At 43.2% G+C, this 124401-nt stretch overlaps 4 protein-coding genes across 8 annotated transcripts; 3 read left to right on the forward strand and 1 right to left on the reverse strand.

Annotated features, from left to right (window-relative positions):
- The first annotated feature begins 7319 nt into the window (after positions 1 to 7319).
- On the forward strand, positions 7320 to 31789 carry LOC145356648 (synaptogyrin-2-like). The gene is made up of 4 exons (XM_080209495.1): positions 7320 to 7576; positions 17541 to 17778; positions 21897 to 22033; positions 25898 to 31789. The coding sequence occupies exons 1-4, from the start codon at positions 7478 to 7480 to the stop codon at positions 26075 to 26077; spliced, it is 654 nt and encodes a 217-aa protein (XP_080065621.1). The 5' UTR covers positions 7320 to 7477; the 3' UTR covers positions 26078 to 31789.
- Positions 31790 to 36900: 5111 nt separating this feature from the next.
- Positions 36901 to 99220, forward strand: afmid (arylformamidase). Of its 5 annotated transcripts, XM_080209501.1 has the most exons (14): positions 36954 to 37937; positions 55038 to 55094; positions 58684 to 58804; positions 75848 to 75941; positions 77407 to 77497; positions 81085 to 81189; positions 83879 to 83927; positions 85116 to 85201; positions 85758 to 85830; positions 90076 to 90173; positions 91803 to 91881; positions 92819 to 92954; positions 96665 to 96769; positions 98799 to 99220. In XM_080209501.1, the coding sequence occupies exons 4-14, from the start codon at positions 75912 to 75914 to the stop codon at positions 98826 to 98828; spliced, it is 882 nt and encodes a 293-aa protein (XP_080065627.1). In that variant the 5' UTR covers positions 36954 to 37937; positions 55038 to 55094; positions 58684 to 58804; positions 75848 to 75911; the 3' UTR covers positions 98829 to 99220. The 5 variants fall into 5 exon arrangements, with proteins under 5 accessions (XP_080065622.1, XP_080065627.1, XP_080065624.1 ...); XM_080209496.1 differs by lacking the exons at positions 58684 to 58804; positions 98799 to 99220 and adding an exon at positions 97260 to 98792 and having other exon boundaries at positions 36901 to 37937; XM_080209498.1 differs by lacking the exons at positions 36954 to 37937; positions 55038 to 55094; positions 58684 to 58804; positions 98799 to 99220 and adding exons at positions 69586 to 69632; positions 97260 to 98792.
- Positions 42353 to 60684, reverse strand: tk1 (thymidine kinase 1, soluble). Its single transcript, XM_080209502.1, has 7 exons — positions 60464 to 60684; positions 60128 to 60159; positions 53135 to 53248; positions 50424 to 50517; positions 47056 to 47145; positions 45943 to 46062; positions 42353 to 42654 (listed from the first exon to the last, which is right to left on the reverse strand). Exons 1-7 carry the CDS (start codon positions 60527 to 60529, stop codon positions 42454 to 42456), a joined length of 717 nt encoding a protein of 238 aa, XP_080065628.1. The 5' UTR covers positions 60530 to 60684; the 3' UTR covers positions 42353 to 42453.
- A 7558-nt stretch (positions 99221 to 106778) lies between the features above and the next one.
- birc5a (baculoviral IAP repeat containing 5a) lies at positions 106779 to 116095 on the forward strand. The gene is made up of 4 exons (XM_080209187.1): positions 106779 to 106913; positions 111507 to 111616; positions 114221 to 114338; positions 114899 to 116095. Exons 1-4 carry the CDS (start codon positions 106806 to 106808, stop codon positions 114989 to 114991), a joined length of 429 nt encoding a protein of 142 aa, XP_080065313.1. The 5' UTR covers positions 106779 to 106805; the 3' UTR covers positions 114992 to 116095.
- Positions 116096 to 124401: the final 8306 nt, after the last annotated feature.

Raw genomic sequence — 124401 nt, forward strand, 5'->3', positions numbered from 1 at the left:
GATTCAGCAAACCTGTAAAGCCCACCACAATGACACACCCTGATGTTTGCAAATGATATTCCTTCCTGCCCTATCAATGAGGTATCTATGGAAGCTACCTGTAGTATTCAACAGCTGAAAATGAACCATTCAAAGGCTAATTGCTTGGATTAAAGGATCTTGATTTTAATTTAGCTTTCCAGATGAGCTAATCAACTATTATTGGAATAACATATGAAGTGTCTTTCATATCTTCAGACAGATCCATAGTGTTTCATGGTCAATTGGTTAATTATTCAGTGTTAATTATTTATGTCAAAAAAATTACAAGTAATTTGCAAGGTTCCACAAACAGCAACTAAATAAAAGACCAGGTAATCTGATTTTGTGGAGGTACAAATGTTGGCCAGGATCTTTCTGCAATTTTTCAAAGCATGCTGTGAGAGATTCCATGTCCACTTGTACAGTGAGGCACAATCTTTTGTGAACATCTCTTCTACAAGTTGCACTCTCGCAACAAAGTACATCTGCAATCTTGCACAGAAGTATCAGCATAGATTTATATATTCAAATCTTGGAGTTGTATAGAATTCCACGGTGCAGAAGAAGGCCATTTGGCCCACCAAGTCTGCACCGACCACAATCTCATCCAGGCCCTATTCCCATAACACCATGCATTTCCCCAGTTAGTCCCCCTGACACGAAAGGGCAATTTAGCATCGCCAATCCACCTAACCTGCACATCTTTGGACTACGAGAGGAAACTGAAGCACCTGAGGAAACCCACACAGACTCAGGGAGAATGTGCAAACTCTACACAGATAGTGACTCAAACTGGGAATTAAATCCAGGTCCCTGTGAGGCAACAGTGCTAAACGCTGTGCCATCATGCCACCCGTGACCTACTGACTCAGTGCTGCCATTAGGCAAGAACAATTCCCTATTGCTCGGGAACATAGCAGACTATCTGTGAGAATGTTGCAGTGCTTACTGCTACACGTCAGTTAACAAGATAAGTATTGCTGCTCTATAAGTATTCTATGGTTTCATAGGTGGTGTCATTGGGGACATGCACAGACTCAGCTCTCCTCTTTGTTCAAGAAGATTTATACACAAGATGGGTGTGGGAGAAGCGTCATTCTCACCTTTCTCAGTTAATATTGGCCAAAATCTTGCTGGTGCAAATGCTAATGGGATTTTATGGTTCCCCGCTGCAGGTTTTCTGGTGACAAGAGATGTGTTGAATGGGAATCCCCCTCAGCAAGATCTTAAGATCCCATTGCCATCAAGCAGCATGGCACCTCCTGCCACTGCGAAACACACCATGGAGAGGGACAAAAAATCTCGCCCTTCATTTTTAAATGTTTTCACATCACACTTTATTCGTCAATATATAGTAAACAACAGGCCATGTTTCAGAACATCATTTGTTACTTTAAACCACAGACAACTTCTTGGAACATTGTGTGTGTGGAACACAGATGTCAGCCAATATTGAAATAGGCACATTGCAAAGAAATCTCTCTTTCTTAGGATACAGCAGTGGTGAATTTAATAAAACATGGAAACACTACAATATTTATTACATGCACGATGAAAGGCTAGAAATATTTGGATTGATTTCAATCTCCACTATGTAATACAGATTTTTTAGAAGTCACAATTAATTTAACATTGTACAATTATGCACCAGTCATCGGAATAATGGTCATAATAATGCACATTCACATGTCGAAATGACAAGATTTGAATCTACAGCCTCAAGTAAAGTCAAGCAACCAATCCACACTTTGTACACAATCTGCAGTGTCCCAAATATTTAGAGTTGAATTGGGAAATAAGAGCTGGAACGTAAAATGGACTATTCAGCATTAATGGCATCTTTGATAGATTTACTGAGATTTGGTCACTCAGTTAGCCAAAAAGATTTGGAACTCATGTTTACTGATTAAAATATTCCTGAAAGATACAGGGTCAGGTAGATTGGCCATGCTAAGTTGCCACTTAGTGTCAGGGAAACTAGCAGGGTAAATATGTGGCACTACTGGGATAGGGGCTGAGTGGGATTGTGGTCAGTGCAGACTCGATGGGCCGAATGGCCTCCTTTTGCATTGTAGGGATTCTTTGGGATTCTATTCTATGGGATATTTTCTAACATTATCTTCACTGCCTGCCATTCCTTGTTGCAGCTGTTTAAGGCAGAAAGTTAAGGGAAGATTTAATAGAGGTGTTCAAAATTATAAGAGATTTTGCTAGAGTAGATGGGGAGAAATTATTTCTACTTGTGGGTTAATCTGTAACCAGAGGAGATGGGTTTCAGACAATCTGCAAAAAGGGGCACAGGAGACTGTCTCAATGCAATGTACTGTCTTAATCTAGCATGTACTGCCTGTAATTCTGGCAAAAACTATTTCTAATGCAACTTTTGAAAGGGAAATGTGCATATGTATACAATATATTTTGCTGCAATCTTTGTAGAAATGATAATGTTTAAAAAGTAATTTGAATTCCTAGTTATTAACTGAAAAGACCATGCAACAAGATTTAAAGGGAAAAACATTTACTGGCAAAAGAGACAAAACACTATCAATTTAACACCACTTTTAATTTCAGCAGAGAACTTGTTTTTATTACTGTTTCTTGAGTGTCCATTCAAAACTTCTGGAACCAAAGCAATATGTGTCCCAGTTCCCAATGATTATAGTAATTCTTTTCCTTTTATCAATTATGTTCTGAGGTGAAGGGTTTTTGGGTCATTATTCCACTCACATCCAGCTAGGTGAATCCTCCAGCCCTTCTTCAATATCTCGCACATTTGGATTTCTCCAGCCTGGGCATGGGCCTCACTCGCATCCTTGAGTAGTGACTTCAAATCAGTAACACCCTTGGTTCCTTTGCTTCTTGTGCTGGCTGCTGACAAATCCTGACTCTGCCTTTGCCACACTGCCCGCAGGCTGACACCCTCACAGACTCTAAAAACAGTAGGGATATACCAGAACAAAAATCCTTCCTAACCCCACAGTTCTATGACAACATGGCACACACAGCCTACATACGAACTAGGAGCAGGAGTAGGCCATTCAACTTCTCAAGCATCTCTAGCATTCAATAAGATCATAGCTGATTTAATTATAATTAATTAATAGTGGCACAGCGGTTAGCACTTTTGCTTCACAGCATCAGGGGCCCGGGTTCGATTCCTGGCTTGGGTCACTGTCTGCGCGGAGTCTGCATGCGGTTCCTCCAGATGCTCCAGTTTCCTCCCACAGTCCAAAAGACGTGCTGGTTAGTTGCATTGGCCAAGCTAAATTCTCCCTCAATGTACCCAAACAAGTGCTGGAGTATGGCGACTAGGGGAATTTCACAGTAACTTCATTGCAGTATTAAGGTAAGCATATTTGCGACACTAATAAATAAACTTTAAACAATGGACTCAACTCCACATTGTTTGTGTGAGCACAATCTTTGACTCTCTTATTAGACAAGCATTTTTCTACATCTGCTTTAACAATATTCAATGAATCTACTTTCACCTCTCTCTGGGGAAGAGAGTTCCAAAGATCGTGATCCAAATTAAAATCCTCCTCATCTCCATCTTAAATGGGAGATCACTTATTTTTAAACTGTGTCCCCTAGTTCTAGTCTCTCCATAAGGGAAAACATCCTTTCAGCACCTACCCTGTAAAATCCCCTCAGGATCTTGTATGTTTCAATAAGATCACACCTCAATCTTCTAAACTCCAATGGATACAGGCCCAGCCTGTCCAACCCTTCCTTGTAAAATAAACCCCCGCCCATCCCATGTTTCAATCTAGTGAAACTTCTCTGAACTGCTTCTAACACCTTTTATATCTTTCCTCAGCTAAAGAAATCAAAACTGTACACAGTATTCTAGATATAAAGCCAAATGAGAAAATGCTGGAAAATCTCAGCAGGTCTAGCAGCATCTGTAAGGAGAGAAAAGAGCTGCTGTTTCGAGTCCAGATGACCCTTTGTCAAACTCTAGATATGGTCTCACCAATGCCCAGTACAACTGTAACAAAACATTCCTACTTTCATATTCAATTTTTCTTGCAATTAACAATATTTCATGTGTCTTCCTAATTACTTGGTGTATCTACTTACTAACATTTCCTGATTCATATACCAGGGCCCTCCCAACACCCCTGTACCTCAGAGTTATGCAAATTCTGTCCACTTAAAATAATATCTTGTTACTTCCTTAAAGAACTCCAACAAATTAGTCAAAAATGATTTCCTTTTCACAAAATTACATTGACTCTGCTTGATTGCACTGAGATTTTCTAAGTGTTCTGCTAGAACCTTCTTAATAAGATTCCAGGAATTTCCCATATAATCATTAAGCTAATTGGCCTGAAATTTCCTGCATCCTGTCTCTCTTCTTTCTTGAATAGAGGAGTCACATTCATTAGTTTCCAATCTGATGGCACCTTTTCAGAATCTAGGGAATTTTGCACCTACGGTCCAAATGGAAAAGCAATTTAATTATCTTTAACTTTAAACTTGTCAGTTGATCTGAAAAGTATATGGATATTTAAAAATTCTCCTTTGTTTACTAGGTACCTACCAACCTTTCTTTCATCTGGGGAAGTCAACCAGTGAACTTTAAACCACACCAAACTTTCTCCCCAGATGTCTACAGAGAGCCCCCCACCCTTCCCCCCCCTCCCCACCCCCAACCCCCCCCACCCCCCCCACCCACCCCACCCCCCAACCCCCCCCCACCCACCCCCCACCCCCCCCACCCACCCCCCAACCCCCAACCCCCCCCCCACCCACCCCCCACCCCCCCCACCAACCCCCCACCCCACCCCCAACCCACCCAACCCCCAACCCCCCCACCCCACCCCCAACCCCTCCAACCCCCCACCCCACCCCCAACCCCCCAACCCACCCCCCACCCCCCATCCCAACCCCCCCATCCCACCCCCCACCCATCCCCCACCCCACCCCCCCACCCACCCCCCCACCCACCCCCCAACCCACCCCACCCCCAACCCACCCCACCCCCACCCACCCCCCCACCCACCCCCCACCCCCCACCCCACCCCACCCCCCATCCACCCCACCCCACCCCACCCCCACCCCACCCCCCCCCCCCCCCCACCCCCCCCCACCCCCCCCCCCCCACCCCACCCCACCCCACCCCCCATTGCAAGAGATTTTTAGAGCAGCCATTTTTATCCCAGGTGTGAATACAGCACCAACCCAGCAAGTCATAAGACTGCCTGTTTGATCTGCAACTCCACGGCAATATGATAAGCTGTTCAGACTAAATGTTCTTTCATCTATCCTACATTTACAAAAGTACAATTTCTACACTAAAAAACAATCCTGTGATATATACATAGCCTCCTTTGGATAAAAAGACATTTTTCTTTTGCTGTATGATTCCCCCCTGTTCTTAAACCTTTCTTTGATCTTTCTCTACACTCTTGCTATGACTGGAACATTACATTCTGCAATATCTCCTTCCCTTCTCCCTTATGTATTCTATGTAAGGAATGCTTTGTATATACAGCGTGCAACAAACAATACTTTTCACTGTATACCAATACATTGACAATAACAAATCAAATTAAATCAAAAACATGAGAGCAAGTTTTGACACTGTTCCATTTTTTAAAGCAACGCACATTTTGCCTGTTGGGATGTTAGTAGGGTTAAAGACAATATTTCCACAGGGATGGGTGAGTGATTTGATTTATAGAATCTACAGTGTAGAAGGAGGTCATTTGGCCCAACAAGCTTGCACCAACAACAATCCCACTCAGGTCCTGTCCTATCCCTGTAACTCCATAGATTTATACTCCTAATCCCCCTGACATTAAGGAACAATTTATCACGGCCAATCAACCTAACCCGCACATATTATTGTCACATGTATTGCCTGTTATACAGACAAAAGTTTCATAGGGTACAGAAGAGGGAAGGAAAGGAGAGAGTTATAACTTGTTAGTTATAGCTAAGGTGTAGAGAAAGGTCAGTCCAATATATGGTAGGTCCATTCAAAAGTCTGATGGTAGCAGGGAAGAAGCTGGTCTTGTACCAATTGGTACTTGATCTCAGAATTTTATATTTTTTTCCCAACAGAAGAAGGTGGAAGAGAGAATGTCTGGGATGCATAGGGTCCTTAATTATGCTAGCTGCTTTGATGGGATGGGAGGCTGGTTTGAGTGGTGAACTGGGCTATGTTCACAACTCTTTCTGATGGTCTTGGTCAGAGCAGAAGTCATACCAAGCTGTGCTACTGACAATCTAGAACTTCTGCACGCCTCATCAGACTCGGTTCGACAAACATCGATTCAACTCCAGATGTGCATCCACAGCATTTATTGATCAAATATTACAATGTCGGGTCAGTCTTCCTTTCACAACGAAGCAGGCAAACAGAGCCCACAGCACCAAGGAGGGACTGACACTGACTCATGGTTTTAGCACAGTACTTACAGGTTCCGCTAATGCATGCACGTAATCTTATTAGCTACAGCTTAAATATCATCAATCAGAGTAGTATTCGTATAGCAGGAGGTATTGTTTTCCAGGCACTATATCATATCACTACAAGCGGCTGATACCATCAACTTCTGCAAATTCAATCATTGCTATGTGCACACATCCTCACTACAACAGGAAAGGATGCTTTCTACGGTTCATCTGTAAAAATTTGTCGAGAGTCCTGGTGGACATGCTGAATTTCCTTAGTTTCCTGAGAAAGCAGGAAGGAAGATAACCATAGCAGGAGATGGGAAGTCTAATAGGTAGCAGAAAAGAAATTCTTAAAAAATAGTGCACCAACCTTTAAAGAAAAAACACATAAATAAGCACTGAAAATCTCCAGAATGTTACAACAGCCTGTGATGAAACAGTGGGGTGTTTCATAACACAGTGCAAGTCAAAAAAGATTCTGAAACACCAAGTATTTGAGAAGTTCGGGGCGGGGGACAGTTAAAGAGAATGAGGAGGTTTTTGGAGGTGACGCCAGCACTTTCAGATGCTCGTCTCTTTTAAGGTCAAACCAAATGAACAAACTCAAGTTAAATCACAACAAAGTAAAAGGGGCAGCTCCCCAAAAGGGGAACAACGCAAACAAAATCAAAGTACAAAGGAAATTTGAAAATATTAAATTAAAATGTGATTATTAGGGTCAATAATGCACGGGCGAGATGCTGGATGTCGCTGTAAGCACTAGATACAGCTCAGATGCAATGGTAGTGACCCACAGGGTTAATGTTAATTCGCTTCCCATGGTTAAAGCCCAGCCTTTTCTAGCTGTTGATTCTGCTCAGGTGGTATCACATGATAATCCAGCCCCATTTCTCTCTCTCTCAGCGTACTGACGTGTTGCTGCATTGTGCAGTGCGGTCGGGGAACGGGGCTGTAGACACTTCCCCTGTTCTCAACACTAATCCCCATTCCCCGAGAGAAGGCAAGCAGGAAAGCTGACTGTCACTGTCCCCCCCACACAAGCAAGGAGATGGAAGGGAGTGTGTACGGTGCGGCCAAGGCAGGGGGAGCGTTTGATTTGCAGAACTTTCTGCAGCAGCCTCACACGATCACACGGATAGTGTGCTGGGTGAGTGAGATGAGTTGTACTTTGTGTCTGTGGGCTGGGAAGAGGTGGCTGAGCAGGTCTGTCTGAGCGCTTGTTAATTTCCCTATTTGTCAATTTCAGAAAGTCAGAGAGATGAAATCGGCTTTTAAAAAAAAAGCAGCTTTTATCACAAAAAAAAGTTGAAGGCGATGTCACTTTTTTGCAAGGTGAAATTTGGTTGCGTTCGGGCCCAGAATGGGGTAATCATCCTCCTCATTTCTCCATTGGTCTCCAACCACTTCCGCATCGAGTGGCGATTAGAAATCACATGCCCGGGGAGGAGCTCCCCTTTAAAAGCGTTCCCAACATCGAAAGTGGAAATCTTGCTGTGTAATTGTAGGAAGGGAGTGCAGGATGTATCTGCAGATATTCAGTGCCAAGTTCAAACCCAAGCTGTTTACCAAGTTGTTTTTTTTGAGAGTTCTTAGAAAGAGAGTTAAGGGACCAGGGCCGGGACAATTCCTCCCGACAACTTTCTCGCAAACAGATCCTGCTGTTCAGTTTCCAGAAATAAAATCCACTTTTAGTGCCAGGAACATGGCTGCTTAGTGACTTCAGCTGTCCAGGAGCCCTGCCTAGCCTGCTTTCTCCCCATACACCTTCCTGCTTACGTGTGGCTGAAAACGCAATACTTTTTCATTAAAGAAAAGGTCCAAATTACTTTGCTCTTGTTGCTAATTTCGTATCTTGTTCCGTTTTTTAAGGAGGAATTACAGCCCTTCTCCTTGTTTTTGTGGCTATGACTCATCTTTCACTCCCTCACTCTGCAGTATAAATATCTCCCACTTTCTAAAATGCCTTTTAGCTTTGACAAAGGATCGTCTGGTCTCGGAACATCAGCTCTTTTCTCTTCTTACAGATGCTGCCAGAGCTGCTGTGTTTTTCCAGAATTTTCTGTTTTAATTTCGGATTCCAACATCCGCAGTAATTTGGTTTATTGTTTATTTTAAAGAGACTGACCTACACCGGAGAATCCTTTCCAAAATGTGGTTGGATGCATTAGCCCATGTCCCTGCTGTAAAATGGGTGGTTAAACGGGTATCTTCCGTGTATGTTCTTATTTAGCCTTGTGGCAAACTCTTATTACATTTAGGAGACGTGTTTTGACCTCTAAATTTCAGAAGAATGTTCCCAGTTGCCCTGACGTTTTGAGAACTAATCAGTTACTTTTTGTGAGTATACCTGGTTCATGTTTAGTACAATTTGAGATCTTTCTCAGTCCTGGATTACCCCACCTTTCTACAGTTCCTAGTTTTTTTTATTGCTTGGTACTTGTCCACCATGCTGCAGTTTTTCCTCCCTGCTCTGGTGCATGGTAATACTGTAACATAGAATCTATGAAAACTGTGTTTAAAGTCACCAAAATCCCAAATTATGTCATGCAGTGATTCTGGCAGTCATCTCTTCAATTTCTTGTTGTACTTACAGCTCTGTACACACTGGATAGAATTATGCATTGGAAACAAATCTATTACTACTTTGCTTGACAGTGATTAATGTTTTTGCTTTAGGTGGTGTTTACACAGTGTCCAATGTTTGCAGCTGTCAAGGGGACTTTGAAATCTGTCCTTAGATTTGCACCACTCCTTCATACACTCCCTCATGTTAGAGACAAGAATTTTTTTAAAAACCCTGTGCGATAAGAGTGGGATAATAAGGTTAAAACTAGAAATCTGAAATTTAAAAAAAAACCCATAAAGTGCTGGAAATGCCAAGCAGGTACAAGAGTGTAAATCTGTTTTAAAAAAAAGTTATTAATTTGGGTATAACAGCCTGAGCAGCTTTCTAGTGTACATATACCACTTCTACTGTCACTCACCTGCACTTTTTATCTTGTTTTTTTTTAAAGTTTATTTTAGTGCCTCAAGTAAGCAAAGATTAACATTGCAATGAAGTTATTGTGAAAATCCCCTAGACGCCAAACACCGGTGCCTGTTTGGGAGGGAGAATTTAGCATAGCCAAAGCACCTAAAAAGCATGACTTTGGACTTTTGTATTATAGACCCCAACAATCACATTTTGATTTAATGTTTTAACTTTCCTTTCAACTTTAGTTTTTTTTCCGGCTGCTCCCCCTTCCTTTTGGGGAGCTGTCCCTTTTAATTTGTCCCTAAGTTAATTTGAGTTTGTTTATTTGGTTGGTGTGAAACCCACACAGACATGGAGAGAATGTGCAGACTCTGCATAGACAGTGACCCAAGCCAGGAATTGAACCCAGGTCCCTGATGCTGTGAGGCAGCAGTGCTAACCAGTCTGCCAACATGCTGCCCCATGTCTGTGTTCCACTAGGCTATCTCTTTAAGGGATATCACTTTCCATCTTTGTTCACTTTTAATTTAATTTTTCTGCACCTCAGATTTGATATCCGTCTGAAGGTGTCACTCCTATTAGTTTATTTATTAGTGTCATAAGTAGGCTTACATTCATACTTTAATGAAGTTAGTGTGAAAATCCTCTAGTCGCCACACCCTGGCACCTGTTTGGGCACACCTGAGGGAGAATTTAGCATGGCCAGTGCATCTAACCAGCACATCTTTGGACTGTGGGAGGAAACCCATGCAGATAGGAGAATGTGCAGACTCCGAACAGACAGTGACCCAAGGTGGAAATCGAACCTGGGTCCCTGGGGCTGTGAGGCAGCAGTTCTAACAACAACCACCTTCTTACTTTTTAACCTAGCTAGCTTCCGTGCTCTCTTTCCCCTTGTCTCTGCTACCAGGAGATACATTTTATGTCTCTTTCTGGTTTCTGCCTCACTATTCCTAAATCCCAAATCTAATTCCTGGTCCTTGGGTTTAATCCCCTTATTCAACCGAACTTCAGTTCAAACTGAAAAAGTGGTTGTTTTGATGCCCACCATATTTAACAAATAATACCTATTTATTTTGGCTTTGGAGGGAGTGCAGAGGAGGTTCACTAGGCTGATACCAGAGATGAGGGGGTTGGACCATGAAGAGAGACTAAATAGACTGGGTTTGTACTCGTTGGAGTTTAGAATGATGAGGGGGGAATCTTGTAGAGATGTATAAGATAATGAAGGGGATGGATAGGGTAGAGGTGGAGAGATTCTTCCCGCTTAGAAAGGATAACAGGACTAGGGGGCACAGCCTCAAGATAAGGTGGGGGGGGGGGGGGGGGGGCAGTTTAGAATGGAGTTGAGGAGGAACTTCTTCACTCAAAGGGTGGTGAATCTCTGGAATTCTCTGCCCGTTGAAGTGGTGGAGGCTACCTCGCTAAATATATTTAAGATGCGGGTAGATAGGTTATTGGTAGGCAAGGGGATTAAGGGTTATGGGGAGAAAGTGGGAAAGTGGAACTGATCCACTTCAGATCAGCCATGATCTTATTGAATGGCGGGGCAGGCTCGAAGGGCTATATGGCCTACTTCTGCACCTACTTCTTATGTTCTTTATTAATTTACAAAACATCTGAGAGCAATCATTTTATTGAAGTAGCTCTTTCCTCTGTTCATGGCCTTGGATGAATGGTTGGCTGGCTTGGGAATTGGGAGGAATTACTCCAGACAGGCTAGACGTATCAACTGAAACAGAAGTTAGAAAAGGAACATGTGGAAAGAAAGAAACAGCAAGATGTAGGCTACCCCGGCATTTAAAGATGTGCTGGTTAGGTGAATTGGCTATGCTAAATTGCCCCTTGGTGTCCCAAGATCTAAGGCACACTAATCTTGGGATCTAGCTAAGGAAGATTAGTGGGATAAATACGTGGGATAATGGAGGTAGAGTCTGGATAAGATGCTCTTTTGGAGACTTGATGGGCTGTAGGGACTCTATGATTCTTATAGGCTAAGTCTTGAACTCAAGTCCTTCAACCATCACTCTCCCTGTCTTTCTGCATGTCCTTCCCAATCTTCGGAGAGAAATATTGCTGATTGTACAGGATGCAGTTCTTGTATTCAACTCGTCTGTTAAAATTCAGCCTTCATCTCAGTTAATGTCATCATTGAGTTTCATGTTTGTGATGTTGCACTAGCGGACACTGAACTCTGTGTGAACTGAAACTGATAACCTAACAGCCATTCGGGAAGTTTCCAGTTGTGATACCAACGAACAGGATAGTTATGGTTTAATCGTCTTTTGAAACCACTTGAGCCTATTTTTCACATTGCACTGTTTTGCCATGATGATTCCCCAATTTGTTATATAATTACATTATTCAGTTCCATATTTTGTCCTTTATTCGTGTTGTAAGGTGTATTAAAACGGAGCTGATTGATTATATCTTTGCTTCTCTGTTCAGCGTAACATAACTAATGTTACACAAGGACTGGACTAATAACCCAGAGACCCAGTGTAATGCTCTGGAGACCTGGGTTCAAATCCCACCATGTTGAAATTTGAACTCATTAAAAAAAAATCTGGAACTAAAAATCTAATAATGGCTGTGAAACCATTGTTGGAAAAAGCCATCTGGGTCACTAATGTCCTTTAGGGAAGGAAACCAGCCAGCCTTACCTGGTCTGGCCTACATATGACTCCAGAGTCACAGCAATATGTTGAACTGTAAATGCCCTCTGAATTGACCCAGCAAGCCACTCAGTTCATAGCAATTAGGGTTGGGCAATAAATGCTGTCCCAGCCAGTGATGCCCACACCTCATGAACAATTTTTAAAATAAAACGGCATGAGGTCTAGTTCAGTTGGCAACGTAGTGACAGCAACATTTCTGAACTGAACCCTTTTTGTACCCGTTATTTTTCCCTTTTTGCTGCTGAATGCTGAGATTTATATTGGGAGGCTGCATAACAATGATAGCGACGCTCCAATATTTCACACATTTAGCCATTTCCTACACAGAGGGCTGACTGACAACTCGATCTTCAGGATCATTCCCCTCACCCCATAAACCTCTGGGTTCTCTGCATTCCTCTATCCTGTTCTCTTACGTATGCCTGATTTTCATTGGAAGGTGTGCCTTCAGGACCCCAGGCTTTCAGCTTTGCCTTGTACTATTGTGGGATGAAACTGTCTGATGCCAAGAGAGAGAGATGCAGAAGTACTTTTCTTTAGTTACTGGGATGTAGGTGTCAGTTATAATGCTAGGACTTTTGGAAGGAGCCTTTGGCTTGAGATGTTGCAACTCAGCAAAATGCAAGCTTGTATTTAATGGACAGAGACATTACTCTGTACCACAAGAGAATCTTGCAGTATAGTTCTTACCAGCCATAACTTTATATTTCTTCTTTATCAGATGTTTTTACTTCTCATGCTATTTCCTGTCTGACATGCACCCTTCTCAGACAACAATATTATCCTTCAGCTAAGAAATGAAGAAAGAGTGCAGCATACACCAACACCCACCTGCTCCTGCTCACTTCTAGATCTCAGCCAGTTGTTGAGGTTTCCATTCCTTGCTTGATGCCCTCACTTTTTTCTCTCTTCCGTGGGACATAGGCGTTGCTGGCTGACCAGCATTTATTCCCCATCCCCAGTTGCCGTTTGAACTGAGTGACTTACTCGGCCGTTTCAGAGGGTAGTTGGGGGTCAACCACATTTATGTGGCTCTGGAGTCGGGTGTGGACCAGACTGGTAAGGACAGCAGATTTCCTTCCCTAAAGGACATTGGTGAACCAGATGGGTTTTTCTGATCATTGACAGTGGTTTCATGGTGATCAGTAGATTCTTAATTCCAGATTTTTTTTTTATTGAATTCAAATTCCACCATCTGTTATGGCAGGATTCAAACCCAAGTCCCCAGAACATTAGCCGAGTTTCTGGGTTAATAGCCTAGCGATAATACCACTAGGCTATCACCCCTCTGTGTTAAGCATGGGCTGTATTCTCTATCTTGAGGCAAGATCAGAAATCACCATAGCAAACTAATCTGCACTGAAAGTCTCCACTTGTATCTTGCATTCCTTTACTACTAGACTTCTCTGGCTGTTGCTCCCTTCACTCTATCACTGGCTGCTCATTAACCCACTTTATTCTTGCACTCAGAAGCTTTCTGGTTAATTACTTCCTGCTTTCAAAATTCTCATTGCAACCTCTTTCTTTAAAGATATCTTTGGGCCTCCAGGCTGTACTCTCTGAACTTCTCCTGCCCTGGCTTGCTTTATCCTTCCCTCTTTTGATAAGTGATTTGAGATGGCAGGCTCGAGTGGCTGACTGGCCCACTTTTGGTCCTGTTTCATAGTTTGTGTGTCTTGCACCTGAATGCAAGCTGTTAACTTGTTTGGGACAAAGATTCCAGAAATTTGTAATGATTTTCAGACAACACGTTACAATGCAAGTAAAATTCAAATGATCCGAATCCAGATCTCCCTTCCCCTTTTCCTGTGAGAAACAAGGAAGAAAGAACTGACATGTATCACAAACCTTTCAGAACTTCAGGATATCCTAAAGTGCTCCACATCCAATGGAGTATTTCTGAAGTGTGTTTATTGGTGCAGTGCAGGAAACACTGATCAATTTGCACACAGAACACAGTGGAAGAGCCCCCCTGACCATCTTTTGGATGGTGTTGGGGTAGTATGGATCCCCATCTGTGAGAGAAGATGGAGCTTTGGTTTAATACAATCATAGAATCCCTATAGTGCAGAAGAGGCCTTTCAGCCCGTCAAGTCTATACCAACTCTCAGAGAATATCTTACTCTGGCCCTCCCCCCCCGCCCTCTGCCTTATCTCCATACTTCCATACATGTCCCATGGCAAATCCATCTAATCCACACGTCTATGAACCGTGGGAGGAAACCCACACAGACACTGGGAATGTGCAAACTCCACACAGATAGTGACTCAAGGCCGGAACTGAACCCGGGTCCTGGAGCTGTGAGGCAGCAGTGCTAATCACTGTGCCAGCGTGCCACCCACATGCTCAGACATATGACAGTATTGCAGTCCCTCAATACTATGGAAATGTCATTTCTGATGCTTTAAATGTTAATCTTCTGACCTCCCTTTCCTACACCCACTCCTGAAAGCCCAACTCATGATATCTGCTCTTGTTCAAAATGGCAACTCCCACATCCTTGTGAAGAGGACCAAAAGGTAGAAGCAGGAATTTCAATCAGCTCCAGTAGAATTAAGTTGCAGTAATGATGTTAGATGCTAAAGGAATTAGACCCCAGTCTTTACATGACTTGCCAATTAGCAGGCTCACGTTTTGTAACTGATGTCCCAGTTAAGAGTATTAAGCTATTTCAAAGTGTTCTCTTAGTTAGAATATTTCACGTGATTCTAAAGCTTTTGGCTCTATCCACTGTGTAAGTTTAGACGATAAGACATAGGAGCAGAATTAGGCCACTCAGCCCATCGAGTCTGCTTTGTCATTCAATTATGACAATTTTTTCATCCCCATTCTCCTGCCTATTCCCCATAAGCCCTGATTTCCTTATTAATCAAGAATCTGTCTTAAAGACACTCAATGACCTGGCCTCCACAGTCTTCTGTGGGAATGAATTCATCACTCTCTGAAGAAATTTCTCCTCATCTCTGCTTTAAAGGATCGTCCCGTTAGCCTGAGGTTCTGCCCTCTGTTCTAGATTTTCCTACTAGTGGGAACATCCTTTCCATGTCTACTCCATCCAGGCCTCACAGTATCCTGTAAGTTTCAGTAAGATCCCCCTCATCCCAGGGTCCTCAACGCTTCCTTATACGACAAGCTCTTAGTTTAGACAGAATATTTTCCTGAATTAATGTTGTATATTCTCAAATGAGTTCCTTTTAAGTATACAACGATTGTGTTTCTGCATTGCCTTGTTTTTATGCTGTGACTCCAATATTATGGTTATGTAGGCTTGCTTCCATATGGTAAAGTAAGTTTATTTATCAGTCACAAGTAGGCTGACATCCACACTGCAATGTGTTCGGATACACAGAGGGAAAATTTAGCATGGCCAATGTACCTAATCTGCGCATCTTTGGATGTGGGGGGAAACTGAAGCACTGGGAGGAAACCCACGCAGACACAGGGAGAATGTACAAACTCCACATAGACAGTGACCCAAACTGGGAATCGAGCCCAGGTACCAGGCACTATGAGGCAGCGGTGCTAACCACTGTGTCACCGTGCCGCCCCCAAAGGTGACTTACTGAAGTTTGGGTTGAAGGGTCCAGCGTCGGGTACCATCAGAATTATATATAGCACATGTTCCATGTTGTTGGAATGCAAGCATCACGTGTGTTCCTGTATGTCATAGTAAACAGTCAATAAGAAAGTGCTGTGTAAACCGATACTGGAAGAGATCATGTGCAGTGTATGTTGTTCAAATTCAAATCTAGGTTTGTACCTGTAGAGTTGCCAAACCCCTGGCTGGCCTTGGAATCTGCAGAAAGTTCAGATAATCTCCAGGATGCAGCTAAACCTGGAATAAAACTGTTGAGCTATTAAAAATATAATTTTCATTTTCCGTGGGCACTTGTTGGAGAGAGTCTGACTGGGTGGTGCAGTCGCTGGCGAGAGCGGGTGGTGATAGCTGCTGTGATAAATATGATGAGAATTGATAGCTCAGTGTCAGTGTAAAATAAATTAGACACAAACGAAACAAAAAGTACTGCTGCTATCGACTGACTATCTCCTTGAAATATTGAACTTTATTCATTGATCCAGCCAGGGGTCTCCTCACTCCCATCACTGCACAGTGATGAATAAACACTTTACATAACATCATAGATCTGGAGGAAGCTTGCGTAATGATATCATTTGAACTGTCAGGTTAAATAATGAATGTCTCATAATGATCCACATTACTGTCTCAAAATTGAAGTATGCTGATTTCGTGTTGCAGGAGGTCTTTGAGGCATTATCAGGAATTGCAATCAGCTCCAGTAGAATTAAGCTGCAGTAATGATGTTAGATGCTAAAGGAATTAGACCCCAGTCTTTACATGACTTGCCAATTAGCAGGCTCACATTTTGTAACTGATGTCCCAGTTAAGAGTATTAAGCTATTTCAAAGTGTTCTCTTAGTTAGAATATTTCACGTGATTCTAAAGCTTTTGGCTCTATCCACTGTGTAAGTTTAGACGATAAGACATAGGAGCAGAATTAGGCCACTCAGCCCATCGAGTCTGCTTTGTCATTCAATCATGACAATTTTTTCATCCCCATTCACCTGCCTATTCCCCATAAGCCCTGATTTCCTTATTAATCAAGAATCTGTCTATCTCTGTCTTAAAGACACTCAATGACCTGGCCTCCTCAGTCTTCTGTGGGAATGAATTCATCACTCTCTGAAGAAATTTCTCCTCATCTCTGCTTTAAAGGACCGTCCCTTTAGCCTGAGGTTGTGCCCTGTGTTCTAGATTTTCCTACTAGTGGGAACATCCTTTCCATGCCCACTCCATCCAGGCCTCCAGTATCCTGTAAGTTTCAATAAGATCCCCCTCATCCTTCTAAACTCAAAGTACAGACCCAGGGTCCTCAACTCTTCCTTATACGACAAGCTCTTAGTTTAGACAGAATATTTTCCTGAATTAATGTTGTATATTCTCAAATGAGTTCCTTTTAAGTATACAATGATTGTTACTTTATCCCAAGTATTTCCCCTTCCTCCTCCTTTAATTTTTAACAACAATTAGAATCTCATTGGTGGGACAGGCTCCATGGTTACAGCAGCCTGGCAGTGACCATTCCTCATAGATGGAGATAGGTACTAGCTGCAAACGCTCTTTCCAAACATGGAGAGAATCAAGGCAGAGACTACACCTTAATGTTACTCGATTAGATGTGCTCTGTTCAGGTGATGGCGTTATGTAAAGGATACAAGCAAACTTCGAACACAGTTGTGTCATTTTTCAAATAAGGAGCCATGCCGGGTGTGACATTCTGATCTGTAGATGTAAGAATAGGGACTGCACCATCATTCACCAGGATATGTGCTGTGAGTCATGGCAGTGAATTCCTTTGGGATCATAGGTGACACTATAGCAATGTCAGCTTTCCTTGTGTGTAATAATTCTGTTTTGTTGTGTTTTTGTTTTACCCAGATCTTCTCCATAATTGTGTTTGGCTGCATCACCAGTGAGGGTTACATGAATCCGCTTCATTCTTCAGAACTGCACTGCATCTTCAATCAAAATGTGGATGCCTGTCACTATGGTGTAGGGATTGGTGTGATTGCGTTCCTCATCTGCATAGTCTTCTTCGCTCTTGACGTCTATTTTCCTCAGATCAGCAATGCTAACCAGCGCAAGCACATTGTTATGGCTGATCTTGGTATTTCAGGTAGGCAGACCAGTTGAATGTGGGCCACGAGCAATGGGGAAATCTTTCTTTTGATGCTGTTCCCTAGTCAAGGCCAGGCTTCACAACGTTAGTCCTCAGGACTGCCTGACACAGTTATCTGATCATATCTGTGCTGAGGGATCAGTAATAGGATATTATTATTTGCATACCAAAGGTTTATCAAGACTTGGAAGACACAAATGTATACAAGTCCCAAATTAGATAAGTTGCTTATGAACAAAAGCCTGGAACCCAAGTGTTCCAGATGATTAGTTTGTTTGTAACTGAACCATAAAGATAGTATAGGATTCTTCTCTGATTACCGGACTGGTTTTAGCTGCTATACCATTCCTCGGTCTGTCCTTGGAGAAGGACTGAAGAGGACAAGACTGAATTCTGGATTTTAATCTTTATTTCTTTCTCCCTCCCATTACCAGCTCTTGTGGCTGGTTCTACTCATGATGAATGACTACTTGGCTGAGGTAATATTTGGTCCCTGTGGGTGCGTGCTACAGAATCAGATACGGGGCGTCATGTGGCACAGTGGTTAGCACAGCTGCCTCTCAGCACCAGAGACCCGAGTTCAATTCTGGCCTCAGGTCACTGTCTGTGTTGCGTTTGCACATTCTCCCCATGTCTGTGGGGGTTTCCTTTGCGTGCTCTGGTTTCCTCCCACAGTCCAAAGATATGCGGGTTAGGTTGAATGGGCGTGCTAAATTGACCCTAGTGTCAGGTGGATTAGTGGGGTAGATGTGTGGAGTTATGGTATAGAGCCTGGGTGAGATTGTGGTTGGTGCAAACCCAGATGGCCTCCTTCTGTACTGTAGGGATTTGATGATCTCTATTCTACTAATTTCAGAAGAAGAGAGGAAACCTATTGGAGGAAAGTACATGTAATATGCAACTCGATTCCTCTGTGTGGTGTTAATTGAGTCTAACTTCTATATTTTTATTGTTGCCCCAGAATTGTAATATTCCATTTAAGATTCAAAATATTATGTTATCTATTCTAGTTCCCGGTAATTTGCATGATTTATAAAGAAAGGTCTATTCTTCTCCTCCTCCCCAGTGGTTTTTTTGCTGGATGGATGATTGGTGTGACACTGCCCTGGGCAGTTTTCTCCACCATCTTGTACCGATCGACCACTGCTTAAAGCCTCAAAGCTGCACATGTCTGCTCCTGGCATCTGCATCAAATTTCTTTGTAGATAATACCTAGCATTTTTTGCAAAGAAAAGCTATAAGCGCAAAGATTTAGCAACATAAGATGCATCAGGTTGCTGAAATGTGCTTTTTTTTTTCCAATTGCTATTTGCAATTATTTGGTTTTCGTGTCATTTGACGTTAGTTAACGTGGCGCACTTTTGGCCTTGTTGAGCTGTGCTCCCAGAATCCATCACTCTGCCTCCCACATACCGAATCTCTCCAATGGCAGCTGGAATCTCTCTGCTGATGACTTGGAAGGAGTTGGTGACTGAAATAAAACTCAAGCCCCAGGTCTTGGATAGGGTTGGCTTTCTGCAGGGAGGGGGGTTGGTAGTTGAGATGTTTTTAAGTGAACAGTTTATCATGGCCTGCTTGCCAACATCCCTCAAAAAGAAAACTACTCAAACGTTGGTGCTTCCTGAATATAAATTCGTTGCCTTGTGTAGTTTTGTGTCAGATGGACAGGTTTGACCCTTGATCTTTGCTAATTGCCCAGGCAGCATTTAAGGGTTTGAGCATTAGCTGGAGGAAGCAATAAGATTGGTTACTAATTAATTGCATATGTCTTTCATTTTTACTTGTATTTGTTTCCTTTGCAATATATACATCCTGTTCTGGGTGACCGCAGAAGACAGATGGTCCATTTAGCCAAACCTGATTCAGGGTTAAGTTGTGACTTTTTGTTCTGCCTCCCCAGCTGATAATCTGTCTCACCATCCACGTGCAGACAAAAACGTTGCCAGGGTTCCCCACTTTCCACTTGAGTTTCTTGCTTTGAAAAGCTTGCCTATTATTGAATTCAGTGCTCGATCTAGATTCTCCAATCCAGTGAAAACTTGTAAAGACGACTATTCACCTGCCTCATCCATCCTCCTCTGGCCCAAAATATAAATCTGTTAGCCCATCATTCCTTATAACTTGGCCCCATTAATGACAACTGTCAGCCTCCTAATCCTGCACTGGACTCGCTCAAATAAATTTACATCCCTCCCACACCATGGACTCAACTATGGGCCAGATGCTGGCGAGTGGGATTAGGTGGGCAGGTCAGGGCATTTCATCTATCAGTGTAGTCTCTGGGTCGAAGGGCCTCTTCTGCATTGTAGCGTTCTGAGACCAGACACTGAACACCATGCTCCAGTTGCATCCTCATCAAGACCCTCACAAACTTAATTTTGGAAGTCACACCTCCCCAGCTGTGTATCAACAATATAAGAACATAAGAACATAAGAAATAGGAGCAGGAGTAGGCCATCTGGCCCTTCGAGCCTGCCCCGCCATTCAATAAGATCATGGCTGATCTGTCGTGGCTCAGTTCCACTTTCCCGCCCTCTCCCCATAACCCTTAATCCCCTCTCTTATCAAAAACCCATCAACCCGCTTCTTAAAAATATTTAGCGAGGCAGCCTCCACCACTTCAACGGGCAGAGAATTCCAGAGATTCACCACCCTTTGAGTGAAGAAGTTCCTCCTCAACTCCGTTCTGAACCGCCCCCCCCTTTATCTTGAGGCTGTGCCCCCTAGTCCTACTGTCTTTTTTGAGCGGGAAGAGTCTTTCCACCTCTATCCTATCCATCCCATTCATCATCTTATACGTCTCAATGAGATCTCCCCTCATTCTTCTAAACTCTAACGAGTACAAGCCTAGTTTATTCAGCCTCTCCTCATAGCTCAACCCCCTCAACTCCGGTATCAGCCTAGTAAACCTCCTCTGCACTCCCTCCAGGGCCAAAATATCCTTGCGCAGGTGCGGCGCCCAAAACTGCACACAGTACTCCAGCTGCGGCCTCACCAATGCCCTATACAGCTGCAGCAAGACCTCCCTACTTTTATATTCAATCCCCCTCGCTATGAAGGCCAGCATCCCATTCGCCTTCCTGACCACCTGCTGCACTTGCAGGCTGGGTTTTTGCGACTCATGCACAAGGACCCCGAGGTCCCTCTGCACCGTCGCCTGCTGCAGTTTTTCGCCACGTAAGTAATAGTCCTTCCTACCATTCTTCCTACCAAAGTGGACCACCTCACACTTGCCAACATTAAATTCCATGCATTAAATATCATGCGTTCTCATTGCTACCTATGACCTGTGTAGCAAAACTGCTGGATCACCACTGTTATCTTAAGCACATTGCCATTCTGTATGTAATCTGTACTCTTCCAATTTTGAACCTGCAATCACTATTGGTCCAGGACTCCGATGATAATTTGCATCATTAACCACTGCCACTAGTTTGTCATTTGTAAATATCGACACCTTTCTATGGAATCATGAGCCTATCGAACCTGCTCAGACACCAATCCCCATAACCCCACACATTTACCCTGCTAATCTCCCTGACATTAAGGGGCAATTTCCCATGGCCAATTAACCTAAAAAGCATATCTTTTGACTGTGGGAAGAAACCAGAGCACCCAGAGAAAACCCACGCAGATACAGGGAGAATGTGCAGACTCCATACAGACCCAGTGACCCAAGCCAGGAATCGAACCCAGGTCCCTGGCACTGTGAGGCAGCAGTGCTAATGACGGTGAACCCATTGTCACTTGCCATTAAAAATCCAACTGACTCACTGCTGTTTTCTTCGAGAAGGAAATCTGCTGTACCTACTTGGTCTGGCCTACATGTGACTCCAGATCCACAGCAATGGTGACTCTTAACTACCCTGTGAAACATGCTAACAAACCACATCACTTAAGGATGGGCAATAAATGTAGGCAGCCAGCGCCACCCACACAGATAAATAAAAACATACAGTAGCTGCACCTCGGTGCCCAGTGTGGTCAATTGCTCATTCTATCATTGGCTCGGCTAATACATGAGGGTCATTGTCAAAATACTGTTGATGGCTCACACTAGTTATCAGAGTAATTGCAGGTAGCGGTTTAACCAATTTATTCTGTTCTTCTCCTAGGCTTCTGGACGTTCTTGTGGTTTATTGGTTTTTGTTTCCTCACCAATCAGTGGGTGTCCACAACTGCCACTCCAATCATTGGGGCTGACAGTGCCCGCGCAGCCATTGCCTTCTCCTTCTTCTCCATTTTCAGCTGGGTAAGTCAAAGTGTGGGTTTGTACAGCTGTTTATTGAAGTCGGCATGTTAAGGTGATTTGGTTTAAGTGATACGGTAGGTTTGGATTGACGTGAATGTGAAATTGTGGGAGGAAGGAGTTTGGTAAAATATTTATGTACAATTTCTCAGGAGGTGGGATTGGAATTAATGAAACAATTAAAGCAACAGCTGTTTCCCTGCAATCTCGCTTTTGAAGTTAAGGTTTATTTATTAGACGCAAGTAAGGCTTACATTAACACTTCAATGAAGTTACCGTGAAAATCTCCTAGTCACCACAGTCTGGTGCCTGTTCAGGTCAATGCACCTAACCAGCACGTTTTTCAGAATGTGGGAGGAAGCTGGAGCACCCAGAGGAAACCCAGGCAGACATGGGGAGAATGTGCAAACTCCACACAGACAGTGACCCAAGGCCAGGGATCAAGCCTGGGTCCCTGGCGCTGTGAGGCAGCAGTGCTAACCACTGCGCCACCATTCCACCCCTCATTGCCCTCAAAGATTCTGATTAGCTGTGTTCTTCTCATTGTGGGAGATGGATAGAATATTTTTGAGCCATCAACAGGTTAATTTCTGTGAACTGTAGAGATGTGAGTGCCAGCGGAAGTGTGTTTCAAGGAGATCTGGTTCTTACTTGTGACTGCTTGTTCTACAAGCTTCACTAGATGGGGAAGCTAATTTGGCGCAGATCAAAGCAACCGTATAGTTTTGACTATTAACTACCTAGTTCTAAGCGACGTGCACAGACACAGTAAATAGGAAGGTGCTGCTTAAATTTAGTTAACGTTTTACAGAGATAAATGACTCACTTTTTCTTGAGAGATTCTGTATTTGTTGAGGAAATGTATGTTTGTGTCACTTTTTTTTTTACAATTGCGTGCATGCTGCTGATTTTTAGAAGCAATAACAGAAGCAATTTTTTTGGACAGACTTTTCCATTTAGCTGCCTCCCTTTGTACGTCAGACCATGTAACAAATAATTGTGGTCTCCCTTTATAAGCAAGGGGTTTTAAATATCTGTCAGAATAAAAGTGCTGCTTGGAGTCAGGAGACCTGAATTTATCTCCAAGCTACTTCCCAAATCAACCGCCCTGTGTTGGGTAAGAGTACAATCCGGATGCTTGGATCGTTTCCCAGTGGTATTTCCGTTAATTGGGTCAACAGCAAAGTGTTTTTTTTATATATGTGGCCTGTGGACTTTCAAGGCGAAATGTCACAACCAGTTCCCTCAAAAAAAAAACCAGTCTATCGACCACTCTGCTGCCAACTCTCCTGCATCAGTGTGGCTTATTTCAGCCTTAAATAAAGGGTGGCAGTGTTTGACTTGACGGCAAGAAAATCACCATTTGGTGGGTGGCATTGCTGCGAATCCTGACTGACCCCTCACTGCTTCCATAGAAGTGAATGAAATGAAATGAAATAGTGCATCGGGCAGACATGAGAGTAGCATCGTTCGATGGCATGAGTAACTTGTTCGGTTAATTTCCCCTTGTTGTTCAAGGGTCCAGATGCTCATTAAATAACACGGGGCCCAGGGAGATCTTAATAAAATTCACTCAACCGTGCAGCAGCGTGACTTCCACCCCCATTCAGAGGCCACAGTTTTATAAGGGTAAAGTGGTTGGGTTGGCTGTGCCGTTTGATCTCTGGTATTCACAGTTTGCTGTCACATTTTGACTCTAGTTGTCGAATGTGGAAGGCTCTGTTGATGGTAGAATAGAGAGCAAATAGTCCAACTTCTTCCTGTTTTTGCCTGGGACAGAGCACTGGCACGTTTAAACTGGTCTAAAACTGTCCCATTAAATCTCCTTGGAGGTGCAAGAAATGACACAGAATCCTACAGTGCTGAAGGAAGCCATTTGGCCCATTGTGTCTGCACCAACCACAATCCCATGCAGGCCCTATCCCCACAGGTTTACCCTAGCTATACTCTCCTTGACACTGAGGGATAATTTAGCACGGCCTATCCACCCAGCCTGCTCATCTTTGGACCAAGGGAGGAAACTGGAGCACCCGGAGGAAACCCACGCAGATATGGGGAGATTGTGCAAACTGCACATGGACAGTGACCCAAGCTGGGAATCAAACATGGATCCCTGGCGCTGTGAGGCAGCAGTGCTAACCACTGTGCCACCATAACATGAGAATGTAGGGAGGAAACATCAGTAGAGGAAAGAATTCTGCCAAATTCCAATTTCGATCCCTCTTCCCTGTCTCTCACCATCTGACTTGGAAATATATCGCTGTTGCTGTGTCAAAATCCTGGAACTTCCTCCTAACAGCACTGCAGGTGTACCTACACCACAGGAACCACAAGGGTTCAAGAAGGTGGCTCACCAGATTTTCCTGGGGGCATTGAGGGAAGTGCAGTAAATGCTGGCCTCATCAGCAACATGCACATCCCAAGAACACATTATTAAAATAATGTAATATTTTCATAGCTAGATTTCTTTACTTAACTAGAAAGAGTGCAGAAAAAGACTTACTAGGATGCTTCAGGGACTTGTTGGTTTGAGTTATAAGCAGAGGCTGAATAGACTGTGATTTTTATCTCTGGAGTGTAAAAGGTGTGGGGGTGATCTTATAAGAGGTTTATAAAATAGTGAGGGGCATAGATCAGCTAGATAGTCAATATCTTTTCCCAAAGATAGGGGAGCCTAAAACTAGAGGGCATAGGTTTAAGGTGAGAGGGGAGAGATACAAGATTGTTTCACACAGGGTGGTGAATGTCTGGAATAAGCTGCCAGAGGTAATAGTAGAGACGGGTACAATTTTATCTTTTAAAAAGTGTTTAGACAATTACATGGGTAAGATGGATATAGAGGATTATGGGCCAAATATAGGCAATAGGGACTAGCTTCAGGGTTTTAAAAAAAGGGACAGCATGGACAAGTTGGGCCGAAGGGCCTGTTTCCATGCTGTAAACCTCTATGACTCTGACAGTGATAGTGTGGGGTATGGAAACACTTAATAGACGAGTGAACCCATGTATTCAACTTCCTCTTTGTGTGCACTGCGACATGAAATTGTCAGGGAGTTGAAGTGTGCAGCTAGAGCTTTACTGTTCAGCAAAAGCAATCTTCAGGAGTTTTGTGGTGCGGTTGGTAGCGTCCCTGCCTCTGAGCCAGAAGCTCCAGGTTCGAGTCCCACCCCAGGAGTTGACAATTAAGTAAGGCGCATTCATAACGTGCCTTAACAAACAAATTGAATGTCAGCCTGCAAATCCTTCCAAACACACTAGTGGCTGGCGATAAGAGCAGGAGACACTCTTGGTCAGCCATGTTTGAAGTGGACTGTCACCCCCTCATGTTGCAGACCCTTGGCTACAGACAGGTGATCTGTTCTAGGAATTACTATCTACAGAAACAGATGGTCTCAGTGTATCAGAATAAGAATAGAAAAACAATCTTCATTTTATTGGAAATCAAAGCTTGGCACTTGGGCTCAGTGTTACATTGATAGAGATTTGATTTATTATCACATGTATTAGTATACAATGAAAAGTATTGTTTCTTGTACACTCTCCAGACAAAGCATACCATTCATAGAGAAGGAAAGGAGAGAGTGCAGAATGTAGTGTTACAGTCATAGCTATGGTGTGGAGAAAGATCAACTTAGTGCGGGATAGGTCCACTGATGGCAGAAGCTGTTCTTGAGTCAGTTGGTACATGTCCTCAGATTTTTGTATCTTTCTCCCAATGGAAGAGAGAATGTCTGGGCTCTTAAATTATGTTGGCTGCTTTTCCGAGGTGGTGGGAAGTGTAGACAATGGATGGGAGGCTGTTCCATGAGATGTTGTTCCAGATTTGGAATTCCTGATTGTGACTCTTGGTGTTTTCCTTCCGTTTAGGGGTTGCTGGTTTGTTTTGCCTTCAAGCGATATCGTACGGGCGCAGGGGACTTCACCGAGAAGTATATGGACCCGACGAATGATTACCCGCCATATCCCAACGTTACTGAAAACTACCAGCAGCCGCCATTTGGCGGCACTGCCCCGTCAGACTCTGAGTACAAACCACCCACCTACTAAACCAAAGCGAGCAGTTCACTCCCCCAGCTCCTGGAATATGAGGCAAACTGAACCAAGCGATGGCGAGCAGGAATAGATGTTGCTGTTACTATAATCATTTTTCAAATTTTGGTGTGACTTTTTTACCCTCTTTCTCTGTTCCCCTCTGAACCCCATACAGACTTTCCTGCCCTCTGCAAAGAGGATGAGCATGATGCCAGACTTCCTGTAGCAGCACTGGCCACCAGAAGTGTGAGCATGTGTCCCCCTGCCTCAGGGAGGGGGATGTCTCTGCTCAGTGTGTCTCAGCTGTGAGCTGGAAGGGAGGGTCTGCGGTTTGGGATCGACAAAGGCCCTCGCTTTCTTCCGTCCTTTCAAAGCTAGCCTTTAACCTGAGTTCCCGTTTGTCCAGCAGCTATTCCGAGTAAAATTCTTCCTGTATCACCAACCACTTCCCTTTTTAATCCTGATCCACAAATGTGCTGTTTGAAGACCACCTTTAACAGAAAGTGTAATTTGTAAACTCCCATTATCTCACTCTGTGTACATTGCAAAATCTAACCTTTAAATGTTGGGAACAGGATGCTTTCCTCCATAAATTTGGTACATTTCCATTTGTGTTGCTTAAGTTTGGAAACTCACTAGTTCAAAACACTAACTCTAAGTTGGCAAAGGCATTATGGCGGGTCTTTATGTAAAACTTGAATCGCGTGCCATCAGAGACATCTCTTGTTGATGTACTCTCAGCTGCCTCGAACAATTTTAACTCTGTATGCCTTTAATCTAGCATTGCCTAATGGGATCTTCCTCCATTGAGGAAAGTCTTTGGGCGCTGCCAAGTGTAGTTTTGTATTAGTAAAGTGCGCCAGGTTGTTGTGCAGTGCTGCTTTACAGTTCCAGTGCTAGGAAAACCCCAGAGTTGCCCTGTGCTTGTTGAATGTGATCAGCAGCAATACAACGTTTACACAGCATTTAAATGGGACACGAATAAAGGAAATTGTAGTGGGTGCAATCTTGGGATAAAACCTGTTTTGGGGCAGCACTCAGCACCACTCCAAACAGGATAGCATCGGCAACAAAAATATTCTGCTGAGTGTTTACAGTTTGTGATTTTGGGCCACAGTTGGTAGGATGAGCTTTAACTCAAGGTTTATCTATGGCCTGCCATCAGTTAAGGAAATCTCAGCAGGATGTAAAAAGTGGAAGAATGTTTCGTACTCTTGTGCCTTCCCTCACCATAAGCTTCTCCTTTCCTAACAAGTTCAGTTTAACATCTGCTGGAGGAGGGTGGCTGGCAAACACTTTAAAAGATGGGAGGATTACTTGAAAACTTTACACTTCTGTATCTAAGCTTGAGTCCATGGTTGGTTTGTGCCAGGAGTACAAGATGAGCTGGTGGTGTGTCAAATCTGTGCATGATAATTTAATCAAGAGTTATAATATGTGCTGTGCAGAACCTGGGTTGTTATGTTACCGTAAATCAGTGTGCAGAGGCTTGGGTGAAATATTGTCTCCAGCGAAGTGAATTTAAGTCAGCCCTGCTCTTTATCAACCCATAGCTGTTCTAAGTGAAGCATTTCAGTGTGTTAAGCCTTGCTGCATGTGTTCTGACCAGAAACACGGGAGCAGGATTTAAAATTAATGGAGTGTGACATCTTTTGAACCTTTGAGCTCGTGGAGATTCCTGACGTAAGCAGTCAGTGTTGAGTTGGGAAAGATTCCGTCAGGTTTTTTTTCCCGGTTGTCATGGTGCTTTGCCCTTGTCAGTGACCCAGTGTTTTCTCACAAATTAAAGACGACGCTGGAAGAAGATTCTGATCATTGCTGCACTCTCCTTCGAGAGTAGAATTTTCCATCAGCTTTTCCTGATCGACCACTGTAACTTTGGAAACTATAGAAACAGCGTGAAACAATCCTTTTCTGTTTCTTTGTTTCCCACCGGGCTGCAGTGCAGTAAGAGTTTGGGAGAAATTGTCAATTTATTGCATGTATTTGTGTTATTAGTGACATTAGTAATACAGCCCTGCAGCCTCTGTGAATGATCCATTTATTGCTCCCATACTCCACAGATATTAGCTCCTTAAATATCCAACAAAAAGCATTGGATACAATTTGAAACCCCTTTTGAATTCCGAATCTTTGCAGATGTAACAGTTTGAAAAACCCTTGGGGAAATTGTGATCAAAGCCAAAACAATTAGGTCCTGCTATTATAAATTCCCATGAAATGTCCCCAGTAAAAAAGTACAAACAGAATGAAACCACTGAGAAACAGCAAATAAGATACAAATTTATCATAAAACTGATGCAGATTACAGTGCTCTACATTCCTGTGTTCCACGTGCACTACACATCTCTCAGGAACATGTCCACATGTGCTTTTTGTTCCTCAGAAACTGGTCTGCTTGCCCCCTACACCATGTGCTGTACATTTCTTGGGACACCCTAAATTTTGATCAAGAATTGAACTGTTGCAATTGCCTGTTGTGTGTGAGAGTATTTTTATTTTTTGCTGGTAGGTTTGAGTAGCTTGTCATCCACTGGCTATGGTTCAATTTGTCACATGCTTCAGGAACGTTTTTGAGCACTCGAAGTGAGGGCACGCACCAGATGCCATGAGCGCTGGGTGTGAACTCATCGATCCATCATTGATCCGCCAGGGTTTAATTATTTTATAGTCGGAGTGTTTCTTAAAAATTGGGTGTATGAAAAATGTGCTAATTTTGTTTCGTATTGGTAGGATATGTAAGTGAGAGGTGTAACCTGTTGTGCCTAATGTGAAATGACTGCAAGGAATTTGGGTGGGTTCCTTGCAGTTTTGAAAGAGTGGCAACTTGTTTTTTCAGGCATTTGAACTAAGCTGGATTCCAGACGTCAGAAGTACTTTGTTTACAGGTGTGCAGCATAGACCCCAAGCTGAGCAAAAGCAATCTGCACTCGACGCACAGTTTATAGAGTAGAATAACCCAGGGAAATGTCATGGGTGGAGAGGGCAAGGAGAAACTGGTGGAACGGTGTGTAGAGAAGAATAGCAATGTTAATTGCCAATCTGGCTTGTGTAGTTGCACAGGTTACCTTCAATTGCTATGATAGAGTTAAAACGGCTGGTCAATATTTATTTATTCCACAACCAATATCACTAAGGCAGCACGGTGGTTAGCAATGCTGCCTCACAGGGTTCAGTACTCCTGTCTCACAGTGTCAGAGGCCTGTGTTTGATTCGTGGTTTGGGTCACTGTGTGGAGTCTGCACATTCTCCCCGTGTCTGTGTGGGTTTCCTCCCACGGTCCAAAAGACATGCTGGTTAGGTGCACTGGTCATGCTAAATTCTCCCTCGGTGTACCCAAACAGGTGCTGGAGTGTGGCACCATTACTTCATTGCAGTGTTAGTATAAGCCTACTAGTGACACTAAATAAACTTAAAACAGATCATCTTGCTACAATTACACTGCTGTTTGTGGGAGCTTTCTGTGAACAGATTAAGTGCGTCGAGATGCCCTAAGGTCATGGAAAGGCACCATATTTTTAAAATTTTCATCTGATGCCCAAGATCAGTTTGGGAGTTTTAGATGCTATAGACGGAAACTCTTTGTCAGAGAGGGAAAGATCTCAGTTGTGACGATGGGGAAATAGCCCTCAGCAGTAGTTGTACGTGCAGTCGCAATTTTGAGGTTTTCGTTTGCATCAGGAATAGCAGCTGGTTTTGTATTTTCACTGGGCCGGAAGGTTTGTTTCTTACCCCTGCCCAATATAGTGCACTAGGAAGATGTGGTGCCTGGATCCAGTAATGAGTCTGAAAATCGAAAGGAGTTTTTCTATTCCCTGTGTTCACTTGACTGACTGGACAATATATTCAATGAAATTATACTCTTCCATAAAAGCAGCAAATGCACAGCATGTCTGCCAGGATCTAAAGTGTACGGGCTAATGTTTTACTAAACGTGGAGGTATGTTGTTTAATAATTAAATATGGGCTAATGTTTTGGGTGGGTTCTCTCCTGAGTTGGAATGGCTAATGTTCTTCTTTCCTGCTGTATATTTCCTATTTTGCATGTGGACGTTCCTCCCTTCTTTCGAGGGTTGGGGGAGGGATTTTGTTTTGTGCAGAGATGCCTCTGAAAAACACTAGACCAATAGTCAAGGCTTGAGGAGGGGAAAAGGGCCTGACTGGAACCTGCACATATCCCTGCCAGGATTCTTGCTGCAAACAAACTGTGGTCAGGGCAGTACTTGGGAGAGGCTATTTAGTTTTATCTGTCTAATTGAAACATCTGCACAACGTCTAGAATCCAGAAATATGTTGTTATTTCATTACGTTGGATGTTTTTCTTTTGTACTACTTTATTATATTCTGTAATTTGTTTAATAACCAAAATCACTTTTTTGTAAAAGGATTTTTTTGTATTCTTTGTACTGTATGAACTACTGAAATTGGGCTTTTAAATGATAGGGAAATGTTATTTAGCTTTTGGTTCTCTGTGGCATATACTGAATATAAATTTGTAATTAAATTGGCAACTGTTGCACTGGGAAGGTGTTGTATAATTAGCTGGCAACTTGCTGCAAAGTGCCTTTGAGATGATATCGGGGTCTTGCAGGCTATTGACATTATTTCAAGCATTCAGGTTGAGAAGAGTCTCCGGATTTGATATCAAGTCTGCTCAACAGCTACCAGCTGGAACCCCACTGCCTTTCGACTGCTGCTGTTCAGGACTGTGACTGGCTAAGCACTTGGAATAGACAGACAGTCACAGCAGCACAGCATGTGTGCCCGCTGCACTGTGTAGAGTGTGCACAGCACCAGTATATATTAATTTTCACTGAGGATTACACTGAGAGGATTTTCAACAGCATCAGGCTCAAATCAACACTTCCTGCCTTAATAATTATCCACTGCTCAGCTGAACTGTTGAACAGCTAATGCAATTAGCACGCACTCTAGCTGTTTATTTTAAACAAATGAGAATCTCCTAGGTTATTATACTTATCCTCAATGCTACATCCAGAGCTAACCTCCCACTTGTACAGTTTAAGATAATGGTGAGTAACTGCCTTGTGCTCAGCCTGGAGTCACTGCTCTGTACTGCTGTCTTTGTTACTGACTTATTTATAACTATTGAAGAGTGCCAAGTGGTGGAAGTCTACTTCACTTAGTTTCTGGAGAAGTGTTGTGGCTTATAACCCTTGTTTTATTTTGTGATTGGAGGCTTGTGTATTTATTCTTGGGTGTATGAGACAGGGCCCAAGTTCCCACTTTTTTGAGAACTCAGGCTTAACTGTGATGTTCTCAGAATTAAATATCCAAACCTGTGGAATGATACTCAGCAGGAGCCTGTGCCTGCAGGAGAAATGGCAGAAAAGTAATTTTTCTTTAAATTCTCAGTGATGGAAAAACATTGTATTTTAATATTATTATTGAAGTAATGGGGATAGTGAAAGGTGTTTAGTGAAGAATGACTTATTTCAAAATCATACGGACTGGACATTTAACAGTGTAATTGAACCAAATATTTTATTTACTTTGCTGGAGAAATTGTTTGCGAATCTCTAATGTACATGCCTTGCCTCCTGCTGTGCCTTCCAAAGTCTTTTTGTCATTAATATTGATTGTATTAGAGCTTACACGGCCAGCTATAGCTGTGGTCTTTGGACTTGAAACTTTCAAATAAAGCGTAAAAAAAGTTATTGATCATTGTGCTCAATCCACTGTACAAATAAATTTTTTTTGAAAGTAGTGGCATGTGCTAACTGACTCTATTTTGTGTTTGGATGTGTGTGATGATAATTTGGTTCAATGCCTTTTGAGGCAATTTACATAGAAGACACCTTTAATGCTTTACTGTTTGAATGTGGAGTGTTTCCTGTGACCCCATAGAGTCCCTACAATGCAGCCATTCAGCCCATCGTGCTGACACCACCAACAATTGCACCCAGGCCCCTATCACTGTAACCACATATTTACCCTGTGAATCCCCCTGACTGCAAGGAGTAATTTAGCAAATGTAATGCACTTAACCTGCACATCTTTAGACTGTGGGAGGAAACCCATTGCAGACACAGGGAGGATGTGCAAACTCCACAGAGACAGTTATGCAAGGCTGGAATCAAACCCAGGTCCCTGATGCTATGGGGCAGCAGTGCTAGCCACTGTGCTGCCTGCTATTATGTATTGATAACTTAAGTTCTATCCTGTAGCATAGATGAGGATCACAAAATATGAATTGCAATTGTAACGAACTCTTAGTCATAGATTTTGCTGACTTGAACAATCATGCTGAAATCTGAATCAAATTAGAATTGTAGAATCCCTACAGTACAGAATGAAGTGGTTCAGCCCACTGCGTCTGCACCAACCACAATCCCATCCAGCCCCTATTCCTGTAATCCCACATAATTACCCTGCTAATTCCCCCTGACATTAAGGTTAATTTAGCATAGCCAATCAACCTAACCCACACATCTTTGGACTGTGGGAGGAAACTGGAGCACCTGGAGGAAACCCACATAGACACAAGGAGAATGTGCAAACTGCACACAAACAGTGACCTGAGGTTGGAATTGAACCTAGGTCCCTGGTGCTGTGAGGCAGCAGTGGTAGCTATGGCGGCCTCCTTATATAAATCATAAGGAGATAAATGCAATAGAGTTTGCTGACTTCACTACCAATATTCCATGGGTTCTTTCTGTTAGCGTGAGTGGACGAAATCACCATTACGCACTCGGGGTGAAGTTCAATAATGGCACAGCTTTATTTTCTTTACATTGACAGAGAAGCACAGTCAGGACACACAATCAGACTGTCCCGAAAGTGCTCTAAAGACTCCCCCATAACGGGCTACAGTTATACCTGAACTTCGGTGTAGTACGTGATTCAAATGCTAATCCTTTATTTACAGTATTTGATTTACAGCCATCCTGTCTCGATGTTTTCGAGTGTTGGAGCAATTGTTTTAAGTGTGTGTTAATTGTTTTTGTCTGGTTATTAATGGTCTAGAATCTCTGGGGTTTGAACCACAGGTGTGTCATTGATTGCAAAAGAGGTTTGAGGGGCAAGGAATGTTTCTTTAACTATGCTAATTTTAGGTGTCTCCATGGGTTGTTTGACTGTTTTAGAAGTGCTGATTTTGATGGGGTGGGGATGTGTTTTTTAATTTAGTTCCTGTAGGTGCCATCCTGTCCAGCTTCCGTTATGTGCTAGCCCTCATTTGCATTCTAAAAGCATGCTCTTGTTTACTGATCGGTGTCTGTTACTTTGTGATTTTTAGTGGAGGGCTCTAAGGGTAGCTTTAGTTTGCTTCCATTTTGTGTGCCCAATTTCATAAAATTTGTTGCCCGACAACATCTCCAAATAATAATAGGACAGATCTTGCCTGACTTATTTAAACCACATGAGTGTAATGCTAGTCTTCCACTGAATATGTGCCTTGTGCTTATATTTCAATTGTGTGATGGACAGGTGATAGTGTGAAGAAATGATTCTGTTTTTATTGAGTTGTTAATACAGTGATGTACATGAGGGCTCAACAGAATGGTGGGAGGCATACTTGATGGACTTTATTCTTCTCCCACAGAGCAATGTATCTCCACCTTTGTTCCAAATTTGGGCATGCCACTGTTATTGCAAAACTGTCAGTGCACAGCACCTTACCCATATGGTATGCAGACAGTGGGTGGTACAATGATTAGCACTGCTGCCTCACAGCACTAGGGACCCAGGTTCGATTCCCAGCTTGGGTCATTGTGTGGAGTTTGTACGTTCTCCCTGAGTCTGCATGTGTTTCCTCCGGGTGTTCTGGTTTCCTCCCACAGTCCAAAGATATGCTGGTTAGGTACATTGACCCAAACAGGTGCCAGAGTGTGGTGACTAGGGGAATTTCACACAACTTCATTGTAGTGTTAGTAAAACCCTAAATTGTCACTAATAAATAAACTTTATGTGCTTTGCAAGGAACCTGTACACTAACTTCAGAGCTTCACCTGGTCTCTCCAACTGTCCATGGATTAAATCGTGCGATCAGGCAATTAGTACAACTGTCACAGCGTGCATTTCCTAGATTAGTTTACAAGCCACTGTTTGATCAGCACTTAGCAGGTCATGTGAGAACAGCCAAATGAGCCAGAATATTTGGCAGTTGTATTACATTATTCAGAATTCAGGCCTTTGCACAAACTCAAAACTAAGGTTGGGGTCCTTGCTGTGAGTTAGGAGGGACTTGCAACTGACTATAAACAAAATTGATATAAAGGTAAAATGACTGACATCTCACAGAAGTGGATAACTATGTTTGAACTGGGAGGGGTGATATCGCTTCTAAAGCTTGTCTAAAGTTGGAGAGGCTGAAATATATTACCTCCGGATAAATTATAAATCCAAATACCAAGTCTGTTATCAGTAATTTGAGATGTGGAAACTTGAACAAACTGATAAACATTGTGAAACTTGACACATGTATTACATATCTCTGTGATAGGGACACCAGGCTTTGAACAGAACAACAATAAATCAAAAGATGTCCTGTGTGTCTTGTGTTCGCTACGTGTAAGAACACAATGAAGCCTTTCTAACTCTCAAGCCTCATCACTGATATCAGCAAGCTTACCACGTGAGAAACTTCCACCCAGTTTTGTGTACCATTTACTTCCCATTCATAACTGCCCTGGAGAAGGTGGTGGTGCAGTTACACCCACAGTGCTGCTGGGAAGTTCCTAGGATTTTGACTGGCTGCTGACAGTGATACATTTCCTAGTCAATATGTTTAGCGTGCAGATAGTGATGTTTCCTTCTGTCTGTTGCCTTTGTTTTTGTCAGTGCTATAGGTCACAGATTTGCAGAGTTGCTGCCTCCATAGACAGCTCTAAGCTCTGAAATTGTTCAAGAAAGGTTGTGGTTGGATAATGGCAGCAGATTGACTTATGAGGATATTACAAAAAATATTTGCAATTTAAAGCAAATGAATTTTTAATTACACAATTAGATAAGCAAAACAATAAATGCTATTTTGAGTATTGCTGAAAAAAAGACGTGCTGTCAAAACTTTTTGTTTTGTGCTCAGCAGATTTGTAAGACTACTAACTCTCAAAGGGAGAATTATGGCTGCACAGTGGTTAGCACAGTTGCCTCACAGGACCAGGGACCTGGGTTCAATTCCTGACTTGGGTCACTATCCGTGTGGAGTCTGCACATCCTCCCTGTGTCTGCATGTTTCCTCCCACAGTCCGATTGACTGGCTTAGCTAAATTACCCCTGAACAGGCGCTGGAGTGTGATGACTAGGGGATGTTCACAGTAACTTCATTGCAGTGTTAATGTAAGCTAACTGATGATACTAGTAAATAAACTTTAAACTGTATAAGCACTGGGTACTGATTGGTAGAGGTGTTGTCATGGAAAGTACATCAGGGAACAGTTAACTGGCAAGCTTTTGTTTAAATATAAATGGAGCCGGTCAGATTGGTCAAGACATTGCGAGTGAATCAGGGCATGGCGGCAATGTCAGTCATCCAAATGTTTGTTCAATTAAAAAGGCCCAATGAATGGATTTGTTCTGCTTGTAAAGGACAGACCCTGAGTGTGAATCTATGAAATGTCTAGCATGATCCTGCTTTCTTAGCCAACCACCTATACATAAAAACCCAGAATCAACACATTAAATATTAATTCACAGGAAAATTGCAGTCAATTCTAATTTATTACACATTAAATGGCAGATACAATGAAGACAAATTCACTCAGCAAACTACTCAGCATGTGGGTCAATCTCACCAATTTTGGTGAACAATCTTCACCAAAAATACCAGATGTCTGCGGAACTGCAATACTGTCACTTGAAGACCATATTGGTGGATCAATGCCACACACAGAGCAGAACAACTATGCATTTGTTTACTCTCAGCTTCTGAACCCAGCCCATCTCCTTCAGCTTGTTTCTACTGCACCACTGGGCTCATCAACTTCTACTGAGCTTGGACTAATCTTGTGTATGCCTTCACCTAGGTTCAATACAGGCAGCATGGTGGCACAGTGGTTAGCAATGCTGCCTCACAATGCCAGGGATCTATGTTCAATTTCCGGCTTGGGTCACTGTGTGTGGAGTTTGCACGTTCTTCCTGTGTCTGCATGGGTTTCCTTTGGGTGCTCCAGTTTCTTCCCACAGTCTGAAAGAGTGCATTGACCCAAATAGATGCCGGAGTGTGGCGACTAGGGGAGTTTCACAGTAACTTCATTGCAGTGTTAATGTAAGCCTACTTGTGACTATACTTTACCTAGGTTTGGTTTCCCTAGAAGCTTTGGTTTCTAAATGCAGTTTCAGTTTTTCTTTCCCTGGAAACCCGAGTGGTCAGTTTCTTTTCTTCATGGTCAGGGTCTGTCCTAAAAAAAAGTACAAGCTTTGAAACCATGGGTTTCATTACAATATAAAATAAGAGATGTGCATTAGGCAGGACTAGTGAACACTCAACAGACAAATTCAATCCACTTTACAAATGTAGGAACAATGAAACAAAAAATTGCATATTAAGCTCTCAGGTTTAAATTATGCTCATCGAAGTGGCAGTGCTAAACTAGATTAATGTTTTCTGATCACTGTTATTGAGTTTTCAGATCTTCAGCAAAATATTACCTTCAATACAAAAACAGAAAATGCTGGAAAAACTTAGCTGGTCTGACAGCATCTGTGGGGAGACATGCTGAGATCTTCCTAGCATATTTCTCTTTCACATTCCAGTATTTTGCCTTCATTATCATCAATACATTAGCTCTAAATGCAGATACATGGCAGTGAAGTTATATTTTAAAATATATGGCTTTTGGAGCCATGGTCCTCAAATATTATGTCCATAATACCAAATGTTTTCATTTCAAACAGTTAATGATTTCTCAGTCAAATAAATATAATGGCTAATAAAAAACAAGGTTTATTTTTCTTTCAGTATTCTATGCAGCAGTTAATGGCAGTCCCGCACTCCAGCATTAGATAGCTACCAAGTTAATTATTTTCAGTATCACACAATGAATCTTGTCACACTAACCTGCATTGCAACACCAACTAAAGAACACACCGGGGGCTGGAAGATTGTTGTCCTAACTTCAGAGTTAGTAATTATTAGTGATTGCGATCACTGAACTGTGCTGTACGTTTCCTGTGTGGCCATTTTAATAAACCAGACTGAGCAACTAATTAGACAAAGCTATTAAAAAAATGAAGTATAGATATCTATAATTAAAAACTAAACATTAGCTGTACTGCTCTAGCATAGCTTTGGGAGGTGATGGGGTGGGGGGTAGTCTCATGAATTCTGTTCATCATTTAGTGATCGCAGGAAGGTACATCCAAGGTGAAAGGATAATTTAGTTTGGTAGCTGGAAATCATAGCCCAGACTCACATGGAGAACAAGCAGGGTGTAAGAGAACAGAGCCAGTACCTCCGCTCTAGTTAAATGCAAAAGAGCTTTGTGTGGATTTTGAAATAGTGCAGTTAGTGTAAATAAGCTCGCTGTAATTTGTAAGCTAGAGGAAGAAGATGCAATGCTGCTTTTATCAATCCATGTAACATCCTGTTCGATCCTCAGGCCCCACCCAGTCCCCAACTGAAAGTGCAAATGTAGAAAGGAGGAGGACAGAATTAGCCTCGATTGTGATGTCTCAACACGTCAGTGACTTGCCCAGAATTGCATGAGGATCATTGCTTGGGGAAAAGTGCTGAAGAGTTGTCTATGGCAGAGGGGCCACACCCAACATAGGCCAACATCTTAAATGAGGAGGAGATAAAGTTTGTGGGTAGTTGAGGGGGTGGAGAGAGGGGATGCTGGGAAAGGGGGAGGAGGATTATTGTTCCTTGGGAGCACATCAGAGAGGGAGAGACTGGTGAGAGGAGAGCTTGTGAGTAAGGTACTGTGTATTTTTTTAAACTAACGTCTCTAGCTTTTTTAATTTTAAACCGGATCAAGAAGTGGTCATAGGGAGGCCTGGGAAGTAGTTTTTTTTCCCCCTCTGGACCCCCATAAATTGGAAAGGTGAAGAAACCCGATACTCTACATATGTAGAGTATCCCATCCTACCCCCTCCTCTAACCTAAAAAAAAGAGAGTGACGCTCATTGTTCCTTGGGAGCACTGAAGAGAGACAGCAATTTGCGAGAAGAGAGCTTGTGGATGAATAGAGCGATTTCTAAAACTAACTTTACTAGTTTTTTTTAAAGTTTTGTACCGGAAACCGGAAGGTGTTGCAAAGACACTTGCGTAGAGTTGTTTTTTAACCTTACTATAAATTGGAGCGGTGAGGAATCCCGATACTCTACACAGGTAGAGTATCCCACCCCTCCCTCCTCCTCTAACCTAAAAAAGAGAGAGAGAGAGAGAAGGGCTCTGACTGAGAGCAGGCAAGTTTGTTTTTGCGTGAACTGTAAGGGCTTTGGCTCACAGGGCCAAAGAGATAAGGGTGAGGCAAGGTAAGTTATAAGTTTTTATTACTTTTTTTTCCCTCTGGGTTTCTATAAAGGGCAAGTATGAGTGTGAGGCCAGTATGTTGTTGCCGATGCAATATGTGAGAGGTCTTGGAGGCTCCTGGTCTCCCAGACATCCATAACTGTGCTCGGTGTGTGGAGCTGCAGTCCCTACGGGACCTGGTAAAGGAACTGGAAAGGCAGCTCGAGGACATTTGTCTCATTAGAGAGAATGAGGAGATAATTGACAGGAGCTATCGGCAAGTTGTCACACCAGGGCAACGGGAAGAAGGCACGTGGGTAACTATTAGGAAGGGGAAACCTCAGGTGATGGAGAGCACGCCGGTGGATGTCCCCCTTCAAAATAAGTACTCCTGCCTGAGAACCACTGGGGGGGACAGCTCATCTGGAGGAGGAAGCGGCGGCCAGCTCTCTGGAGCTGAGCCAGTACTTCAAAAAACTAAGAAAGAGAGCAGCAAGGCAGTACTAATAGGGGACTCCATAGTGAGGGGATCAGACAGGCGTTTTTGCGGACGCAGACGGGAGTCGCAGATGGTGGTTTGTCTCCCTGGAGCTGGGATCCGGGATGTCTCTGGGCATATCCCAGACATCCTGAAAGGGGAGGGTGAGGAACCGCAGGTTGTGGTTCATATAGGTACTGCTGACATAGGCAGGCAGAGGGAAGCAGTCATGAAAAGGGATTATAGGGAACTGGGTAGGCAGCTGAGAAAGAGGAATGCGAAGGTAGTAATCTCAGGATTGCTGCCTGCACCGTGGGAGAATGAGAGCAGGAATGGAATGAGCTGGAGGGTGAATGCATGGCAGAGGGACTGGAGCAGGGGGCAGGGATTCCAGTTCCTGGATCATTGGGACCTCTTTAGGGGCAGGTGTGACCTGTACAGTAAAGACGGGTGGCACTTGAATCCCAGGGGGACCAATATCTTGGCGGGAAGACTGGCTAGGGCTACTGGGGGGACTTTAAACTAGAAAGGATGGGGGGAGGGAACAGAGATGAGGAGACTGAGACCGAGGAGGTTAGCTCCCGGGTAGGGAAGGACTGCAGGCAGTATGAGAGGGAGGTTAGACGGGTGGTGGAGAAGAGAAATGTCCAGACCGAGGGGCTGAGCTGTGTCCATTTTAACACCAGGAGTGTAGTAAATAAGGTAGATGAGCTTAGGGTGTGGATTGCTGCTTGGGAATGTGATGTGGTGGCCATTACAGAGACTTGGATATCTCAGGGACAGGACTGGGTACTTCAGGTGCCAGGATTCAGATGCTTCAGGAAGGACAGGGTTGGGGGCAAAAGAGGTGGTGGAGTGGCACTGTTGATCAGGGACAGTGTCATGGCTGCAGAGAAGGAGGATGCCGTGGAGGGACTGCCAACAGAGTCTCTGTGGGTGGAAGTTAGGAACAGTGAAGGGTCGATAACTTTGCTGGGTGTATTCTATAGGCCGCCCAATAGTGACAGGGAAGTTGAGGTGCAGATAGGAAAACATCCTAGAGAGATGTAGTAATAACAGAGTTGTCGTGATGGGAGACTTTAATTTCCTAAACATCGACTGGAATATCCCAAGGGTAAGGGGTTTGGAAGGGGAGGAGTTTGTTAGGTGTGTTCAGGAGGGTTTCCTGACACAGTACGTGGATAAGCCTATGAGAGGAGAGGCTGTACTTGACCTGGTGCTGGTTAATGAACCAGGACAGGTGTCGGATCTCTTGGTTGGAGAGCATCTTGGGGATGGAGATCATAATTCTATCTCCTTCACGATAGCATTTGAAAGAGATAGGATCAGGCAGGCTAGGAAGGTGTTTGTCTGGAGTAAGGGGAAATATGAAGACATCAGGCAGATAATTGGACGAATAAACTGGAAGGAGGCATTCTTGGGGAAAAGTACAGAAGGAAGGTGGCGGATATTCAAGGAATGTTTGACTGGAGCTCTGCACAATTACGTTCCGATGAGACAAGGAGGTTTTGGTAGGGCGTGGGAACCGTGGTGCACCAAGGCTGTGGTGAACCTAGTCAGGAAGAAAAGAAAGGTGTATAAAAGGTTCAGGGAGCTAGGAGATGTTAAGGATCTAGAGGAGTATAAGGCTTGTAGAAAGGAGTTTAAAAAGGAAGTTAGGAGAGCCAGAAGGGGTCATGAGAAGGCCTTGGCGGGTAAGATTAAGGAGAATCCGAAGGCCTTCTACAAATATGTGAAAAGGATGAGAAAAGGAGGGATAGGACCTATAAAAGGTGAAGGGGGAAAAGTCTGTGTGGAACCGTAGGAAATGGCAGAGGTGCTTAATGAATACTTTGCCTCGGTATTCACGGTGGAAAGTGATCTGGGAGGTTGTACTACAGGTTTGCGGCAGTTGAAAAGATTGAGTATGTGGATGTTAAGGAAGAGGATGTGTTAGAACTTTTAAACTCTATCAGGATAGACAAGTCGCTGGGACTGGATGGGATGTACCCCAGGTTACTGTGGGAGGTGAGGGAAGTGATTGCAGAGCCCCTGGCGATGATCTTTGCGTCGTCGATGGAGATGGGAGAGGCTCCGGAGGATTGCGGATGTGGTTCCTACATTCAAGAAAGGGAACAGGGATAGCCCGGGAAATTTCTGACCGGTGAGTCTGACCTCAGTGGTTGGTAAGCTGTTGGAGAGGCTTCTGAGGGACAAGATTTATGAGCATTTGGAGAAGTTTAGAATGATCAGAAATAGTCAACATGGTTTTGTCAAGGGCAGGTCGTGCCTTACGAGCCTAGTTGAGTTCTTTGAGAATGTGACTGAGCACATTGACGAAGGAAGAGCGGTAGACGTGGTTTACATGGACTCCAGCAACGCGTTTGATAAGGTCCCCCATGCAAGACTTCTTGAGAAGGTGAGAGGGCATGGGATCCAAGGGGCTTTGGCCTTGTGGATCCAGAACTGACTTGCCTGCAGAAGGCAGAGAGTGGTTGTGGATGGGTCTTTTTCTGCATGGAGGTCAGTCACCAGTGGAGTGCCCCAGGGATCTGTTCTAGGACCCTTGCTGTTTGTCATTTTCATAAATGACCTGGATGACGAAGTGGAGGGATGGGTTAGTAAGTTCGCTGACGATACGAAGGTTGGTGGTGCTGTGGATGGTCTGAAGGGATGTCAGAAGTTGCAGCGGGACATAGATAGGATGCAAGACTGGGCGGAGAAGTGGCAGATGGACTTCAACACAGATTAATGTTTAGTGGTCCATTTTGACAGGACCAATGGGATGAAGGAATACAATATCAAGGGTAGGAGTCTTAGCTGTGTTGAAGAGCAGAAGGATCTTGCGGTCCGGGTCCATAGGACTCTTAAATCGGCCTCGCAGGTGGAGGATGTGGTCAAGAAGGCTTATGGTGTACTGGCCTTCTTTAATCGAGGGATTGAGTTTAGGAGTCGGGAGGTAATGCTGCAACTTTATAAGACCCCACTTGGAGTACTGTGCGCAGTTCTGTTCGCCTCACTATAGGAAGGATGTGGAAGCTATTGAAAGGGTGCAGAGGAGATTTACAAGGATGTTGCCTGGATTGGGAGGCATGCCTTATGAAGATAGGTTGAGGGAGCTGGGACTCTTCTCCCTGGAGAGATGAAGGAAGACCTGATAGAGGTTTATAAGATGTTGAGAGGAATAGATAGGGTGGATTCTCAGAGGCTATTTCCCCGGTCTGAAATGGTCACTACGAGAGGACACAGATTTAAGGTGCAGGGAAGCAAGTACAGAGGAGATGTTAGGGGTAAGTTCTTCACTCAGAGGGTGGTGAGTGAATGGAATCAGCTGCCATCGGTGGTGGTGGAGGCGAACTCGCTGGGGTCTTTTAAAAGACTTCTGGATGAGTATATGGGATCTAATGGGATTGGGGGTTATAGATAGGTCTATGGCTTAGTAGGTATACAAGTGATCGGCGCAACTTGTGGGCTGAAGGGCCTGTTTGTGCTGTAATGTTCTATGTTTAACTTCAGGAGTTAGACCTGCAGATTTTCAGAGAGTTTTCTTTGTGATTTGCCTTGTTGGGGCCAGACCAGTTGTTTTGAAGCTATAGGTTGATGACTTCCTTTTTGTCCTCTGTTCTCCTTATCACTCTCCGTATCCATCCAGCTATCGTTTGCAAAGTAACAGGGCCTGCAGAGCGCTCGGTACATGTCTGTTCCGCCAATCACTTCAACCTGTTGGGACAAAACAGGGTCACTGGACTAAATCAAACAAGGGAGAGAACTTTGGAAATTTTGCTTATTTTCCTTTAAGTTGGCACAGGTGTCACTGGCTAGATCAGCAATTTTTGCCCATCTCCAATTGCCCTCGAGGTGATGATGAGCTGCCTTCGCCATCCACTGCAGTCCATGTGGTGTAGGTACATCCCACAGTGCTGTTGGGAAGGGAGTTCCAAGCTTTTGGAACAGCGATATATTTCCTAACCAGAATGGTGAGTGGCTTGGAGGACAACTTCCAGATACTGGTATTCCCATGTGTCTGCTGCCCTTATCCTTCTAGATGGTAGCAGTAACAGGTTTGGAAGGTGCTGCCTGAGGAGCCTTGCTGAGTTTCTGCAGTGCATCTTGTAGAGGGTGCACTGCAACCAGTGTGTTAGTGGTGCAAGAGTGAATGTAAATTTCAATGAGATCATCAATATATTTTCCAAATCCATCACAGCCAACTTGGCCCTCATACTATCATTTCCTATGTTCAGATTCACTTTCAAGTTTAATGTCAAACTATGATATTATGGTCACTATTTCCTAATGGATCCTAATTAGCACTCTCATTAAATACTAAATCTAAAATAGCCCGATCCCCAATTGGTTCCTCAAAGTACTTCTCCGGAAAACCATCTTGTACACAGTCTAGGAATTCATCCTCCACAGCTTTAATGTTTACCCAGTCTATATGTAAACTGAAGCACTCCATTATTACTGTATTACTCTCCTTACATGAAGCTGTAACTTCCTGATTTATACCATGCCCACCATCACCACTGCAACTTGGTAGCCTATAAATAACTCCCATCAATGTTTGTTGCCCCTTGCTATCTCTTCAAGGGAAGAAAGGATTCTGATGAAATAAAAGAATCTTGGAGCAGAAATTATTGAACCATTGAATCCCAACAGCGTAGGAGGCTATTTGGCAAGTCAAGTCTGCACGCACTCTCTGAAAAAGCATCTTACCCGGGTCCACCAATGACCCACTGATTTAACATCACACAGGAAGAACTCCAGTAGCTCCTAGCAGACCAAGCAGCCAGCCACCACCTCTCACCTCCTGGATTTTAAAAGTCTCTGGTTATCGCAGGCTGAGCAATCTTAGCGCAAACTCCACTGTGCTGCAATGTCAGTCATATCAAGCACTCGTGTTGTTCTCTCCAGCCAGAAACTCATCTGGACTAAACTCTGCCACAAGGGAATGCCCTCTGGATTCTAACTTCTCAGACTCTGGGAATCACAAACTAATATTTATTTATTTGTGTTGCCCATAGTTGCAAATCTTGCTCTTTTCTATTGTCCTTTTACTGAACATATATGTTTGTGTGCATGTGCGTGGTTGCAAACACTGCTTCTCACTGGGTTTGAATGTGAGTAAACTAACCAGTTGATCATAATACAAATTATTATTAAATTAGATCACACAGACCGAGAGTTAGGGGAAAGCATGCCACAGCCCACTTTAAATATAGTCCCAAACCACCCCTGTTTACGGGCAGACGGGGACAGGATAAAGAAGTTGAGTTTCTCGCTGTCTAATAGCTCTCTTAGGTGCATGGAAAAGATCCCAGGTGCTATTTCAAAGAAAAGCAGGAGGTTCTCTCTGATTTCGTGGCCGATATTTATCCCTCAACCAACATCAGTAAAAAAGACATGGCACAGTGGTTAGCACTGCTGCCTGGCAGCGCCAGGGACCCAGGTTCAATTCCTGGCTGGGGTCACTGTCTGTGTGGAGTTTGCACATTCTTCCCGTGTCTGTGTGGGGTTCTCCTAGGCGCTCGTTTCCTCCCACACTCCAAAGATAAGTGGGTTAGGCGGATTGACCATGCTAAATTGCCCCTTGGTGTTGGGGGATTAGCTAGAGTAAATACATGGGGTGATGGGGATAGGGACTAGATGAGATTGTGGTTGGTGCAAACTTGATGAGCTGAATGGCCTGCTTCTGCACTGTGGGATTCTATGGTCATTATCCCATTGCTGTTTGTGAGAGCTGCCTCATTTCCTAAATTACCACAGTGGCCTCATTGCAAAAGTACTTCTTTGACTATAAAATGCTCCTAGTCAGCTAGAGGTTGTGAAAGGTGCTGCACAAATGCAATTCATCCTTTTCATCTTCATCCTCGTTCCCATTGAGAGCACAGTTTGACCACAGAACACTGACAGCGAATATTCCCTTTCTTCTTTGCCTGTTGCTGAAAAGATCCACACCAGATTCTGTCAAGGTCTTCTTCTCCCAGGACCCAGAAACAATGCTTCATGCTCAGTCCTTAAGAAGCTAACAGGACCAACGATTTCTCTGATAGGATTAAATCCCGTTGTTGGCCTCCCTTCCTCCTATTTTTGAAAACTTTTTCCAACAGTCCAATTACACCTGTCCACTCACCAACTCAGTCCCTTTAATTCTGACTGCAGTCTTAACTTCTACGTCCAGTTATTTTTCCTCTGTGAAAACACCCCAAAATATTTTTGTTATTTAAGATACTATACAAGTTGTTGGCACAATGATTAAAAGAAGGCAACTCTTCACCTGAAATTACCATTCAATCCCAATAGCTTTCACTTGCATAGCCAGACCTGCCTGCATTTAGACTAATGCAGGACAAGGTATTTATGGCTTGACTAGTCACTCTCTCACTCTGTCCATTATTTGCAATGGGTCAGACACATTTACAATTCATTGAACTCTCACATGACTGAATGAATTGTGAAGTAAATCTCTTATTGTCCTGTAATCTCACAACACCAGGTTAAAGTCCAATAGGTTTATTTGGTAGCACAAGCCTTCAAAGCGTTGCCCCTTCATCAGGTGAGTCACCAGAAGGGGCAGCACTCCGAAAGTTTGTGCTACCAAATAAACCTGTTGGACTTTAACCTGGTGTTGTGAGACTACTTACTGTGCCAACCCCAGTCCAACGCTGGCATCTCCACATCATATCCTGTATTGGCTCAGTGTCTATCTGAAGTTAAGCCATAAAAGGTCAGGTAGGTCGTATGCCTGTTCCAAGGTCTCTGCTGAGATACCAGTTTAGGGATCACAATTGGTCTGAGCCCCAAGCTGAGATAAAGGAAACTCCACTGACGTGCATGTGACTTTTGTTAGTGCCTCGATCATACTTAATGGTGGCACCTTCTCCCTCCACCTAGAGTCACATACATTGAGTGGACAATTGGCAAGATTCTGGATGATGCCCAGAATCTGGGGAATGGTTTCTTCAGGAGGGGAAGAAAACAAAGAAAGAAAGACAAAAAGAAACAAACCTTTTTCTCAGCTCCCAGTCTTTTGGTATATGCAGCCTCCCCGTAGCACTCTGTGCACACAGCGCTCAGTTTCACCACATTCTCAGCCAAGGGAACCAGATTCAGAATGTTGCCAAAAGCCTAGAGAGACAAACAGAGTTGCTCAGAATCAGATTCCAATAGCAATGAATACATTTTGACTCTATGACGAATTGCTGCTGCACCACATCAGACTGGCCAGGCTGAAGACAAACTTTCCTGTCACACAGCAAGCATTCTGCCTCCTTCCTCTCACTGCAGTCAGGAATGACAGAATCCAGGAATCAATTTTCCGGTGCGCCTGGACAAGCAGTGGGACACATTTACCAGAATCATACCACGGATGAGCAAAATCGATTGTGTGGAGAACTGTGTCCAGGTGAAGTTGTTCTCCTTGGCAAAAAGAGTTTTAACTGGGAACTATTTGGATAGAGTAGGTGGAGTGGCAGGAGAGTAGGTAATCAGCAGAGGAAGCAGATTTAAGGTATTGGCAAAATACCTGAGATTGCTTTTATGATGCAAGTTGTGACGACTGCTTGCGAAGATGGTGAAATGTGAACTTTCGAAAGTTAATTGAATCTATATTCAAAAAAGAACAAAGCTGCACGGATACGGGAAAAGAGCAGGGGAATGAAAGGTCATTGCATGAGCTGGCACAGGTACAATGGGCCAAACGGTCTCCTTCAGGGCAGGACCATTTCACCACCAATTTGTTTGAAATAAGATGCTTGTTAGTGACCTTCCCTCCCACTTCAACACTGCCGCTCCTGGGTTTCAGGAGATTGATCAGTTTACAGTCCCTCGAGTGACAAAACCACTAAATCTCTCCTCCACATCTTTGAAACGCTTCCTGTGGGAAAGGGCTTGACCTGTGCTTAAAAGTATGAGCAAAGTCAGGAATTCAGTGGAAATTCTTAAATAGTTTTGGAATATATTTTATGAAGAGCATTGCTTCCCTCTCCCAAGACGAAATTAAGTGAACGAAATTGAGTTGTAAAAGATATGTTTGTGATATTAGACAGGCAGCATGTAAATTGAACAAGATATACTCATTTGGCTCTACTACTGCACAATTTCCTCATGAGTTCTACTTACTTTCCTTTGGAAAGTTCCATCCAGGGCCGCCACGATCACAGTTTTCCCTCGGTTAGCCATTTCTTCAGCAAATTCAACGCAATCTGGAAACTAGAGATACACGAAGAACTTCAACATCATTACTTGTAACAAGCACCTTTCCTCAGATTCAGAAAGAGTTAGGCAAGCCAATCAACAACATCCTGCCTTGATATCAGCACTGTTAACATAGCAAACCATCTCTAGGTACTTTGCAGAGGAGTGATCAAACCCATTTCCGGCCTCAAAGTTCATGGGAATCTTGGTGTTGAATGGGTACCACTAATAGCCCAGTGGTTCAGCGCGCTGCCTGCTGTGGTACTGAACCAGTACGAATAAGCAGGTTCGAATTTGATCCTTCTTCTATAATGGGTTTCTTGATCTGAGTTATGGAACACATGGATTTCGGAAAGGCATTTGATAAAGGGCCACGCGAGATTTGTCAGCAAGGTTAGAGCTTGTGGAATAAAAAGGAAAATAGCAACGTAGATACAAAATCAGCTGAGTGACAGGACACAGAGAAGTAATGAATGTTTTTTTTTTAAGCCTGGAGGAAGGTTTTAAGTGGAGTTCCCTGGGGTCAGTGTTGAAACTCCTGTTCCACCTGATTATATACTAATGACCAAGACTTGTGCACAGGGAAAATTGCAGATGAGACAAAACATGCAAGTTTTGTGAATTGAGATGAGGATAGTGTGGAACTTCAAAAGTTGATGTACAAGCGGGGGAAGCAGGAAAACAAGTGGCAGGTGATATTGAAAGCAGCAAAGTGTGAAGTGATTCATTTTGTTAGGAAAAACGTGGAGAGACAATAAAAGGTCCAATTCTAATGAGGATGCAGGAGCAGAGTTATCTGTAAGTTATGTACACAAATCACTGAAGCTGGCAGGACAGGTTAATAAGGCATATAGGATCCTGGGCTTTAGAATCATAGAATCCTTACAGTGCAGAAGGAGGCCATTCAGCCCATCAAGTCTGAAGACCTCAAAAGGTAGTGATCTCAGAATTACTGCCTGTGCCAAGTGCTAGTCAGAGTAGTAACAGCAGGATACATAGGATGAACGTGTGTCTGAAAAGATGGTATGAGGGGGAGGGCTTCAGATTCCTAGGACATTGGGACCGGTTCTGGGAGAGATGGGACCTGTACCAACTGGATGGGTTACACCTAGGTAGAATCGGAACTGATGTTCTTGGAGAAGGGGGAGGTGCATGCTAGAATGGTTGGGGAGAGTTTAAACTAATATTGCAGGGGGGGGGTTTGTGGTTATTTTCCAAAATTCTATGGACTCTGGAATCTTTCCTACAGATTGGAGGGTAGCTAATGTAAGCCCACTATTCAAAAAGCGAGATAGAGAAAAAAGAGGGAACTATAGGCCAATAAGCCTAACGTTGATACTGGGGAAGTTGCTAGAGTCCATTATCAAAGATTTCATAACTCAGCATTTGGAAGGCAGTGGTATAATCAGACAAAATCAGCATGGATTTACAGGAGGGAAATCATGCTTGACGAATCTATTGGAAATCTGTGAGGATGTGACTAGTAGAATTGATTGAGGAGAACCAGTGCATGTGGTTTAGTTAGTCTTTCAGAAGGCTTTTGACAAGTTCTCACATAACAGACTGCTATGTAAAGTTAAAGCACATGGGATTGCAAGCAATGTCTTGAGATTGGTAGAAAGCTGGTTAGCAAATAGGAAGCAAAGAGTTGGCATCAATGGGTCTTTTTCTGATTGGCAGTCAGTGACTAGTCAAGTTTTGCAGGGATCTGTGCTAGGACCCTAATCTTTCACATTATATATTAATGACTTGGAAGAGGGAACTGAATGTAATATCTCCAAATTTACAGATGATACAAAATAGGGTGGGAGGGTGAGCTGTGAGGAGGATGCAGAGATGCTTCAGCTTGATTTGGACAGGCTGAGTGTGTAGTATAATGTGGATAAATGTGAGGTTATCCACTTTGGTAGCAATAATAGGAAAACAAATTATTATTTGAATGGGTGCAAAATTGAGAGAAGTGGATGCTCAGTGAAAACTTGGAGTCCTCGTGCATCAGTCACTGAAAATAAGCACACAGGTACAGCAGGCTATAAGGTTGACTTTCATAGCAAGAGAATTTGAGTATAGAAATAGGGATGTTTTGCTGCAATTGTATTCATTTATGGGACATGGGCGTTGTTGGCTAGCTAGCATTTATTGCTCATCCCTAGCTGCCCTTGGCCATTTGGCAGTGAGCATCAACCACATTGTTGTGACTCCGGAGTCACATGTAAGCCAGACCAGTAAGGATGGCAGATTTCCTTAGTGAACCAGACAGGTTTTACTGACATTAGTGAACCAGATGGCTTTATGGACAATTGACAATGATTCTTAATTCCAGTTTTTTTTTAAAGTTGAATTTAAATTCCACTATCTGCTGTGGCGGGACCTGAACCCAGTTCCTGGATTAATAGTCTAGCAATAATACCATTAGGACATTGTCTTCCCATTGATCTATCTCAAGAGTGTGGAGGAGCAGATTCAATCATGGCTCTCAAAAGGGAATCGGATCATTGACTTGAAGTAAAAGGAGATAAGGCACAGGAGTGGCACGAAGTGAACTACTCTTTCAGAGGGCTAGAATGGACATGATGGGTCAATGGTCTCCTTCTATGTTGTAACCATTCCAATTCTATGAAAATGCAACAATTAGCCTCAACGTTCCCAAATTAGAAATTTGGAGTAAGAGCTAGTGGCAGGGGTGGGGGAAGAAATCAGGAAAGAACACAGATGGATAGTGTGATAATAGATCAGGGAAGGATCAGATTCTAGTTGTTTAGAGTTTATTTACTAGTCACAAGTAAGGTTTACATTAACACTGGAATGAAGTTACTGTGAAATTCCCCTAGTCACCAGTCCAGTGGCTGTTCGGGTCAATGCACCCAACCAGCATATCTTGCAGAATGTGGGAGAAACCAGAGCACCCGGAGGAAACCCACGCAGACGAGGGAGAACATGCAAACGGTGGCCCAAGCCAGGAATGGAACCCAGGTCCTTGGCACTGTGAAGCAGCAGTGTTAACTACTGTGCTACTGGGTGTCTCAGATTTGAGCAGCCTAGCATTCACCACCAAGTTTACACTCAGGGGGCACACCTGGAGGAGCATTGAACCATGTACTAGAATGAGACAGCACTGTTAGAAGACATACAATTTCCTTAAAGGTTGACCTATTTTAAGGTAAGCTTTTCACTCCAAACTTCTTAATTGACTGAAAAAGGACTTTATCCGGGGATTAGACTCTGGGTAGCTTGGATTTTTTGGATACAGTGCACTCTGAAATTTCAAACAAAGCAATACAGGCCACACTTACAAACTGCCCTTCATCAATTCCAATAACTGCAGATTTCAGTGCTTCTTGAAAAACCTCACTCAGTTTTGTCGCAGGAACTGCCTGCATTGTAAACCTGAGAGATAAAGAAACAAAACAGCAGCAGGTTTTATAAATGGAAGTTTTGGATCAATATCAACAATCTCAATTTAGAACTGTGGGATGCACCCCGGCTAACTCAATAAGTCAACTAGAGGATTAAAGGAAATTACAAAGGTGCATAATCAGCACAGCATCATTTCAGAATCAGCTTCGATTTATAGTGGTGTAAAATAAAACAGCCAGAATATCAAATGTGTGATGGGGAAGTTTTGACAATTGTCTTGAATTATTCATGGTTGTCACCCAAGATCAAGACAACTGGAACCTGAGACATGCAAAGCCTGCATGATACATCTCAGATACTTTGTCTTCCCAAGATGGCCACGCACAATAAAGATTAGGCACCTGGCCAATGTAGGGAATACTCTTTAAGAATGCAGCTAAGAATGGTCCCAAATGGGTAGGTTTCTAGTCCAACAAGGGAAGTATGTTGCTTGACTTCCTTCTGAGGTAAATGCCTGATGTGATAGTGGAAGATTTGGGGAAATAGTGACCATAACATTGTTGTGGTACATATGAAAAAGAACAGGATAATGGAGTTAATAATAAGGGTTGTGGACTAGAAAGTTCAGAAATAAGAGATATGACACAAATTATTTGAGCAAAAGTAAGTGCCAAACGAGACAGCAAGAGCTACACTTGGAAATCTTCACGAACGTAACGAAGAGTGCAAACTAAATATATTCCTCAAGGCAAAAAGAATGTGCAACAAAAGGTTTTTAAGTCAAGAAATGAGAATTTTTTGTCTCTAAGAGGATCAATGGAATCCCCCTCCACAGAGTCTAGTGAAGGATGCTTCCATTAATTTATAGAAGGCTTGAGTTAGAGAGATTTTTGATAGACAAGGGAGTCAAGTGTTCTGGGGATCAGGAAGGTGGCATTGAGACCACAAACAGATCAGCCATGATCTTACTGAATGGGAGAGCAGGCTTGAAGGGCTGAATGGCCTGTGTCCTAATAAGAATGCTGAGGCCATTTGTGAGAATGGCAGCGTTGTCCAGCTCCCAGCCCTGTTCCTGGCTTTCCAGCCACCCACTCCTTTTTAATTTCTGGCTTCTTCTCAACAGCCTCCTATCAATGAGATTGGTAATAATGCAGCCAAGTCTCCTGCTTGGTGGCAGTGGCACTGGCCAGAATAATTGCTCCAGCTCCCCCAATCACAGCCTGTCTCCCTCCTGCCTTGTTGCTCCTCCAATCATAGATGCTATCTCTGGAGGGGCAGAGAGGCAGGGGAGAGGAAAGATGTGATTGGAGGGGTGAAGCAGTGAGCTTGAGAAAGAGAGAATCAGTCAGTGGAGGAGCAGCTCCTCAAAGATTCTGTCTCTCCCACACTCACTGCTCTTCAAATCCATAATGTAAGCAATATGTACGCAGATGACCTTCTTGAATTTTTTTGCACTCCCCTCACCCCCATCTTTGATTTTTCGCAATCTACTGGTGAGGTATCCAGGACGGGTTTACGTGGGGGCAAGGGCCTTTTGAACATTGAAGAACAGGAGTTGACTGTGTTAAAAGTTACAGAAAAACCATGGAGGGAAAAATGGATATTTTAGAAATTAGTCAAATAGATGGAAGAACAGATTGTTAGAAATGAAAATGAAATCTGCCAAATGAATTGTGAGAAATGTACACTCTAATACTAACAGTATGGTTAAGAAATAAGAGCAGGAGTAGGCCATTCAGTCCACTGAGCCTATTCCCCCATTCAATAAGATCATGGCTGATCTGATTGTGGCCTTATGCCCCAGTCAGAGCAGGCAGTAGGCAGGGCCTTTTGAGGGGAGATCGATGGGGGGGCCTGCTGCCACTCTATATTTGGAATTGGTGAGGGAGGGAAGGGCCGATTGGGGCTGACCATCATGGTGGGGGTCAGCCAGGAGGCCGGCAGTGCACAGCTACTGCGCATGCGCTGGTCTGGGTTCTAACAGATCAGCGCTATATTGCTGGCCTCTCTATTGGGAGTAGACCCTGCCCTCTGATTTTCATTATGAAACTTGTTATGGCACTTTGTAACACACAACGCCTGCAAGATTCCTTTTGAAAATCCTGCTAAAAAAACTAGTGGGGTTTATTCCAGTTTTTACACAAATTCAGCACTTCGAATTCTTTTGGGAGCATCCCGGTTATGTTTCATATTTATTATGACTAATCCTTGGGAGAGAGAAGAGGGCAGCTACAGGCAGCACTAATTTGCTGGGTGGTAGCTGGCTAAGTGAAGTGGCTAGCTAATCTCCACTAATGGAGGTTAGAAGTCAAGCCTAGGGATTGCAGTCAGAAACAAAAAGACACAGACCATACTGTCAAGAGTTTGAGAGAGTTATCTGGCAAGAGAGCAAATACAGAACAGTTTTCCACTTAAGGAAGTGCCAATCAGGTTCAGAGGAATCACTGGTCAAAAATGTCATAGCAAGGTTAGCAGCAAGTATTTTGCCATTTACAAGGGACATTTCAGAAAAAGCTAAAATTTACTGTAAGCTTTTATCTTGTTCACAATTAGATAATAAAAATATGTGCATAGGCACTGGTCAAATAGATTGCCGTAGTCACTTAACCAGTATACCTGCGACTCCTAAGCTGCACTCAATACTCACTGGTCATGTGTAGCCAGGTCTTCCTTACTGTACCGAATGTCCTTTGCATATTTTACCAGAAGACAGTGATATTGAGCAATCTGAAACCTTCTCACCCGACGCATCAGCTCTGTGCTGCAAAATAGAGAGGAAAATGAGAGTTTAGTCAGATGCACAGGTTGCGAAGTGGAGACTCATAAAGAGGTCCTAGCAGAAACCACAAAATTTTGATTTTGATCCTCAAACTGAGTTATCACCAACTCTTCCTACAGAGGCATCTGTTCATCCAGGTGAGATTGAGAACCACCTGAGCGAATGAAAGGAAACAGCAGGTGCAAGGCTGAACTAGCATCGTAACCAGACTGACAGAATTCAGTTTGCAAAATGGTGTCAGCTATGGCTCAGTGATAGCACTCTTGCCAGAGACTGAAGTCAAATCTAAGTTTCATTTCACAGACCTAAAGTAATTCTTGATCTTTATACAAGAGCTATAACATCCTCAGTGCTTATAATCCACTCTCCTGTTTTAAGAGAGGAGAATAATTGTAAAGCAACAGAGGCAGGCAATTAGTTGGTAACTTTCTAAATTAAGATAGAGGACTTTTGAATGAGTCTGTTTGGGTCCCTACTGCTGAGCTATGCAAACTTTTTAAAATCAACCAGAGAATGGTTCTGATTTTTGAGCTGTTTTACACACTCTGAGAAGTCAGTTTGAAAGAAATGTTAAATAAAACGTGGCGATTGCAATTAAGTGACAGTTTTGGCTTACTTGTAATATTTTCACCTAAGTCAAATGTTTGTGGTTCAAAGCCCATTTAAGACTTAAGCAAACAATCCAATTGGACACTCCAGTGCAGTATTGCGTGCTGTATTGTTGGCGCTCCTGTCTTTTAGATAAAGATGTTAACCTGATGTCCATCAGATTCCATGAGTTCTCATGGCAACATTTACCCTTCAATTATCACCAAAAGCAAACATATTGTTATTTACTTTGTTGCTGTTTTTTTTTGCTGGCCAATGTAATGATCCTAATTAACAATCCTTCTTAAACCTTCTCCCTCATCTTCAACAACATAGTACGAGCAACTCATGATTTGTCACCAAGATTGAGACTATTTGATCAGCTCTTTCCCTTATCCTAGCCCACTGGGATAAATGCCCAGAGGCCTCCACACACATCCCCCCTACCCTACTTGTTTACGTTTCTAGTTTTTCTCCCATCTCCCCTCACGCCTTCTCCAAGCCTATCTCCTACTGACCAACTTCCCTTCCCCATCTTAGCTTTTCTCTCCTCAGATTATTTCTTGCTCCTTTAACTGAGGATGGGGGAGGGGGGCAGTGATGGAAATGTGGGTTGGGGTGGGGGGAGGGGTTGCTCTGCACCTGACCATAGTCAATAGAGAGGATCTAATACAGACACATTTCACATAACCAAATTGGGAATACAGATGCATCCTCAGAAGCAAATGGTTGTCAGGCCACTGATATACAATTGCCCTCAGGATCGCGGGCTCCTCACCTCTTCCAGGAGATGCCCATTCCTGACAGGAGAGGGAAAATCTATTGGTGAGTTCCAGGCTCTCTGGCATCACAATAGCTGAAATCTTCACCATCATAAATCTGCATTTGGTCACACTGATTAATTGATTCAGACATGCCAGAAAGTGTACTTTCAATGCAATCAAATACAGGGCAGATAATCTGGCTCCAGTGTTAATAACATACCTATCTAGTATTGGATGTGTCTCGGCACATGCTGGTATGATTGATGAACCAACAGAAATGCTGCAAATCAAGACTGTTCAGCATAAAGTAACATTTGTGCCAAATGCCTGGCAGGCAATGACCATGAGAATCTAACTATCTTTCCTTCATATTCAATAGTGTTACATTCACTGAATCCTCTATTATCAATATCCTCCAGGTTACCATTGAACGAGCGTTATGAACAGAGGCTACAAGAGCAGGCCTAGGAATTGAGGTGAGTAACTCACCTCCTGGCTTCCCAAAGTCTGTCCGCCATCTACCAGGCTTAAGTCAGGAGTGTGATGAAATACCCTCTGCATGCCTGGATGAGTGCAGCTCCAACAACACTCAAGGACCACAACATCATTCATGGCAAAGCAACCTGTGTGGCACCCCACCCACACCCTAAACATCCACTCCCTGCAGCAGCGATGCACAGTGGTAGCAAAGTGCACCATGTACAAACACTCTGCCGCAAGGCTGGGTGTGGTGTGACATTGACAAAAATGAATGGCTCCTGTGTGGTCTCACTTCATACATTTCCAATGGTCAGACCTCAATCTAAAGTTTCCTATCACAGGCTCTTACTGGGCCAGCACCTCAAGGGTTAGAAACCAGCTGGTCAATATGTTTAACATTCACGCACCTGACAGCTTCTGACTTATTCTCTCAGGCACTTTGCGAACCTTTGATAACTTCCACCTTCTTACAGTGACTGATTTCCAGCATATAGGATTCGAATAGTGAAATGGCCACCTACTAAGTCACATACTACCTCTGCCCAAAGCGTGTTTCTGGGGCTGGCTGCCCAGAGAATTGCCAGCACACCTCCACCAGAAGGGAGCCTGCAAAGCCGGGACTTTCTCCAATTTCCACCTAAAAGATAGAAATCTAGGCCATTGTCTTCATACCCCACCATAAACTACACTCTTGTCATTGACCCATTGCCCTATGAACTAGACTCTTAGAATCCCTACTGTTGGAGAAGGCCATTTGGCCCATGAAGTATGTATCAACTCTCTGACAGAGTATCTTACCCAAGTCCTCTACCCTGTCGTATCCCTGAAACCCTGCGCATTTACCATGACCATTCCACCTAAACTGCATATCTTCTTGGCTTGTGGATGAAAACCAGAGCAAACCCACACAGGCATAGGGAGGATGCGCAAAACCCAGTCAGTCACCCAAGGTGGAATTGAACCCAGGTCCCTGGAGCTTTGAAGCATCAGTGCTAACCACTGTGCCACCCACTATTTGTACTCGGTTTCATATTTGACTCCACGATGCGCTTTCAACCAGATGTTACTAAGACTGCCCTTTTCACCTCTGTAACATCACCCATTTCTGCCCCGACTCAGCTGTTCTACTGCTGAAGCCCTCATCTATGCTTTAGTTATCTGTAGATTTGACCATTCTAACGCACTCACAACACAGCCTTCCACATTCTACCCTCCAAAACTATTCAAAACCTTGAATCTTGTGTCTTATCTTGTAGCAATTCCATTCCCCTATGCTCACTGATCTATATTAGCTCAGTCAAGCAACTGTTTCTCATTTTCAAATCTCTCCATGGCCTTGCCCCCATCTGTAATCTTCTCCAGCCTCACAATCCTCTGAGATATCTGCAGTTCTTTAAATTCCAGGCTCTTGAACATCCTGATTTTAGTACCCCTTACTTACCTGCCCACTAACCTCTGAAATTCGTGTCCCTAAATGTCTCTTCCTTTAATGTGGTGCTTAAAATATCTCTCTTTAAGACCGCAAGATATTAGAGGAGAATTAGGCCATTCAGTCATGGCTGATAAGTTTCTCAACCCCTTTCTCCTGCTTTTCCCCCATAACCCTTGATCTCTTTACCAATCAAGAGCCCATCTATATCTTAAATGCCTGGACTCCACAACTTTCTGTGGTGATGAATTCCACAGATTCACCACCTTCCAGCAAAAGAAATTCTTCCTCATCTCAGTTCAAAAGTTTCGTCCTTTTACTCTGCGACTGTGCCCTCAGGTACTCGTCTCTCCTATTAACAGAAACATCTTAAAATCATTGAATCTCGAATGTAGAAGGAGGCTGTTCAGCCCATCGAGTCTGCACCAACCACAATCCCACCCAGGCCCTACTCCCATATCCCTAACTATTTACTTGCTAATGCCTCTGACTTACACACCGCAGGACTCTAAAGGGCAATTTTTAGCATGGCCAATCAACCTAACCTGCACATCTTTGGACTGTGGGAGGAAACTAGAAACATTTCCTTCATTTCTGAAGGAAATGGCAGAGGTGATAGTAGATGCCTTAGTGATTATTTACCAAACTTCGCTGGATTCCGGGGAAGTGCTGGAAGATTGGAAAATGGCTAATGTCACGCCGCTGTTTAAAAAAGGTAGCAGGCAAAAGGCAGGGAATTATAGGCCAGTTAGTTTAACGTCTGTTGTTGGAAAAATGCTGGAATCCGTCATCAAAGAAGAAATAGCGAGGCATCTCGAGAAGAATTGTTTGATAGAGCAGACGCATCACAGATTCGTTAAGGGGAAGTCGTGTTTGACAAATTTATTGGAATTCTATGAGGATGTGACTAGTGCGGTAGACAGAGGGGAACCGGTGGATGTGGTGTTTCTCAATTTTCAAAAGGCGTTTGATAAAGTGCCGCACAAAAGGTTGCTTCAGAAGGTTAGGGGGCATGGAGTTGGGGGTAAGGTGTTAGCGTGGATAGAGGATTGGTTGTCTAATAGGAGGCAGAGAGTTGGTATCAATGGGTACTATTCTGATTGGCGGTTGGTAACTAGTGGAGTGCCGCAGGGATCGGTGCTGGGGCCTCAGCTATTTACCATTTATATAGATGATCTGGAGGAGGGGGCTGAGTGTAGAGTGTTGAAATTTGCTGATGACACAAAGATGAGTGGAAAAGCAAATTGTGCGGAGGGTGTAGAAAGTCTGCAGAGGGATCTAGATAGGCTGAGCAAGTAGGCGAGGACCTGGCAGATGGAGTATAATGTTAGCAAGTGTGAGGTTATCCACTTTGGCAGGAATAATAATAGGAGGGATTACTATTTAAAGGGTGAAAAGCTGCAGCATGCTGCAGTGCAGAGGGACCTGGGGGTCCTTGTGCATGAGTCGCAAAAACCCAGTCTTGCAGGTGCAGCAGGTGATCAAGAAGGCGAATGGGATGCTGGCCTTCATAGCGAGGGGGATAGAATATAAAAGCAGGGAGGTCTTGCTGCAACTGTACAGTGCGCTGGTGAGGCCGCAGCTGGAGTACTGTGTGCAGTTTTGGTCGCCGCACTTGCGCAAGGATATTTTGGCCTTGGAGGGAGTGCAGAGGAGGTTCACTAGGCTGATACCGGAGATGAGGGGGTTGGACTATGAAGAGAGACTAAATAGACTGGGTCTGTACTCGTTGGAGTTTAGGAGGATGGGGGGGGATCTTATAGAGACGTATAAGATAATGAAGGGGATGGATAGGGTAGAGGTAGAGAGATTCTTCCCGCTCAGAAAGGACAGCAGGACTAGAGGGCACAGCCTCAAGATAAAGTGGGGGGGGGGGGGGGGGGCGCAGTTTAGAACAGAGTTGAGGAGGAACTTCTTCACTCAAAGGGTGGTGAATCTCTGGAATTCTCTGCCCGTTGAAGTGGTAGAGGCTACCTCGCTAAATATATTTAAGACACGGGTAGATAGGTTTTTGGTAGGCAAGGGAATTAAGGGTTATGGGAAGAAAGCTGGAAAGTAGAACTGAGTCACTTCAATGATCTTATTGAATGGCGGGGCAGGCTCGAAGGGCTGGATGGCCTACTCCTGCTCCTACTTCTTATGTTCTTATGTTCTAGAGCACCCAGAGGAAACCCACGCAGACATGAGGAGAACATACAAACTCCACACAGACAGTGACTCAAGCCCGGAATCGAACACAGGTCCCTGGAGCTGTGCCTCTTCTTCTCCCTCAAAACCGTGTGAGGTTTATGCACTAACAACGGCAGGCACCATGAACTCAGAGATATACAGCACAGAAACAGGCTCTTCGCTTCTCAGCCTGTTGGCTAAGATCAAGCTCAAAGTAGGGTACAATGCCTCATCTTGTCAGCTGGATCTTGTTTACCCCTTTCATTGGGTCCTTGAATTGGATTCAACTGGATTTTGAACTGATTTTTTGGAGCAAGCAAGGAGTGGATTTGGGTCTGCCTGGTCCATTTTGAGTTATATTCTGGTCTGGCAGATATATCCTTTAGGATTTGGTCAGTAGTGGTGTATCGAATCACTCTTAACAGACATCGAGATCCCCCAGAATACATTCTTTGTAGCCTTTGGTCCTGTCATCTTCCAAGTGGTGTTCAACATGGTGAAGTACTAATTCATCAGATAAGGGGGTATTAGGCAGTAACCAATTCTGAGCACTGGCTTTGTAACTTTAAGGATGGAGTAAAAAAATTAAATTAAAAAAGCAAGCCCTTCAGCCCAACTCGCTATATATTGTCTAGAAATCCCAAAACCGTATAGCCTAAAGGGAACAATCGAGTCCATTCACTGGAATCCACTGTCCCAGCTCACAGGGTATGGACCTGGAGGAGGAGGAGCCGCTGTGTCCACATCCCCGATCCCAGAGGAATTGCCCCGCCGTTATGATATTCCTGGAACGGACAAGCCGTGTTAGTGAAGGGTCTTACTCCATACTGGGCACCACTTGCACTGCCGACTCCCCCATCGCACGCCACACCTAGTTAAAGACGCTACATAAATGCAAGCTTTAGTGCCTAACATACATCCTATCTATACCTTTGAGTCATTGTTAAAGACTCGAAAGTATAGATCGAATATCTATTAGGCACTACAACCAGAATGTATATTGGGCACTTTGAGTCATTGTTAAGTCATAGATAGAGTGCATATTAGACACAGTGCAGAACTTCCCAAAATGCAGCTAACATATTGAAGACAAATAAAGCATTTAAAGAAACTGACAACAACATTGAATTAATAGGCTAATGTGAAATATTTATTCCAATTATTTACAAACACAGATTTAAAACACACCAGTTAGATGTGGTGAGAATGGAGAACCGGGTTTCTAACAGAGAGAGAGGAAAGTATAAATCAGAATGCAGTTGAGTAGATGTCTGTGAAGACAGAAGCAGTTTGCAGATGAGAGAGAGGGGGGCAGCGCTGGGCGGAAGGAGAGTTGGCGCCAAACAGCTGCTTTACCGGCAAATTCCCTTCAAACATGTCGTTGTCAAGAAAAATAAAAAAGGGGAGAAAAGGGAGAATATTAAATGTTACCTTTTCCCCGAGAACATTGGTCCGAAGATAATCTGGAAAAATGACAAAATAAAATCTTCAAATAGTGGAACATTTGGGTGGCGCCTTTTGAGGAGGCAACTCGGAAGTGGGATCAAAGTCAAATTTACTGCCGAAATATTGTAAAAGGTGAAACATCAAATTTAACAAGTCTTTGTGCGTCCTTGTCTAAACTTTAATAAAAAAAATGTTTTCAAATACTCAACACACAGCTTGGATATCAACATTGGGAGATTCGTCTTATTTTTTAAATGTTTGATTTATATATTTTAAACTAAAACAAAAGAATTAAATTAGTATATATGCTTATTTTCTTACCTGAATCTGGCCCTTCACTTTGCAGTGAGTTGAGAGTGAGCTCTGTGGTGTGTATGAACAGTCCATCGTGTCGGCAAATCAAATATAAATAGCTAAATGCAGAAAAATAAACTTGTAGAAGTAGAGTTAAAGATTGATGGGGGGAATAAATAAATTCCTAACTGGAGAGAAATGAATACCAGTGAAACGTAGGAGACAGAAGAGAAACTAGCTTAAGTCAGAGCAGCTCTGCAGAATTACATTCAAATATCCCACCCCGCCAAAACTGCGTCAGCTAGTGGGTGTAACAATAACTGTATCCAATCAAAAACCCCCACTTCACCCAGCCTTATCCCTCAATCTGAAATACTGAGTGTTAGCAACAGATGTGTGCAACCAAATGTTTAAAATCTATGTAAGTTTATCTGTTAGTGTCATAGGTAAGTTTACATTAACACTAAGTGGTCGCACAACACCAAGTTAAAATCCAATAGGTTTATTTGGAATCACCAGCTTTCGGGGGGCTGCCCCTTCATCAGGTGAACTCACCTGATGAAGGGGCAGCCCTCGGAAAGCTGATGGTTCCAAAGAAACCTACTGGACTTTAACCTGGTGTTGTGAGACTTCTTACTGTGTGTCCACCCTAGTCCAACGCTGGCATCTCCACGTCATACATTAACATTGTAATGAAATTGCCATGAAAATCCCCTGCATATACAAGAAATAGGACTTCCCAACATGTCAAGACAATTGAAGCACAAGACACAAAGAAAAGCCCTCCAATTATTTTCACTATGTGCACCAGTCTCTGCAGTGCTCACTGCTGGAAGGAAGTCAATTTAATTGATCAAACAGATAAGGAGGCAATAATGGCTTTAATTAAAAATATCCTGTTTATCAAGGATTAGAACTAATGGAACACAAATTGTGGAAAAGAAACTGAACACATTAAATAATATCAAAAACAGGAAATGCTGGAAAATCTCAGCAGGTCTGACAGCATCCGTGAGAGAAAATAGAGCTAACGTTTTGGGCAGGATTTTCCAGCTGCATGCACCCCAAGACTGGAAATTCCCACCCGAGCTCAACAGATTTTTATATGGCCTCACCGAATTTTCTTTTAAAAGTTTCTTAAATTAATTAGTGTCACAAACATGCTCACATTAATACAGCAATGAAGTTACTGTGAAAATCCCCTAGTCGCCACACTCTGGTGTCTGTTCGGGTACATTGAGGGAGAATTTAACACAGCCAATGCCGCTAACCAGCATGTCTTCTGGATTGTGCGAGGAAACCGGAGCGCCCAGACGAAACCCACACAGACAGTGCTAATCACTACATCACCGTGCCGCCCTTTCCGTCTCACCCACTACAGTTCCTGCGGTGGAAGGGGCAGGAAATTTTTGGCCTTCTGGATGACCGCAGGCCATCCCAAGGGTCAACCCAAAGGTCATCCAGACTCAGAGTGTTGGCTGTATTTCCCCTCCACAGATGCTGTCAGACCTGCTGAGATTTTCCAGCATTTTCTGTTTTTGTTTCACATTCCAGCATCTGCAGTATTTTGCCTTTCTATTAAATAATAATGTTGCTTCGTTTGAGGAAAACTTAGATTTATTGGGTTCCACTAACATAATAAAACTCCCAAAGGCATGTCACAGAATGATACAAAGCAAAATTAGAAACATGGCCACATTGAGAGATTTTAGGGCAAATGAGCATACATTTGGTCAGAGAGGTAGGGTAAAGATGATCTAAAAGAAGGATACAAAGACAGAGAAGTATAGAGAGGAAATTCTTGAGGCCTGGCTGCTAATGGTGGAATGATTAAAATCAAAAATACTCAAAGAGACCAGGATTTGAGGAGAGAAGATATGTGGAAGGTTTTGGGGCTGGAGGGGATCATAGAGATCAGGAAGGAGAATTTTAAAATTGTGGTGGTCCTCGATGTGGTGATTGCCACTTTAAGATCATCCTTACAAAGTCGGGATTGTGTGGTCAGAACAACCAATCCACATCTAGCATGGGGAATCTCTTTAAGGGGAATTTCCAATGAAGCAATAAACAAAATAAATAAAATTTAAATAAAATTTGTTTGTTCAATTTAAGCCTCCGGGAGAATGTCTTCATGCTCAACTTGACATTGAGGCAACTCACTACCCCTTTATCGTTTACCAATTAATAGAGTAAATGTCAATGGACTTCCTGCTGGTTGTAGTAGCACCGCAGAAACTGGTGTACATAGTGAAAATGATTGGAAGGCTTTCAGCAATTAGACAGAAAGATTAACTTGCAGAAAAATACTTTGGAGTGGTGTCTGCTGCTGGCTGACTTTTGCCAGAAGAAATAGCGAGGCACCTAGAAAGGAATGGTTTGATAGAGCAGATGCAGCACGGATTCGTTAAGGGGAAGTCGTGTTTGACGTATTTATTCGATTTCTATGAGGATGTGACTAGTGCGGTAGACAGAGGGGAACCGGTGGATGTGGTGTTTTTAGATTTTCAAAAGGCGTTTGATAAGGTGCCTCATAAAAGGTTGCTACAGAAGGTTAGGGTGCATGGAGTCGGGGGTAAGGTGTTAGCATGGATAGAGGATTGGCTGTCTAACAGGAAGCAGAGAGTTGGTATCAATGGGTGCTATTCTGATTGGCGGTTGGTGACTAGTGGAGTGCCGCAGGGATTGGTGCTGGGGCCTCAGCTATTTACCATTTATATAGATGACCTGGAGGAGCGGGCTGAGTAGACGGTGATGAAATTTGCTGATGACACGAAGATGAGTGGAAAAGCAAATTGCGTGGAGGGTGTGGAAAGTCTGCAGAGGGATCTAGCTAGGCTGAGCGAGTGGGCGAGGACCTGGCAGATAGAGTATAATGTTAGCAAGTGTGAGGTTATCCACTTTGGCAGAAATAATAGTAGGAGGGATTACTATTTAAAGGGCGAAAAGCTGCAGCATGCTACGGTGCAGAGGGACCTGGGGGTCCTTGTGCATGAGTCGCAAAAACCCAGTCTGCAGGTGCAGCAGGTGATCAAGAAGGCGAATGGAATGCTAGACTTTATAGCGAGGGGGATAGAATATAAAAGCAGGGAGGTCTTGCTGCAACTGTACAGGGCACTGGTGAGGCCGCAGCTGGAGTACTGTGTGCAGTTTTGGTCGCCGCACTTGCGCAAGGATATTTTGGCCTTGGAGGGCGTGCAGAGGAGGTTCACTAGGCTGATACTGGAGATGAGGAGGTTGGACTATGAAGAGAGACAAAATAAACTGGGTATGTACTCGTTGGAGTTTAGAAGGATGAGGGGGGATCTTCTAGAGACGTATAAGATAATGAAAGGGATGGATAGGGTAGAGGTAGAGAGATTTTTCCCGCTTAGAAAGGACAGCAGGACTAGAGGGCACAGCCTCAAGATAAGTGGGGGGGGGATGCAGTTTAGATCGGAGTTGAGGAGGAACTTCTTCACTCAAAGGGTGATGAATCTCTGGAATTCTCTGCCCTTTGAAGTGGTGGAGGCTACCTCGCTAAATATATTTAAGTCACAGGTAGATAGGTTTTTGACAGACAAGGGAATTAAGGGTTATGGGGAGAAAGCAGGAAAGTGGAACTGATCCACTTCAGATCAGCCATGATCTTATTGAATGGTGGAGCAGGCTCGAAGGGCTAGATGGCCTACTCCTCCTCCTATTTCTTATGTTCTTATGTTCTTATGCTTCTGTGCAAGAGCATTAGATCACATCTGATCCAACTTTGCAGTTTTGTATATTCCCTGAAAGCAAGTTCTACAAACCTGTCCAGGACATGACTCACAGTAGCCTTCTTGCTGAGGTGATAGTCAGTTCCTATTATTTACCACAGGGAATGCCAGTTAGTTTCAGTGTGTCCTTTGTGTTTTTGATGTGTCCTTGTCTGGAAACAGGGTGTAATTCTTTAGTTGGGCAAAACCCAGGAAGTGTGGGCTGCAACAGGAGAAGAATGTATAGAAAGGGTTATGATGTGGAGATGCCGGCGTTGGACTGGGGTAAACACAGTAAGAAATCTGACAACACCAGGTTTAAGTCCAACCGATTTATTTGATAGTAAACTCACAAGCTTTCGAAGTTTCCCTGTTCGTCAGGTGAACTCTTCATTCATCTGACGAAGAGGGAAACCTTGAAAGCTTGTGAGTTTACTATCAAATAAATCGGTTGGACTTAAACCTGGTGTTGTCAGATTTCTTACTGTAGAAAGGGTTAAACAGACATTGTTCGTGGAGCGAGCGGAGAGGAGGATCAAGGGAGAGAAGGTGAGCGACTGACTTTTTAAAGCTTTTCGCGGGCTTTCTGACTGTTAAAACTTGCTTTAAACTTTAAATGGAAGTGGGCCGCGGGGTGTGCTGGGAAAAGTTTTTTTTTAGCGCGCCAAGTGTAAAAGGAAGGCCGCAGTATACAGCGGGCAGCGTCGGGAGCAGGGAGCAGAGTGTGAGCTGTAAGGGCTTTGGGTCACCGGGCTTCGGTGAAGGCAAGGTGAGTTTAACTCTTTATTGGGTCTAGCATAAACTAGGTGATTGAGATGGAGGGACATGTGATGTGCAGTTTCTGCATGATGTGGGAGCTGGTGGACCCCAAGGTCATGCCCAATGAGCATGTCTGCAGTAAGTGCTGGTTGCTTGAAGAGCTCCAGCTCATAGTAGACAAGCTGAACTCTGAGCTACAGACACTGCGACACATCAGGGACGGAGAGTGTTTCCTGGATAATGTGTTTCAAGAGAAAATCACACCCCCTAAACTGACTAACTCAGATGGGGGTCAGGAACAAGAGGGGGTAGCTGCGGGTGAGGTGGGGAGTCGGGGGAGGAAGGTGGGGAGGAAGGTGGGAACGGAAGGAGGAAGTGGAGTCCCAAGAGCCTCAGCCCCTGAATCTGCACAACAGCTTTGAGATTCTTGTTCCCAGTGTGGATAAGAACGGGGACTGCAAGGTGGACGAGCAAACTGCCCACAGTACACATGGTGCAGGGAGCGGTCAAAGCAGAAGTAAAGAGAAATGCAGTGGTAATTGGGGATAGTGCAGTGAGGGGCATAGACACTGTTCTTTGTGACAAGGATAAAGAATCCCGAAAGTTGTGTTACCTGCCTGGTGCTCGGGTCCAGGATGTCTCAGCTGGGCTGCAGAGGAACCTGGAGTGGGAGGGTAAGAATCCAGTTGTCATGGTTCATGTAGGTGCCAATGACGTAGGCAAAATATGAACTAAGGATCTGCAGAGGGAGTATGAAAAGCTGGGAACCAAATTAAAAAGCAGAACCAACAAGGTGGTAATTTCTGATTACTACCTGAACCATGTGCAAATTGGTATAGGGTAAATAGGATTAAGGAGGTGAATGCGTGGCTCAAGGATTGGTGTGAGAGGAATGGGTTTGAATTCATGGGGCATTGGCACCAGTATTGGGGCAGAGGGGCATATTCAGATGGAATGGTCTTCGTCTGAATCGTGCTGGGACCAGAGTCCTGGCAAATTGTATAACTAGGGCTGTAGATAGGGCTTTAAACTAATTAGTGGGGGGAGGGTGCATGGGTCAGGGGAATTACAAAATCAAAAGTAAAGGAGAGGGTACGAGTGCAGGTTAATGTTGAAGACATTCCACTAATTAAAGGAGTAGGGGGCACAAGAGAGGTTAGTAGCGTTTCTACAAATCGGGTCCAGATAAAGGCTGGTATAAAGACACTTTACCTGAATGCACGAAGTATTCGAAACAAAGTGAATGAGTTGATGGCACAAATCAGCACAAATGGGTATGAGCTAGTGGCCATTACGGAAACGTGGTTGCAGGGTGACCTGGACTGGGAACTGAATATCCAGGGGTATCAGACACTTAGGAAGGATAGACAGGAAGAAAAAGGAGGTGGGGTAGCTCTGTTAATAAAGGATAACATCAGGGCGGTAGTAAGAGAAGATATAGGGTCCAAAGAGCAAAACGTGGAATCATTGTGGGTGGAGATAAGGAATAGTAATGGGAGAAAGTCACTGGTGGGCATTTTCTTTAGGCCCCCAGGGCGGGCTACAAACAAGCAAATAATTGATGCGTGCAAAAACGGAACAGCGATAATTATGGAGGATTTTAACCTGCATATTTCTTGGTTGACTGAAGTCGGACATGGTGGGCTTGAGAAAGAGTTCTTGGAACGCTGTCAGGATACTTTCCTTGAACAGTATGTAACGGAACCTACGAGGGAGCAAGTTATCTTAGATCTGGTACTGTGTAACGAGGCAGGTAGAATTAGGGATCTTCTTGTGAGGGATCCTCTTGGGACAAGTGATCACAATATGGTTGAATTTCTGATGCAGATGGAGGGTGAGAAAGTAGGGTCCCAAACCAGTGTTCTCTGTTTGAACAGAGGGGAGTATGATAAGATGATGGAGGAATTGGCTAATGTAGATTGGGGGCGCAGACTGGTTGGTAGGACAGCTGAGGAACAGTGGAGGATTTTTAAAGAGATCTTTTTCAGTATTCAGCAGAAATATATTCCAGTGATAAAGAAGGACTGTAAGAAAAGTGATAACCAGCCATGGATATGGAAGGAAATAAGGGAGAGTATTAAATTAAAAACCGATGCGTACAGAGTGGCTAAAAATAGTGGGGAATTAGAAGATTGGGAAAGATTTTAAAAACAACAAAGAATGACTAATAAAGCAATAAAGAAAGGAAAGAGTATGAAACTGAACTAGCTCTAAATGTAAAAAAATGATAGTAAAAGTTTTTACAAATATATAAAGAAGAAGAGACTGGCTAGAGTGAATGTTGGACCCTTGGAGGACGAGAGAGGGATTTAATGGTGGGAAACGAGGAAATGGCTGAAACTTTAAATAAGTTTTTTGTGTTGGTCTTCATGGAGGAGGACACAAATAGCTTGCCGATTATTAAAGGTAGAGGGTTGATAGGAGATGAGGTCTTTAATACAATTACTGATACTAGAGAGGTTGTGCTTGATAGACTAACGGGACTGAAAGTAGACAAGTCCCTGGAACTGGATGGAACGCATCCCAGGGTTTTGAAAGAAATGACAGAAGTAATAGCAGATGCGTCAGTAATTATTTATCAAAATTCGCTGGACTCTGGGCAAGTGCTGGCGGATTGAAAAACAGCTACTGTTATGTCGTTGTTTAAAAAAGGCAGCAGACAAAAGGCAGGTAACTACAGGCTGGTTAGCTTAACATCCGTAGTTGGAAAAATGCTAGAATCCGTCATTAAAGAAGAAATAGCAGGACATCTAGAAAAGAACGGTTCAATCAAACAGACGCAGCACGGATTCGTGAAGGGGAAGTCGTGTTTAACGAATTTACTGGATTTTTATGAAGATGTGATTAGTGCGGTAGACAGAGGGGAACTGGTGGATGTGGTGTTTTTAGATTTCCAGAAGGTGTTCGATAAGATGCCTCACAAAAGGTTGCTGCAGAAGGTTAGGGTATATGGAGTTGGGGGTAAAGTGTTAGTGTGGATTGAGGATTGGCTATCTAACAGGAAGCTGAGAGTTGGAATCAATGGGTGCTTTTCTGGTTGGCAGTTGGTGACTAGTGGCGTGCCGCAGGGATCGGTGCTGGGGCCTCAACTGTTTACCATATACATAGATGATCTGGAGGAGGGTGCTGAGTGTAGGGTAACAAAATTTACTGATGACATGAAGATGAGTGGGAAAGCAAATTGTGTGCAGGAGCGGAAAGTCTGTAGAGAGAGCTGGATAGGCTGAGTGAGTGGGCAAGGACCTGGCAGATGGAGTATAATGTTAGCAAATGTGAGGTTATCCACTTTGGAAGAAATAATAGTAGGATGGAATATTATTTAAATGGTGAAAAGTTGCAGCATGCTACGGTGCAGAGGGACCTGGGGGTCCTTGTACACGAATTGCAAAAACCCAGTCTGCAGGTGCAGCAGGTGATCAAGAAGGCGAGTGGAATGTTGGCCTTTATAATGAGGGGGATAGAATATAAAAGCAGGGAGGTCTTGCTGCAACTGTACAAGGCACTGGTGAGGCCGCAACTGGAGTACTGTGTGCAGTTTTGGTCCCCTTATTTGCAAAAGGCCTTGGAGGGAGTACAGAGAAGGTTCACCAGGCTGATACCAGAGATGAGGGGTTAGCTTATGAGGAGAGATTAAATGGACTGGGTCTGTACTCATTGGAGTTTAGAAGGCTGAGGGGGTATGTTATAGAGATTTACAAGATAATGAAGGAGCTAGATAGGGTAGAGATTCTTTCTGCTTAGAAAGGAAACCAGAACTAGAGGGCATGGCCTCAAAATAAGGGGGTGGTGAGACAGTAGGACTAGGGGGCACAGCCTCAAGATAAAGGGGAGGTGGTTTAGAACGGAGTTGAGGAGGAACTTCTTCACTCAAAGGGTGGTGAATCTCTGGAATTCTCTGCACATTGAAGTGGTGGAGGCTACCTCGTTGAATATGTTTAAGTCACAGGTAGATAGATTTCTGATAGACAAGGGAATTAAGGGTTATGGGAAGCAGGTGGGAAAGTGGAACTGATCCACTTCAGATCAGCCATGATCTTATTGAATGGCGGGGCAGGCTCGAAGGGCTAGATGGCCTACTTCTGCTCCTATTTCTTATGCTCTTATGACAGTACTGTAGCTTCCACAGTCCCTAGTGGCAGACAGAACAAAATACAAATAATTATATCTCAGACAGTACTAAAACAGTCACATCCCAGATGGTATTGCTTGAAGGTTACAACAATATCAATTCCCAAGGCTCCAAAAGATCCAGAGGAACCATTATGCCTCTGAAAACTTAATCAAATAACCAGGAGATGGGACAATTAACACCCCATCGAAATTCGTTTGACAAACACAACACTTTGATATTGTAAACAGGTAGAAGGAGATGTCCAGTAAATGATTAAAACTGAGCACCTAAGACAATGGATCTGCATAATGTAATCAAAAACAGAACTGTGACCAATCCGAAGTAACAATCTGATGACCTGATCGAAATGTAGCACTTTGTAACACGAAAAAGCATAAGAGTATGTAAGAACCGATGATTAGCAGAATAGCTCTGAAGCAAGCTGTAGTTACAGCCATGAGTTCTGCTCTTCCTCTTGCATGTTGAATAAAGCTGTTTTTGTTGAAGTCCTCCATGGTCTCAGAAAACTCAATTTGTTCATTCCCTCCTACAGGTTCCATTACTTCTCTCTTAGTATCATTCATCAGCTATCCAGCCAGTGAGTGAATTTACATCCTTCACCCTCTTTGATTTGCATGCCCATTTTTAAAGCCATAGCTCTTATTTAAAGTCCAATATTTCTGAGTATAAATGGTGTTTTTTTATTTCATTATCACAACACAGTTCTGGCTAAGGGACAAGGGGAGAGGTCAGAAACAGATCCTGTTCAATAAAGGAACCAAATAAAGAGACTCAAGTAAAGAAAGAGTTTTATGGAGTAGACTTGAAGCGAAATGGGTTTGAGAGGAGCTCAGATGATCCAAGAGAGCAGTCTTGAGGTTGGTGACTTTGTGCTATTGCTATAAAGGCAAAAGTACCCTTTTGAAGCAGTGGTATTTTGGGAAAAGCAGAGGCCATTGGATTAGAGTAATGTTCTGGGGGAACTGAGGTTCAAATCCTACTATGGCAGATGGTGAAATTTGAATTTAATAAAACTTTGTAATTAAAAGTCCAATGTTGACCATGAATCCATTGTGGATTTTCAATGCATTGATTCATGAATGTCCTTTAGGGAAGGAATTCTGCTGTCTTTACCTGCTCTGGCCTATAAGAGACTCCAGATCAACAGCAATGTGGTTGACTCTTAACTGCCCTCTTAATTGGCCTAGCAAGCTTCTCAGTTCAAGGGCAATGAGGAACGGGCAACAAATGCTTGCCTAGCCAGCAACACCCATGTCTCATGAATGAATAAAAATATATATCTTTTGTAGCTTTGGCTATGCCTCCAGTGATCCATTTATGGTCCTAGTTTAGGCCACTTTAGAACGGAAGGAAATAGTTGCAGTTTGTAGGCCATATGTTTATTCCACCTAGATTTTCAAGCAGGTTATGATATAGGCAATGACCTGACTCTGAATATTTTAATTGATGCATCACTGATTTCCAGAGACTACAAAGGGCTTCCTGAAAATTATTGAAGGACAACATGGTAATTTAGTGCAGATTTTATGCAGGATCTCATGGCCAGAATTTGGCACCCATTACACATCAAAAATATGGGTGAGATTCATCCTAATTTTGATTGCATTGTGTCCAAATAGTTTTTGCTGAATGAAGCCCAGAACAAATACCTGGATTTCAGATCTGAGCAAATGGGCTTTTGAAATATGGCTTTATTCTCATTCAGGTGATTCCAATATTGATCAGGAGTGGCCTTAACCCTAGAGACCGAAGTGCAATCGTTGGTAGCCACAACAAGTATTTTGGTTCGGTAATGCCTTGTGCAGCCCAAGAGATTTCTCACAAATTAGGGAGGATTCGGAGCAAAAGAGCTGCACTGGGAAATGTTCAGGCTGATGAGACAGAAGCCAGGCTGACCAGCTTCCGCAAGGTGCCCCATGTTTTGCTTCAGCGATTCAGTGCTTTGGTGTCAGTGCAGTGAAAGTTTTTGGAGTATGACCTCTCTCTAAGTTATCTGCACAGGGTAGCAGCAGCTGTTTAGTTTAAACTTAACAGATTGTTAACACAGCACCTGACTTTGAGCAGCCAATTGGGACTTAGATGAGTCCTGCCAAACAGTCTGCTCCTGGGCAGAGTTGCAAAGTTCAAGGAGCCCAGCACAGTGCACTGGTAAGAGCAATGTTAAAACTTGTAGCTATATTCTCTTCTCCAATATTCAAGAGAGAGTTTCAGTTTCAATGACTGCTAGATGTCGGTGAATACCAAGAGCTGAGACTGATTTGACATTGTGATTGTTTTGCTTTGCCTTCATTAGACAGACACCTAGGGGAAGGATTTGAGTACAATGCAGAGGGGTGAGAGGGGACTTGTAGCAACCTGGAACCTTGGAAAGGCGGGTGATGTGAATCTCTTCCCCAATTTAATGACAGGACCTCAGGGTGATAATGTTTTTCTGCAGTTCCTGGCCTCCCTTGGACAGCATGGGGAACAGAACTGAGGTAGGGAGAGATTGTTGAAGGATGGGGGAAGATCGCAACTCTGGAACAGGTTGCAGGTTGGAGGGGGAGAAGAGTAAATGGGAGTGGGGGTTAGGGTTCAGGGGTATCAGGGATTTTTTTTATTCATTCATGGGACACAGGTGTTGCAGGCTGGCTAGCATTTATTACCCATCCCTAGTTGCCCTTGAGAAGGTGGTGGTGAGCTGCCTTCTTTTGAATCACTGGAGTTCATGTGTTGTGGGTTGGCCCACAAAGCTGTTAGGGAGGGAATTCCAGGATTTTGACCCAGCGACTGCGAAGGAACGGCGATATATTTCCAAGTCAGGATGGTGAGTGACTTGGAGGGGAACTTGCAAGTGGTGGTCTTCCCATGTGTCTGCTGCCCTTGTCCTTCTAGATGAAAATGGTCGTGCATTTGAGAGACGCTGTCTAAGGATCCTTGGTAAAGTGTTGCTCTGCATCTTGCAGATAGTACACACTGCTGCTACTGAGCATTGGTGGTGTAGAGAGTGGATATTTGTGGATGTGGTGCCAATCAAGCGGGCTGCTTTGTCCTGGATGGCGTCAAACCTCTTAAATGTTGTTGGAGCTGCACTCATCCAGGCAAGTGGGAAGTATTCCATCACACTCCTGACTTGTGCCTTGTAGATAGTGGACAGGCTCTGGGGAGTCAGGAGGTGAGTTACTGCAGTATTCCTAACCTCTGACCTACTTTTGTAGTCACTGTGTTTATATGGTGCGTCCAGTCAAGTTTCTGGTCAATGGTAACCCCAAGGATGTTGACAGTGGGAGATTCAGTGATGGCTACACCATTGAATGTCGAGGAGCAGTGGTTAGAGTGCCACTTATCGACAATGATCATTGCCTGGCATTTGTGTGGCGCAAATGCTACTTGCCACTTGCCAGCCTAAGCTTGGATATTGTCCAGATCTTGTTGCATTTGAATATGGACTGCTTCAGTATCTGAGGGGTCATGAATAATGCTGAGCATTGTGTAATCATCAGCGAATATCCCCACTCCGTGGTTTCTCACTCTGGAACACAGATATCTTTGCCAACAACCACTGAACAAATCAGGTGCTGGCATAACCATTGTCTTGGACAAAGAACCATGGCTGGCAATCCAGTGGCTGAAGCCACACACAACACCCCTGTACGCAGCAGGAGGCTTGAGACTTCCAGTCAAGGACACCCTGCAGGCGATGCACAGGTAGAAGAACAGAACAAACCAGGTGATCCTGTCTATCATCCATAACCAGTGCTGCTCTCTGTGAAAGCGCAAAGCTTGTGTCGACTTGAACTTCCTGCAAAAATTGAAGAGGTCAAGAGACTGGCTCCAAATACAAAAGCAAGTTCCTAACGCTCTTTATGGGGCTGGTCCGTATAAAAAAAACATGTCCCGGATTACACTGAGAGAGGATGCTAGACCCAGTGTGCCTTTTCACCCCACCCACCTCATAGAGAGAGTATAGCAGCTGCCTCGCAAAGAGGGTGAACATGGGGGTCATGTCTCCAATCACAAGAATGGTTCTCTGTGATGGTCCGAGACCCAAAACTGAATGGGCTCCTCCACATTTGTGCTGATCTAACACATTTTAATAAGGCCATAGCCAGAGAGGCTCAAGTCAGCACCAGAGCTATTCCTATGCATGATGCCAGACATTTTGCAGGGTCTTTAGGGGATCATTTTCCACATGAATGATATCTTGGCTCTGGACATGACAGTGGAAGAGCAATTAAAAGGCTCACGGCAGTCTTGGAGTGACTGCAGGAAGCAGGGCTGAGCTGAGTGACAAATACAAATCTTACAAAATGTCCAATGTTTCCTGAGCCACATCATCAGCCACAAAGGCATCACAGTGAACCCACAGAAAACCAAGAAGATCAGTGAGTTCTCCACTCCTGCCTCAGTCCTCAACCTCCAGCATCCTCTATGGATAGTGATCCGACAAGCATCATCCTTACCTAATTTGGCACAACTCACAGACTCTTGGGACACATTTCCAAGAAAGAGATTGTGGGGTGCTGCAATGTGTAGCAAGAGCAGACAATTAGTCACATAGAGGCAATGCTGCTTTCTGCTGACACTCTGGATCACTATGAGCCAACCCTGCTTATTATCATAGTGGCAGATGCTTCATCCACTGGCTGCAGGGTAGACCATTCCAGATCCAAGCTGACAAGAAAAGGGTATTACACCTGACCTCACGTTTGGTCTTATCCAAAAGGTTAAGAAGCAATGTCAGAAGTCACGTGGCCCAGGGGTAAGTGTGATGTTGAGCAGAGACATAAAGACCTAAGGCGAGATCCTAGGCAGCACGCTTTACTGTACACGTATAAATAGTTCCATTTATTAATAAACACTTGCGGTTAACCTATTGAAGGCAACAAAAGACTTGTTTAAAAGACTTATTCTGTAACGAATATCCTCCCAACACTGCCTACTTACATTTCAAATCCCTAAAACCCAGAAATTGATTTTAAGGCCCTAGGATTCTCCAAACTTGTTCCCCTGTTTGAAGAGGGGTATGTAGAATCCTCTTAGGATCACTTTTGAGAAGATATCTGATCAACTACATTGGCGAACAAGAATTGTGGAAACTCATGATACAGGGTTAGTTGACAGGAGAGATACAGGAAATCTATTTCATGTGTGTCTGTATGCATGAATGTGTGTGTGTGTGTGTGTGTGTGTGTGTGTCCTTGCATGTGTTCATGTGCATGTTTAAGTTTTAATGTTATTTATTATTGTCGCAAGTAGGCTTACATTAACGCTGCAATGAAGTTACTGTGAAAATCCCCTAGTCACCACACTCTGGCACCTGTTTGGGTACACTGAGGGAGAGTTTAGCATGGTCAGTTCATCTAACCTGCACATCTTTCAAACTGTGGGAGGAAACCAGAGCACCTGGAAAAAATCTATGCAAATACAGTGAGAATGTACAGACTCTGCACAATGTGTGTCTGCGTGTGTGCATGTGGGCGTGTGTGTATGTATGTGTGTGTTAGTAACATTATCTTTTGTTAAGTAATTTCCAAGGTAATAGATTGAAATATACTGGCCTTTTTAAGCAAAGAGGCTCTGCCTCCTTAAAAAAAGTACGCCCTCATACACACAAATATATTATTCATGGGCTTCTTTAGGGAACATCTTTTGAACATCGTGACACAAGTTAATTTGAATTTTCCTTTATTAAGGTTTACCTCATCTTTATTTTTACTGTAATGGGATTCTAGGCTATGGGTCTTGGCTACCACATTGAGGAATATCTGTCTATGATACCAAACTCCTTACAACATTAAGATGCCTCATTGAAGTGACAAATTTGAACCCAAATTTTAACCCCAGATAATTTCACCTTAAAGTTCCATAAGCAAAAATTTGAGTTCTGGAGTTTCCCTTTTCCTTGCAACAAGGGTGGCGCAGTGACACAGCGCTACCTCACAGCGCCTGGGACCTGGGTTTGATTCCCGGCTTGGGTAACTGTGTGGAGTTTGCATATTCTCCCTGTGTCTGCGTGGGTTTCCTCCGGGTGTTATGGTTTCCTCTCACATTCCGAAGATGTGGGGTTAGGTAGATTGACCATGCTAAATTGCCCCTTAGTATTGGGAACTAGCTAAGGTAAATGCATAGGATTGCGGGGATAGGGCCTGGGTGGGATTGTGGTTGGTGCAGACTCGATGAGCCAAATGGCCTCCTTCTACACTGTAGAATTCTATGACTCTAAATTTGCACAATTTTCCAACATGCTTCAGGGCAATTGGAACACTCCCACCTGACCTTTGCTGCAATATTATTAATAAGTGTGATATTAAGTATTAAAACATGCTCTGAGCAGTGTAATGACAGGACATACAAGCAAATGAATCAAAGACTTACACTGTATAAAACACATGTGTAAACAATTGTTATGGGCAGCATGGTGGCACAGTGGTTAGCACTGCTGTCTCACAACGCCAGGGACCCAGGTTCAATTCCAGCCTTGAATGACTATGCAAATTCCACACACTCTCCTCATGACTGCGTGGGTTTCCTCCGGGTGCTCCAGTTTCCTCCCGCAGTCCAAAGGTGTGCAGGTCGAGTTGGGTGGCGATGGTAAATTGCCCCTTTGTCCCAAAATGTATTGATTAGAGGGATTAGCCATGTTAAATGTGCAGGAATAGAGGAGGGGAGAGGGCCTGGGTAAGGTACTCTGTCAGAGTCTCAGTACAGACTTGATGGGCCAAATAGCCTCCTTCTGTACTGTATGGATTCTAGGATTCATCAAAGTTCCGTTAATCACTACTCAATTCATAATTCTTCTTTTATCGATAGGACACCAATGTTGACTCCAAGCTAAGGTCCAAGTTTATGAAGAGTAGCATAATTCACTAGCAGCATGAGTAATTGGAAGAAAATGAATAAAGAAGTAAGTGAATGTGTTTAATTACCCTTTTAATTACCTCTTCATGCCTGATCAGTAGATAGTACATACCATGTTCTCTGAACGAGCAGTTCAGAGAATCCTCTCAATATGTTTGGCAGGCAGGAGAGAAGCATTGTGGTGAAACACACATTACAAACAAGATCTCAACATTGTTTTTCTATGAAGGGTGCTGTACATTTTATTCTGAATTTGAATTTCATTGAGGTATCTTGGGGTTCTTCACAACTCTATTTTATCATGTGATGCCATGTGTTAATTAAGTCTGAATTTTATGGAATGTGGGTACAGACCTGAGTTCCAGTTCCCATGGCAGTGTGTCTGGAACTCCTAGTTCTTTACCCCAAATAAGAAATGGTCACACTTAGTCAACATAAGTTAAATTTAAAATAGGAAATCTGAGATGCAGCTTGCTGTATGTAGAGTTAAGCAGTATTTACGTGATTAAAATAGCATGGCGTATCAGTAAACCAAGCACACCTTGGCATTTTACCAATATTTACAATGTGAAAGTGTTTTGGACTTCTGGAGGTAGTCTTGTGTCTGGATCACCAGATATTTCACTGCTCCCTCAAGTGGCCAGAACCAGTAACATGCCCAGTGCTCCAACAGTGATTGTGGGCAATGACCATTTTGTTCTGCCATTAGACAGTTGACCGATCAAAGAGATTATTCACCATGTGAGAGAATAAACATGATGACCTCTTCAAGATGGCCACTGACTGTGGCCTTGTAGTGACAAATAGGCGGGCTAGCCATCTTCCTAGAATTACACCATCCCCAATATCATTGGTGCTTTTCCCAGCAAGGAGAATGATGAAGAATGAAGCTAAAAGGGGTTTCTTAAGATCCCAGAATACATATCCCAACCCCAGACATAATTGGCCAGAAGTTGTGGCCTGGCAGCATTCATCACGTTTCATAAGACATAAAGTCCGGGATTCTCTGGCCCCCCTGTGCTGTCTTTTTCAGTAGTGGGATCTTCTGGTCCTGCCACTATCAAGGGATTTCACATTGATTCCACCTGATGCTGCTGGGAAGCTTGCGGCAGAGTTACGCTGTCGGCGGAATATCCTGCTGGCATGAAGAGCCAGAAGATCACGCCAAGTGCTCATGAAGTTTCATGTTGGGAATTCTAAGTCATGGAATCGACCCTCATACTCTATGTTCCTGTGTCTAATTGTTAATATTTGTTGTTTTATTTTCCACTCTGCAAGTGACTTCTATAACCAAGTTGTAACTGCAGTGGTGATGTGCTTCATAAAGGTGAAATGAACTCTCAAACGTCAGTCAGTCTTTTGCAGGTTATGAGAAACCAAATTTTCATTTAGCACTAGTGGCTGATAACCCAAATCAGGTGAAAATAGTTTAGTTTCACGTGTTTTTGTTGAACTGAGGTTGTTTGATGTGTGGTTAAATATGACTTTGTTCACATTTTTATTTACTGTAGGAGCTTGAAAAGCAGTATTCTCCAAGTCACTGGTCACATCGCATGGACAAGGATGCAGTAATAGAAGCTCATATCAAAGAAATCGCTAAAGGTGCAATTCTTCTGATCGTTGCTATCTTCTGGTCCTGGTGTTTTCTCAAGTGAGATCTGTAAATTTTATTAAATTCTTTTTCAGATTATGTGGGCAAGTCTGCATTAATTGTCCAAACTTCAGTCATTCGAGAGTCAACTATGTGGTTTTGGTCACATGTAGCTATGATGGGTTTCCTTCTTTCTACCAAGTTTGGGGCCATGTGTCATTTGCTTTCTGAGGAAGACCTGGGACTTGAATGATGTTCATGTATTGTACAGAAGCTTCCCTGAAGAGGCAGCTTCCCCAGACAGCGCCATCCATAACTAGATGAATACTCTCACAGAATTGAATTGATTTATTGTCATATGTATTGGAATACGGTGAAAAGTATTGTTTCTTGCACGCTATACAGACAAATCATACTGTTCATAGAGTGCACAGGGGAGAAGAAAAGTATAGGGTGCAGAATATAGTGTTGCAGTTACTGATAGGGTGCGGAGGAAGATCAGCTTAATATGTGATAGGACCATTCAAAGGTCTGGTGAAGGAAAGCAGGGAAGGAACTGTTCTTGAGTCAGTTGGTAAATGTTTTCAGACTTTTGTATCTTTTTCCCGAAGGAAGAAGGTGGAAGAGAGTATTTCCGCGATGTCTGAGATCCTTGATTATGTGGGCTGTTTCCCGAGGAAGCAAGAAGTGTAAATGGAGTTAATGGAGACAATTAAGGATAGGTAATAAATGCTGGCCTTGCCAATAATGCCCATATCCCATGAACTAAGCAAAAAAAAAATTAGTTGTACAAATCTTTTAGAAGACATCCTTCACATTGAAGTTGATGCATTTGTTTGCTCCCTGCTGCTGGCTAGAAGTTATAGAATTCCTGCAGTGCAGAAGGAGGCTATTTAACTCATCAAGGGCAGCACGGTGGCACAGAGGTTAGCACTGCTGCTGCACAGCTCCAGGGACCTGAGTTCAATTCCTGGCTCAGGTCACAGTCTGTATGGAGTTTGCACATTCTCCTCGTGTCTGCGTGGGTTTCCTCCAGGTGCTCCGGTTTCCTCCCACCGTCCAAAGATGTGTGGGTTAGGTTGATTGGCCATGTTAAAATTGCTCCTTTGTGTCCTGAGATATGTAAGTTAGCGGGATTAGTGGGTAAATATGTAGGGATATAGGGGTACAGCCTGGGTGGGATTGTGGTCGTTGTAGGCTCGATGGGCCCAATGGCCTCTTTCTGCACTGTAGGATTTCTATGATTTTATGATTCTAAGTCTACACTGGCTCTTTGACAAGAGCGTCTTCTCCTCTGCCCTCTTCCCAAAACCCCGCACATTCGCCATAGCTAATCCATCTAATCTACACATCTTCGGATACTCGAAGGAAACCCACACAGACATGGGGAGAATGTACAAACTCCACAAAGCACCCAAGGCTGAAATTGAATTCAGGTCCCTGGCGCTGTATGACAGCAGTGTTGTGCACTGTGCCCTGTTGAAGTGAGGCTTTTTAAGAATCAATAGGGCCACCCCTCACCATCAGCAGGGGAGATAGCATTGGCAATCTATCTTTTTATGTTAAAGTTCCCTTCAAGTGGATTAGTGCACATGCATTCTTTATTTATGTAATGCCAAGCAAACAGAAGTTGAACTGTGTGACTTTCATTTTACCTGGTGTGCTGAATGTTTTACGTGCTGCAGAGGGAAAAGAACAGTTTGCCAACTCAACTGAATGACAACTCTCAGTGTGAAATCTGTTCTGACTACAAAGAAATTAAAGAAGCTGGCAGGTGGATGGAAAAAATTCCAGTCCAGATTACAAGGGAGTTGAATTGTTTCTCACTCAATTCCAATCCTCACATTAGACATTGCAGGGCTGTGGGACATTAGCCATTGCAGGGCTGTGGGACATTAGACATTGCAGGGCTGTGGGACATTAGCCATTGCAGGGCTGTGGATTCAGACTTAAAAAAAAGTAACAGATGGCTACGGGCAGCAACTCACACACTAGTAGTTACCTGCAGATGACTCAAATTTATATTGGAGAGATTTGAACTCATGGGGCAGAATTTTATGCTGCGCTGCCAGCGGGTTCGTAGATGGTGGTAGTGACTATTCACCTTCACTAAGAATTCTAGCATATTATGGTTACAGAAATCAACACCTTTTGTATATGTGAAAACAAATATAGAAAATAGTTAAGTGGTAATATAGGTAGAGTTAATTATTTTATGCAACCAGGGAAACAAAAAAAAGTAATAAATACATAAAGAATGAGGAAAAACAAAGACGTGTTTCCAGATGAAAATACAATTTTTATTAGGGGCAAGGAGTAGAGACCAATATCTCTATAGTGGCAGCACCGTGGCACAGTGGTTAGCACTGCTGTCTCACAGTGCCAGGGACCCGGGTTCGACTCCCGGCTTGGATCACTGTCTGTGTGGAGTTTACATGTTCTCCCTGTGTCTGCGTGGGTTTCCTCCAGGTGCTCTGGTTTCCTCCCACAGTCCAAAACATGCAGGTTAGGTGCACTGGCTGTACTGAATTCTCCCTCTGTGTACCCAAACAGGCGCAGGAGTGTAGCGATTGGGGAATTTTCATAGTAACTTCATTGCAGTGTAAATGTAAGCTTACTTGTGATTAATAAATTAACTTTAACAATGTATGATCCCACTGGTGACCTCTCTGAGGAATCTGCCAGTGCTGCTCTGAAACTGATCATCAACAGATCTACAAGTTACCGTCAACAACTGGACCATCAAATTGCCTTTACTTCTTGCGGAGAAGCTTTAGTGTTATTTTGTACTATTCCTCGCAACACTATCAAGATTGGAAGCTGAGTACATGTAGAATGGACAATTGCATCCCACCATTCTGCATAGCTACATTGTAACTTAAAGGTTAGCTTCTTGCTTTTTTTTTGTAAAGCCCTACAGCAAAGTGACACAGTTCCACTTTGCCCTCAGTAGCATTGTGTTCTGGAAATCAGAAACTGTGCAGAAAAGAGGAATAGAATTCACAATCCCTCTTGATTTGCTTAGATTAGTATTAGGATCATGAGTTCCTCCACAGCAGTTCAATGGCATGAAGGAATTGAGAGGGGATGCCTGCTAGATTAGGATAAATATGTCTTTGGCCCATTTCAGCTCATCATTTATAAATGTTGTAGAATACTGACCCCACCATATTCTCATTACATCTTTCCTATCCACTTTAATAAGCAGATCAGACCTCAGTTAAATGTTCATCAGAATGATATATCTCTGACTTCCTCACTACTGCGCAAGGTGTCAGCCCAGAATATATGCTTGTCTCACAAATTTCTGACTCTGAGGTGACAGTGCTGCGAATAGCCAAGCTTGCAGGTCTCCATGGTGCCATGAGTTCTGACGAAGAGTCAGCCAGACCCGAACCGTTAGTTCGATTCTCTCTCCACAGATGCTGTCAGATCTGCTGAGATTTCCCAGCGTTTTGTTTTTGGTTCAGATTCCAGCATCCGCAGTATTTTGCTTTTAGCTTTCCAATGTTACCTTTCCAATGGCTACATCAAGGTTACGGCTTCTAAAATGGATGCTGTATATTTAATCTCAAATCAAGCATTTTTTTGCTTTCAGGAACTGAAAAAGGCCAAAATGTTGCACAGACCTGGTTGGACATTGCCTATGGACATGGTGATGGTGAAAAATTAGACATTTATCTACCTCCAAATCCATCTCCAGGTTTGTGGAAGAATATAATCCAACATTAATAAATTTTCATAGAATCATTGGAGGCTATTCAGCCTATCAGCACTGACAACAATCCCACTCAGGTCCTATCCCTGTAACCCCACGTATTTACCCTACTAATCTCCCTGACACCAAGGGGCAATTGAGCATGGCCAATCAACCCAACCCACACATCTTTAGACAGTGGGAGGAAACCGGAGCACCTGGAGGAAACTCATGGGGAGAACGTGCAAACTCTACACAGTCTCTCAAGGCCGGAATCAAACCCAGGTCTCTGGTGCTATGAAACAGCAGTGCTAACCACTGTGCCACCATGCCACCCTTATAGTTGAATGCGAAGTCAGTTTGGATACTTGCTCTTTGTTTTTTTAATATATATAATTTTGGTGCTTCGTTAACATTATATTTTTTGATGTGCTATAATGTGAACTGCATTTGGCCTGTAATTTTATCTTTGATTGTTTCCTCCACTCAATTCTCCAGACATCACTTACTTCTTGGTTGAATCCATTTCCCTAGGAATGAACCTTAACCTGGGTATCCATTCTTCATGTAGAAACTTTAACATTTTACCTAACTATTGGATTACATGGGACATTGCACTGGAGTCCAATTCCATTTAACTCACCTGTGTGACAGCATCAACCAGAAGGGAGGACTGACCATTTTTTAAAAGGTCTTGCCCCGTTACATCTGGCAAAATACCACCCTTACCACTCCATGGCTGAGAGAGAATCTCACAATTCTTGTGGGATCAGATTTTGGGCATTCCTGGTCTGTGTGACTCATTATCTCCCTGGGTATGCACTGGCTGGTCACGGGAGTATCGGTATTCCTTCTGCTGTTGCGATTAAAGCAACCAAGCAGTTAATAAAATGCAACCAAGCAGTTAATAAAATAAAAGCTGGCAGGAGGATATCTATTAGCTCTATCCTACGGACAAAGTAGTCTGATTTGTGTGACACCAACAATGTTGAAGCATATCTTGACCAACTACATTTTGGCTAATAAAATGCACAACTAATTATTGACTTATTCTTGTGCTATTAAGAAGTTTTGCTGTTAAATATTCTCAGTGCTAGAATTTTTCACTCTTATATGTTTCAGAAATCAGAAAGCCTGATTAATTGCCCTGGCAACCCAATTTGATTGGTTTGTGAATTTCCAATCCTATCACCACAAGTTAGAGGCAAATTTTTATCTAAAATCCTATTGATTTAGTCTTCCACTCATTGATTTTGGGGATTCAGTTCCAAATAAACTCTGCTTGTTGACTACTTATTATTGTGAACCAACTCTTTACACCTTCTTGCCCAGAAATACTGATGAGTTGTCAAGGAGGTCATGAGGAAACCCAAGTGCAAGAATTGGCAAAGAGTTAATGAGAAAATGGCACAATTTCCGTGATGCTAAGAAAGACATTGTCTAAAATCTGGATCCAGTGTCTTTAATTATAAAACGCTTTAAACAACATTGGAATTATCTTATTTTGCGAAATAAAAAGAATCAGTCTATTAAAAGCAAGCAACACTCGAAAAGAGGAATTATTTTCCATTTAAATTGCTTCCCCAATAAAGCTTTCAGAAGATTCTTTCTTCTGGTGAGGTAATGTTGGTTCGAAATTCGTTGGCTAGTTTGGTTACAAGGTTGGTTAGAAAGCAGAAATCACATCTCTTGGACACCAAATAGTTAAAGTACCTCTTAGGCTTCTCAAGCAGTCAGGTCACTTTTAACGCTGGATGCAGATTCCAGGGATAAAAAATATTATATGATTAGTAGAAGGAAAATTCAAATAGGACTGGTTTCCTTTGCCTGGTTGAAGATATCTGGGTTAGACAACCTCTACACTTTCTAATATTTGCATGCTAGTGGGAAATTGAGCAATAGAGAAAGAAGTAACAAGGCTCTAACCAAAATTAATGAAACAATAACTGGAAATTTCCTGTCCATCACGGTAATTGTAGCGGGTGGGACAAAAGATATAGCAGATAATAGTATCAGCATCATAGAATCCCCACTGTGCAGAAGGAGGCCATTCGGCCCATTGAGTCTGCACCTACTCTCTGACAGAGCATTCTACCCAAGACAGAACCCCATTCAGTCCCTGTCACCCCACACATTTAGCCCACTAATTTATGCATCTTGGGATACTAAGGGACAATTTAGCATGGCCAATCCACCTAATCTGCACATCTGTGGACTGTGGGAGGAAACGCACACAGACATGGGGAGAACATGCAAACTCCACTCAGACAGTGACCCAAGGTTGGAATTGAACCCGGGTCCCTAGCACTGTGAGGCAGCAGTGCTAACCACTGTGCCACTGTGCCATGTGACCATTAAAGGCCCACAGACCTTGGGCAGGAATTTCAGTCATCAGGCATATGTGGCAGGAAACTCCCGCCAAAAATATTAATTTTTTGTAAGTTAATGTATTTTGTATTATGTCAGCAAAATAAAATTGAACCTTCTGCTAACTTCTACCTTCTGGCCAATTTCTGCTCCTAATTTATTTATCATTGGGTTGAATGTTTGTGTGTACTTTGGCTTTGTATATGTAACGTGTTGACATTGCATGTTGGTTTCATTAAATGCTTTGTAATATTAACCCAGATAGATAGAGGTAATGGAATTGGAGTGAAGGTTGTCTAACACTAACTTACCTTTGGTAAAACCACAGCTCCTGCTCTACTCATCTATTTTCATGGAGGTTACTGGCAGCTGCTGAGGTGAGCAATGTTGAAAGTTTGTTCCATTCTACAATATATGGAAGTCACCTATGGAGTTTAATCAAAGATAAAATGACCTGGGTAATGATAGAGACCAGACAGAGGAGAGTAAGAAAGAAATGAAGATGGGGGTGGGTGATTCTCCCAGCCCCCTATGCTGCTTTAGTAGCGCAATAAGCTGTCAGACATCTGGGAGGCCATTTAGCGGGCTTCTTGCTGGGCGTCACAGTCTCCAAGATTCTCCAAGATTTTTGGAATAATCAGCTCCACGCGCTAACTTAAATATTTCAATTAACATATGCATATCATTAGTGGGCCCAGGATTGAAGACTCTGGACCCCCTGGCCTCTCCTCCCCTGCCAGGAGTGGTTCCCCCCAGAGGGGTTTAACATCAGGAGAGCATGTGACCTGACTCTGTTGGAGGGAAGGGAGGCCATTGTGTCTCCCTCAGGAGGTTTGGGGTGCCTCATGGGTAGTTCCAGCCTGGCCCCCGTCACTGCTGAAAGGGGCAAACTGACAATGCCATCCAGGTGGGGGTGGTCAGGCCTGTTGGGTTTTGGGGTGCTGAGGGTGGGTGGGGGCGGGCAAGGAGTCTGGGGGGGGCTAGCCTTGATGGGGAGTGAGAGGAGGGAGCAGGGAGACCGGGGGCTGGCCTGGGGAGGGCAGGGGGACATCGGGGCTTGCCCAGAGAGGTCAGGGAGGCTAGCAATCGGGGGAGGTGGGGAGATTGGAGTGGCAGTGATGCGGGGTTGTGGGACTGGCCAGCGGTCAGCGGGCCAGCAATGCAAGGCTAGTGCGCATGTACTGATCTCCACTCTGACAGATTGGCACACGCACAGTGGCCCGCTCAGCTCTATGCTGCCAGCCTCTCCAACAGGAGTAGGCTTGCCCACTGATTTTCAGAGTGAGTCATGCTGGGGTACTCTGCAGTGCTCAGACTGTGGGAGATTCATTCTGAAAATCAAGCTAAAAAAATTGGCAGGAGTTATTCCAGTTTTCATGTGAAGTTTTTGGGGAGAATCTCCCCCATGGCATCTAAAAATAGTTTCTGAGACATTATGGGAAACAAAGATAACAAGAGTTCAAGACTATATATGACATACTTTGGACATTGTATGCTACAGTTTGTTACTGCTAGACATAGATAAATACTTTAATGGATTTATTCCTTTACATTATTGTTTGCAGCAAAGACTTGTCTGGTTTCATGGTACCTCCACTGGTTAAAGCTGGAGCAATTGTTGTTGCTGTTGAATATTCCCTGGCACCAAAAGGTAGGCACAGGTCTAGCAAAACCAGGCAACATGGGGTTTTAAACTTTTACCTCTCACACATTTGCCCTGAAATAAATCCTAATGTAACTATTAAGTTACTCAATTGACAGCAGTATGTTTATTACCAAAATTGCAAACTGATACCGTAAAAGTTAAAATTAAGCCTTACTTAAACATAGAAACGTAGAAGATAGGAGCAGGAGGAGGTCATTTGGCCCTTTGAGCCTGCTGCGCCATTCATTACGATCATGGCTGATCAGCTGCCTAATCCTGCTTTCTGCCCATAAACTATACTTCTTTTCCATCTGCATTTGTTGCTGTTCTCTTTCTTTTGGTTTTATCATACTTTATTTCCAGCACTGTTCAAATTCTCCTTTTTAGAAATATTAACTGCCTTATTTAGATGAAGCAGATGTTTCTGGGTTCTTGTACAGTATTTTACCTGACAAAGCGACTTCAATGTTACACTTTTGCTTTAAATAATAAAATGCTCCTACACCATCTTGAAGTCTGCATGAAACTAAATCCAAATTACATTCCTATTTTGGATTTTCAGGTAATATGGACTTAATTGTGTCTCAGGTCCGACGTAGTGTAGCCTTCATCGTGCAGCAATATTCAGCTTTGAGGTAAGATTTGACAAAATCTTATTTTAGAACGTCTGGGATTATTGAGGGGCTGCCCTATTGGAATGGCAGTGGCTCCATTTTGTAGCCATGGAGGACAGGATTGTTGGACTGCAAGTCCCCTTGGACACTGTAATCCACAGACATAGCGGCAGTGGACTGAGCTCGCATGGCAACAAGCTGACTAATGTGGCACTGCAGCATTTTGAGTGACTGTTATTTGTGCTGCGATTAAAGTTCTGACATTCGCCAATAGATGTTACATTGTGCTTGATTTCACATGGGGGTAGACAGAATTGACCGTCATTTACAGCCACAGTGATAAATATTCCAAGCTGGTCTCCTCCGCGCTCCTGGGCATTGACAGTGTTCCCAATTCAGCATGCATTTTCTTTTGCATACTCATAGAATCCCTATAGTGCAGAAGGAGGCCATTCAGCCCATTGATCCTGCACCTTCAACAATTTCACCTGGGCCCTATCGCTGTAACCCCACATATCCCCCTGACTAAGGGGCAATTTAGCATGTGTACTTCATTAGTGTTCTTCTGTAGGCTGGCTGAACATTCAAGTCCTCATGTGCACCCTCTGACACGTTGGCATTAGCCCTTGCCCCTGTCCTGGCCACAAGTCACTCCTGTCTACTGTCTCATGATGTGGAGATTCCACCTCTAATCAGTGTGCATTGTGTCAGTGTCTGAGCTGGTGGCTATAAAGTGTCTTTGTCATCACTCTCCTCTCACTGTTGATGCCTGGTTAGGTTGCACCTCTTGCGTATCTGAAAGGCGAATGGTGCAGGGTTAGCGGTGAGAGGAGTGTTGGAAAACAAGAGGGGAGAATGCTTGACCATGTGAAACTAGTACATTAAAAAGAGTTATGGGATGAGGAGGAAATGGGTCGTGAGGTTAGTTCTGAGGGTACTCCCATCTTCATTGGTTTCAGCTGTGCTGTTGTCCACAGCCTCAGCAATGGCTATTCCAGTAATGGTTAGCACTGTCTCCTGCATGGGGGTAAGGACCAGCAACTATGCCTGTCCTCTTAGTTAGCTTCTGCTGCCTCCAGTTGCGTGTCACCAGATCCTCCTAGAGTGAGTCGAGTGTGTTGTGCAATCTGTTTGGATGATGTAGGTGTCACTACTAATGAGGTGCAACATATGGATGTCAGATCTGAATTCTTATTGACAGATGAATGGCGGGGCAGGCTTGAAGGGCTAGATGGCCTACTCCTGCTCCTATTTCTTATGTTCTTATGTTCTTATGTTGGACTATGATAAATTGAGCAGTGTCTGCAGTTGGTTGGACTTGATGTTTGAAGATGCTGACTTTTACCTTGAGATCATTGAATTTCTTATGGCCCTGCATCCAGGTCCTCAAGACTTGACCCCTGACACTAACCTTCATCCCTATTTACTCCCACTGCTTTTTAACTGTGTTTCTCCTGCCCCAACTCCACCCCTGTAGATGCACAATATCTCTCCTCCCTTCTTTCCACCAGCTCGCCAAGATCTCCAAAGCCGCATCCAAAACATGTATTCTCCCGTGTTGTATCATTCCTTTTTTCCAGAACAGATTTACTCCCTGCTTGACTTCCAGCAGTTGCTCCAGCTACAAGGTACCCTGCCTTTGAGAGATACAGACTAGGTTTAAGCAATGCAGGCCAGTTTTAAGCAGTAGTCTTAACCAAAGCAGACTGGCTACATGCAGAGATCATAAGGAGGCAACACAAAGTTTGGCGTGCTGGTGAAGTTATCCTATTTTCAGAGGATATTGAATTCAGCCGCTATTTTTCCACTTTCTGGAAAGACTGGAGCTTTGGGCCCTAAGTAGAAGATAGTTGCTAGTAGGCCCAATAAGGAATTCGGGAGAAATGCCTTTACTCAGAGACTGGTTATAGAATGTCTGATCTGGGTTCTTATTGTTGGTACTGCATAATGGGGCTATGGTAGATTGTGCAGTGTCTGCAGTTGGTAGGACATGGTGTTTGAAGATGCAGATGAATATGAATTCACTGTCAGAGGGAGTAGATGAAACTAATAGCATAGATGCGTTCAAGAGGTAGCTAGGTTCACATATGAGGGAGAAAGGACTAGATGGAAATGTTGATGGAGTTGGATGTAGAGGGGTAGGGAGGAGGTTTTGTTGAGCATAATGTTGTCATGTATCTGTTAGGTGGAATAGTCTGTTTCTGGGCTGTAAATACTTTGTAATAGTTTCATGCTGAGTATGCGACAGATAAGTTGTAAAATAAATGTTCATCCTCAAATGCAAAGCAGAAGAGTGCAGTTGATTTAAAGAATGTATTAGAATATCAACATTTTCAAAATGAACATGTAAATAATTAAGGCAATTCAACTTAAATCATTTTAAATACAAAAACATTGAATCTGGTGAATGAATTCATGGTATCTCCTGCCACTGAGCAGGAAGAGGATGCTGGTGTTGCTGAAGTCATCATTGTGCGCATGGAACTGGGAGCTGGTGCTCATTCCACCCATAAAGGTGTGCCCTGTGCCACTGATGTCATTTTGTGCCCTCATTGAACACTCACTGTTTCACCACCTTGCTCACCATCCCACTTGCTACTCAGTGGCGGCACGGTAGCACAGTATTAGCACTGCTGCCTCACAGAGCCAGGGATCTCAGTTCGATTCCCAGCTTGGGTCACTATCTTTTTGGAGTTTGCACATTCTCCCCATGTCTGCGTGGGTTTCATCTGGGTGCTCTGGTTTCCTCCCACAGTCCAAAGATGTGCAGGTTATGTGAATTGGCCTTGCTGAATTGCCCCTTAGTATTAGGGGGGGATTAGCTGGGGTAAAACGTATGGAGCTATGGGGATAGGGCCTGGGTGGGATTGTGGCTGGTGCAACCTCAATGGGCCAAATGGCCTCCTTCTGCACTGTAAGATTCTATGATTCTATGCATTACTTGTTCCTCTACTTGCCACCTTGCTCATCACCCTCTTGCTCACCAATGTACCAACTGCTTTATTATGTGCCTCACTTGATTCTTCATGTGTTGCCTTCCTTGGCACTTTGTTCGCCATCTGTAGATAGTGAGGGAGCAGGGTGTGAGGGAGAAGGAGGCAGTGAGGGAGCAGGGTATGAGTGAGAATGAGACAGTGAGGGAACAGGGTATGAGTGAGGAGACAGTGAGGGAGCAGGGTGTGAGTGAGAATGAGACAGTGAGGGAACAGGGTATGAGTGAGGAGACAGTGAGGGAGCAGGGTGTGAGTGAGAACGAGGCATTGAGGGAGCAGGGTGTAAGAGAAAAGGAGACAGTGAGGGAGCAGGATGTGAGTGAGGAGATAGTGAGGGAGCAATGTGTGAGTGAGAAGGAAATAGAGAGGGAGCAATGTGTGAGTCAGAAGGAGATAGAGAGAGAGCAGAGTGAGAGTGAGGAGGAGACAGTGAGGGAGCAGGGTATGAGTGAGAAGGAGACAGTGAGGGAACAGTGTGCAAGTGAGAAGAGATTGTGAGAGAGCAGGGTGCGAGTGAGAAGGAGACAGTGAGAGGTGGAGAATGGGGTGAGCAAACCCCATTTGCAATCCCTAGATTTGTAACTGATGTTTTGGGATTCAATATTCTGTGAAAACAGCAATTCTTAACCCTGGTGGAAAAACACATTTTATTGATGCTGTACTTGTTGCCTTCACATTGCTCTGTGATATGGATGGTCCTATTTTTAGCTGCAGAAAGCCATCTATGGCATCTCTGGCAGTGAAGTCACAGACACTGGGACTGCATGTCTGAATATGCAGTTGCAGCAAACACAGTCTTTCTTAACCATTCACCCTTTGTTGACCGGTGAATTCAAAATAATGTCAACTCCTTTTTTAGAGATTTTTCTGCTATGAACCATGTGATGGATCCCCGGAGGCAGACACAGCTGTGGGTAAAGCTGATGTCAAATCGGTCGATTCCAAGAAAGTATTTTTTATTAAGTTTATTAGGCAAGAGGGGCCAAATCTCACGCTCCACTCCCTGTGAAAGTAAGTTCAGAATGGCCACCATTTACATACATCTCACAAAAAAGACGACACTTGAGTAGAATTCAATTTTGATGCCAGAATCCACCACTTAGAGCTGTCTCCACACAGCTTTATTTTGAATTGTTAGCAGCAAGGCCAACGTTATTCCAGCAGAAAAATTGTAGTTTTATGGTACTTTTCCAAATAAAATTTTCTTTATCAGAAGGTGTGGAAAGAAGGGGAAGTGTTTTCTGTTTATACTCACTTTTTGCATGTTTTTCAGTGGTGTTTACCTCTGTGGACATTCTGCTGGTGCCCATTTAGGAGCCATGGTACTCTGTACGGATTGGGCAGAGTTTGGTATCTCTCCTGATATTAAAGGTAAGAGCCAGAAGGCATTGCGTTCCTTCAATTTCCACACTTAGCTTTGTTTCAATCATTTTCAATACAATAACAAAAAGGTTCCTAGGGAACTGAACTCATATCTTGTCACCCTGTCTGGGAACATAGTGAATTTCTTTCTTCGATCCCTGAATATTTGATTTTATTTATTATTGTCACCTGTATTAGTATACAGTGAAAAGTATTGTTTCTTCTGCGCTATAAAGACAAAACATATTGCTCATAGAGAAGGAAATGAGACAGTGCAGAACGTAATGTTACAGTCAAAACTAGGCTGTAGAGAAAAATCGACTTCGTGTGAGGCAGGTCCATTCAAAAGTCCGGTGGCGGCAGGGAAGAAGCTGTTCTTGAATCGGTTGGTAGTGATTTCAGACTTTTGTATCTTTTTCCTGACGGAAGAAGATGGAAGACAGTATGTCCGGAGTGCATGGGGTCCTTAATAATGCTGGCTGCTTTTCTGAGGCAGTGGGAAACGTAGATAGAGTCGATGGATAGGAGGTTGGTTTGCGTGATGGACCAGGCTTCATTCATGATCCTTTATAGTTTCTTACGGTCTTGGGCAAAGCAGGATCCATACCAGGCTGTGGCACAACCAGAAAGAATGCTTTATATGGTGCATCTGTGAAAGTTAGTGAGAGTTGTAGCGGACATGCCAAATTTCCTTAGTCTTCTGAAAAAGTGGAGCTGTTGGTGGGCTTTCTTAATTATAGCATCTGCACAGGAGGACCAGGAGGTTGTTGGGGATCTGGACACCTAACAACTTGAAGCTCTTTACCTTTTCTACTTCATCCCCATTGATGTGGACAGGGGCATATTCTCCATTAAGCTTCCTGAAGTTGATATGATCTCCTTTGTTTTGTTGATACTGAGGGAGAGATTATTGCCGTCCCGCCGGTTCACCAGATTTCTATCTCATTCCTGTACTCCATTTTGTCATTGTTTGAGATCCGTCCCACAACGGTGGTCTCATCAGCAAACTTGAAAATCGAGCTGGAATAAAAATCACTTGGACCTTTTAATGAACTGAGTGCAGTAAGATGAAGCATGTTTGTTTTGGGGATGAAAGACATTCATATTTTGGGCATTAAGCACTCTCAAGTCAAGTAAATAGCCAGATGCAAAGTAACCCTACCTTTATTTTCATCCCACTAATGAGTGCTACCTTTAAATAAGTGAAATATAGTATAATGCATTTCAGATTGACCCAGTGAATGTTACCTGACACAGTATCGATATTTTAGTGTGAAATTCTAAATTTTCGTTTATTGTTGAACACAAAGTGAATGTGCAGATACTTGGTGAAAACTTCGACTGGGCCCAACAAGAAAAGTTGATGTTTGAGCAAATCTTAATGGTTAATGTAACATATAGTGGTTTCTTGAGTAATAAGAAAATGTGCAATGTTCTTTTGTTCACACACTAACACACAATATGCTCGAGTCTTTATTGTTTGGTTGAATGACCAAGACTTTTGGACGCTTGAAAGATATTGATGTTTCAAAAAGAATATTGCCTGGATTTTTCTACGCATTATTTGCAGTGTCATTCTCATTTTCCTTGGTCATCGACTGATGGCACAATACAGAACCATGTTTTATTTTTCCACAGGTGCTTTACTTGTCAGTGGGATTTATGATCTTTGTCCAATTGTCCACACCTCGGTCAATGACCCTCTTCAGATGACTGAGTACGTTCATTGAACATTCACTGCTAAGTGACCATGATTAATTTACAAATGACTATTTTTTGCAACAAATTTACAGGTACACACTATTTAAAGCCGATGGTGCCAAGTTCAATGACCCCATTGTTTGCGCCAGCTCTTCATTATTTTGAGTGGTTAAGCATATCCACACTCACCAGTCTGAAAAGCTGATGTAACTTCATACCAATTCAGCAACGTGCTGCTCATTTTATTTTCAGCTTCAAGTTTTTTTTTCAGTTTCTGATAAATTGCACGTTGAAGTGAATGCACTGGATCCTGGCTTACTGATAAAAGATGTCAGTATATTATTTCTATCGAGTATGCTATTGCAAGTGACAATACTTCCACTTAAATTTAGATCTGAAAAGGGGACTTGAGATGTCTGGTATTAGCAACTTACTGGAGTAGAAAATATATGTACTTTATTAATTTATTACTATGAATTATTAATAATTTATCTGGGGTGGCACAGTAGCACAGTGGTTAGCACTGCTGCCTCAGTGCCAGGGACCTGGGATCGATTCCTGGCTTGGGTCACTGTCTGTGCGGAGTCTGCATGTTCTCCCCGTGTCTGCGTGGAATTCCTCCGGGTGCTCCGGTTTCCTCCCACAGTCCAAAAGATGTGCTGCTTAGGAGCATTGGCCATGCTAAATTCTCCCTCAATGTACCCAAACAGGTTCCGGAGTGTGGTGACTAGGGGAGTTTCACAGTAACCTCATTGCAATGTCAGTGTAAGTCTACTTGTGACTAATAAAAAAATGACTTTATAAAATTGGGCCAATATGTTTGAATGAAATTCCTATGTTTGTCATTTTAACAAAATTGTTCATCCTTTATTGGCAAATATAAGTTTTGATGATGGTCAGAATAATTTTCTCTCATCATATAACTCTGAAATTAATACCTTATAATTTAATAGGAGTGATGCTCTTCGAAATAGTCCACTGCAGTTTGTGAACATCATGAAGCAACAGGCTGGGAACTGTGAGATTGTAGTCTCTGTGGCACAGCACGATTCAGATGAATTTAAAAAACAGTCTCAAGGGTATTACCAGGTACACACTCGTTTTATATATAATGTTTTTCATCTGTCTCACTTCCTTTGGCCCTATTTTCCTACCTGTTGTTCACAGCTATCCAAAGTAGAGGCTTGTAGATGTGCTGGACTAATCAAAATGATAGATATATAACATTTTAATTTATTTTTTCAACTTGCTGTCCTAGTAGAACTGAAACTGAGCCGTATGTTTTAATATTGCCTGGCTTGTGGAAGACTGTATTTAACATTTCATGGCAACATGAACAGATTCTTGGGTCTCTCTCTCTCTCCGGGTCTGAATGTAAATTTACCATGGCTCTTTGAGAATATTATTACAATCCCCTAGAGACCGATAACTTTTAAAAAGAGATATGGGAGCGTATTTTCCTGTTGCAACAGTCACAGGAGTCGTAGCGGGTAAGGGGCGGACCATGGAAAGATCCGTTGACTTGGGCAGGATTTTCCAGTTACGCGGGGGTGGCTGGAAGGTCCAGCCCAATAATTTACCAATGATCTATGTATAGATTACACAGGATTTCGCATTTTAAGATTTCTACTGTAACAAATGAACATTGACTAAATATTACTTCATAGGCAACTAATACATTAAACTACAGAAAATGTATTCCACAGTAACTTGTTAACACAATCATAAACCTTATGCCATGTTCATCCATTACAACAATATAGTCTTGAGTTTAAAGTCAAAGTTGCTCCCAGCTCTATCAGGATCCCACCCTCCTGCTTCATAAAGCGAATTGTCCCCGTGCCCTTTTAAACAAAGTCCCCTTTACTCAACCTCTTGTCCTTAATTGAATTGAGTTCTTTTTGCAAGATTGCCTCTAGTGGTTCTGTGGTCTCTAACTCTTTACAATCAATCCTTGTTTTCTCTAACATGGCTCCATTCTCACCAGCGCTGCATTTGGTGATTAACCCAAAAGCTGTTGTTTTCTTCTGTCTAACATTAGGGTTAAAGTTGGTGCCTGTTGAGGGGTTTTTCTGACTGCCTTGTGAGTTTGTAAGGAACAGCTGCCTTTTCTTCCGTGTCAAGTGTTAAAGTTCACATTCAAAGGGCTTGACCTGAACTTTCCAGCCCTTCATGCCGGTGGGATCTTCCAGTCGTGCTGAAGATGCATCCCCACTATAGATTTCACAGCGCAAGGGATGTATTCAATGGGACCCTCCACCCCCAACACCCACTCCCCACAACACCTCCTCCCCCCAACACCCAACACCCCCTCCAACACCCAACACTCCCCTCCCCCTCCAAACACCCAACACCTCCCTCCCCCTCCAAACACCCAACACCTCCCTCCCCCCCCAAACACCCAACAATCCTCTCCCCCCCAAGACCCAAACCCCCCTCTCCCCCTCAAACACCCAGCACCCCTTCCCCCCAAACACCCAACACCCCCTCCCCCCATCACCCAACACCCCCCCCCAAACACCCAATACCACCCCCCCACCTGCATGGCAACCAGATTAAATGGTTGACAGGCAGAGTTCAGTACAAATTCACACCCGCCCACACTTCAGGGTTTTCTGTTTTATCTTAAGTTAAAAGGGACACTTTAAACATAACCAATCTGATTTGTCAAACAGTTAAAATAATCTTGGTTCATTTTAGTTAAAATTACAAGTTTAATTGATATAATTACGGCAATCCATCTTTTAATTTGTTTTATTACTGGTAGAACTGTGCTGTATGCCACATTGAAAAAAAAGAAAAAAATCAGCAGATCATGAAATACACATTAAACTCTTTACATATGAAAACAACACCTATTTGAAGATATCGCTGCAAGATTGGTTGGCTCTGAAATATGTCCGTCATGTACTGTTTCCTATATCATGTTAAGACTAGTTAATGAGTCTGCCTCTCATTTTGAAGATTGTACAGTATTTTATGCTTCCATTGTCTACAATTTAGTCTAAGAACAATTCAAATCTACTGAACTGTAACCCTGAAAATACTTTGCTAGAGACCCAAGCCCAATCTCACTCATTATGAGTCCTGCAATGATGTTAAAAATTGGTTACATTATTTTTCCCTGTAAAATCTAACATTTTTTATAGAGCATTTTTCTCTTAAAGTGTACAGAATTACATCATTAAAAGCAGTGCAGATATACAGCACAGCTCTCTAGATTTTAAAATTACACTGGCACTGTCATTCTGGTAATTTAGTGAAGGAACATTGAAAACACTTTGATTTTTATTGTTTTTTCATTTAAAAAACAGTAATCACTTTAAATCAGAAACTGACTTCTTGAATGGGGAGATGGTGTGTCTTGTAATAAAATGGCAGTAAAAGGGGGCTAATAGACTTAAAAAGCCTATACAAAACATTTTAATAAATGTATCGATTAAATCAGCCTTACCAGTACAGTTGGAATTTCACAGGCCTACAGTTACAGTAATCCAACACTTTTACGCTTGCTTGAAAAAAATCTTTTGTTTCTTCTGTGCAATTTTTCCAGTTCCCAACTCGATATCCAGCCTAGGAGTCAAGTAGCTGACTTCTAGCCAGGGTTCTGTTTACAAATAGATCATAGTGAGAATGGCCTGACCTTGCACTTTCGCTGATCTGACTTCCATTCTGTTGTTCCTGGACACCATGGCTATGGTTAAAAACTTCAGCCTGCATTTTTGCAGGGACAGAGAAGGGCTTCACGCCTTGGCCAAAATAGCGTCAGAGCCCAGAATCTGAAGATCCTGCCTCTGAACCCAACTCCCACCATTCCTGTAGGGGAGAGGCTGGGAGGTGTTTCACACCTCCACCGTTTATGGAGGCAGTAGTACATTTAAATAAATGGCTGCCTTCAATCAGAAGCAATTTTGTTACCAGGATTTCCAATAACTTGGACCCTAGGCGTTTGAGGAAAAGATCTACACCTACAAAAGTTCTTTGGAGAAGTCAGGTACCCTTTTGGAGAGGTCAGTTGTTCCTTTGAAGTGGCCTGGCTGTATATTTGGGGAGGTCGGTTACTCTTTGAGAGAGGTCCATATGGCCCTTTGGGATTGTTAATTGTAGACATGAATTTGCATGAAAAGTGAAGAAGTTAATGCTCTAATTGGTAGGAGCTCAACATTTACCACAATTGCTTTGAGTTATGAACGTTTCTTGTATTAGTATTTTTGCATCCTAATCGACTAGGCAATGTTTCAGAACATGGGGGTGAAATTAGCCTGCAGCCTGTACTGAAACAGGCTTGAAGCAAACTGACGGCCACTTTTTCACTGCACCTGAGCTTCGTTCCTCTGAAATTCACAGAACAATAGTTAACATTTTTTGTTTCCTGGTCTTGCTGTCACTGTTCATTGGTTTGAAATTAAAATATTAGCAATATTTTCTAAGTCGGTGTAAACGTGGCATGTTGAAAGTTCAGATTCGTTACAAACCCATTTCATGCTTCTGGGGTAGACCAATTTTACCCCTTTGAACTTTCAACTAGTGATGTTCTTAAGTTCCTTTCTTTTTGCTCTGTTTTGAGTCAGTCTCCTTCCCTTTCCATCTTACTCATTTAGATCCACTCCAAAATAGACACTGTTCATTTAGCAGCGAGGCGAGAAATAATTCCCCTCATACTATTACTTTGGGGTGTCTTTCACTTATTTGAACATGAGGATTTCATTGGTAGAAGTATCGTTAATGAATTTTATCATTTAGAATGAAATATGGGTGCATTGCTGCTTGTGTTATTTTGAAATTGCTTTTTATTGCAGGCTGTTAAGGCTGCTGGGTTGAACGTCTGTTTTCATGATGTACCTAATACAGATCATTTTGATATCATAGAAAAACTAACGGAGGAGGATTATGAACTTACACAGGTAAAGATTTACTTTTCAGATTTTGCATCTTTCTTTAGCCCTCACTGCACTAACTTCCATTTGATGAATTTCTAATCTCCCCTGAGCCATTTTGGCAGGTGCAACGAGCAGAATTGAAATATTACTACCAACCCGCAGGAGTTTTTGAATGTTGGAAGGCAATAAGATAGACCATGGGGATACGAAAAAACATTATGGCCTAACTTCTGCGGAGGCATGATATTTTAAAAATCTGATATTGAGCTACCCATTAAAAATTCTCACCCAATTTTCCTTTCCAGGGCAAATGTTCCAACTGAAATGTTCTTACAAATTTTCCTCAATATGTTGGTTGATAAAGAATGGAAGCTACTTGCAGAGTGGCACTACAGTGGCTTTTAACTGTCAATGGCTCTATGGATTTCTGTCCACATGGGACAAGTGCCACCTCCCCAGAGACAGTGAGCTGTTTTAATGTTGCTGACTCAGTCTTGTCCTGGTTTTCTCCCAGTGGCATTCAGTGATGGTCTGTAATCCCCTACAAAAATGTTCGTGAAACGTGAGTAGATAACACAGCATCACTCTACCATGTGACTTGACTCTCTGATCCCAGTTCCACAAGTGCCTAATAGTTTTCTAGATATGATTCCTTTGTGGTTGAGCTGCCACAAACTGATCCTTACTGATAATGTGCCAAATTCAGATGAGCTGCAAAATAAATAATGCCATGTGAGTTTTTAAGGTAATCGCCTTGAGAGATGCAACTAATTTAGTTGCTGTGGGGTCATGCCCGATTATGTAAAGGTATCTACACAAACCTTGGTATTTCTTTCAATGTCACTAAAATTCATCTGTGGGTTCCAATCCAGCAAAGCTAGAAGACTATTGGTTGACCCAAACAACTCCTTGCGGGAAGGTTAAGCCTCTGATTTCTTTTCCACTCTTAAGGACCTCCTCTCTGCCACATCTCCTGCAACTGTGCCCCCAAGACATCAATACTAGGCACAGGAGCCTTGTTTCTGGGCATCATTAACAAATATCTGGTCCACCTCCATTATTATCTATTAGCCACTTTGTGGGCTGGTAAAACATTTTAAAAGCAATTGACTGGTTGGTCCAGATCTCCAACCAGAAACAACAACATCATAAATTTATGTACCACCTTAACGTAAAACATTCCCAGGAGCTTCATAGGAGCATTATAAAACAAAATAAGAAACATAAGGACATATTAAGTCAGATGATGAAAAGCTTGGTCAAAGATGTAGGTTTAAGGAGTGCCTTAAAGGAGGAAAGTGAGATCATGGAACCCCTACAGTGCAGAAGGAAGCCATTTGGCCCATCAAGTCTGCACTGTCTCTCCAAAAGAACATTGTACCCATGTTCTATCTCCGTAACCCCATATATTTACCCCACAAATCCCCTTAACCTACATACATTGGGATTCTAAGGGGCATTTTAACATGACCAGTCAACCTAACCTGCTCATGTTTGGACTGTGAGAGGAAACTGAAGCAGCCGGAGGTAACCCATGCAGACATGGGGAGAATGTGCAAACTCCACACAGACAGTCACCCAAGGCCAGAGATAGAGAGATGAGGAAGTATAGGGAAGGAATTCCAGAGCTTAGGACCTAGGCAACTGAAGGCATGTCCACAAATGGTGCGGTGATTAGAATCAGATTAAACGAACCTTACTTGTGCAGTCTTCGTTATTCTGAGGTCGGAAAATAGGGGCTCTTATTCCATTTTGTCAGCTGAAAAATATATAGCTATTTCTAAAGAACTGCAATGAGCACTAACTTATTCATTTCTCAGGTATTGATTGATTTAATATTCTGTAAACAGTCATACAGACTCAAAACACTAACTCTGTCTCTCTCTCCACAGATGCTGCCAGACCTGCTGAGTTTTTCCAGCATTCTGCACTCTTAATTCAGATTTCCAGCATCTGCAATATTTTGCTTTTATTTGATTTTTTTTTATAATTGAGACGCCTTGTATATGGTTTAAATATTAATCTACTGCCACTGTATATTTATTTATTTTAGGTATTGCTGAAAATGGTGACTAGAAAATGAACAGCTTTCTGCAGAACTACAAAAGCAAACAATAATTGTTCCCATCTTTCTCAAGAAATTTATACAAATTTTCTTAGATCCAGTAAATGATCTGCTTATGTGGTAAAATGCATGCATATTTTTAACCAAATATTGGTAATTATACATTATACAATATTCGGGATTGCAATAATACTGTTTAAATATTTTTGAACCTAATCTCTAAAGAACCTCTGGGACATGTACAGTTCCTCCATAGAATATGTGCTCATTTTACAGTATCCCAGGTGGCAGATGCCCAATATCTATAAACTTCAGTTTCATTCGTGGTCAGGTATTTTGATGGAATCAATTTCTTGGACTCTATATGGAGTATATGATGCAACTGAAAATAAATCAATGTCACTGCTTGCTGTTGCATTCAATTTTGAGTTTTCACACAGCTCCTCCGATAGTTTAGCGAGTGACTGCAGTGTGGTACTAAGTAATACTAAATTAAGAAGTCCCTGGTTTCATTCCCAGTGCATTAACTCTTTGGGGTGATCTTACCAAAAAAATTTTAAGTGGGTGTGAAAATAGGGGAGAATTGCACCCATTTTTTGGGCGAGCTCCCAGACATAATCATATAGTACTTAGAAAAATAAGTGAGGCAAAATGTGATTCTTGCCAATAGAGGAGGTAGGTGGAGCCTATTCACTCTGGGAAGCCAGCTGCTGAGCTGTAGCGACACCATTGCGCAGGTGCCCTGATTTCCCCTTCCACCCCCACCTATTGCTGCTCCTGATTATCCTCCAGTCCGCTCCTGATGCAGAGTATCATCCCCCCCCTTGATCCTCAATGCAGAGTACACATAACCACCCCCACTATTGAGTTCCCCCCCATCTCCCCATCATGGCCCCACATCCTTCAGGCCCCGTCCATGATGGGCATAGCCAGGGTGCTAGATTGGCAGCTCCAGGCTGGCACACCCAAAGGGGCACTGCCCATCCTTGCCCTGACCACCAGGAGGGCTACCACAGCCTCCGGTACCCAAAGACAAAGCCATCGTATCAGATCCCTGTTGTTGGGGACCATAAGTGATATTGCCAGTGAGGACCTCAACCCCAGCAAGGGATTAAGTCCAAATGAACCCAGGCGATTGTGTCCTTGACTTACTTATCACATTTAAATTGACAAATTAATATTTAAATTGAGGGCTCAAGGCTGATTTCGCCAGCAGAGTGGGGCTGGTAACATCATGAGAGGCGAGAAACTGGGCATGAGTCAGAGTCTTCAACTCTCGCCTTATCTTAGTTGTCACGCTGATCAACAGACGTGATGAACTGGTAAGGTTGCCCACTATGTGCTTCAGCCCTTATCTAACTGCTTCACTATATTATAAACATTCTGTGAGCAATGCTACTGTAAACTCTGGTGGTTAGCTGTAATAATATGGCCAGGGCTTATGACTTCTGAGAATTCTGTCTTTTTTGGAGAGGAGTGGAACAGTCAGAGAGAGTGGTGTGGCAGGCTACAGTACGAAACAGAGTTTGAGTGGCTTGCTAAGCCCAAATTGAAGTAGGAATAGGATTGACTTCTTGTTGTAAGGCTACTGTTGGCAGCAAGGCCCTGGGGTGGGTGGTGGCATTTCAGAGGCTGAAGACTGGAGTGGACAGAGGATGGGGGAGGGAGAGGAGGTAATTCTCCCGACCTCCTGTGCTACTTTTTAGCAGCCAATTTGCACGAGGCGTCTGGGCCCCCGTGCATCTCTCAGTGCCGGATATCCTAAAATATTATAATAAAATTACCTGCTGCCTAATAAATGCAGTAGGTAATTTTAATATAATTTAAATCCTATTAGCGGACCATGGACTGAAATCTCCAGGCCCGCTAGCCTCCCCCTGCAACCCACCCTCCCTCCCCCACCAGGAGTGGTTCAATCCAGCAGTGTTTACAGTAGCCCCCACTTGTGGGAAGCTGGGGGCCTGACCCCACTAGAGTGACGGGGGGCAATCGAAGCTCTCTAGAGGGTCAGGCACTGGGGAGGGGGCGTGTCCCCAGGGCATTGCCATCTTGGTAGTGCTAGCCTGGCCCCCTAGCACTGCCCAAAGTGCCAATGTCCAGGGAGCATCTTGGCATTGCCCATTGGGTAGGGAGCTGGACCTCTGGGGGGAGGGGGGGGCGGCGTGATTGTTGGGGGTGGGGGGTTCCAGCTGCCGATCTGCAGTTGGGATTGGTGGGAGAGGGAGGTAGGGAGGCCAGAGCTGTCTATCAGGATGTGGGGGCAGCCTACTGGTGGAGTTGGTGCTGCATGATGGGGTTGGCACGGTGGGCTAGGGTGAGGCAGGTGGGTAGTGGTAGGGGCTGGGCCCGAACATGTTCAGGGGGGCCAGCGATTGGGCCTTGGAGGGGTTGGCAGAGCAGCAATGTGGGATTGCAGGGCTGGCCAGCAATCAGGAGGCCGGCAGACAGGGGCCACTGCGTATGCGCCCATTTTGATGCATGCACAGTGGCTCGCTCAGTGCTACGCTGCCGGTTTCCAGCAGAGATAGGCCCCACCCACTGGCTTCTGAATCACGCTCTTTCACTCTGCAGTAACAGAGGGTGGGAGATTCATTTTGAAACTCCCGCTGAAAAATCCAGCGTGATTTAGTCCAATTTTTACACAAATTCAACACTTAGAATTTTTTTGGGAGAACCCACCCGAGGTGTAGTGACAGTCCAGAGATTAAGACTGGCATGGAGCTCATAAGACCTGCAGGCTCAATTCAGTACAAACACAGAAGGGTGATCTTACCAGTTCGATACACATACAGTCGCTGTCAAAGGGCCAGATCTGGAAGGTGTCCAGTTTACCAGGATGCTGCCTGGTATGGAAGGGCTGTCTTACGAGGAAAGATTGAATGAACTTGGGCTGTTTTCCCTTGAGAGACGTCGGCTGAAGGGGGATCTAATAGAGGTTTATAAGATTATGAAGGGGATAGATAGAGTAAATGGTGGTAAGCTTTTTCCGCTATTAGAAATGGATAGAACGAGGGGTCACGGGCTTAGGGTGAGGGGGGCTAGGTATAAGACAAATATTAGAGGGCAGTTTTTCACGCAAAGGGTAGTGGGGGTGTGGAATGCACTGCCGAGTAAGGTGGTGGAAGCAGGCACGCTAGAGTTGTTTAAGAGTCACTTAGACAGCCACATGAGCGGGCTACATATAGGGGGATATAGTAGGCCTTACTAAACATTGTAGGCTTGGGAATACGTTTTGCCTCAGGATGTTACAGTCTTTGCCTGTTTAATAATGAATTTTTTTGTCTCCACATGCATTTAAGTCCAGCAAGGGGCATGCATGCGACAGGTTGTAGTGGGCTGCTCTTGGACGTTGCTTCGGGAGTTGCCTATTGCTTCATGTCGTTAGTGTGCTTAAACTGGACCATCTCGAGGGCAACATGACAGCTCAGAGACTATCTCTGTTGCTGTGCGGACACATGGATTTGGGCCTGTGTCTGTGGGAGTTTGCACGTTCTCCCTGTGGTTGCGTGGGTTTCCTCTGGGTGCTCCAGTTTCCTCCCACATCCCCAAAGATGTGCTTTTAGGCTGATTGATTGGGTACTAAATTGTCCCTAAATTGGACCTCCCTGATCCTCGCACATTAGGCGTAGACTAAAATCACGAATAGGACACTGAGACAGTGGGACGGCGGCGCGGGCTCGTTGGGCCGAAGGGCCTGTTTCCCGTGCTGTGTTGTTCTTTGTTCTTTGCTCCTGGTAATAATAGTATTTGCAGTGCTGCTGCAGGAAAATGTCCATCCTGACAGGGCTCTCAGTTTGGCGGAGCTGGGGGCAGTGTCAGTACTGGCTCCTGGGGTGGGGTCTTGGCGATCGGTGGGGCAAGCCAGTGAGATTGTGCGAGTGGCGAACAACTGGGTTTGCACCCAGTTTTTTGCCTCTCACCATATTAATGGCCCTGTTCTTATAGAATTCCTACAGTGCAGAGGGAGGCCATTTGGCCCATTGAACCTGCATCGACAATAATCTCCCCCGGCCCTATTCCTGTAACCCCACATATTTACCCTGCTAATTCGCCTGACATCCCCCTAACTCTAAGGAGCAATTTAGCACGGCCAATCAATCTGCACATTTTTGGGCATCTTTTGGCCTCATGTCCAGGAAGGATAACAATTCTGTGAATAATGGAAGATCTTAGCGGGTCTGACAACGTCTGTGGAGAGAGAATCGAGCCAACGTTTTGGAAAACTACTTGAAGGGAGGGATTCAGATACCTGGATAATTGGGGTGCATTCTGGGATAGGTGTGACCTCTACAAACAGGATAGTCTACACCTGAACCAGAGGGGTACCAATATCCTGGGGGGGAAATTTGCTAATACTCTTCGGGAGGGTTTAAACTAATTCAGCAGGGAGATGGGAACCTGAATTGTAGCTCCGGTGTACAGGAGATTGAGAGTGGTGAAGTCATGAATAAGGTTTCAAGGTCACAGGAGTGTACTGGTAGGCAGGAAGGTGGTTTGAGGTTTGTCTACCTCAACGCCAGGAGCATCCAGAATAAGGTGGGTGAACTTGCGGCATGGGTTGGTACCTGGGATTTTGATGTTGTGGCCATTTTGGAGACATGTATAGAGCAGGGACAGGAATGGTTGTTGCAGGTTCCAGGGTTTATATATTTCAGTAAGATCAGGGAAGGTGGTAAAAGAGGGGGATGTGTGGCATTGTTAGTTGGGGACAGTATTAAGTTGGCAGAAAGGACTTGTTTACTGGGTAGTATGGGCTGAGGTTAGAAACAGAAAAGGAGAGGTCACCCTGTAGGGAGTTTCCTATAGGCCTCTGAAAAGTTCCAGAGATGTGGAGGAAAGGATTGCAAAGATGATTTTGGATAGGAGTGAAAGTAATGGGGTAGTTGTTATGGGGGACTTTAACTTTACAAATATTGACTGGAAAAGCTACAGTTTGAGTACTTTGGATGGGTCAGTTTTTGTCCAATGTGTGCAGGAGGGTTTCCTGACACAGTATGTAGATAGGCCAACAAGAGGCGAGGCCTATTGGATTTGATACTGGGTAATGAACCAGGCCAGGTGTTAGATTTGGAGGTAGGTGAACACTTGGTGATAGTGACCACAATTTGGTTATGTTTACATTAGCGATGGAAAGGGATAGGTATATACCGCAGGGCAAGAGTTTAGCTGGGTAAAGGAAATTATGATGCGATTAGGCGAGATTTAGGATGCATGGGATGTGGAAGGAAACTGCAAGGGATGGGCATAATTGAAATGTTGAGCTTGCTCAAGGAACAGGTACTGTGTGTCCTTGATAAGTATATACCTGTCAGGGAGGAAGTGGTCGAGCGAGACAACCGTGGTTTACTAAAGAAGTTGAATCGCTTGTGAAGAGGAAGAAGGAGACTTATGTCAAGATGAGACATGAAGGCTCAGTTAGGGTGCTTGAGAGTTACAAGTTAACCAGGAAGGACCTAAAGAGAGAGCTAAGAAGAGCCAGGAGGGGACATGAGAAGTCTTTGGCAGGTAGGATCAAGGAAAACCCTAAAGCTTTCTATAGGTATGTCAGGAATAAAAGAATGACTAAGGTAAGATTAGGGCCAGTGGGAAGTTGTGCATGGAGTCCTAAGAGATTGGAGAGGTGCGAAGTGAATATTTTTCGTCAGTATTCACACAGGAAAAAGTCGAGGAGAATACTGGCATACAGGCTATTAGACTAGATGGGATTGAGGTTCATAAGGAGGAGGTGTCTGCAATTCTGGAAAGTATGAAAATAGGTAAGTCCCTTGGGCTGGATGGGATTTATCCTAGGATTCTCTGGGAGGCTAGGGAGGAGATTGCAGAGCCTTTCACTTTGATGTTTAGATCGTCATTGTCTACAAGAATAGAGGCAGAACATTGGAGGATACCAAATGTTTCTTTGTTCAAGGAGGGGAGTAGAGACAATCCTAGTAATTATAGACCAGTGAGCCTTACTTCTGTTGTGGGCAAAGTTTTGGAAAGGATTATAAGAGATAGGATTTATAATCATCTAGAAAGGAATATTTGATTAGGGATAGCCAGCACGGACAGATAGGTCATGTCTCACAAACCTTAATGTTTGAGAAGGTGACGAGGTGGATGAGGGTAAAGCAGTTGATGTGGTGTACATGGATTTCAGTAAAGCGTTTGATAAGATTTCCCACGGCAAACTATTACAGAAGATATGGAGGCATGGGGTTGAGGGTGATTTAGCGGTTTGGATCAGAAATTGGCTAGCTGCAAGAAGACAGAGGGTGATGGTTAATGGGAAATTTTCATCTTGAAATTCAGTTTCTAGCAGTGTACCGCAAGGATCTGTTTTGGGGCCACTGCTGTTTGTCATTTTTATAAATGACCTAGATGAGGGTGTAGAAGGATGGGTTAGCAAATTTGCAGATGGTACTAAAGTCGGTGGAGTTGTGGATAGTGCGGAAGGATGTTGCAGGTTACAGAGGGACATAGTTAAGCTTCAGAACTGGACTGAGAGGTGGCAAATGGAGTTTAACGCGGAGAAGTATGAAGTGATTCACTTTGGAAGAAGTAACAGGAATACAGAATACTGGGCTAATGCTAAGTTACTTGGTAGTGCAGTTGAGCAGAGAGATCTCGGTGTCCATGTGCATAGATCCCTGAAAGTTGGCACCCAGGTTGATAGGGTTGTTAAGAAGGCATATGGTGTGTTAGCTATTATTAGGAGCCATGAGGTCATGTTGCAGCTGTACAAAATTCTGGTGCGGCCGCACTTGGAGTATTACGTACAATTCTGGTCGCTGCATTATAGGAAGGATGTGGAAGCATTGGAAAGGGTACGGAGGAAATTTACCAAGATGTTGCCTGATAAGGTGGGAAGGTCTTATGAGGAAAGGCTTAGGGAGTTGAGGCTGTTTTCATTAGAGAAAGTTAAGAGGTGACTTAATAGAGGGATATATGATAAGAGGATTAGATAAGGTGGACAGTGTGAACCTTTTTCCTCCAATGGAGATGGCTAGCACAAGGGGACAGAGCTTGATGTTGAGGGGTGATAGATATAGGACAGATGTCAGAGTAGGTTCTTTACTCAGAGAGTAATAATAGCGTGGAATGCCCTGCCTGCAATAGCAGTGGATTCGTCAACATTAAATGGTCATTGGATAAACATATGGATGATACTGGAACGGTGTAGGTTAAAAGGGCTTTAGATTGGTTTCACAGGTCCGTGCAACATCGAGGGCCGAAGGGCCTGTACTGCGCTGTGATGTGCGACGTTCCATGTTGCTGAGATTTTCCAGCACTTTCTGTTGCTGTTTCCGATTCCAGCGTCCACAGTATTTTGCTTTTAACCATTCTGTGATTTTGGCTGTCAGGGTTTACCTGTAAAACACCAGCGATTAAACACACATACACACAACCCTGCCTCTCTGAGGGAGTTTGGGATGTGACAGGCGGTATTTAAACACAAGTTAATGCCATGGGAGCGCGGGCAGCTTCTTCACCACTTGACCAACTCTGTGACGCAACCAGTCTCTGCGCCAATGAGCGCGGGGAAAGCCGAGCACGCGGACAACGGTCTCGGGTTTGAATTTGCGGTCGGTTCACAGAGCGAGCGAGAGAGCAACCGCCACAGTTACCGTGCCCTTCACCCCCTTCCCCCGGGCAACCGCCGCTACTACCCTCCCATCCCCCCCAGGCAACCGTCACAGTTACCCCCTCCCCTACCGGGAACAGCCACAGTTACCCCCCTCCCACACGCCTAATCCTCAGCAGAGAACCAGCACCACCAGTTACCCCCCCATCCCGGGAACTGTCGCCAGAGACCCGGCACCGAGACCCCAGTCCCGGGAATCGGCATCACCTGAGAGCCCCTCCCCCCACCGGGAACCGCCGCCAGAGATCCGGCACCTAGGCCCGCCCCCCCCTGCCCCATTCTCATCCCCGTCCCGGAAACCGAGAATCCCCCACCCCAGGAGCCGGCACCGACACTGTCCCCAGATCCGCCAGACTAAGAGCCCTATCAGGATGGACGTTTACCTGCAGCAGCATCGCAAATACTATTATTACCAGGAGCGGCTGGACACCTTCCAGAACTGGCCCTTTGACAGCGACTGTATGTGTACCCCGGAGAATGTGAGTGGGGGTTTGCTGCCTCGGGGGGCGGGGGTGTAATTTCAATTGTATAAACGTTTTCTGCAGTCAGTACTTCGTTTTAAAACTGAATTTAATTTTGTTGGAATATCGAGTTTGTGTACCTGCTGAAATAATTGTCTATGTAAAGACATATAGTCCAACAATCTACTTCTGGCAAGGATAGGGTTATTTCTAACTTGCAAAAAGAGGTTGGCACTGAGGTCTCGTCATGTTGCTTTTTGGTAGCTCAGTGGTAACACTTCTTGTCTGAACATAAGTCCCCCTTAGGGAGAGAGGCTCCACAAATACCTTCATCCTCAATGATAGAGGAGCTCAGTATATCAGTGCAAAAAACATGGTTGAAACAGGTACTATCTTCAGTCAGAAGTGTCGAATGGATGAATCATCTCATCCTTCAGAGGCTTGCTGCATCACAGATGTTATCAGCCAGTTTGATTCATGCCATATGATATTGAGAAATGGCTGAAGACACTGCAAAGGCTGTGGGCCCTGACAACATTCAACGATAATACTGAAGACCTACTCCAGAATTAGCCAAGTTCCAGTACAGTGGCACCACTAGCATCTATCCAGCAATGTGGAAAATTGCAACTTGCCTGGGTCTGCAAAACCTCACTTACTGTACTGTCTGGAGACAATACACATCTCTGTAACCTGTGATCAGTGCTCCTTCCACTCACATTGTCAGCCACTTCAGGTCTTGAACAGCAGGTTAGGTGTAAGGATTCGCATTTTAATCAGTAATCTCTAAACTGTCTGTGCTTTATATGCTCTGTCTGAGGCCAGAACACTCCATTCACCTGACGAAGAGGCAGTCCCCTCGAAAGCTTGTGAGTATTATCAAATAAATCGGTTGGACCAAAACCTGGTGTTGTCAGACTTTTTACTGTGTTTACGCCAGTCCAACGCCGGCATTCCCACATCATGAAAATTGCTTAGGCATGTCTGTGTAAAAACAAAAGCAGGACCAATCCAACTTGTAAAGTTAACATCCCATTTGTCCACTCTTGACGATCAGTAATGTGATGGAAGGGATCATTGACTGTTATCAAGTGGCACGCTGAGGGCAGTGGCCATGGTATTGATACTAGGATATAATCTAGATCTTTGGCACTCTAGTTCAAATCTCATCACAGCAGATTGGGAAATTTCATGGAATTTTTTTAATAAAAACAGCTGGACTTGTTGATTATCGTTTTAAAAAAACAATAGTCACGTAACTAGCTCCTCACCTCAATACAGCCTTGGTCTAAATATGGACAAATGAGCTGAATGGACACAAATGATCTTATTGAATGGCGGGGCAGGCTCGAAGGGCTAGATGGCCTACTCCTGCTCCTATTTCTTATGTAAATAGTGAAGTGAGTGTGGCTGCATTTGACCGTGTGTATGTATCAAGAAACCTCTAGCAAAACTACAATCAATAGGAACTGGATGCGCTCCACCTATTGGTCATACCTAGTATAAATGAAGATGGTCAATTTTCTCAGACTAGAAACATAGAAGATAGGAGCAGGAGGGGGCCATTTGGCCCTTTGAATCTGCTCCACCATTCACTATGATTGTGGCTGATTGTCCAACTAATCCTGCTTTCTCCCCATAACCTTTGATCCCATATGCCCCAAGTGCTATACTAAACCACCTCTTGAATACATTCAATGTTTTGGCATCAGCTATTTCCTGTGGTAACGAATTCCATTAGCTCGCCACTCCTTGGGTGAAGAAATGTCTCCTCAGCTCTGTCCTAAATGGTCTACGTTGAATCCTCAGACTGTGATCCTGGGTTCTGGACTCCCCCACCATTGGGAATGTCCTCCCTGTACCTACCCTGTCTAGTCCTGTTAGAAATTTGTAAGTCTCTTGAGATTCTGCGCGCGCGCACACACACACACACACACACACACACACACACACACACACACACACACCCCCCCAATTCGTCCGAACTCTAACGAAAACAATTGTAACTTAGTCAACCTGGTAAATCTTCAGTGCACTCGAGAGCAAGACATCTTCCCTCAGAGAAGGAGACCAAAACTGCACACAGTACTCTGAGTGTGGCCTCACCAAGGTCCTGTATAATTGCAACAATATATTCTGGCTTCTGTACTCGCAACCTCTCGCAATGAAGGCCAGCATACCATTTGCTGTGCACCTGTATGCTTTCCTTCAATGAATGGTGCACCAGGACACCCAGATCCTGCTGCACGCTCCCCTTTTCCAATTTACAGTCCTGAGGTATCACTGCAGGAAGTTCTCAGTGTAGTGTCCTAGGCCCAAGCAACTTCAGCTGTTTTGTCAATTATCTTCTTTCCATTGTGAGGTCAGAAATGGAGATGTTTGTTGATGATTGTGCACAAAGATACTGAAGCAATCCAAGCCCAATCCACGCAGGAAAATCTGAACAACATTCAGGCTTTGGCTGATAAGTGGCAAGTAACTTTTGAGCCGCACAAGTGCCAGGAAATGACTATCTGAAACATCTCTAGCCATCTCCCATGACATTCAATTGCTAAACCCCCATAATCAATGTGCCGGGGGTGGTGGTTAGCATCAACCAGAAACTGAACTGGACCAACCGTATAAATACTACAGCTACAAGAGCAGGTCAGACAGATGCTGGGAATTCTGTGGTGTGTGTTGACACCCGAAAGACTGCCCACCATCTATCGACAAGGCACAAGTCAGGAGCATGATATACACTTAACTTGCCTGAATGAATGCAGCCCCAACAATGCCCAAAAGTTTGACACCATCAAGGACAAAGCAGCCTACTTGATAGGCACTCCATCTACCATCTTAAACATTCACTCCTTCCACCACTGACACACAGCGGCCAACATGTTTACCATCTATAAAAAATATTGAAACAACTCACCAAGGGTCATTTGATAGCATCCCCTGAACCTCTATCACTTCGAAGAATGAATGTAACAGATGTGTGGGAATCCATCCACCACCTGCAAGCCTTCCTTCAAGCCACTTGCCATCCCTCTGTCACTGGGTCAAGATCTTAGAACGCCCTCCCTAACAGCACTGGGTGTACCTTCATCATAAGGACTGCAGCAGTTCAAGATTCCTTATGCCACCACCACCTCAAAGGCAGTTGGGGATGGGCAATAAATGCCCAAAAGGATTCTAAAAATAAGAGCTGTGGTAAATTATGAAAGAAAACTAATGCAAAATATCAAGGATAGCAAAAGCTATCCGCAGGTGTATAAAAGGGAAGAGAGTTGCTAAGGTGAATGTTGGTCCCTTAGAAAATGAAACCAGAGTTAATAAAATACTGAATTGGCAGAGATGCTAAATCAGTACTTTGTCTCAGTTTTCACAGTGGAGGACACTTGTACCATTCCTATAGGAATGGCCAAGGCAGAGAGGTAACAGGGTAGAAGAACTTGGAACAATCAACATCAGTAGGGAAAAGGGACTCAGCAGAAAAAGGTACTCTGGAGTTTGACAGATTTTTAATTGGTTATGGGGAGAAGGCAGGAAAATGGGGATGAGGAGCATATGGAAATCATAGAAACCCTACAATTTGGAAAGAGGCCATTTGGTCCATCAAGTCTGCACCGACCACAATCCCACCCAGGCCCTATCCCCATATCCCTACATATTTTGCCCACTAATCCCTCTAACCTAAGCATAACAGGACACTAAGGAGCAATTTTAGCATGGCCAATCAACCTAACCCGCACATCTTTGGACTGTGGGAGGAAACCGGAGCACCCGGAGAAAACCCATGCAGACATGAGAATGTGCAAACTCCACACAGACAGTGACCCAAGCCAGGAATCGAACCCAGGTTCCTGGAGCTGTGAAGTAACACTGCTGACTACTGTGCTGCCCGTGATTGAATAGCGAAGCAGATTTGATGGGCCAAATGGCTTAATTCTGCTCCTATATCTTATGCACTCCCCTAACCAGGGATGGCCATGCCTTATAAAAGAATCCAGAAACCTAACCATAAAATTAAGACTGATCTGGTGTTCCTCCATATTGGAGATGCTGTCTTTTGAACACTGCTCAGCTGGGAGGTGTAAAATATTTGTATAATTCTGAATGTCTCAAAGTCACTCCCTAGCAAATAAATTATTTTGAAATATTGCTTCCGTATTATGCAGAAGAGCTTATGAGATAACTAGTCATAATGGTATAGGAGAATCACATACATATTTATTGACTCATGGGCAATAAATGCTGGCCAGCCAGTGATGCCCATGTTGCAAGAATGAATGTGGTGAAAATACTGACAAATTCCATATTGTTCATGTTCAAAATGATGTGATTTTTCCACCTGCACTGCAAGAGGGCCTCTGCTTAATGTCTTCTGTGAAGAACAGCAGTCCCTCAATATTACACTGAAGTGTCAATTTACATTGTATGCAAGTCTAGAATGGGGCCTTAACTCTGAACTAACTTAACGTTTTAAAATCTCTTTTGCACATTTGGAAAATATTAATAATAACCAGTCTGACCACTTCATTTAGCCTCTGATCTTTTCTTTGATTTTAAATTAATTTAAGAGGAGAAAATGGTGTTTAACTCAATAGTTTGTCTTATTCCTTTCAGATGGCTGCAGCAGGCTTTATTCACACCCCAAGTGAGAATGGCCCTGATGTTGCCCAATGCTTCTTTTGTTACAAAGAGCTGGAAGGATGGGAGCCTCAAGATGAACCTTTGTAAGTAATGAATCCTAGCATGGAATTTCTCTCTGCTGCGCTGCTAAACAAATTCTCATGATACTGATCTTCAAGAAATCTGGAAGTTTATGCAAGAACTAGGCAGGTTTGGAGAGAGGGGGAGGAAAACTTGAGCTGATCTGCAGTTTGCCTTTGTAGGGAAAATAGAATCCTGCAATTTGGAGTAGCAATACTAAAGGACTGGTGAGGTTAGCATCGCTGTCTCTCACCATCAGGGACCTGGATTCCATTCCAGCCTTGGTAACTGTGTGAAGTTTTTACATTCTCCCTGTGTCTGCGTGGGGTTCCTCCGGCTGCTCCAGTTCCCCCCACAGCCCAAAGATGTGCACGTGAGGTGGACTGGTCATGCTAAATTGCCTCTTAGTGTCCCAAGATGTGTAGGTTAGGGGGAATTAGTGGGGCAAATATGTAGGGTTGCAGGAATAGGGTCTGGAAAAGATACTTTGTAGGAAGGTCAGTGCAGACTCGATGGACTGAGTGGTTCTTTTGCACTGTGGGGATTCTATGATTCCAACTTTAATGCTTCCCAAACTATTTTCCAATATGATCCTAATTTAACACTTGAAAATTAACACAACCCCAGGTGCCAGCAAAAATAAAAGAAATATAACAGCATAATAGAATTATCTAATTATTGAAGTTTCTGAATCTTAAATCAACTTATATAATATGGAATCTCTGGTCTTCACTGAGCGGGAAACCTTCAGTCCTTAAATCCGTGTCTATTGCCATCAGTGTTTCTCTGAGAAGCCACACTAGGAAACCTCTGACGTGTTTACGTCGATGCATTGTTACTTCACAGCATGCTTGATCCAAGCCATTGCAGCCAATCAAAGTGATCAGTGCCAGTGTTTGTCTTTGGTTACTTCCCATTGCTGGGGCAACATGAGGGGACAGGAGATTAATGTGGTTTTATTTTTTGCAATTCCATTTGTTGTTTCTGTGACCCTAATTAAGATTGACCCACAGTTTAGGGACCATTATATACCATGTTTACAAGATTTGATGAATGAACAATTTTTCAATAAATTCTGAGGCCCATGGGAAAACTGGAGAAGTACTTTGTAGCACTGATACTCAGTTGACTTGTATTTCAATGCACACCTGTACTACTCTGACCTGGTTTGTATTGTACTCATAAAGTAGCTGCAACAGAATGGCTATAAACCCCATTTGTGACTTTTTTGTGCTGCTTTGAATTGTATAATGCAAGATTTGTTTAGTGTTCCCCATGGTAGTATTACACTAATTGTTGCAGTCGAAGTAAGTGCCATGCTGAGTGGTGTAGGCAACCAGAGTCTTCCAAGCTTTCCCATTTATGACAATAGCGAGTGGCTTCTTTAGGCTTCTGGTTAATGTAGGACTTGGGAGCAGGAATCAACCATTTGGCCCTTTAAACTTGGTTGAAATAGGTTTTAATGTTGCTTGGCTGCTTCCTTTGCTGTTTGCCTTTTGCTTCCATTAATCCTCCTAGTGGTTAATAGGCACTCCAAATGTCTTGAGCACACAACTCCTTCTGTTGTTTGATGTTATTTGAGTTCTCTTGTTCTGCCAGCCTCATAGTATTACTTTATTTGCTCTTTTCTCCACTCAGCTTGCCTATAAGGATCCTTCTTTAGCATTAGATTTTGAAGCTGTTGATTTTCTTTCCTTCCCCACTCCCAATATTTCAAACTCCACACCCATAATTCATTATGGACCAATAACAGTTTGGTCCATGGATTCAAGACTGGACTTGTTTAATTTTGTTAAAACACTTTTGTCAAGCCCTTTTTCAGATTTCAGTACTGCTTTTGACATTAGATGTTACTATGCTCCCTAGATAATTGAATTAATTTACGTGTTCTAACTTCTGTTTACTCTGGGATTGCATTACATCAATATGGGCTTAAAAATGCTTTGGTTTCACTAAAATGGTATTACACATGGAACCTATTTACAGCAAATTGATCCATTCCAAGCATGTATACTGATACCAAACCTTACTACTTCTTCTTGGGCAAGACAAACATACTCATATCTTTCGTAGTGGTGGAACAAATGTCATTAATCTCTAGGCACAGTGGTTGGCACTGGTGCCTCAGTGCACCAGGGACCCAGGTTCAATTCCCCGTTTGGATCACTGTCTGCGAGGAGTCTACACGATCTCCCTGTGTCTGCGTGGGTTTCCTCCGGATGCTCCAGTTTCCTCCCACAGTCCAAAAGACATGCTAGTTAGGTGCATTGGCCGTGGTAAATTGTTCCTTGGTGTACCCGAAAAGGTGCCGGAGTGTGACGATTAGGGGATTTTTACAGTAACTTAAATTGCAGAGTTAATGTAAACCTGCTTGTGACTCAAATTTTAAAACAGAAAGTGTTGGAAATACTCTGCTGATACTAGGAGAGAAAAATGGAGTTAACCTTTCATTAAAGCCACTTGGGCAACCAGTTTAACAAGTTCAAATGTTGAAGACTGAGGCCCTATACTAAAATTTTGTGCGAGCATCACCGTTTCTATTTTCACCAGTAGAACGTTTCTGACCATGAACTTAGTGGGCAAGTACATTCTTAGTTTAAAAATGTAACTTTCATATTCTCCCTTAGAGTTGAACATCAGAGCCATTCCTCACAGTGTGCTTTCATCCTGCTGAAGAAAAAGTTTGAAGATCTAACAACAGAAGAGTTCCTCAAATTGGACAAAGAAAGAGTAAAGAATATCATGGTTTGTTCAGTTGTGCATCTATATTGTTCTTTATAAGTGACATAGTAGATGTCACAGAAAAAGGGGCAGTATTTGCAAAAGGCAGCTTTGTCTTATTTGAGGCATTCCCCCAGGATTTTTCTTAGCTGTAGATCTACCGCTGGTATCTCCATGAGTTTTGATTTGTGAATCAGCTGCTGGGAAGTATATTGGAACAGTTCCATTTTACATCCGAATTAATCCTTCTACTTAATTTCCATTTATTAATTGGGAGAGCTCTTTTGAACAAAATCACCTGATTGGGAGGGTGGGGGGTGTGATCTTATCATTGTGCCCTGCTGGCTGATGAACAGAGTGAGCCGGTAAGGTTGCAAGAGATCCAAGAAATGTTCATGCCCCATTTCTTGCCTCTCGTGATCTTACTGACACCAGATGTCTGGCAATGTCAGCCTTGCTTTTGTGTATTGTAAGTCAACTGTATTGTGAATATAAAGTTGTCTGTGGAGGGATTTGGGGTGTTAGCTTGAGGAAGAAGAATTTGAAATGGAAAAAAATTATCAAAATTCCATTTTTTTTTCCAGAAGAAACAAGTCACTGAAAAAATTCGGTCATTCGAACAAGAGGCAAAAGCTGCAAGAAGCATAATAGAAGATTTTGTTACTAAAGACTGCTAGTGATGCAGAATATTTTCCTTTCATTATGTGCTTAAATAAAATTATTTATCGGTAGCTCATGAATTGATCAGAATCCTCAAGTTGAGGATTATAGCTATGTATTATACAGCATTCTTCTAAAATTGTCTGTAAATTTGTTGGTTGTACTTTGTCTCACTCGTTCCATGTAAAATGATCTGACAGTGATTTCTTACTTATTTTGTCAATGATTTGAGTACTAGTTCATAGCTTTGTTTTCTTATCCTGGTAAAGTGTTATGTCATCTATGAAAGCTGGTCATTGCCATCAGTAGAACCTCTAGAGGGCTTATAATAATGTTCCAGAGGGTTAAGGATTTGTTTTTAGATAATGCTTACCATAATTTATCAATCTATTGCAAGTTTACATTTACTTTTTGCCATCACTCTTGTACAAAACACAAGTATCTATGAGATATTGATCAGAGTTTTGAGCATCTGTCCTCTTGTTGGATATAGTGGATTTGCACCTTTGAAGTGGGTGGCTTGACTGGTTTGGGCAAAATATATGAGGTGCATTTAAAGTTTGAGTGGATCTATTACTGAATTAATTGAACCAATGATTTTCAGCATCCTTTGTAGGCAGCTTGGGGACATGAGGAAAGAAACACAAATATTGCCAGCTCGTATGTACTGTGGTTGGCAAAAAGTGGTTTTGGGGAAAAGGCAATCATTGAAGCATTTGCAGATGTGATTGATGGTGACTCAGTATTGTTGTCTGACTGGCAATCCTTCTTGCCTCTACTCCCAGCCTGGACAGCCTTGGCTGTATGTCTGAATCAGGGATTAATTGACTTGCAAGTAGCAGCCATTTTCATTTTTCTGTTGTAAATATTTGAAGAATCAACACCTTTAGAAACTTGGTGATGTTGGTTAGCTTTGTACTCTGTCTTTATTTCCAAAAGTGATTTGGTAACTTGTCGTATCATACTAAATTGTGGCATGATTATTCTCATTGCAATTACTCCTATCTACCTATTTTTATGTGTAGGGATTTGATTTTAAAAAAAAAATCAAAGTGCTGAGATCCTAAAGAAGGCACTCGTACCTATATTTTTGAAATTTAAATAAAACAATTGAAGACTCACTTCACGACTGAGAGTCAATGACAATGGAGCAAAGTGGCTAAATCAGTGGGCAAGCTAGGCTAGTGAGTGGACCACATGAGTGGCCCTCCTTTATCTCAGTGGGCCATTAGATTGAAATTGGCCTTATTCACTAACAATGACCCCATGAATAATATTAAATACATTTAATATACACAATATTTTATATAGAAAATACTTAATCATATATTAATAGAACTATTGACTTCAAATGGTAAAAACGAAATCAATATTTGCACTTTGGACATAGAAGGTATGCAGGACTCTGTCAATGCTGTGCACAATCAGTATGCCCTCACTTCAGTAATATCAATGGGAAAAAGCAACGCAGATGGAAATCAGTGAAATGTGACCCAGTGCTTGGGCAATGGTCAATGAAATGTCTCATGGTCATGAGTTTCATGTGGCTGCAGGTACCCACCATTAGGCTAAATGGAGTAAGGGGGAGGGATGGGGACAGTGTACTGATCAGCAATGTTCTAATTGAAAGATGGAATAGGCCTGAGGAATTGAATTGCCTACTGCGACTTGCTACTATAAAAACTGTCAGGTACTCTTTAAATGTTATATCACCTCCATTACCAGTAACATTCTGGTAATTACACTGACAAGTGAAATGATTTGATCATAATTCATGTGATTTTATCAAGCAATAAGATTATGGAAGGTTTTAACCTGTTGCTTTGATAAAGATATGACTGATGAATTAAATTGATTGTAAGGTAGTTGCCTGCAATCTGGTATACTCTGAAGTAGACTTGGAGGACAGTCATTCATCTTCCCCTCTAATAAAAACCTATAACTGTTAAGCAGTTCAGTAAAGGTAACACCAGCGTTAGAATTGCTGTGGGAAAGATCCAGGAAAATTGCATAATTGGCCATTTATTCCAGAGAATTTCTTCCATTGTTATGGCAAATCAGGTGAACCTGCTGTGGAAATGCTCGACAGACTGGAGGGACTGATTGTGGACAAGTCCCCAGGACCGGATGGAATGCATCCGAGGGTTCTGAAAGAAATGGCGGAGGTGATAGTGGATGCCTTGGTGGTTATTTTCCAAACGTCACTGGTTTCCGGGGAAGTACCGGAAGATTGGAAAACGGCTAATGTTAAGCCGTTGTTTAAGAAGGGTGCCAGGCAAAAGGCAGTGAATTATAGGCCAGTTAGTTTAATGTCTGTTGTAGGTAAAATGTTAGAATCCGTCATCAAGGAGGAAATAGCGAGGCATCTTGAGGGGAATTGCTTGATAAAGCAGACGCAGCACGGTTTCGCTAAGGGGAAGTCGTGTCTGACAAATTTATTGGAGTTCTATGAGGATGTGTCTAGGGCGGTGGATAGAGGAGAGCCGGTGAATGTGGTCTTTCTTGATTTTCAGAAGGCGTTTGACAAGGTACCTCACGAGGTTATTGCAGAAGGTAAGGGGGCATGGAGTTGGGGGTAGGGTGTTAGCGTGGATAGAGGATTGGTTGTCAAATAGGAGGCAGAGAGTGGGGGTTAATGGGTGCTATTCGGATTGGCGGTTGGTGACTAGTGGAGTGCCCCAGGGGTCGGTGCTGGGGCCTCAGCTATTTACCATTTATATAGATGATCTGGAGGAGGGAACCGAGTGTAGGGTGTCGAAATTTGCTGATGACACCAAGATTGGTGGAACGGCAAATTGTGCGGAGGGTGTGGAGAGTCTGCAGAAGGATCTAGATAGGCTGGGCGAATGGGCCAGGAACTGGCAAATGGAATTTAATGTTGGCAAGTGCGAGGTGGTCCACTTTGGTAGGAATAATGGTAGGAAGGACTATTACTTACGTGGCGAAAAACTGCAGCATGTGATGGTGCAGAGGGACCTCGGGGTCCTTGTGCATGAGTCGCAAAAACCCAGCCTGCAGGTGCAGCAGGTGGTCAGGAAGACTAGTGGGATGCTGGCCTTCATAGTGAGGGGGATTGAATATAAAAGTAGGGAGGTCTTGCTGCAGCTGTATAGGGCATTGGTGAGGCCGCAGCTGGAGTACTGTGTGCAGTTTTGGTCGCCGTACTTACGCAAGGATATTTTGGCCTTGGAGGGAGTGCAGAGGAGGTTTACTAGGCTGATACCGGAGTTGAGGGGGTTGAGCTATGAGGAGAGGCTGAATAAACTAGGCTTGTACTCGTTAGAGTTTAGAAGAATGAGGGGAGATCTCGTTGAGACATATAAGATAATGAATGGGATGGATAGGATAGAGGTGGAGAGACTCTTCCTGCTCAGAAAGGACAGTAGGACTAGGGGGCACAGCCTCAAGATAAAAGGGGGGCGGTTAAGAACGGAGTTGAGGAGGAACTTCTTCACTCAAAGGGTGGTGAATCTCTGGAATTCTCTGCCCGTTGAAGTGGTGGAGGCTGCCTCGCTAAATATTTTTAAGACGCGGGTTGATGGGTTTTTGATAAGCGAGGGGATTAAGGGTTATGGGGAGAGGGCGGGAATGTGGAACTGAGCCACAACAGATCAGCCATGATCTTATTGAATGGCAGGGCAGGCTAGATGGCCTACTCCTGCTCCTATTTCTTATGTTCTTATGAAATGACAGTCACAGTATCTCACTTTAAAGAAATAATTTTTATTAAAAAGAACAAGTGAGTGAAAAGTTCACATTTTCTGTTCATTCTTTTGAACATATATCCAATTCCTTTATAATGACATAGTCCCCATCTCATACTTCACATGAACTATCCAGATGCTTTCCACTTCTGGAAATATCTGCACAACAGAGTGCTGACCTTGATAACTGCTGAACCCAAAAGCCACAAATCTTAAAGAAAAACAGACTAGCTCTAATAGCATTTTACAGAGAACTGGGTAAATTTCAGCTATGCAAAAACCATTAGAGCATCACATAATATATGTACTCATGAAAATGATTGACTAATGCAGTCAAAACTGAATTTTAAGGTCTGTCTGAATCAAGGTATTATTGAAATACAATCTGAAATTAATATTACCTAGAGCAATTGTCTCTCTCCAACTCCTCCCCTCCCTCCCTCCCGCTCAAAAAAGACAGTAGGACTAGGGGGCACAGCCTCAAGATAAAGGGGAGGCGGTTTAGAACGGAGTTGAGGAGGAACTTCTTCACTCAAAGGGTGGTGAATCTCTGGAATTCTCTGCCCGTTGAAGTGGTGGAGGCTGCCTCGCTAAATATTTTTAAGAAGCGGGTTGATGGGTTTTTGATAAGAGAAGGGATTAAGGGTTATGGGGAGAGGGCGGGAAAGTGGAACTGAGCCACGACAGATCAGCCATGATCTTATTGAATGGCGGGGCAGGCTCGAAGGGCTAGATGGCCTACTCCTGCTCCTATTTCTTATGTTCTTATGTTCTTATGTTCTCCCAAAATAAACATCAGTGGCCAATTAAGTTGAAGGAGAGGTATAAACTCACAGCCAGTTCATAGTGGCTAACAATTTCTGGAAGGCACCTGGGTACAGAATATAGGACTGGGCTGGATTGCACTGCCTGCTCTTGTCTTTTACAAGAAATTAAATTAATGGGCTGAACCTGGTTGGTTTGCTTTCATTGGGACAGGTTTGCACAAGACCCAGGTAGAGAGGTAGTTAGTCATTAGCAGTTAAACGTACACTTGTGCACTCTGTTAAATCAGCTTAAATTGAATGTCCTGTTCTGAAAGCCATGGCCATGACCATTCCTCACTGCTATTTTTGAAACCAAATGAGCTGGTACTGATAAATTGAGCATACAAGTTAATTAAGCTGCTGTTAAAATTATGCACTTTTTGACTGAAAATGGCCGGGTCATAAATAGACCACTGCCCTTTGGTAAGGTATTATTGAATGAGAAAAAATGACTTAAAATTTTAAAGTGAAAGACAGTAGATATTGAGATACTGCCCTAGCAGTAGAGTGTAGATCAATGGGCCGTAGCCTCAGAATAAGGGGTAGGCCACATGAGGAGTGGAGAAATTTCTCTGTGATATTCTGTACTCCAGAAGGATATGGATACAATGTTGAAAAGTATATTCAAGTCTGAAACACATTCCTGGGCAGCAAGGTGATTGAGGGACATTAGGATTGGCTGGAAAATAATCTGATATGGAAGTTCAGATCACATTGGATGATGGAATGGCTTGGTGAGTTGTATTGCTTACCAGTTTATTATTGTATTCATGCCTGGTATTGTGAATACCTTTGTGAAACAGTGTCAGGTAAATTAAAGCTTCCTCTACTTCCATTCTTACAATTTATTTTTATAATTATTCCAGGATTCCTGTACAGTAAGATTGTTTTGCCTTGGAAAAGGAGAAGGCTAAGAGAGAGATTTGATAGAGATGTCCAAAATCATGAGGAGGCTGGACACAGGGAAAAACTGTTCCCACTAGTAGAAGCATTGAGAAAGGGAGGGCACAGATTCAAAGTGATTTGCAAAAGAGGTAAAGGTGGTTTGAGAACTTTTTCATACATGAGTGGTTTGGGTCTGGAATGCACAGCTTGGAATTATTGTGGAGGAAGGTTCAATTGAGGCATTCAAAAATACATGAGATTATTCTTTACATTCAAATATCCAGAGTTGCAGGGAAAAGGCAAGAGAATTACATCAAGTCATAATGCTCATTAGAAGAGCTGGTGCAGACACAATGAGCTGAGTAGTCTCCTTCTGCATGGTAGTAATTCTGCGACCTCATGAATCCATTAATTTCTAGGATGTGGACAAAGTCAGCAATTACTCTTATCCAGTTGCCTGAGAAGGTGGTGGTGAGCAATCTTGAATACAACTGAGTGGCCAAATTAAAGTTAAGGGCCAACCAGACTGATCTGGATCTGGAGTCTTGCATAGCCTAGACCAGGAGAGGATGGCAGATTTCTTTCCCAAAGGATATTAGTGAATCAGACCAGTCTTTACAACAATCTTGTACCATTACCGATATTAGCTTTTTATTTAATTGTGCTTAAATTCCCAACCTGCTGTAGCGGGATTCAAGCTCTTGTCTCTAGACCATTAATCCAGACCTCTGGATTACTTGTCTGGTAACGTTACTACTATGCTTGCTGTACCCCTTAAATTGCTACAATTGGGTTCAGCAGCCAGGGTTAGCCAAGTGAGAAAAATAATCAGTCAGTGACTAGAGGTTGGAGAAAGCTAGCATGAGGGGGCATGGCTTTAAATTAAGGGGGGGTAGCTACAGGATGGATGTCAGGGGTAGGTTCTTTACTCAGCGGGTGGTGAGGGATTGGAATGCCCTGCCTGCTGCAGTTGTAAATGCGCCTAGTTTGGGGGCGTTTAAGAGATCTATGGATAGGTTTATGGACGAAAAGGGATTGGTATAGGCTAGTGGGTCATTGTTTTTGTAACTGGTCGGCGCAACATCGTGGGCCGAAGGGCCTGTTCTGCGCTGTAATGTTCTATGTTCTATGTTCTAATTAGATGGCAGGTGAGGATAGGATTTGGCTAAACATATATTCTGTGAAGACCATTGAGATTTGCATGGAAAACACCAACTTGATTAGTCTAGTTCAGCTTGTAAAAGTGTATTTTAAGTGTGATAATGCCTTGAGGAAGGTAAAATATCTTTTGAAAATAAGACTTGATTGTACACATCTGAACAACTGGTGGTGGATACCCTCCCAGAAATTGGATGTTTGTTGAGCTTTACATTTATTTTTTTACAGAACTTGATTTCATGAAATTGAATACAATACAGTTTAACAATCAAGATCAAGTTAAAGCCTTAGTTATTTGATTACATTAGTGCAAGATAGCTAAGCTTCTAAACAATATCGCCCTAGTAACTTTTCTTCTCACCTGGTATTGCTGCTCTGGTTTTTCTCGTACTTTAAACCTTTTGCGTTGAAACTCAATGTTTGTGCCAAGAGGCAGCCAGCTCTCTAGAATTTGATTTCTTTTTGAGCCTGAAGATGCAAGGGAATGTGATCATCTATATCCCAGACAAAAATTGTCACCAATGCAATAAATACTCGTGCAGAGCTAGATACTTGTACAGTTTAGAAAACAGCAAACTGATAAACAGCAATTACATAATGGCACCTTTTTGCTTGTACAATTGGGATACAAGCTAATCAAATTCACATTTGCCATTTTTTGAGAATTGCCAAGCTTGGCAAAAATGATAACTTCCTTACTGATTATAAATAGTGCATCTTAGTTACTGGTCAAAAGCAGTGAACGGAATTTTCCATCTTGAAGAAGCAGGAGATGATGCTCTTGACCAATGTCATCTTAGATGCCAGTGGTCTTATTGGTTACAGGTTTAAAGATACCCAGGCTCATCCTGACCTGAAGAACTGTCCTTTCACTTATGTAAATAATGATGGCTGTCTTAAGGTTGAGGTTTGAAATCTGAAAAGTTATTTTTGCCCAGATATTTCTTTAAGTAAGATGAAAGAGTTTGCTGAGGCTTATCATGGAAAGTCAGTCATAAAATACACCTAGCATTCCTGACTTTGATCTTTCAATGGCAAGCCACTTATTGGTGCTATTTTTAACCTTTGTATGTTGTCTAACCGATGTGCTCAACTGGAGCTGCTATTGCACAAGTCTGAGGAAATGAATCAAGTCATTTTCATTTTTGGCGTGGGCTGGTAATGTTTTTGATGTTTCTGTTTGCATTGGAATTGACAGCTGATGAAACCCATCTTGATGGTCAAACACAGAGGCAACCCTTTAATTGCTGATCTGAAAGAGAAATATAAGAACATGGCTCACAGAGCTGTTCTCTATTGCCAACACTCATGCAAACAGAGGTTAAGAAAACTTTATGAAGATTTTGTTTTCTATACAGAGTTATTAGAAGGAGCTCTTGGTGCATAATATTCCTGTCTCTGAGCCAGATACTCTGGTTCCACACCCCTCTCCAATGCTTGATGACCAAGAAGGTGTGTTTATAATGTGGCCAATTCTTCCAGTCAAGGTGGAAAGATTGGCAGAGTTTCCTGGTCTGCTAATGTGATGGAAAGAAGGTTGCAGCCTCTATCATCACAATAGCTCTAGGTCACAACATAACTGCATTTTAACATAGCACCTGAGACCCTTTGCAGCTAGTATGGATAAGATTGGTGCCAGCAGCAGTTTTATTCCAAGTTCTGGGTGGATTCGGGACCAGCCTCCTTGCCCTGGCTGTGGTGGAGATCATGGCATTATGGATCAGAATTGCCTTTGGGTAGAGAACTGGGGAAGAGTCATACTGCATAGAATGAGGACATTTGGCCTATAAAATCTAAGCTGGTTCTCTTAGAGAGTGATTTGAGGAATCTGATCTTCCGGCATACTTGATTCTGCAGGGAAATCCTTACCAGGTGCCATTCCTGATAAAATTCAAATCCTTGACTGCCCTTTGCTGTATTCATCATATTTCTAAGATTCAGTACTTGAAAGAGATCTTTTTATTATTTCTTCTTTCATGGGATGCAGATATGACCAGCATTTGTTACACATCCCAAATTTCCCAGGAATTGAGAATCTGGAGTGTTACAATCCCAGTTGGTGTTATAACTGAACGGGAATATTCCAGAATGGAACCCTTTCTCAAAAAATTACAACTTTTACTTTTTATAAAATGTGGAGGAACACTCATAATTTAACTGCTAATTAGTTTTAACAGCAAGAGAAATAAAACATACATGAAAAATTTGGATTATAATAGAACATTTCTTTATTCCCCCTTTATCTTACAATTGCACACAGGTTTTAAGATTAATACAGATTACAAAATACATTTGAAGCTTCAGTGGTCTCATTAATGCACACAGTCCCTTTTTAAAGCACACAGATTGAACCAAAGTTAGTGTCTTTTTTTTCTCAAAATCCCCACCGATGATTATCACAGAGTTTCTAAACTCTGCTCTGGAAAACATGCTTTAAAATCTTCTCATAGTCAATGTTTTCCCTTAGTTTGTATTCTGAAATCCTGTGCAGGGTTTTCAAATGTCATTTTCAAACAAAACTTCTGCTCCACTTTTAACAGTGAATCCAGTCCAAGATTTTACATCAACCCCTTTTAGAATTTCTTTGTCTTGACTGCTGTACAAACTGTTCACAATTTACTTTAACTCTCAATTCCTAGACTCTTATCAAAATGGCATTGGACGTTTAATTTACCTCTGAAGTCTACTGTCCCGCTTTAAATGTCGTTAGTGCAATTACCTCTTTAACAAAGACAACACTTGGTTCACTCTTCCTTGAATTATTTTGAACAGTACCTTGGTCTCTGTTCAATTGTCTTAGACATTATTTCTGTCCCAATTCTTTGGTTATCTGGACTGTAACTTGTATTGTAGGAAGCCTGCCTCTTTTCAATC

This window comes from Carcharhinus amblyrhynchos, chromosome 21 (genome assembly GCF_965287045.1).
Source record: "Carcharhinus amblyrhynchos chromosome 21, sCarAmb.v2.hapA, whole genome shotgun sequence".
Lineage (NCBI taxonomy): Eukaryota > Metazoa > Chordata > Chondrichthyes > Carcharhiniformes > Carcharhinidae > Carcharhinus > Carcharhinus amblyrhynchos.

What these genes read in the sequence shown, in the direction of transcription:
- LOC145356648 (XM_080209495.1), top strand. Translation starts at nt 7,478, where the DNA reads ATGGAAGGGAGTGTGTACGGTGCGGCCAAGGCAGGGGGAGCGTTTGAT. An exon ending in TCACACGGATAGTGTGCTGG is followed by an intron (nt 7,577 to 17,540) that starts GTGAGTGAGATG and finishes TGTTTTACCCAG; the next exon opens with ATCTTCTCCATAATTGTGTT. An exon ending in TCTTCTCCATTTTCAGCTGG is followed by an intron (nt 22,034 to 25,897) that starts GTAAGTCAAAGT and finishes CCTTCCGTTTAG; the next exon opens with GGGTTGCTGGTTTGTTTTGC.
- tk1 (XM_080209502.1), bottom strand. Translation starts at nt 60,529, where the DNA reads ATGGACTGTTCATACACACCACAGAGCTCACTCTCAACTCACTGCAAA. An exon ending in GACCTGGCTACACATGACCA is followed by an intron (nt 50,518 to 53,134) that starts GTGAGTATTGAG and finishes TTTATCTCTCAG; the next exon opens with GTTTACAATGCAGGCAGTTC. An exon ending in ATGGAACTTTCCAAAGGAAA is followed by an intron (nt 46,063 to 47,055) that starts GTAAGTAGAACT and finishes TTGTCTCTCTAG; the next exon opens with GCTTTTGGCAACATTCTGAA.
- afmid (XM_080209496.1), top strand. Translation starts at nt 75,912, where the DNA reads ATGAGTAATTGGAAGAAAATGAATAAAGAA. An exon ending in ACCTCCAAATCCATCTCCAG is followed by an intron (nt 81,190 to 83,878) that starts GTTTGTGGAAGA and finishes GTAAAACCACAG; the next exon opens with CTCCTGCTCTACTCATCTAT. An exon ending in ATATTCCCTGGCACCAAAAG is followed by an intron (nt 85,202 to 85,757) that starts GTAGGCACAGGT and finishes TTGGATTTTCAG; the next exon opens with GTAATATGGACTTAATTGTG.
- birc5a (XM_080209187.1), top strand. Translation starts at nt 106,806, where the DNA reads ATGGACGTTTACCTGCAGCAGCATCGCAAATACTATTATTACCAGGAG. An exon ending in GAGCCTCAAGATGAACCTTT is followed by an intron (nt 111,617 to 114,220) that starts GTAAGTAATGAA and finishes ATTCTCCCTTAG; the next exon opens with AGTTGAACATCAGAGCCATT. An exon ending in AAAGAGTAAAGAATATCATG is followed by an intron (nt 114,339 to 114,898) that starts GTTTGTTCAGTT and finishes TTTTTTTTCCAG; the next exon opens with AAGAAACAAGTCACTGAAAA.